The 144,179-nt window shown below is 35.9% G+C and overlaps 2 protein-coding genes across 13 annotated transcripts; both read right to left on the minus strand.

Moving 5' to 3' along the window:
* Positions 1-27,201: 27,201 nt before the first annotated feature.
* LOC131066210 (chaperone protein ClpB3, mitochondrial) lies at positions 27,202-86,868 on the minus strand. The gene is made up of 10 exons (XM_058000907.2): positions 86,343-86,868; positions 56,991-57,209; positions 56,671-56,908; positions 55,089-55,284; positions 53,013-53,067; positions 46,075-46,225; positions 29,516-29,824; positions 29,126-29,391; positions 28,104-29,033; positions 27,202-27,865 (listed from the first exon to the last, which is right to left on the minus strand). Exons 1-10 carry the CDS (start codon positions 86,625-86,627, stop codon positions 27,557-27,559), a joined length of 2,958 nt encoding a protein of 985 aa, XP_057856890.2. The 5' UTR covers positions 86,628-86,868; the 3' UTR covers positions 27,202-27,556.
* A 39,852-nt stretch (positions 86,869-126,720) lies between these two features.
* LOC131066211 (uncharacterized) lies at positions 126,721-136,775 on the minus strand. Of its 12 annotated transcripts, none has more exons than XM_058000917.2 (11): positions 135,487-136,775; positions 134,972-135,402; positions 133,999-134,302; positions 132,756-133,606; positions 132,474-132,565; positions 132,280-132,340; positions 128,490-128,552; positions 127,991-128,361; positions 127,796-127,858; positions 127,513-127,575; positions 126,721-126,965 (listed from the first exon to the last, which is right to left on the minus strand). In XM_058000917.2, exons 1-4 carry the CDS (start codon positions 135,626-135,628, stop codon positions 133,152-133,154), a joined length of 1,332 nt encoding a protein of 443 aa, XP_057856900.2. In that variant the 5' UTR covers positions 135,629-136,775; the 3' UTR covers positions 126,721-126,965; positions 127,513-127,575; positions 127,796-127,858; positions 127,991-128,361; positions 128,490-128,552; positions 132,280-132,340; positions 132,474-132,565; positions 132,756-133,151. The 12 variants fall into 12 exon arrangements, with proteins under 12 accessions (XP_057856900.2, XP_057856903.2, XP_057856894.2 ...); XM_058000920.2 differs by lacking the exon at positions 126,721-126,965 and having other exon boundaries at positions 127,020-127,575; positions 127,991-128,037; positions 128,311-128,332; XM_058000911.2 differs by lacking the exon at positions 126,721-126,965 and having other exon boundaries at positions 127,020-127,575; positions 127,991-128,037; positions 128,311-128,361.
* Between the last annotated feature and the right edge of the window lie 7,404 nt (positions 136,776-144,179).

Below are 144,179 nucleotides of genomic sequence, written 5' to 3' on the forward strand. Positions count from 1 at the left end.
ATTTATCATATTTATCTTCCTCCAAAATAAAGATAATTAATAAATTTTATTTATTAATTCATCTTTATATGCTTTTTGTGAGGAGATAATTAATAAATCATTCTTAATAATTATCTCTATTTATCCTCTCATGTGAGGATATTTCCTTCTTTTCTTAATTTTTTATTCTTCTGTTTTATCTTCTTACATGAAAATATTTAATTATTTTTTTAATTATTAAATCTTCTCATAAATCCTCCTAATTTTCAAATTTGGAAACTAATATCTTTCCTTGACTTTCAAAAATCAATATTTTTGGCAATATATCATTAATTTTATTTTAAATTCTAAAATGTGGTATGCATCTCCAAAAATCTGCTTTTTGTGAGGAGGTAATTAATAAATCTTATTTATTAATTTTCTCATAAGAGGATATTTTATTTATTTTTAATTCTTCTATTTGTCTTTCTTCTATCTTCATCCTTTCTCGAATGACGGCTCCGTTATGCACTCAATCAAGTTCGTCCATCTAACCAAAAATCTTTTCAATCTTAGTCATCCAATCAATCCCCAATTTTTCTATAAATTGGACTCTTTTCTCATTCAATTTTAACCACATTTTTCGGGTATCCTTACGCTGTCCATTTCACTTGCAAATCTTGATTTTCACATATAATTGTGCTTTGTAGGTGAGATCCACAACAAATTTGAAGGAGAAAAAGAAACAATGTAGGTCAATTGAAGGAGATTTTGATTAGTTTTCATTTTTTGCTTAAATCTTATCTTCAATTCTTTCATTGAATATGATAGGAGTTGATTTCATTTGCAATTAGGTTTGTGGTTTCCTAATGTTAATTATTTTGATGCTTTATTTCGATTTCCTACCTTACATTTTATGGTGAACCCGACGTGAACATGCAACATCTAATAATTCTTTGAATATATTTGCATGCAGGTTTTGTGTGCTAAGCCATTGTTGCATGAAGGTTTTTTGAACTAATTTGTTGTTGCATGTAGGTTTTATGTGTGGATTTGTTGTTGAATGCAGGTTTTTGGTGCTAATCTATTGTTGCATGCAGGTTTTTTTGAACTAATTTGTTGTTGCATGCAAATTTTACATGAGGATCTATTATTGCATGTGGGTTTTATGGATCTTAAACAATGATTCATGCAGGATTCCTTAAAATGCAATGAAAAAATCTTCACATAGCCTTATTAGGGGGTTTTAATGAAAAACAATTTTTCACATAGCCTAATTAGGAGGTTTTAATGAACAACAATTTTTCACATAGCCTAATTAGGAGGTTTTAATGAACAACAGTTTTTCACATAGCCTAATTAGGAGGTTTGAATGAATCCTACATTTCTCACATAAACATAATTAGGATTTGGATCAAAGTACAACAAATTTCACATTTCATGCATGCAAAGGGCTCAAAAATGAACAACAAATTGCATTAAATCATGGTTTAAATTGATCAAATCCTTTTTTCAAATTAAGGTGGAATTAACCTCATCTAGTCTTGACTAGGATGCAAATGGATCAATGAATTCATATCATGCAAATTTTGAAGCAGGGTTGTTTGTCTTAGTGTAGAGAACACTTCAATTTTCTCAAGAATAAAGAACACCATGTTTGATATGTCTTTTTTTTTTTTGTGTGTTTATTTTTACCTTTAGAGGGCCTACCTCATGATTTGCCTTGGACTTCACATAGGCATTGGTGAGAGGGAATGACCCAAGTGGTAACGGGCTAAGGCCAAGCTCTTCCGAACCACTTTAAATAAATGTGTTTGTGACGAAAGTTGCAAGCAACGAGTGTTGATGTGTCAATACCGATGTAAGTCTCCCTCGATGTTCGTGTAGCATGTAAATACCTGTAGAGCATAACCTCTGTAGGCTGGGAGGCCTCCTTAACAGAGAAAAACGCCACATGTATGGCCACCGAAACAGATGCCTTGACTAAAAACTCTTTGTTTTAGAAACCAAAAGCCTTCTAGTTTTTGGTACAAGAGGTTGGACCTCTGATGACGTCTCACGTCCTTACAGTTCTTAGTAGAGATACAAAGTTTGCCATGGGGATTTTTCATGGGGACTGATGCTTGACATCCTTGGAGAAGTGAGTTGCGTGGAGTGGAGCTAGTGGGGTCAAGCATCTAAGTATCCGCTTTGACCAAGCGTAGTTGGGGAAACCCAAGTGAGATCCAACAACTATTGTCCTTGCCAACGTTAGGACTTGTTGTTGAAGGTGCATGATTGTCTTGTGTCAAGGTCCAACAAACATTTTGTCTTCTGTGTTTATCAAAAGGAGAATAAAAAACAATTCTTATAAATGGTCATAAACAACCTTGGTTTTCAAAAGCAAACAAGTTTCCAAAAGTTCAAACAAGTTTCATGCCCAACCAAGTTCAAACTAAGAGTTGATATTTTGTCCAAGTATTCATCCAACATTTGAACATGACCTGTCAAAACATTGGATACCCTTGTGAAAACATTGGATCATTGGATGTCTTTTCCAATGATCATGATTTAGTCATATATCTTAATGATGTAGAAACATTAACGCCTAAGACATCTTCCACCACAAAATTAAGTAACGCTTCTTGTAGTAAGGAGAGTGCCAAACTTTCCAGTCGCAAAATTGAAATAAAACAAGGAAAAAGGCCTAGTGCTGAAAACCATTTCATGGCAACACTAGATCAATCAAGAGGAAAAATAAAGGACGTATCTGATGGTGAAAACCTCCTCGAGGCTCTAGAAGATGGAAAGTTTGACACCCTCCTTGCATATTTTCAAGAGATCTGCTATTTTAATAGAGCCAACGAAAGCAATAAATATTGGTACATCAAAGGACCCCAAAGTCCTTCATCCTACTGCATCATTATCAGATGAAAAGAGGAAATAATACATAGAATTATTCAAACAAAGACATATAAATTTTGCTTGGTCCTATGTAGACATGCCAGGACTTCATCCAAATCTTATCATGCATTATCTCAATGTGGATCCAAAAGCTAAGGAAGATGCATGCACACATCGCTCTCCTTGTAAAAGCAGAGCTAAAGAAACTATTGGATGTGGGTTTCATAAGACTTGTTGCCTATCTAGAATGGGTCTCAAGTATTGTGCAAGTGTCAAAGCCAAATAAATGCATAAGAGTCTGCACCGATTTTAGAGATTTGAACAAGGCATGTCCTAAAGATGATTTCCCATTGCCCAATATTGATATAATTGTATGATATGAAATGTTTTCATTAATGGATGGATTCTTGGGGTATAGTCAAATAAAAATTGTCCATGAAGATCAAGAAAAGATAACATTCACCTGTGCATGGGGTACTTACTGTTGGAATGTTATGCCATTTGGGCTTAAGAATGCAGAAGCAACTTATCAAAGAGCCATGACAAAAAATTTCCATGATATGATGTATACATTTATGGAAGATTATGTAGATGACATACTTGCAAAATCTCATACAAGGAAAGAACATTTGAACATCTTGGGCAAGATCTTGAACAGGCTTGAACAATATCAGTTAAGATTGAATCCAAAGAAATGTACATTTGGAGTAACCTCTGGAAAACTTCTTGGATACATTATATCAGCTCGTGGAATTGAAGTAGATCCAGAAAAGATCAAAGCTCTCATGGAAATGGAGTCACCCAAGAACATAAAGTTCTCTACAAGGGAGATTGCAATCAATCAGAAGATTTGTCTCCCAATTAACAGATAGATATCATCCATTCACTCATCTTTTACACAAGAATGTTCCATTCAAATGGGATCAGAAGTGTGAAGAAGCTTTTATGCAAATAAAAGAATATTTGATGAATCCTCCAGTACTCGTATCACCAATCAAAGGGAAACCATTATTACTTTAAATCTCAACAACAAACGTATCACTAGGATCTCTCTTAGAACAACATGATGAAGAAGAGAAAGAAAGAGCGGTCTATTACATCAGTAGAACACTTGTAGGATATGAATTGAACTATACATCAGTTGAGAAGACATGCCTAGAAGTTGTATTTGCAACTCAAAAATTGCAACATTATATGCTAACTCATTATGTGAAACCGATAGCAAAAATAGATCCACTAAAGTATTTGTTGAGCAAGTCAACTTTGACAGGCATACTGGCAAAATGGTTTATCGTACTAAGTGAGTTTGATATAGAATATGTTGATTGAAAAGATATCAAAGGATAGGTCATTGTTGATCAATTGGTTGAAGCACCCTTACAAGACAACAGATCGTTGCACATCAAATATACTGATGCAGACATTCTGACAATAAGCACAAAATTTTGGGAGTTGTACTTTAATGGCTCCTATACACAATATGGATTCGGTGCTGGAATCTTGTTCATCACACCTTAGGGACACACAATTCCAAAATCATATAGACTGCAGTTTCGATGCACAAACAACACTACAAAATATGAAGCATTGGTTATTGAGCTCAAAATGGCTATTGAATGGAACATCAAGGAATTGCATGTTTATGGTGATTCACAACTTATAATCAATCAAACAAATGATGATTATCAAACTAAGGATGACAAGCTCATGCCTTAGAAACAACTGTTTAAAATTTTAAAGAGTATTTTGAAGAAATAACATTTACTCAGATCCCAAGAAATGAGAACAAAGCAACATATGCAATGGCTACAATAGCATCTCTTTTATAGAATCAAGAAAATAAAAAAGGTTACGAATTCCTGGTAGAAGATATCTTGAATCCCACCATTGAATCCCAAAATACCCACATGATTTTCCATATATTTGGAACCGATCAATCGCTATACAACCACATTTATCGTTACCTAAAGGAGAATATCCTTCCACTTAACCTATCCCGCAATCAGAGAATAAATTTTATCCGTCAGTCATCTCGCTATACTATCATTACTGATATCTTATATAGACGAGGTCTAGATAGCACTCTACTAAGATGTCTCGAACAAGAAGAATCTGAGAAAGTTCTTAATGAATTCCACATAAGTATTTGTGGCACACACTCAAGTGGTTTAACGTTGGCTAAGAAACTTATTCACTTGGGTTGCTATTGGCCTACCATGGAGAGAGATTCATTTACATATGCTAAGAGATGCAAACAATGTCAGATCTATGGGAATCTCATCCACGCACTAGCATAAGAACTGCATCCTATGGAAAGTTCATGGCAATTCTCCCAATGGGGTCTTGACTTGGTAGGTAAGATAAACCCTTCATCTTCTAATTGACACAAGTTCATTCTGACTTCTACAAAGTATTTCACTAGATGGATTGAAACAGTGCCTTTGACGAAAGTGACATGAAAACAAATATCATCATTCATCTTGAATTATATAATTTATCGCTATGGAGTCCCTATGACCATTATCACTGATAATGGAAGACCATTTAAGAATCAAGATGTGAAGGAACTATGTAAGCGATTTCATATTCAACACAGGTTTTCTACCCTGTATTATCCACAGAGAAATGGTCAAGTTGAGGCATCAAATAAAGAAATCTTAAAGATCCTGAAGAAAACAATCAATGAAGCTAGTAAAGATTGGCATATTTAGCTAAATCTTGCTCTTTGGGTATATCGAACCCGCATTCGCACACCATCAAGGGAAACTCCCTATTGCTTAGTATATGGATCAGAAGCCATATTAGCAATAGAAGTAGAGATACCTTCTCTACGAGTGTCCTTGAAAGGTCTTATACTAGAAGAAGAAGAACGAGTCTCTAGACTTCAATAACTTGAGATGATTCAAGAACGTCACCAAAATGTCACAGATCATTTGAAGGCATATCAACAAAGAATGGCGAGAAGTTATAATCATAGAGTTAAGCCACACATTTTTCAGATTGGAGATCTAGCTCTAAGGGAGAATCCAAAGAATCATCAAGACCGAGAAAAGAAGGGAAAATTTGAACCCAACTGGCTAGGTCCTTTTGTTATAGTAGCAACATATGGCTCAGGAGCATACAAGTTATCTACACCCGAAGGTGATTGTTTTGATGAGCCCATCAATTCTATTCATCTTAATAATTTATATGCTTGAGATATGAAGTCATGGAAAAATCAATGAAAAAAAACATATAAAGTCCTGAAGTAATTAGTAAAAATCAGAAAAGCAGAAAATCCTCAAAAACCATAAAACAGAGAAAACAAAACAAAAAAAATCAAATATGGAGAAAATGCAATAAATTTAGATAGTGAAAAATTGGTAAATAGGCGCTATCTAAAAGTGAGTTCTTTCATCTATGAGATCGATTCACGCACCTATCCACTCCATCCTATTTGCATCTATCATTTCCATCTATCCTAGCCTATCCATTTCATCTTTCGTATTCATTGCTCTGAACCATTTAGCAAGAAATATGCAGCTTACCAACAATTATCAATCTTTGACATACTTAGTGTAGTCACTATCTTGGATTCTACCAATCATATATGCATTATATCCTGCCATGGTTTGGATTTTGATCATCCTTTTGTACATCCATAATAAATTTTTGTTTCCGCTAGGGGAAAAATCCTAATTCCTTTTTTTAAAGTGATCTTTTAAATTTTTGAAAATCCAAAACATTTAGAAACTTAGAAAAAAACAAAACACCTAGGGTTTTGAAATAGGTGCCAAGCAACAAAGCAGTGAAGATCAAGGCATTTTCTAGCAACTAAATCGTGAAAATAAAAAAACAAAGATTCAACCAACAATTAATAAAGGATTATCAATTATTATTGATCAAGATGATTATATCAGTTAATGACAATGAGAACATGTGTATGACATACAAGATTCGGTCTTTATATCTTGATTTATTGCTAATCATGTACTATATGCGACTCAAGGATGTCCATGGCTAGAGAAGCTATGATGGGGCATGATTATTTTCTTTGTTTGTTGTCTGTGGTTTATCTTTTATTAAGGTATGTAGTTGTCTAAGGACATGACCAGTAAAAGATCAAGGAGGACGTTCTGAGTCATGCATAAAAGGGGATAATCCTTGTCTGTTTTGCAAGAAATACAGGTCAGCTTGATTCATCATATTAATTTGCTTGTATAAACTTGCTATATCAAAATCCATGTAAGAAATACTTAGGTGAGCTTGAATTATTATGTCAAGATGCTTGCATTTTCTTACAACATTTTAAAAGCTCAATGATGAAATCAAGCATTGTTATAAGACAACATATGAAGAATGGAAGTATCATTTTAGTTAGATCATTTTAGATTAGCTCATTATTCATCTACATTATAAGCATTCATTGTAAGTTGCATTATAAGCATTCCATTCCATTTAGAGATCAACGGTTATTAAATAAAGATTAAGTATACTTGGACAAACTAAAACAATTTGCATTTAGGTCCATTATTTTCATTAGGTTTGTATTTTTATCATAATCATTTGCATTGCATTAGTTTGCATTCCATTAAGTGCATTTCATAATCATGTAGTCTATCATCAATATTATTTGCATTAGGATAATTATCATTGTAGTTCTTTTTTATCCATTAAGGTCATTTAGTTGCATCTTTTCACTTAGATTCATTTATCATTATAAGCATTTCATTATAATCATAAGCATTACATATAAGAATACATCACATGTGTGATCAAGCATAGCATTCATAATCATCACTTGCATTTAAAATCATCAAACTTGAAATCAAATAAATTTCATGTAGATCATTTGCATTTCAAATCATTATATGCATACACATTAAAAATAAAAAAAATCAACATTCATTTGCATGCGTAATCATTTGAAGCATTCTCATATAGATCATTGCATTTGCATCATTTAAGTAAAGCATTATAGAATGAATTTCATTTTCATCCATGATCATCAAAATAAAAAATCAAAAGCATTTTCATTTCATCATCATCATGAAAATAAAGGAAAGAAAAGATTATCATAACATCATCCATCACTGTATATATATATATATATATATACATATATATACATATATATATATATATATATATATATATGTATATATATGTATATATATGTATATATATATATATGTATGTATATACATTTATATATATCTATATATATATATACATATATATATATATATATGTATATACATATATATATGTATATATGTATATACATATATATATGTATATACATATATATATATGTATGTAGATATATATATATGTATGTAGATATATATATATGTATATATATACATATATATATATGTATGTATATATATGTATATATGTATATATATATATATATGTATGTATACATATATGTATATATGTATATATTATATATACATATATATCATAACATCATCCATCACTGCATATATGTATATATTATATATACATATATATCATAACATCATCCATCACTGCATATATATATGTATGTATGTATGTATGTATGTATGTATATGTATATGTATATGTATATATTATATATACATATATATATATATATATATGTCTATATATATATATACATGTATATGTATATATATACATACACATATATATATGTATATGTATATATATACATAATCATATATATATACATATATCTATATACATACATACATACATACATACATACATACATACATACATACATACATACATACATATATATATATATATAATCTATGTAATCAATACATATAGATAATCATCATATAGAGTGACATGCATAATAAATCATGAATCATCAACATCATATAGGGTCCATGTCTGCATATCATCATAAAACAATAAACAGTCCAAGTATACTATGATATCAAAAAAATATTCAATAAAATACAATGTCCCATGATACAAATCAATGTCTCATATCAATATGTCAACTAGGATGAAGAGAACGACTCTTTTTAGATGTTGTAGGCCTCGCCAATCCTCCTACTCCCCCCTGGATGAATCAATACATCTAGATCCTCTTGCAACATGATATCAACAAAATGTCAGTTCTTGATCCAATCAATCGCTTTGATCAATCAATCAGTTATCCTATCCGCTCACTTGAGATTTCTATCAATCTCTTTGACCACATATTAGTGGCGCTCATTCATCACGAGGTTACGCATCTAGTCTATCCAATCTTGAGTTTACATCATTGACGTTCATCAATCATGACGTCAATTATCAAACTCTATCCTATCAGATCATCAAAGCTTCGAGTTTATATCATTGACCCTCATCGATCATGAGGTCAATCAAACTCTATCAATCATCAAATCAAGCAAAATATCAAAAAAATCAAAGAGCAGACATTTTCATCAACCAAAGTTGTAGAAATTTAAATCAATTATCATGAGATTAATCACTCAATCTAATTTTTTTAATAATTTCACGATCAATCTCCCGAGGGGGCACACAATCAAGATTTTTATCTTCATCAGGCGCATTATCGAGACTTGATTTAATATTTGAAACAATGTTGTCTTAACATCATTTCAAAGAGGGGAAAATGTATACACATAAAATTGGCTATGAGCAATTAAATAAATATTTTATATTTTCTAATAATTATTCTTCTATTAAATAGTTAATTTGAAAAGATTAATTTATTTAATTCATTTCATGTCCTATTAATTAATTTAATTGAAATATTTTATTAATTAATTCGTTATATCCTTTTCTTCTAATCAAATAATTAAATATCTAATATTTAAGTATTCCTCTATTTACTATCCTACAGTCTCATTAATTAAATATTTTCTTAATTATTTAATCCCTTTTCCAACTCACCTTTCATTCTCCACATCACTTCTTATTTTCCAACTCATCCATCATGTGGCTAAATTAACTCAACAAAATTAAATTAAATTAAATCATTTATTAGCCACTTATCTCCAACTTCCAAAATAAATGAAATATTGTGTACGTACACATATTTCCTAACCTTCTTCTATATTCTCTCCAACATCCCTATATGTTAGGAAGACTTGAGTCTACTTGTCCTCTCATTCCTACATCTTCTCCAACTATCCTATATCCTCTCAAGTCTTCAACTCAGTCAAGGTGAGATGAGTGACACTTGTCTTCTCCTTCCCCCTTTCTCTCAACCTTCAACCTCTTGCTCATAGTCATCCAATTTGCAAGATTCGACCATGACCATTGATCTATGCCACCAAAGCTCATGCACTCAAAAATCTATAAAAAGAGGTCTCCTGAGCCATTTTAAAACTAATAGCTAATCATATAGTCATTCTAGGAGTTTTTATCTTGCATCCACGAGTTTAAGTTTGAAGCAATTAGCAATTTTAGAATTCTTATCATAGCTTAATATCATGTTAGCTTAAATAATTTGCATATGCATATCATAGTATCAGTTAACTATCAGTCTATTCTTCATATGCCATCTTGGAAGCTACCAGTGCTTGTCTGAGAGCAAATTATTTGCAACCAGGAACAATGGAGTTAGGACACAATGAGGTGTAAATCATGAAAGGTATAATCTTGTTTATTTCATTTACTTCATGTTACGTCATTAGTTGAAGTTAAGTTTCCTATAGCTTTCCTTTTTATATTTTGTGATGGACTAACAAGTTTCAGGATATTTCTTTGGAGTTCAAATTTAACCTCAACACTATCCATTATCCAATCAATATTTTTCATCCTTCCGTCCCTCTAATCCAATATTTTGCATAAACCCTTAGCTTAGTTTCATAGCATATCCATGTCATTATCCTACCAACGTCTTTGAGCATACTTTTAATAGTCACAGTCCAATTTTCAAGGCTTCTATCCAAAAAACAAGATTCTTGATTCCTCCTTCCATCCCCTATCATGTGTCCATTTTCCACTAAAAGTCAAAAAAAAAAAAATTAAAAATTAAAAAGAAAAAAAAATTCATCCTCTGGTGAAAACTTGGCAAATGGGCATCATGCGTAATCTATGAAGTTATTGCATACCGTACTTGGAGGCAAGTTTCATTTTTTGCTATCTTATCATATCCTATTACCCGTCATTATCCTATCATGTCCTATTACCCTTCATTATCCTATCATGTCCAATTATCCTATCATAGCCTATTGTCCTTCATTATCCTATCACATCCTATTGATTTCCATACCCCTATCATGCCCTCCATTATCCTATCATCCCTCATCTTCATATCCCCTTTTCCACCTATGATCTTGACAAGGTTGAGGATCTTCACGAACGTCATGCATCTTATTCACAACTTTTAGTCTATCATAGCTTTTGGTCTTTATCTATTTGCTTATTACAACCTTTCGTCCATATTCCTTGACTTATTGCAACCTTCTATCACTATCCCTTAGCCTATCACAACCTTCAGTCCATATCCCTTAGCCATTTTGTATCTTACTTGTCCTATCCATATCCTATCACCATCCATATACTCTTTTTTATCCCTTGATCTTGATTCAACTTGAGGACATAAAGTGCAAACACATGGTTTCAAAAAATCTCTTGACATGTCCCTCATGCCCTGCCATTGCTTTACATTGTCATATCATGTCCCTTTATCCCATTGTGTGATATCCCTTTGACTTGACTCCGCTTTGTCTCTATAATAAATGGTCTTTGTCTTCCCTTTGTCCACCAACATCTTAGCAAGCTTTTTTTTTATCCATTTGTCATATTCCTTACCTTGCTAGACACTAGGGGCAAAATCCATAAAAATAAAATAATGTCCTAAGAAAATCACTAAAAATCAAATAATGTCTTGAAAAAAATCCAAAAACATAAAAAAAAAATCTTTAAAAATTATAAAAACGTCCTAAAATAATCTAAAAAAATTGCAAAATATCCTGAAATAATCCAAAAAAATTGCAAATGTCTTGAAATAATTCAAAAAAAATTGTAAAATGTCTTGAAGTAATCCAAAACAATTGCAAAATGTCCTAAAATAATCCAAAAAAAAATCGTAAAATATCTTGAAAAAAGCAAAAAAAATTAGTAAGTTCAAAATCCCAAAAATAATTGTTTTCATTTTCATTTTGTTAATAAACTATCCCCTTTGTATATAGACATACATTTTGAGTGGACATCGAACAAATAACATAATAAGACATTGTGCTTAGCAAATCACACATCAATAGATGAACTCTTCAACAAACCAAACATTCAAACTGGTCAACTTGTCTTATCAATCAATCAACATCAATATCATCGGTCCTTTGTCAACATTATCATGGGTCTTATACAAGCTGTGGTATACTCAAAACCAGACTGTGTTTTGTCTTAGACGGGGTACTGCATTCCTTGAAACCAGACAACATGATCGTCCTTTCATCAAACAAACATTACCACTTTTGACAACAAGATTAGAATGGTTATTTGACTTGTTTGAATTTGTGAACCTTATTTTTCACTGATTTATCTTCGATCATGTTCCTATGCTACTCAATGACGTGACAAGTTAATTTAGAGTGGTCAGGATGGCTCGTGGTCTTTTTTGTTTTTTGTTTTTTTGTTTGTGGAGTGTTGCCTAAAATTCTGGGGCAAGTATGTATTGGGCGACCCTTGACACACCTCATGTCCTAGGTTGTTTTTGACTCATTCCTTGTCTGCAATGTGTTTGTCTTATGCAAAGGGATTGCACTATCGCCCTGGCCTTCGTTGCCATTATGTGCCGCATCCATTTTGCCATATCAAATAAAGGTTATCACCTACTATTTGCATTTGTGAAAGCAAGATTTCATCACACTAATCATTCTTCACTTCTCACTTGCATTTCTTCTGCCAACATTTCTTGCATCCCATCAATCATTCTATATATTCATCAAATCAATCATTATCATGCTATCTGATCAATCAAGAATTTATTCATTTGATATCAATCAACCCTTTTCTACAATCAATTAACATTCTTCACTTCTGACTAACCATTCTTCTCTTCTTTCGAGAGATCATTCATTTCTTTCATGCATAAACAATCTCTCGAGGGGGCATCCCACCTCCATCTCTCGATCTATTGAGGCATGATCTTTTTTAATTTTCTTTGAAACAACACTCATAATCGCATTGTCTCAAAGAGGGGCAAAATGTAAACACTAAAAAATGGTCAACACCCGTGTCTCCTATTTTTTTAACATATCATGTGTATAGTGCCTCTTAGGTTTAATTAATTGATTAAACCCCCTTTTACTAACAATTCTTCTAAGTCCTAAATAAATTAGTTAAATAATTTATTTATTTGTCTCCTTTGTCCTTTAATTAAATAAATTCATTTTATTTAATTGACCAATTCATAAATATGATCAATAAATTAAAAAATCATTTTTATTAATTTATCATATTTATCTTCTTCCAAAATAAAGATAATTAATAAATTTTATTTATTAATTCATCTTTATCTACTTTCTGTGAGGAGATAATTATTAAATCTTGTTTATTAATTATCTATATTTATCCTCTCATGTGATGATATGTACTTCTTTTCTTAATTTTTTATTCTTTTGTTTTATGCTCTTATATGGAAATATTTCATACTTTTTAATTATTAAATCTTCTCATAAATCCTCCCAATTTTCAAATTTGGAAACTAATATCTTTCCTTGATTTTCAAAAATCAATCTTTTTGGCAATATCTCATTAATTTTATTTTAAATTTCAAAATGAGGTATGCATCTCCAAAAAATTGTTTTTTGTGAGGAGGTAATTAATAAATCTTATTTATTAATTTTCTCATAAGAGGATATTTTATTTATTTTTAATTCTTCTATTTATCTTTCTTTTATCTCCATCCTATCCTGAATGGCAACTCTGTTGTGCACTCAATCAAGTATGTCCATCTAAACAAAAATCTTTTTAATCTTAGTCATCCAATCAATCCCCAATTTTTCTCTAAATTGGACTCTTTTCTCATTCAATTTTAACCACATTTTGAGTAACATTATGCTGTGATTTTCATCTCTCATTATCAACTTGCTTTTACTTGCATTTGCACTTGTAGGTGAGATCCACATCAAATTTGAAGGTGAAAGAAGAACAATGGAGGTCAATGATGTTGATGTGATAGCTAGGTTGGATCCCTTCTAGGGCCAACCTAGCACGTGTATGTGACTAATTAGCTCTTGGCCTTAGTCACACCTTATATGCAATAAACACAATGTAACTTGTAACGTGTGGGACTAGCCTTATATCAGGAGATAAATATAATATAACTTGTAATGTATGGGGCTAACCCTATATTGGATGCCAAACTTAAGATATTATGTTGTAATTAAATTGCTCTCCTTGAAAGTCGGCCTAGGGTGTATTGGAAGGCTAAGGCACATATATATACAAATTAACCATCATGCATAACACACATTCACTTACACAATGATTTTACACCAACAATGATTAGTGATTTAGATCCGTATTAGCAGGGAATCATATCCTAAGGTCAACGAATATCATCTAAGGTTAGTGAATCATCATTCAAGGTCAGAAAACTTCATTCAAGGATAGCGAACCACTTCCAAGGGATAGTGAATCCATTCAGAGGCAACACACTCTCCATTATCAGGGAATGGTGTTTATGATATGTCTGTCTTTCTTGATCAACAAATAAGTACATTGTAATGGTGTGCCCTTGTTTGGTTTCATCTATGCATATATTGTTGTTCTAAGTGGTTCAAGTGTTGAAGCAAATTTCTAAAGATACTTACTGATTATTACATAATAAGATTTAAGATTATTGTTGGGTTGTTCACCTCCAAGAGGGAGGTTTTCCCTGGGCATTTTGGTGTTCCTTGTGTTCATTTATTTTGGTTCTCTATTATTGCTATCCATATCTAACTGTATAATCTAAAATTAACATGGTATTAGAGCTAAGGTTGTCTCAATTGTGATCAGACTTTGTGATACTAGCGCTCCTACTTCATCCTCTTCATGCCATTTTCCAACATTCAAGATGGTGTACGGTCTGAAAGTTGAGAACAAACTTGAAGGAGATTCAAATTTCACTTCATGGAAATTCAGAATCATTGTCACCCTCGAAGAAAATGGTCTTTTGGAGTTTGTGCAAGGAAAGGAACAACCTGTGCCTGAAGATAAAGATGAATTAATTAAGTTCAAGAAGAGTGTTTTCAAAGCCAAGAAGATTTTGATTGACTCCACGAAAGATCATCTTGTTCCTATCATCTCCAAGATATCTTCATCCATAGATATGTTCAAGGCATTGGAAGGCATGTATGAGATCAACAAAACAAGTAGAGCACTTGCATTGAGGCATCAACTTCATCAAATCAAGATGGCTAAGGGAAAATCAGTCATCACCTACTTCATGAATATTTTAGATTTAAGAGATCATCTCAGCTCCATTGGAGATGAAGTAGTGGACAAGGATCTTGTCATGCTTGCATTAAATGGTCTTCCTCACTCTTGGGAGCCATTTATCCAAGGCATAAGTGGGAGATCCAAATTGCCCAAGTTTGATCACCTCCGTGTTGATTGCATTCAAGAGGAATCGAGATTGACTACAAGAGGAATCATCAAAATCTCTCATGGCAAAGAATCTCATATTCTTGCTACCTAGTCTGTCAAGAAGAAAGGAGGAAAAACTAGAAGAAAGGCAAATTCAAGAGGCATAGAGATCAAAGATCTAAATATGCTCCTGATTCAAAGAAGAAGAAGAAAGATCTCTCCCAAATTCAATGTTTTAGATGTGACAAGTTTGGTCACTTGGCAAGAGATTGTTTGTCAAGGCGGAAGCATAAGGGCTGAACATCAAAGAAGTTTCAAACCAGAAAGAAGCAAAAGACAACTCCAATGAATTCCTCTTCATTTTAGCATTGTCAAGCAATGTTCCCACGGATAGTGATACTTGGTTGATTGATAGTGGAGCTCATAGACACATCACCGGCTATCGGGAGCATCTTTAAGATTTGGTGGAGAGGGAGTCTAATCTCCAAGTGATCATTGGCGATGATGCATGCTATTTTGTAAACATTTTTGGTGCCACTTCCCTCAACCTTGATTCTGGAATCTCTCTTCATCTCAACAATATCTTGTTTGTACCAGGGATTAGGAGGAACCTTATCTCCATTTCAGCTTTGGAGGATAAAGGTTATCAAGTGGCATTCTCTGAGGGAAGAGTTCTTGCATGGACAAAGAAATCTAGCATCAAATATTCTCGTGTGATTGGGAATCGCTATGACAACCTGTATAAGCTTTCCATTCGACCGATTCAAGCTCTTCTACATTAGATTTCAGCTCAAGTGAACTGTGGCATAGAAGATTTGGTCACCTTCACTTCTGGGCTCTTCCAACCTTGGAGAAGATGGTTAAAGATATGCCTAAACTTAGTCACATTCATGATGATACATGTAAGGGTTGTGCTATGGGTAAAAACACTAAGAATCCATTTCATAAAAGTGAAAGTAGGTCCAAGGAAAATTAGCTCTGGTACATTCTAATTTATGTGCACCCATGTTTTTGCATCTCCAAGTGGTTTCTTGTATTATTTAATATTCATAGATGACTACTCTAGGAAGTCTTGGATTTATTTCTTAAGGTCTAAGGAATCTAATGAAGTCCTAGGTAGATTCAAAGATTTTAAGGCCTTAGCTGAAAACTTATATGTGAATAGAATTAAAGTTTTAAAGTCTAACAATGGAGGTGAATACACCTCGGGTATGTCTTTGGACATGTAGTTTCATGGTTAAAACACTTCGTTGGTGAAGTGACCACCAAGGTTCAAACCCATGTTGGGCCATTGTGCTTGTAGGCCTTGTGTCTTCGTTGGGTTGTTGTGCTCGCGGGTTTAAACAAGTGAAGTGTGGGGATGAGGTCTCCCGGTTGTGGCCTCACTGGTTCATATATCCGAGTCAAAAGCATTTCATGTGGAGTCGAAGGGCCTGTCATGCCAACGTCGCCAGTCACGTTAAAAAGTTTACCAGACATTATTTAAAAAAAAAAATACACCTCGGGTAGATTTCATGATTTATGTGTTGAGGCAAGGATTAAGAGGGAGTTTTGTGCTCCCTACAACCCACAACAAAAGGGGGTTGCAAAAAGAAAGAATAGATCTATTGTTGAAGTTGCAAGAGCTATGATTCATGATCAGGATATGCAAACCTTCCTATGGGTTGAAGCCTCTAGAACAATTGTGTACATTCAAAATAGATGCCCTCATCGGATCTTGTAGGACATGACCCCAAAAGAATCCTTTTTAGGGATCAAGCCCGATATCAGTCACTTGAGGATCTTTGAATGTCCAGTATATGTACATGCGCCCAAAGACAAGATAACCAAGTTAGAACCTTTTGGCAAAAAAGGAATATTTGTGGGCTACAACGAAACCTCCAAAGACTACAAAATCTACATCTCAGGACAGAAGTATATTGAGGTTAGTAGTGATGTTACATTTGAGGAAGATGTTGCATCAATAAATACAAAGGTTCATGCATGGAGATAGATGATGAAGTTCATGAGAATCCTCAAGACATGGACACTAATGATGCCCCTGAGATTCAAAGGGAGTCTACTGAAACTTTAGCTAAAGATGATCCAATTGAACCTTTGGATCCTACTAATGGGCCTAGATATTGTTGTAACTCAGAAGAGACCTCTTTGGGCAAGGAACACTATGTAGGAGGCAGAACAATTTGCAACTCCTAGAGGTACATTCAGAGAAAGTAAAAGACCTCAAAAATTCTTTAGCTATGTTGCATTGATGTGTAATCTTATTGAGACTAAACCTACCAATGTTGAGGAAGCCTCAAAATCAGCAAGTATGGAAAGATGCTATGGATGAAGAATATCAATCTATCCTTAAAAATTCTGTTTACAATATTGTGCCAAGACCTAAGGACAAGTTAGTGGTATCTTCCAAGTGGTTATTCAAGATTAAGCATGCAACTGATGGAAGCACTAAGAAATACAAGGCTAGATTTGTGGCTTGTGGTTTCTCTCAGAAAGAAGGGATAGATTATGAATAAACATTTGCTCCAGTTGCTCGATATACTTCCATTAGGACCATCATTGTCATTGCAACAACTAAGGGATGGAAGCTATATCAGATGGATGTGAAGACAACTTTTCTTAATGGTGTGATTGAGGAAGAAGTCTACATTGAGCAACCTGAGGGTTTCGTGGTTCATGGGAAAGAGTCTCATGTATGCAAATTGAAGAAATCCTTATATGTCCTTAAGCAAGCTCCTCATGCATGGTATGAAAGAATTGACAGATACTTGACAGGCTTAGGCTTCTACAAGAATGATGTTGATTTGAACCTTTACTTCAAGGTATTTAATGGTGACATGTTGATCTTGGTACTATATGTTGATGACCTATTTGTTACAGGGGAAGATCATCTCATTCATAGGTGCAAGAAGGATTTGACTTCAAAATTTGAGATGAAAGACTTAGGACTCATGCACTTCTTTCTAGGGTTGGAAGTATGGAAAATGCCTAATGAATTATCCTAAGTCAAGGGAAATACACCATTGATATCTTGAAGAGGTTTGGAATGTTAAATTGCAAGTCTATGCCTACTTCGATGGAAACTAACTTGAAGAAATTGAGGGAAGTTGTAGCTAGTTCAGATCTTGTGGATCCTACTATGTATAGACAATTGATTGGATCCTTGATGTATCTAGTTAACACTAGACCGTATATTTGTTATGTTGTGAATGCACTTAGTCAGTTCATGTGTGAACCAAGACAGATACATCTAGTTGCAACCAAGCATATCTTGAGATACTTGTGTGGCACAGTTGGATATGGCTTGAAATACCCTTCCGGTGTGAACCTGAGTTTAGAAGGTTATTCTGATTCTGATTGGCCAAAAAGTGTTACTAATTGAAAGAGAACCTCTGGTTGTTTCTTCAATTTGGGTTTTGCTATGATTTCTTGGTGCAGTAGGAAGTAGTTTTTTGTAGCATTGAGCACCACAGAGGCATAATACATTGCCATAAATCCCATTTTATCCCATGACATCCACCATACCTATCTGTGAGAGAAGTTTGAGGTGAAAGCCCTTGTTCCACCCTCTACAAGTAGGTATGGTGGATCCACCCTTTGCAAGTAGGTATGGTGGTTGTCATGGGATAAATTCCATGATCTAGCACTTGTGCTTATTCACCCTCTAGGAGTAGCTATGGTGAATATCATGTTGAGATGATGACATCATGATTGCGTGATGGGCACTTGTGTTCATTTATTTTTCCATCCATGAGTGTAGCCATGATGGTTGTCAGCATGTGACTCAGATCTTGAGAAGGTGTCCTCCCTAGCTAAGAGGGAGTGTTGATGTGATAGCTAGGTTGGATCCCTTCTAGGGCTGACCTAACACATGTATGTGACTAATTGGCCCTTGGCCTTAGTCATGCCTTATATGTAATAAACACAATGTAACTTGTAACATGTGGGACTGACCCTATATCAGGAGATAAATATAATATAAATTGTAATGTATGGGGCTAACCCTATATTGGGCGCCAAACTTAAGATATTATGTTGTAATTAATTTTTTCTTCTTGAAAGTCGACTTAGGGTGTATTGGAAGGCTAAGGAACATATATATACAAAGAAGCCATCATGCATAACACACATTCACTTACACAACGATCTTACATCAGTAATGATCAGCGATTTACATCTGTATCAACAATGAATCATATCCTAAGGTCAACAAATATCATCTAAGTTCAATGAATCATCATTTAAGGTTAGCGAACTTCATTCAAGGATAACGAACCACTTCCAAGGGACAGCAAATCCATTCAGAGGTAGTGAACACTCCATTATCAACGAATGGTGTTTATGATTTGTCTTTCTTGATCAACATATAAGTGCATTGTATTGTTGTGCCATTGTTTGGTTTCATTTGTGCGTATATTATTGTTCTAAGTGCTTCAAGTGTTGAAGAAGATTTGTAAAGATACCTACTGATTATTGCATAATAAGATATGAGATTATTGTTGGGTTTTTCACCTCCAAGAGGGAGTTTTTCCCAAGGTTTTTGGTGTTCCTTGTGTTCATTATTTTTGGTTCTCTATTATTGCTATCTATATCTAATTGTTTGATCCAAAATCAACAAATGAAGGAAGACATTTGTGATGGTTTGCACTTTTATTTCAATGTCTTGTCTTTCGTTCCTTTATTAATTGAATTGGGAGTTTTTATCATAGTTCATTAGGTTTGTGGTTGCGTAATTATGTCCTTTGATGCTCATTTCTAAATTCCTAGTTACATCTACTATGCCTACCATGCTTACTAACTTTCAAATTTGTCCTTCACTAATTTCCTTTCACTCCTCATCATGTAATACTTTTAAAAATATGTATCATTGATTCTACAAAAATATATTCATCAGAAGACAACCATATAGACAAGCAAGACAAAATATCTAGTACATGATTTGTGATGGTTGAAAAAACAACTTGGGTTTACTTGAAAGATGGGACACAATATGAAAACCTACATTGATACAACATATCTTAAGTTATTTAACCTCTTTCCAATATCAAAAATATGATATTTATCACGTTTGAGGCACTCACCTTTAGATTGACAAAAGAAAATCCAACTAAAAGCATTTATAAGATAAAGACAACCTAACTAGTTTGCATAAATTATCCTTTATCACTAAATGATCATTAAAAAATTTCCACCATATTCCAACAGAATCTCCCCAACGATCATGTTTTGGGAATGTGCTTATCTAGTTCCATGAGCTATGTTTGGAATTCTCCATTTGTTTATTCTAATTTTGTAGTTACCTTGTTAAGCTTTAGATACCATGGAGGGTATTGCTTTGAGGTGTTGGACATGCATTCATGTTGGCAAAATGAATTAGACTACAAGGTGATGGAAAGGAGAAGATGAAAAATGAGTGTAAATCCAATAACATGAAAAAAAACAATAATGTTCAATTATGTGAGAGCCCACATCTTTGTGATACTTGTTTGAGTCTATTTTTTTCTTGATGATGTTAAGACTTGTCCATATGTTGGATATTTTACAAGTACTATGATGATGGATTCATTTTATTTAGATTTGATTGATGATCTTATGTTTTATGGATTGGCTTTACTCTATTTGGATGATAATTTGATGTTAGGATTTTAGTGGATTCATTTTTATTACATATATTTTATGATTATCAGATGATTTTATCTAACTAGAATTTGTAATTTGATACGTAATAAAACATGATTTAATGAGTTGATTATTCTTATGATGAGTGGTTATAATTTTATGAGATGTTAGAAAAATTGTTGCATACTGTAATAGGTGAAAATTAGGGTTTCACTAATTAAGGTGACAAAACCACATTGAAAGAGGGATGGACCTAATAGATCTAGGCTTAATCCCTCTAGGGAAAAAGGTTCTGAAATATTGATTAGGTTCCACCTAGGTTAGGGTTTTATTCCCTCTTTCTAAGCTGATTTGTGAAAATGTTAAAATTAGGGTGAATGGGTAAATATTGATGAGATCGAGCATAAACAATGAACTACAATCATTGTACAAAGACACCAACCTGGATCTGAGCAGAAGGAAATGATTCAGATATGTTCCCAGAAGTTTGGCTTGATTTGTTGAGACCGTGTTACTAGTCACCTTGGTCCTCCGAATATTTCATTGTCAAAAGGTGAACCTATTCATCTTTGCAAATCCTGCCTATCCTCTCGAACGTAGCTCTTTACTTGTTTCCTGCACACACACACACAAAAAAAAAAGAGAGGGGGAAATTGTTGGAAATAGGAGGTTGCCTAAGTCAAACTCAGGTCTAGGAATTAACCTTGAATGAAATAATGCAAATACTAAAATAAATACTACAAAGATATACCTCAAATCTACAATTGTTGATTATGATGATTTGTTCTTTGAATGTAATCACATATGTTGTATGAAATGGCATGAATATGATAAAACCCTAATCACACACACATGCTTGCATAGGAATGATGTAATTTTGCTCCACAATGGTTAAATGATGAATATTCAGCCTTGAAGATCTCTGAAAATGCTTGAGAATGAATGCTTCACGGATGTAAGAATGCTAAGATATGGTAATTTATGATGCTTAGATGAAATTAGGTTGAAAAAATGTCTTTATATAGGGGTATCTAGGTAAATTACCAATTATGACGACCTCCAACGGTCATGCAGAGCCACGAGGATCAATTCCCATCGGAGAAATACAACACCTGCCCCAATTTAAATTTGGGCCCCATTTAGAGGGACTAGGGCATCAGGTGCCATGGTCCTTCTGCATACATGACCAAGATAAGGCTTAGGGGGGAAGGGTACCTCACCATGGGACCCACCAATGGGTGTTCATGGCCTCAAAGCTAGAAAATAGACACAAAACAAACCTAGACAGCTGATGAGGATAGGACATGCTAGAGTAGGGGCAAAAACATGAGGTGTAAATTGGTTCAGTGACAATTTAAAATGCTTACAATGCTACACATACGATATTCATTGTGAAATGGTAATTATTTTATACATGTGTTAGACTAGTATGTTTGTTTCAGCGACCATTTCTTCTTTGTACTAACAACTATGGTGAATGATCACTAATAGATCTTGAGAGGGTCATATAGCCAATTCTTCTATGTTTCTTTCTATAATCATCGATCTTAATTTATGAAATAATTAAAGATCTAATGTGTAAATGTTGTGAAAGGGTGTGTGAATATGTGTGGATTATGTTGTCTTGTGATGTTCTTTTATTTGAGAAGGTTTTAATTTTTCCATTTGTCATGTAAATTTTATATGATTCTTTTTTTTGGATGTTTTAAGTGATCTTCAATGTCAAAAATTAAGTATTAATAGATCAAGATTACCCCTAGGCGGTGTGTATAGGGGTTAGGGGGTTATTAGACCCTAGAAACACTTTTAGTCATGTTTTATAGGACCTTAAATTTCCCATTTCCAAAGGGTGGTGGAAAAGGGAGTTGGTTGGGTGGTTATGGATGGTAGTTCTCCTCAATTTTGGGAGTGGGAGTTCCTTATATTTTGCTTGGCTTGGAATTTCTTTGAGAATTTTTGGTTTTGGGAACAATTTGGAAAGGTTGGGAAGACAAAATTGGAAGGGAAGGCTTGTAGATTTCTTCTTCAACTTCAACCATTCTTGGAAGTGTTTCAAAGTAGGATTTTAATTCCTTTTAAATTTTGCATGAGTATGAACGTGTTTGTTGCAACGTTTGTGTTTGTATTGGAAATGAACTTGTAAATCTATTGGGAGGGTTTTGTGATATGTTGGATTTGTGATTTGTGATTTATGATTTGTGGTTTGTGATTTGCGAGTTATGAAAATTGTGATTTGTTTTGTATTGGAGTTTGACCACCTCTTCTAAGGGTCTCCATGTGCTTGGGGGTTTGGAGTGGGAGTGACTCTAATAAGGGGGTTCTGTTGGGTAAGATAACCTCTTTTTCTCATGGATATGAGTATCCATTTTTGTGGTCATGGTTGAATAAGGGTTTTGTGGATTGGAGGGTTGTGAACATGTAGTGGAAATGGAAGTGTGGAATTATGTATTAAATTTGAAATACATGTGCAAAAAATTTCTACCTTCTTATGTGTTGAGTCCCCACTCCCCTATTAAGTTCCATAAGGAAACCTTTTGTGATAATGTGGGTTTTAAAAGGGGTTTTGTGTGATTGTGGCAAACAGGTGATTGTTCAAGTGTATAAGGTTTAATCAATGTAAATCATGTGTTTTTGTGATTGATATTGAGATATGTGTGTGTACCTTAACAGCTCTGTGATTCCCCTTGCTTGGAAGTGGATTGAATTACAACCCTATGGATGGGTAGAGAGCCCATTGGCTCAAGTGGTTTTTCCATTTCTATTGTTGTCTTTGCTTTCAAGTTTTGGGCTATGGATAAGGTCTTCAATGGAGTTATCATTTTATGATTTCAAAGACTAGTTTTCTATTGAGTAATCTCCAATTTGATAAATATGGAAGTCTTGAAGATAACATGAACATAAATTATCTTATATCAGTGACAAGTCTTGCAATTATTTGGTTTTGTAAACCTACAAAAGAACGAGGAACTAAAAATGTAGATTTAAATATTTACTTATGAAAAAAAAAATAGAAAGAAAAATTATATTCTGTGAATTATTACATTGTATTACATTGTGTCTTCCAAGAAAAATCATTTATTTACTTATCAAACACTGGTGGTATTAAAAAGAAGTTAATTAGAGAACACCTCCATAAGAAAACCAAACAATTTTGAAAAAAAATAGTTAAAGCATTCTATCATCTTGAAAATACTATATATATATATATATATATATATATATATATTAGATGAATAAAGTCTCTTAAACCGTGCATAATAATCTTCTTGATAATAAAAAAATCAAATATTAATTCCTTTCAATAATGCAGAAGAAATTTTTATTGTTGTTTAAATTGTTTATTTTATTTTTGAATAAATTTATATGTAAAAGAAGAAGAGAGACTAGGAACGAAGAATTAAATTTTATATTAACAACTAAGAAAATAAGAAAGTCGGACGATGGCCTATGCGCTACTTATAAGCTGCCACTCAATCCTTATATATATCAAATATGATAATCTTAATATCCTTAGTGATTTACATTGTGATCCATACCTATTTTTTAAGATAGTACATTATATGTAATGTCGGCTATGTAAAGGCATATCAAGTTGGCCTGCCAAATCCTCACTATGTTGCCTATGTCAGGAAGATCCATATAAACAATTCCAATCCTTGACCATATATATTAGCATAATGATGTAAGAAGTTATCCTACCCCTCAACAAAGTTGAAGGAAAACAAGCTGTAATATAACATTAAAGAAGATAATTATATAAAGCGATACTACAACACTCATGCAAATCTGATTTGAAATCAGAAAATTAATGTTATTTGGACACCAAATTGATGCAATAAACTAGGAAAATTGTTATTGAAATCATAATCAAGTTTACATAACAATGAGGAAAATTGTTATTGAAATCATAATCAAGTTTACATAACAATGAGGAAAATTGTTATTGAAATCAGAATCAAGTTTACATAAAAATGAGCTAAGTCTATTGGCTTCTTAATATATCATTCCAATTTATTTTGCCCTCTCGATAACCATCTGAAGCACACTCCAAAACACTAACAATCTGATCTAGAACAACAAATATGATGGATTTAAAACCCCCAAATTGTGCAAGCAAACTCAGAAATTATCATTGAATTTGTGAACAACTTTACAAAACTAAGTGAGCCTATTCGCTTCACAATACAACATTCCAATGTGATTTGGGTTTGATCATAGACCTACAACAATGGTATATTTGCAGCAGCAAATGGCTCCTCAAATCCCTTCCTTCAAGCTCTCCATTCTTCACCTTCAAACCTATAAAATTACAAATGAATCTCAACCAATTTTAAAATAGAATTAGGTGAGCCTATTGGCTTCACAATACACCTTCCCAATCTGATATAAGTCTAATATAGACCTGCAAAAATGGTGAATTACAGTAACATGTGACTTCTACAAACCTTCACCAAACTCTCCAATTTTACCCTTCAAAACCTAAAATTCTCTACATTTGGAATGGAAAGATCAAAGTTGAAATTGCTAAAACTCCACCTAAATCAGTTCTCACTACAGTTCGATAACCCCAACCTAAAGAATAAAACTCCACCTAAATCACTTCTCACTACGATTCGATAACCCCAACCTAAAGAATACATGATTAACAAGAGGGAAGCTTATTTCCCCTTCACAAATTTCATTAAATGACAATTGAATGCATTTTCCACCTCCACTTCCACCTCCACCTCCAAACCTGCTAATAATATCAATCAACAAAACCCCAAATTAGAAACTATTCAATAAATCCTTGACATCTTAATATATATCATTTAAGGGAAAATATGAGTGGTCCCATAATGGTAACTCCCAAAAATTTGAATCTCCCAAATTTGTGAGGTGTATGTGGGGTCCACAAATTCCCAATGTCCACCTTTAAATTTTGCCAATATTTAATATCACCATATACACAAAATCACAAGCATAGGTCTAATAGAAGTCATGCCAAAATATTTTATTAAAATATTTGACTTATTAAATATTAAAAATTCACCTAAAACGAAAACATGTAAGTTTTTTTTAATTGATGTCAATTACCATTTACCGTAGATGCTCCTACATCACATAACTGATGCTACAACAAACAACGATAGTTAATCTATAATACTACCTTAAATCCTTAATTAAAGCTAGGGAATTTGTTCTCCTCTCGTGGACTATAAAGTCCCTATGTAATTTATCTAACCTTCTAATTGTCTTCAAGTTTAAGTTTGTCTCGCAATTAGAAAATTGGAAAGTACTCTCATCTATTCAGAATCCACTTATTTCTTTTGTTGGGGGACAAACCAATTGGTAGCATCGTAAACTTGATGTCATCAGATGAACAAGAAACTCTTCAACAAAAGTGTTACCGTGTTTAATTGTTAAAAAACAATGATAGCTGTGTTTTTACTTAGGTAGTGTAAGTAGAGGCATTACAAATTGAAAGCAAAAACTAATTAGGAAACTATAGCCCCTTGCAACACTGGTGGCCATCGTGTTTAGCCCATGTTTTCACTTGCTTGCTCGGAGCATATAGCTCATGCTGTACACAGAACTAGAGAGAGAACTACTGCTGCTGAAACACTGATACATAAAATTGTAGTATAATCAGCACTAAGATGTCTATAAAATGGATCAGTGGCAGGAACTAACTCCAAAATTACAATCTTTAAGAATCATGAGAACTGGCATAGTCCTCTTAAGACAAAGCAGAAGGATTGATAAAAGGTAATAATCTCTAACAATCGATTCTATGGATCAGTAGCAGGAACAAGAAAACTAACTCCAAAATTCCAATCTTTAAGAATTATGAGAACTGGCATAGTCCTCTTAAGACAAAGCAGAAGGATTGATAAAAGGTAATAATCTCTAACAATCGATTCTATGTTTCAACCAAATGTATGTTCTTACATTAATGGAAGACAAACTCCAAATTTCAACCCAGAAAAGATAAATAAAGCTACAAATCAACTAAGGATGCATGTCTAATTCACGTCAGATTCTATCTTTAAAACGCATCTTTGAAGAGCAAACATTGATGTTTTCATCGTACACTTACACTTTGGAATATATAGTTATGATTTTATCTTCAGAGATTATTCTCTGACATTAAAAACATAAGAACTGAATATCTGGAAAACCCATCAAGGTAACTATGCTAAATGTCAATCTAGCGGATTTGATGTACAGACCACTAGCATGTGAAACAAGTTCAGCCTGAATATATGCTTTTTCTCATTTACCTAGATGCATTTGCATGACCCAAAACAATAAAATGCAGTCAATAATTTACAGAAATTGCAATTGTAAGATTTTCAGGACTGACCGAATGGACCAAATAGCTTATGTAAAAACATAAATCTGCCTCCAGTGTAAACTGACTTTGGCTTAAACTGATATATGCGTATAACTTTTTGTGTTTCCTTAAACTGCCAAACAGATAGTAAATATCTTTACAAAACTATATTTTGGCAGATAACTGATATCTGTACGTACATCAACAGAAAAATTATGCTCCCCTCTCGTGTAATATGGAAGCCCGCTCTTGGTTTACATGTTAATGGCTTGCAACCAAAACCTCATTATCAGCCTGGATATCAATAGGCTCAATCTTTTTAATGACTAGCTTCTTCTGATGCATAGGATCAGTAGTCTCTGCATCAACTAAGACTGTGTCATCTTCCTTGAACTCGCCTTTAAGGTAAGCTAATGCAAGTTCATTCTCCACCATTTGCTGGATCACCCTCTTTACTGGCCTTGCACCAAAGTTAGGGTCAAAGCCAAGCATACCAAGCACCGCAACAGCATCATCAGTGAAATTGAGATTGATCTTCTTTTGCTTTAGTCGAGACCGTACATGCTCAAGCTGCAGTATTAAGAATTATCATATTAAGTGACGTGTATCCAGGCATAATAAATAAATGAACCCAACCATTGATCCCATGAAATAACATGCATAATATAAAAAGGAAAAGAATCCAGTATCGAAAATGTAAGCATATAGATAAATGAATAAATAAATAAAAACAAAAAAGATCACAGAGAATCCAAGTAAACTTTAAAAACTAGCTAATATAACAAATCAAATATAATAGAGTGTGCACCTGTATTTGAACAATATGCTTTATTTGATGAGAGTCTAGAGGCTGGAAAACAATGTACTCGTCAATACGATTCATGAACTCTGGCCGAAATGTCTGCCGAGCAACTTCTATTACTTGTTTTTTCATTAATTCATAAACTGCCTCTCTAGAATCTAGTGCACTTTGAAGTGTCTCCAAAATATATTGGGACCCAATATTTGATGTCATGATAATGACACAATTTGTAAAGCTAACAGTGCGCCCTTGAGAATCAGTTATCCTCCCATCATCTAACAACTGGAGGAGGATGTTGAATACATCAGAGTGAGCTTTTTCAATTTCATCAAATAGTACTACAGAGTAAGGTCTCCTACGGACAGACTCTGTTAGTTGTCCACCCTCTTCATAGCCAACATACCCAGGAGGAGCACCAACTAGACGAGAGACAGAATGCTTTTCCATATATTCACTCATATCAATCCTCACAAGTGCATGTTCAGTATTAAAAAGATAACCTGCCAGAGCTTTAGCCAATTCAGTCTTCCCCACTCCAGTTGGACCCATAAACATGAAACTTGCAATGGGCCTGTTAGGATCAGAAAGGCCTGCTCTGGATCGTCGAATTGCATCTACTACAGACTTGACTGCAATATCCTGACCCACAACCCTCTTGTGGAGCACTTCTTCTAAGAAAACAAGCTTCTCCCTCTCTGTTTGTTGCAGGTTTGAAACTGGAATACCAGTCCACTTACTCACAATCTCAGCAATGTCAACATCTGTCACTTCCTCACGAAGCATTGATTTCCCACCCTTCCTGTATTCGGAAAGCTTGTTTTCAGCTTCTTCCAATTGTCGCTGAAGAGACATCAGTGTCCCATACTTCAGTTCCGCTGCTCTATTTAAGTCATACTCGCGTTCAGCTGCTTGCATCTCCAAATTGACCCTGTCCACCTGCGCAACAATGAAAATGGCAATTAACAAGTTAAAATAAGCTTTCAACCATCTGTGATGACGTGAAAAAACCTAAAAAGCTGGCTACACACTTCTTCTTTTATGGACTGGATGCGAGTCATGAGTGCTTTCTCTTGCTCCCACTGCCCTGCAAGCTCTTTTTGCTTTTGTTTAAGTGCCTCTAAATCAGCATCCAACTTACTAAGTCGTTCTTTTGATGCTTTATCAGTATCATTTTTCAGAGACAAGCGTTCCATCTCCAACTTGATCACAGCTCTGTCTACTTCATCCAGTTCGGTAGGCTTTGATGTCATTTCCATTTTTAATTTTGCAGCAGCTTCATCAACGAGATCAATTGCTGCAGACACAAAACAAAAATTGTTGTTCTTCAAAAATGTGATTCACATATAACAAATTGAGTTACTTGCAAGTCAAAAATCAATTACATTATAAATTAGTACATTCACAAAAAAATGAAGCACCTTTATCAGGTAAGAAACGCTCAGTAATATATCGCTCTGAAAGCACTGCAGCTGCAACCAGTGCACCATCAGAAATTCTGACTCCGTGATGCAATTCATAACGCTCACGTAATCCACGAAGAATAGATATAGTATCTTCAACTGATGGTTGACCCACATATACTTGTTGAAATCTGCGCTCAAGTGCGGCATCCTTCTCAATATATTTGCGGTATTCGTTGAGGGTCGTGGCTCCAATACAACGTAGTTCTCCTCGTCCAAGCATGGGCTTCAACAAGTTGCCTGCATCCATAGATCCTTCTGTAGCACCTGCACATAGACATAAATAAAGAAAAGAACAAATATCACAACAAATCTATGTTGTTCAGCTTTTCTAGAAAAAGAAGAATAGGAAAAGAATAAACCATTTCCTCATCTTTAGTCCATTAAAACATTAAAAAACAGTAAACAATATGAACTCTCAAACATATCAATTATGTTTGAATGAAACTCATAACAGCTGGAATCGATTACTTCCAAAGGAATGGTATGATCATGCTCTATATTTTGAAGATCTTTCTATACCTTTTAGCCAAACTGATTGTCATTCTTCATAGACAAAGAGTCTTTCAAATGCCCACTAAATGAATCCAGACAACAGAAAAACATGTAAATACTTCCTATTTTCCCAAGAATTTGAATCTGTATTATTATCAAGTATAGCAAACCTTATGTTAAACCACACTACTTGTTACAAATTAAAAAAGATGAAATCATTATAACAGGTGATGAATTTCTAGATCCAAGCCTCCTGATAACCAAAGTTGTTCTTCACTTTAAAAAGAATTTAACGAAATAAACATCGGACTCACATGTAAACTGTAAATGCAAGTTAAATAATATTCCATCCCCAATCCACACATTCAACACAGCTTTCAGAAATTCAATTCAAGCCACAAACCAAAGTTGTCGACTATCTATTATAAAGTTGTCGACTGGAGCAGACCTATAAAACCTAAAGAGCCCAAGAGTCTTATCACAGAGTATGCGAATCAATAACATGATGTACAAAGAGACACACCATTGGCTCGGACATCATTCAAAAATATATAATATGCTTTGCCCGACTAGTAAATGAAATTGAGGTACACTATTATGACATATTACACACCAAAAAATAATGGGTAGATCTTCTTGATTACATAGCACAAACTAATGTATAATTTATGTATTAAAATCATTAGAAGAATTTGATACCGCATATCGATTACAAGCATATTTATCCAAAAACTTGTACCCTGGACTGTCCATGATGCTCATCTCTGAGATTCATATGAAGACATTTCCAAATATCACGAGGATTCAATTGGTATTTCTAGTGTCTTTATCCATCTCCAGTAAGCCTCAATGTATCACATTATGTGATGATTTAAAGGGATTCACCTTTGTCATTTTGAGTTGGTCTTCATTAATTCATATTTCACGAGTGAAGAGAAAAATACCAATAAACCTATGTTCCCCAGAGATAGGTTTTCCACTCTAGTACTGGTACACCAGATTTTTTGAAAAATAGGAGACGAGTACAAATAGATGTAATGTTAATATTAATTTTATTTAATTAATTATTATATACATAGTTGGCTAAAATTCAAAATTCATAAACATGAAATAAACAGTCACAAGACTCATCCAAACTCAATGAGTCTTGAATTGGGCCTACCAAACAAAGGCTCCAAAGAAATGTGACCTAGATACTTGCAAGTCTAGTAAAACTCACTAAATCCACTACTCGCCAAATTCAGCGGGTCTTGACATGTAGACTCAGCAAAGTATATGATAATTAGGAGAAATAAAAAAGAATGAAAATGCTTAAATGTAAAAGCATGGAAATCAAGCATTTTGTGAAGGATTTAATGGAATTTTGGACTGGTTAAAAGTGATAAAATCATGAAAAATGGCATGTGCCACAAAAGCCTATGTGGTCTCGAAGGCTTTAACTTGGAATTGCTAACAGTAGCTCCACCTCTTGATCTTGTTGACGTGTTTTTATGACTACGTCGAACACAGAATAAAGTTACCAACAATCACCTTACTCTCTCTTGATCAAGGTTAGGTCGTATGCTAAGATTGCAAAAAGATAAAACGGCTAACTCCAAGGCTCCTTTTTGCTTCAGACGTGACTCAGTTGGTAGATGTGATATACTGGTAATCCAAGGGGCCTTACATCTGGATCGTTCTTTCACTTCTTCGCCGCGGCTGGAACTCCATCATCAGATATAGCGATTATGTGATGCTTCTGCTTCGAATGAACTAAAATGAACTGAAAATAAACGGGAAAGGGTTTAGAAGGATCTAATCTGTTCCTAAGGGCAATGATATCAATAGTTAACGCTTTGGTGGACAAATTCCAAATAAACCAAGCTTTGCTTCGCCAAGTTTAACTACAACTCTGCAAGAACTGGTGCAATCTTCTGAGGATGTTAAAGGATTTTCATATTGGGAAAGTGCATTTGAATACCCAACACGACACAATGAAAACGACTATTCACAATCGAACATAACACAAATTTGGGGGTTCAGACTAACTTTACACAACACTTATAATCAACAAAATGCCAAAAGTATGAACCATGGAAATTCATCAAACACCATCACATTTTCCATTGAAAATCAAAGCACTTTACTACTACTCTAATTGAGGAAGGTGAAACCGTGCAAGTTTTGAAAAAAACTTAAGTGGACACCATCAGAGAACAATGTTTCATTGTTATTATCTCAAAACTTATTGCAACAAATTCATACAAGTCTTCCTCTGCTTTACAAATGAGGGGGTCACCCCTTTATATAGGCTTCAAGCCTTGGCTACATGCAAACCCTAATTACGGTTTCACCCTGAAAGATTCTCCACTCAAGATGCAACAAGGTGGGAATCAGCAATTAATACCCACTAAGTCCATATACAATTTATTCAAATAAGCCCAAAAATGGCACCCATCCGTGCATTAACTGCACCTCATTACACCAAATTCACCCAAAATACAATGAATATTCCTCATGCAGAAATAAATGCCCATCATTCTCCATGCGACGGCGACATGAAGGAATCTATCATTAAATCATAAATGTGGCAGCTGCATGCAAAAGATTCTTCATAAACTCGACATGTGTTGACCCGACTGCCACTTGGCGAGAAACCTCTAGAGAGAGAAAACTTCAGGAGAGAGAAACTTTGACTTAGGAAGAATTTTCTCTAAGTTTTTGAACTTTCCTTTCTTCGGAGGAGATTTTCAATGATTTTTCAACACCTACTTCTTAGGGATTTTCCAAAAAATTAGGGTTTTGGTCAAGGAGAGAGAAAATCTCCTACGAATCCAAATCTACAAAAATTTAAAAATTGGGACGAGATTTGGTGTCTAAAAATAAATTTTTCTAAAAAATTTGCCAAGGGGAATTTTTGCCTTTTCAATCCATCCTTGACCCTCATTTTTCCCTTTGCCTTGGAAAATTCTGTCTTCTGACCTAGGCGTGGAATTCATTATCTAAAGGAGAAATTTTACAATCTTCAAGTTTTCCTTGACTTGGGTGCTAATTCCTCTTGGTAAGGGAGTTCAAGACTTTTACACTTTCCAAAGCCACCTCAATTTGGTGCCCTTCTCTCCATGTTGGGTGCCATTTGCATTGTGCCAAGGAAAAATGGATTTTAAACTCCTTCCATGACAAGATGCATTTGGCGCCTTCCTACTCCCATGGGCACAATTTTGCTTTCATGATGGAATTCTGTGCACCTTGGATTTTCCATGACCACCCTAGATTAGCGCCTACCTGGCCCCTTGGGCGCTATTTCCACCCTAGCAAGGAATTTCATGATTTTCTGTCTTTCCTTGATGACTTGACCTTGGAGCCCACCTGACTGACTAGGGCACCAAATTGTCTTTCCTTGATGACTTCAATTTGGCACCCTACTTGGCAGTTGGGCGTGGATTTCACTAGATGAAGGAACTTCACCTTTCGTTCATTTCCAAACTTAGAGAATTTTGATGCTTCTAGATTTAGGATGCCATTTCAAGAATAAAGGTGGATTTCCAGACAGAGAAAATTTTCTTCAACTTTTCCACTTCTGGAATAGATGCCTCATACTTAAGCCATTTTTTGTCACTCTGCCTGCTCCCTGACTTTTCCGGATTTAGAAATGATCATGCATATCTGGTCTTCAGTGTCAACCTGCAAGGACCTGTCACAAATAGACTTTCCAAAAATAGAAACTTTTTCAAATTGTCAACGTTAGAGCAAAACAAGACATGGGGACACGTACTAAAAATAGAAACTTACTAAAAATAGTAAGTTTGATTTTTGGCAAAATTAGACCAATCCGGGAGGCAGTGAAACTTACTAGAAATAGTAAGTGCTCAAAATTCGCTCAAATTCCATGTGCCAGATCGTTAAAGGGCCCTAATGCCAATTCTACGTTCAATTTTTCAAAAACCCTATAAGAAACCCCTAAAATTAGGACTGAAAGGAGAAACTCAAACTACCAAAACAAGCCCTAGACTCGGCCAAAATTGCCCAAACGAAAAGCAGACTTGATCAAATTGAACCTACTCACTTGTAGACTTGGAGGATTGACGAGATTGCTACCAAAAGACCCAACAAACAAAAGCCAAAAGAGCGTGAGGGACCAAAAAACAAAGTAGGGGTCCCCATTTGCAATGGGGCGATTTGTGAAAACGTCACAACATCTAGCCCCCACCCAAATAAATGCTCTTGAACATTTCAAAGATTAAAAAAAAAATCTGCAATGGAAGTGTTGAAAAACACTTCAAGGTGAGAACCTAGATTAAAGCATGTTCATCTGATTATGTGTGTGCATATGCATGAATTCCATCTCACCAGACCATTCAGACTCCTAGAATTAGTCATGGCAGGCTAAAAAGTATCTATACTTCAAAAGCATCTGGGACATTGCCTCGCTACCAGTCAAGCGTCCATAGCTTCGACAAGGTTGTCTCTGAAATTCCCACGAATATTGCTCCACTGCCAGCCAGGCGTCCATAACCCCGATAGAGTTATTTGCATATTCCCAAAGCCAATAATTTGACATTTCTTTTCATTTTTCATCTCTTCTTTCTTTTGATATTACACTTTATTCCCGTCGATTCCTTTGGCTCATAAGCAATGAAGCTTACTAAGGGTTTGGAAATTTCAGTGGCGTTGAAGCAAGATGAAAGGTTTTCACCGGCCATAACCTCTCCCAAGAAATCTAAATGACTCAGAGCAATTGATTAGGCGTGTAAAGCATGACAATCTCAAGACTTAGGTGTCGCGATACAACATAAGTGGGAATATAAACAATCCTATGCAAAGGAGAACATCATCACCCCACTCACAAACAAGGACTTTGAACAATTCAGGCCACTCCAAAACCTAAACCTAAGCAAAACCACTTGAGCGGACAAGCTCAAGGGAAACCGAAACCAAAAAGGAAAACAAATAGGAAAGCAAAACAAGACCAAACAAAATGAAGCCCAAAAGAAGAAAGGGAAAACCCACAACAAAACAACCCAAAACTATAGAAGGGAAACCTAGTCTATCAAGAACAAAAATTTTGAATGAACAATACTCACAAGACCTAAATATATACAACTCCTAACATGATTTTTCAAGATGTGCAGCAGCAACAGGGCATTAGTCATGGTTCGAAGCCTTGCAAATTTATCTTTAAACTCAGTAATCTTTCGTAAAGCAAATCTCAAACTCAAGCAAAACTTTAGGAAAGATTAGCAACTGCGGCAACTCATCGGGACCATGATTAATCCATAAATAAGTTGTTCTTCCTAAATTCCCATAATCAAATTCATAACTTTCAAACTAAAGAGCAAGGAAAGAGACAACCTGGTGGTTTTCTTCTTCGGGCAACAAGTCTTGCACATCATCCTCTGCTTCATCAGGAGATCGAAGCTGGTGATGTATTATACCACTCACATCTGTAACATGCAACTTAGAATTCCAATCCTCAGCAGGCACACAGTGGCAAAATTCAGACTCAAATGGAAACTTGGAAACATAAAGCATTTCAACCATCAGTTCCTTTTGAATCTTTAGTAACGGGTCTAGCCCCAACCTGAATTGCTCTTTGTACTCTGCTTCCATCTTGGGGACCCATTGATCATCAAATATTCCTTCTTGCATTAAGTTGCTTATCATTTCTTCCATTTTGAGCATGCAAGAATGAACTTCTTCACCAAGGACTATTCCTTCTTGAAGTGTACTGGAAACATTTCCCTCTTCATGTTTTCCTCCTTGGATGAATGAACTCTGGAAATCTCTCACATCATCTCCACTTTGAGCTAAGTCTTCCATTTTTGGTTCTTGATGATCTTTAATAACTTGCAATTTTGTATAGTCATCCACTTCCATATGCTGACAATACCCTTGGGTGGCTCTCCTTGCTTGGATGTATTCCATTGCTTCCTTGATCTTCACTCCAATGGGTTCTTCCTCTAGTGTGATGCAAGAAACGTTGTCCCCCACTTGAATGCTTGAATCATTGGCTTCAATTGCACTATCCACTTGTAATTCATGTTCATTACCGCTAGAAGGTGTTGCAATGCTTTGTTCTTTTGACTCCCTTTGTTCGAGATGGGCACTCCAGATTTTATCAATAATGCATTCCTTTGCAGGTGCTAATAATCTGGACTGATATGATGATATCTGACCTGGTTGATAGCCTCTCCACACATTGGACAAGTGAATTCTGAGTGGGATGCATGGTGAATCTGACACCAGTGGGGAAGCAATACGCCTTCAAGTCGTTCATTACCCAATTCTATTTGATTTTGAATTCTCAACTTGAATGTTGAGAAAGGATTATTTCCATTGCAATCATCATAAGCCCTTATGCACAATTCCGGCTTTGGAACATCCCAAAAGAAAATCCTCCCTTGTAGAACCAATTCTATCCTTGACAAGAATGTCAAGCAATTCATCTCATCATGCTTGGTGGTTTCATGAATCTGGCACCTCCCTGGTAAGGCAAAATTAGACAAATTCCTGGGGTGTAGTTGTACACTCAAATCTTCCTGAATCTGAGTGACATTCACAAGGAGACTGTCCTGACAACAAGAAATATGAAACTGCCGCCTGTCCATTGAGAAATCTTTATTTTTGGATTTTTTTTTTCACTTTTTTGGGATTTTTTGATATATAAGAGATCTAACATATCTCTGATTTGGCACTTGAAAGCTCATATTGGTTCTAGCCAACTTGAACTTCTTCACTTGTGAAAATGAACGATTTGATGTTCACCCTCCCTCTAGCGCCAATTTTGTTGACATGTTTTTATGACTACATCGAACACAAAATAAAGTTACCAACGGTCACCTTACTCTCTCTTGATCAAGGTTAGGTCATATGCTAAGATTGCAAAAAGATCAAACGGCTAACTCCACGATTCCTTTTTGCTTCAGACATGACTCAGTTGGCAGATGTCATATGCTGGTAATCCAAGGGGCCTTGCGTCTGGATCGTTCTTTCACTTCTTCGCTGCGGCTGGAACTCCATCATCAGATATACCAATTATGTGATGCTTCTGCTTCGAACGAACTAAGATGAACCGAAAATAAAGGAGAAAGGGTTTAGAAGGATCTAATTTGTTCCTAAGGGTAGTGATATCAATAGTTAATGCTTTGGTGGACAAATTCCAAATAAACCAAGCTCTGCATCACCAAGTTTAACTACAACTCTACAAGAACCAATGCAATCTTCTGAGAATGCTAAAGGATTTTCATATTGAGAAAGTGCATTTGAATACCCAACACAATGCAATCCAAACGACTATTCACAATCGAACATAACACAAATTTGGGGGTTCAGACTAACTTTACACAGCATCTTATAATCAACAAGATGCCAAAAGTATGAACCATGGAAATTCATCAAACACCATCACATTTTCCATTGAAAATCAAAGCACTTTACTACTTCTACTCTAATTGAGGAAGGTGAAACCATGCAAGTTTTGAAAAAAATAACTTAGGTGGACACCATCAAAGAACAATGTTTCACTATTATTATCTCAAAACTTATCAAACAAGGGAATTCCCCATGCGACGACGACATGTAGAAGGAATTTGTCATTAAATCATAATTGTGGTGGCTGCATGCAAAAGATTCTTCATAAACTCGACATGTGTTGACTCGACTGCCACTTGGCGAGAAACCTCTAGAGAGAGAAAACTTCAGGAGAGAAACTTTGACTTAGGATGAATTTTCTCAAAGTTTTTGAACTTTCCTTGCTTCAGAGGAGATTTTCAATGTTTTTTCAACACCTATTTTTTAGGGATTTTCCACAAAATTAGGGTTTTGGTTGAGGAGAGAAAATTCTCCTACGAATCCAAATCTGCAAAATTTTTGAAATTCGAACGAGATTTGGTGTCTAAAAATAGAGTTTTCTAAAAATTTGCTAAGGGGAATTTTTGCCTTTTCAATCCATCCTTGACCCTCATTTTTCCCTTTGCCTTGGAAAATTTCGTCTTTTGACCTAGGCATGGAATTCATGTCCCGAAGGAGGAATTTTACAATCTTCAAGTTTTTCTTGACTTGGGTGCTAATTCCTCTTGGTGAGGGAATTCAAGACTTTTACACTTTCCAAAGCCACCTCACTTTGGCACCCTTCTCTCCATGTTGGGCGCCATTTGCATTGTGCCAAGGAAATGTGTAACACTTTTTTTTAATGCTTAAATTGTGTCGTACTGTTAGTTTGCTAATTATTAAAAAAATATTTAAATAATTGATAAATTAAAATAAAGATTATTAAATTGGAGAAGACTTGAAAGTAATAGAGCAGTTTTAAAGCAAGGGGAGAGCAGATTAGTTTGACGAGCTTCAAGGACGTAAATAGGTATGGAGTTTCATGGGCGAGGTGAACGGATGGGATGTAGAAGACGAATAGGTCTGCAATTCCTCCCTTTGTGATGAGAGCAAACAAGATCCCTCTAGTCAATCACATTCAAGGCAATCATCGTCAATGGAAGGAGGGCTTCCCAAGGATTAACAAGTTAGGGGTAAAAAACATGGAAAGGAATTGGAGGACCCAGGAAGATGGCTTTGAAAAGGAAGGCCGATTTGCAGGAGCAAGCAACAAGATGTTTATGCCAAGGAGCAAAGCAATGATGGTCTCGTCCAAATCCCTAGACAAGGATAGGTTGCAGGATACAACTTTTTTTGCCAAATAGGTGAAGTCAAGGGCTCTCCAAAGACAAAATTACATACTAGTGAAATGAGTTCTGGGGCGAAGAGATCAAAGTAGGCTGCCTTGAAAATAGGTTTTTCTTCATTGAGTGCAGATCTTTGAATCAAAAGAGAGAAATTTTTGTGGTGGCCTGCTGATGGTGGAGGATGTTGGTTTTTTCACCAAGGAGTGGGAACCAAACTTTGATCCACACAGGCAAAAGTTGGGAATGACTCTGATTTGGATTAGGTTTACCTAATTTTTCATCTGAATATTGGAGAGTAGATGCATTGAGGCTTAGGAGGAAGAACCAAAAATTATGTGTAGAAGTAGATCTAGATGGAGGATGTTGGGAGGAGCTAGAGTTTGTGACCGAAGTAGGGGTATGGAAACAAAAGTTATAATTGAGAAGCAGAAGGAGAGTAGGAAGAATAATGATGGTAGCCTTCCCAACTATTCTAACAAGGTAGCCTCCAAGCAAGACAAGTGTTCGATGGAGCCAAGTGAGGAGCAAGGATGGACCAGATTTATTTGAAAGGTCCCCAAAAAAGGACATGGCAAATTTGGCATTCAAAGTTGAGGCAGAGGAAGCTCAAACTACAGAGTCCTTAAGGGGAAGGTGGGGGAAAAAATTTCAAAGGACAAGAACAACTGTTTGGAGGGAAATAGATCAGGCTCACCTTGAGTAGCTTTAGTAAAGGATAAGGAAGGGATAGATATGGTTGCACCAGTCCAACAAGCAAGAAGGATAGAGACATGCTTATAGTTGAAGGTGAGAGAGTGAGGGACAAACAAGAGCTAGGGACTGATAAGAATTCTTAGAACTTAGAGAAGGTAGATGATGCCTCAAATCAAACAAGGGAATTCCCCATCAAGACAATTATATTGGGAAATGAGAGAATATCTAATGTACACAGGACTGGAGTCTCAAAGTTAGCAACTGATTTGTTTGGGATCACCAATAGGAATCATCATGGAGAAGATGGAGAGGACTGGTTTAGTAATTAGGAACTCCAATCAATGGAAGAAGATATGAGGATTGTGGAAGAGATTGGGGAAGGAGAGGAGGATGTTCAGTTTACCCCTTTGGAGGAAGTACCTAGGGTAGATACAAAAATTCCTAGAGCTCCCAATAAGCTAGGCATCATGCAAAAGAACTCATTAAAAATCTCCAGATTGTAGGGTTGAAAAAGAAAACAGGAAGGAAGACAAATCAAGAGAAGTGTTGCATCGATGGTGATGCTAGAGGTCAGGTTAAAATTTCCAAGATGTTAAAGTTAGGGAAGGAAGGCCCTCTTCCCAAGGGGCAACAAATCTCATTACATGGGATGTTAGTGGCTTAAATGCCCCTAACAAATAGTGGTTGGTCAAAAGCCAACTAGAAAAAGCAAAAGTAGACATCATTCTATTACAAGAGACTAAGTTGACCAATGTTGATGGTGAGCAGTTAAGCAAGAGATTAAAGAGATGGCAAGGCATTTGGGTGAATTCAAAAGGTGCTTCAAGGGGCTTGGGCACACTCTGGAAACCTCAAGCAATTACAGTGGAAAAGTTGGTTGAAGGCAAGCATTGGCTGAGCTATAGGGTAAGCCTCGCCTCCAATCTTCATTTCATTTTAACTAATGTTTATGGTCCTATCCCATGCATTAGGAAGAGGGAGGTTTGGGTAGAATTAGATTAGTCGCTCACGTCTTGGCCAGTCGATGACATATTTTGGGAGGAGATTTCAATGCTATTTTACATTGCGAAGATAAAAAGGGGTGGTGTATACAAAAACTCCAATTCTAGGTAGACTTTGAAGAATGGGTAGACATGAATCAATTGATGGAGATTTAGATGAATAATGGAGATTAAGGCTTTTTTGAAGGGAGATGGGAGGTAATGCAGAGCAAGACATTTCCTACATGTAATGTCCCCTTTTGGGATATACTTGTTTTTGCCCAAAAATGACAATTCCAACAAATGCAAAATAGTTATAAATAGAATTCTATAATAAAATTACATAATTGTAATGCCAATTTAGAGGAAATCCTAATTTAGGCCTTATAAACAATATTAATTAACATGAAATCATTAATATCAAGAATCTATGATCATAATCAAATAATCTTTATTAAAATCAAAGTATCCTAAAATCATTCATATCTATTTCATAGCTTATTCCCATAGTCAGCCATATTAGTGTTAGGATTTAGGTGTCATCAACCTTGTAAATCCTTATTTATTATTTTCCTAATGTCTTTTGTAATTTACCCATAAGAGGTTAAACTGTTTAACCAATGGTGTTGACAAAGATCATGTAAAGGCAAAGTGAAAAGGACAACATAGCTAGGAGTCCCCTCTTGGAATCCTCCATTTTGAGGTGGTTGGACACTTGTCAAGGGTCTTAAGAGCATCTATGACAGTTATGACAGTAATTATTGATTCTATGACAATATTTATGACGGAATCCTTATGTAGATACCCATGCATGAGAGATGCCTTATGACAGCTATAAGAGCATTAGTAAGAGGCTATTTTGGGTATTTATGACTCATTTTAAGGAGATACACGTGAGTTTTTCCAAGTGGTTTTGTGCCTGTTGTTTGGTGATACCATGGTGGTATTCATCCTCACAAATCTCTATAAATTGGGGCCTTAAGCTAGAGTTATTCATTTAGTCTTGTTCAGTTTCCAAGATAACGAAGTGCTGCTGGAATTTACAGAGGTCTACAAGAGAAGTGTATTGCTGTTGTAATCTTCATTTGATTAGTAATACACTTTCCTCTCTTTATATGGTGGAGTTTTTTCCCGAAAGGGTTTCTCCACATATATCTGGTGTTTTATGTGTAATGGTTTTCTTGTTCTTGTTTTGATTATACAATCACTTTGATAAGGGTTAATCTTAGTTTCAGATTTGCAATAATATTCATTTAAAGTTCATATTGCAAGCTTTCTTCACCTTGTTTTACAGCAATTAGGAAACCAATAGAAAAGCTTGACAGGATGCCATGAGACTATGTTCCTCAACCAAGTCCAAGGGGACGAAATGAACCTCCAATCCATTCAGCCCATTGGCCCATAAGTATGGCAGGACCTCTAGTCATCCATCTCAGGGTGGCATACTTGATGAGGGAAGACCAGTACTGCTTCATCTTCCTATTTGCAAAACATTTCACATTGATTCCAAAATGGTTGCTGTTGGAAATTAGGTAATCAATTACTTATCCTATATTTCTTGATAGACTGGCAATTTAATCATATAAAAAAGACTTAAAAGCCTCCTAACAGATTTATGTTGGGATAAATACAATAATACTTGCATATCAATTATTTCCCTTAATATTATAGACTGTCGTTCTTAATTTCTAACTCAGGTTTATTTCTGATTTCTTCTCCAATTCAAGCTTGATTCTTCAATGGTGATCCTCTCCAGTGATTTGTTCTCCCCTTTATATCTTTCAAATAGAGGAAGTCACACCCCTTCATTAACATTGCTTTGCAAGAGTCACACTCTTTCAAGTTAAGCACTGACTTTTTATTATTAATGCTGCCCACTAGTAATCCTTAATGAAACTCAGTTGACACCTGCGTTAAATAAATCTTAGTCGGTCCTATTTTAAAACAAATTGGTTATTTAATTCCTTCTAATTCTAGTTGGCCTTTAAATTAGTTGCTGCTATTTTAACTCCTTTAATATGGGTTGGCTGTCCTTATTAAATCTAATTGCCTGATTTTATTTATTTATAAAGGATGTGATTTGCATCCATTAAGGGCTGCTAACCCTAGTTTAACAGAGGCATGAACTACAAGCAATAGTGCCTTTGTACCCATTTCCCTTATGGAAAACATGCCATCGTCCCCAAGACAAATCCCAGGGGGTCAAAGACACGTCTTGCAACTTTGGACAGAACTAACCGAGACCTCTTAGAATATTGCTTCAGTGAAGAGTTTCGGCAACATAACCATCACTTTTCCATGGATCAAATCAGCTATGCTACGAATCTTTTTGAACAATACCCCTACTCTATAATCAAATGTTAAGACAACACTTTGTACCATAGACATTTATTGCTTATGTTAATGTTCTAATAACTCCACATTAGTTATGTCTAAAAAGTAAACCACAACTAGCTTACCTATATTTTAAAAAATCTAGGTAAAATACACAGAGAGATATCAAATTTCAAAATATTTAACATTCATAAATATGAAAAAATCATTAGATTTACTATACAAGAAAATGTAATTGACAGCAAACCATTGCAAGCATCCTTATAGCTTGTGCAAAAAGATATCTTCGCGACAAGGAATGGCATCAATCAAAACATAACAGAAAGAGGATTTTTGTAAGATGTAATTGCAAGTGCCCTGATAGACATGTATGCAAAATGTAGAAGAATAGACAAGGCGTGTGTCAAAATGCCTCAAATAAATGTGGTCTAATGGAATGCCAAGTTTACAAGATATGTTCAACTAGGGTTTGCAAAAAAAGGCTAATAAACTTTTAAGGAAACTTTTAAGTTATAAAATGATATATATACCAAGGAAACTGTTATGTTACAAAATGATATATACACCCTATCTCGTCAATGGAAAAATTTAAAACTGTTGCAACTGGATTTAATATTTTAAAATACAATAAATATGTATCTACTAAGAAGGTAAATTATGATATATATGCAAAACTATTATATAAAATGAACTGCTCGAGATCTGAGCATGAATATTTTTAAATAAATAAAGGAAAAGAAACATTATTGCAGATTTTGGGGCTCGGTGCCTATGGTGACCAATGTCCTCTGGCAGGCCAAAGGTCAGCAAGATTTCGTTTGTATAAAATAAATGAATAAATAAAGTTAGATTTGTGAAAAAAAATAAGGGGGAAATACAAATGACACCATTGCTCACGTTCAAACTGTAATCAGCCATTAGTGTCCCTGTAAACTATATGGCTGATGGGTCTTTCATTGGCTCCTAGGTTGCTGCGCCAGGGAATCACTGGGTGCTGCTAGCAAGTCATGAAACAATTTTTTTGTGCGATTAAAATAGCAAGATATAATAATCAGCTAAATACACCCTCATTTAAGATTAGTACTCAGTCTTCCATCTTGTGGCCTGTATGAACCCTATCTCATCCATACCAAAAAGAGCAAACAAAAAAAAGAACTATATGTGGGAGACGAGCGATGGCCACATCATGGTTGCCACCCCCTCTTACATCGACCAAGTAAAACTCTATGACCTGCAACCCTCCAACTCCATAGTGTGCTAAGAAATAGAACAATGAAATAATAACTAGAGAAGAGAGGATATAAAAACATGGCGGCCAATGTCTATGTTTAACCATACAAGAAACCAAAAGCAAAGCAAAAGAAATAATAATAAACTGAGCTCACATCCTATACCTCACTCCATCAAGAAACATTCCTCATCCTTTGCTTGCATGTTCCCCATCTCTGCTCAAAATGGAACTTTAGAAGTGGGTGTTGACATACATCAAAGCATAATTGAAAGTGAATTTATTTAAACTGTAGATGCCTAAAATTCCTTAAAAGTTAAAGCAGACTGATCAATGATCCTTTAAATTTAAATGGAGTTTTATAACCATAAAAAATAAGTATAACCAACAGCTTTCTCTAGGCCAAATAAACCATCAACACTCTTTCTCCACACCCAGAGATGTCCCATGACCTGCCTGTATATTTCATTCACAAGTTTTCCTTGGTCCCTGAAAATGCCATTCCAAACAGAAGCATTTCGTCGGAAATAATAGCCAACTTCAGCAAGTACTGTCTTTGAGAACACAGATTGATTTTAAAATACCATAAATGCAACATACATATAGAGCCTTACCATTGAATTGTTGGGAATCCAATTCCAAACCAGAAATATCCCACACTTCGTGCAGTGCCTCATTCCATACTTATTTTCATGCTTTTTAAATGCATCTGCATATGTTACTTCCCCATTCTGGAGTCAAAGAAGATCTCTAGGTGGAACACCATCAAATACAGGAATAATCTTAGCATTAGTTTTCTGCATCCAACAGAGTTCCTCCAAGCACCATACAAAGCCAACAAAATTGCAAGATAAAATGGCTATCTGAAGTTCTGAACTGAAGAACTCGAGATGCCTAAAATGCCTTAGAAGTTAAATAGATTAATCAATAATCCTAACCATTGATTTCTTACATTTCACTATCATTGTTTTCATTCTCTTGACCGTTCGTTTAAATTCCAGCAGTTACTCAGACCTATTTGTCTGTTACATAGTGCAGACCACTCTTTCGTACCGATTTCAACCACCATCTCTGCACATCAAAATAAGTGCCAGGGAGTTTTTATGTACACGGATGTGCTGTGGCTGTAAGAATGCCTCTCAACGTAATGTAAGGTGGCTTGGGCCGTGGGTTTGCTCCCCATTGGTCTTGGGTTCAACTCCTGCCGGGCTTGCCTGGTGTTTGGGGCTTGCGGGTGGTCTCCACACCTCCAGTGGACTAGTCTCGCTTCAACTCGCCTTTCCTTGAACCCCAACTTGGCATCCATAAGACCAAGGTAAGGCGAGGGGAGACGCTGGGCTGGGTCGTGGGGATACCACTGGGTTACAAAAAAAAAAAGCATGCTCATTGAAGTGAGTGCCCTTTATTTCTCTTGAACTTTGTGCATTCATTCTTCCAACATTGATTAGGTACTTATGGGTTACCCTAACTCTAAAAAGATAAATTTCTATGTGCCTTCTCAAAGTTGTTCTATTATACAAATTTAATGCATTTTTTCTATTTCAAATTGAGCTCTTTCTTGTTCCTAGACCTCTCTTCTGCTATACTTCTTTCTGTTGTCATATACAATATTAATGTTGGACCTGGAATCTCTGCCTTTTCTGCTCATTTGGTACACAAATGCCCTTCTATGGACTCTAGGATCAAACTGAACCAACACAAAATGAAAATTTGGTGTATGTAACAAATGTAATTGAGGATGTATACAAATGTGTGTGTAGTTCACAAGGAATTAATTATAATGGTCAGATGTCAGCAGGTAGAAAGTCTCAAAACCCTTGTATAAATTCCAGACATTCTAGTCAATGATACAATCTAATCTTATAGTAATCATTCAGTCTTTTAGAAAGACTTTGATTCTTGTTATTGTCGTTTATCTCATTCTTCCACCTAGGCATCCAATACCTCAAGTATAGACTGCATATAAGTAATATACTTCTACTACTAACATCGTATGCCTAGGCCAGATTTTTTTATAAAATCTATGGCATATATCAAGCTGCATGCAACAAACAACCATACACAACCTCAAAGAATCATATTGGCATTAACAAACAAAAAAATGAAAATACACCACTCAATTACAGCACCCACCTGCTCCAACAACTGTATGAATCTCATCGATAAACAGAATGACCTGTCCATTTGATGCCGTCACTTCTTTCAAAACTGCCTTCAATCTCTCTTCGAATTCTCCACGAAATTTAGCTCCAGCAATAAGTGCACCCATGTCTAATGAGATCAACTGCAAATAATATGCTTCAAGTTATTTTCTAATTCTACAATCCTAATAACATTAGAAAACTAAAATCCATGTACATCATAAGCAATAAAATCTACGTTTGGGTTGTAACTAGATGATTTACAGATATTTTTTATATTGAAATAAGAATCTCTACAAAGATGTATATACTCACTACCAAGCAATCAAAAAGGTATGAATGTTTAGCATACTTATCAGCTCCCAAGAAGCAGCTCAAATTAAGATCCAGGGAACAAGGAAGTAGGAACTACATCAAATTTTTCAATAGTGCATAACTAAACATAATCAAAGAGGTCTAAACAGCCAACGGTATATCCAAAACCACTATTAAAATGCATGTTTCCACCAGAAGTATCATCTAGTTACTCTCTATCAGAACCCTAGGAGCAGCCATAGGTTCCTTTGCATTCTTAGATTTCTGTTTAGTCTTTCCCTTAACATCTATTGAATCTATGACCTCCACCTGTCTCATATGCCACTGACATGTTCCTCGTAAACTTTTCTACTTGAAAACAATAAGACTACTCCACAACCAGAAGCTAGTAAAGGGAGATGACAAGTGAAGAGTCCAAGAAAAGAATGTTGTATTTGCACTGCCTCTTTCCCCACCCACTTCTATGTCAATCAGAATAAATCTGGTCTAGAAGTTCCTGTGCCTCTACTTGACTTTTTCTATCAGCTGCATCTTGCAAAGCATTTATTACATCATTGACCTGGTTCTCATACATTCTACCTAGATTAACCGATTCTCACCTTATCATTGCTTATTATCAATAATGGAATCACTCCTCCACAGGCTCATAGACATAATATTCACTGATCCTCTGTTGTTGATAGTAATTATTTTTTCCTGGTATTAAATCCATCCTCATCAATTTCAACATCATCCTCATCTGTACAATGTTGAACACAATCCAAAATAAGAGCAATCTTTGGAAAATTCCTGCATTTCACAAGATAATCATGCTAAATGATCATAAATCCTTTGTTGAGAATTTTTCTCTACCATTCCCTGGGGAAACTAACTTGCACATCTTACCTGCACAATACCACGGAATAAATTGACTTCACTAATGCAGTTGGTAAGCACTCTTCATTTGAGTTGGCACAAATCATTTTTTTTCGTTCCATAGAAACCACAAGACTTCAATGGACAGGATGAACCATAAATTTCCATAAAAAATACCTTTTACAACTGATGAAAATAAGCAAAACATCAAGCCAAGAGCAAGATATTACATTTTTCTTAGCAAGGGAAAACGTTGCTTTTTAAATACACTAGGATTCAAAGAATGTTCTCTTTCATGAGAAAGGATATTGAAATACATAACACTTCTGCCTCAAAGCATTTTTAAATATTTTGTTTTAAAGCTGTTGTAAATGCTGAATTTCACTGGTAATGGGACCACTGAAAACCACTGTGAAGGTTGTAGTAGTGATGCACATGATAATCGATGAGATCACTTCTTTGCTATGCACAAACCCACCTAGAGCTTTAGTGATGAGCTTCCAGTTGCATCTTTCAAACCCTTGACATACTGTAATGTCCCCACTTTAGCAGTTGACCAAGTGTATTTGCGTTAGCCTAGCTCTACATGGTCCCAAGGGCTAACGAAGGGTTTAAGGGGATCCTAGAGTGTTTTGGCCTAGTCATTTCCAGTTTGGGCCAAAACGGAGTTGATTTACTTAGTTTCAGGCATACTTACTATTTTTAGTAAGTCAGCAGGACACAACAGAGGCTAGTTTTGGTGATTGGATTCGATACTCCTCGGCGAGAGCTTTCAAACGAGCTATCATTCACGCTATTCGAAGTCCGATTGCTAATATATTTTAATGCCTGAAGTGTTATTAAAGTAACATTTAATTTAATTGTAAATTATTAAAGTGTTACTTTAATATTTATTTTATGGGGATGTGTGCAAATCAAAGGGGCACCCAAGGGAGACATAAGTGAATATTTTAATATGTTTTATATTGCACATCTTTTATCCCACATTGCTCAAGTGAGTTGGGTTGACCCTTGGAGAAAGAATAAAAGGAAGCTTTTGTGGCTTCATTCAGCATGTTGAATATGAGAAGAAATTGATGTGTGAGTTGCAGGTCCGTTCTTGGCATCAGGGGACGCCTATCCTCTCTTGTGACATTCTAGACGTCATTCCTTTGGGGTTTGGCCTTTGGAATCCATTGCTATCAGCTTCATTAGTAGGCAGATTGGGTGCATCTCCAGCTACAGGCAGATTTGGTGTTTTGCTCATACCTTCTTCACTTCTTGTGCAATGCTTATGCCATTTTGAAGGGATGATTTTATGAAGATATTGGACTGATTGAAGACTAATTAATACTGTAGCAGCACTGTAGTGCAGCACTATTCACATACTACAGCACAACACTATTCATGCCACTGTAGCACGGCACTATTCACGTTACTGTAGCATGACACTATTCACGTTACTGTAGCAGCAAGATGGGAAGTCATTGTTGGAACATTACGTCAAAAATGCTGGAGTATTTAGTGAGTTGAAAAATCTGCTATGTATTTGATTTTATTAATTCTGGAAATAATATCATATCAGCAGTAGTTCAATCTTCATGTTGCATATTATTGTAATTTCCTTCTAGTTCATGTTATGTGATTTCAAATCTATGCGCAGACTTAAAAACAAACAAACATTTCATTTCTGAAGCCATAAGGGGTTTAAACATTAAACGGAGAAATAAGGAGTTGGATGCAAACTGTTTGACTAAATTCCTATCAGCAGTTGGTTTAGTTTTTGGGCATTCTAGGGTGTCCATTACACATACTTAATGTCATCAGGATTCCCCACCTTGTTTAAGCTCTTAGAAAGTGGAGAATCTCCTCCAATACCACTATGTTAATTGCTATTTGTCAACCAAACAGAAATGCTTATTGCATATCTGATATAATCTTGCCAAAAAAAGTTTAATTTGGCTGGCAATCAACTTGGATAGGATTCTGTAGATCATGTTACAATAACTATGGTTCTGTATTGATCCATTTTTTGGCTTGGGATTTTACAGAATGAGGAGTAATTTATTGCATTCAATACTTTATAACACATGTTGAGTTATCCTTGAATCTTTAGTGACATCAAAAATGCCCCCATTTATTCTACTCCAAAAAAATTGATATAAAGCAAAAGGAAATCAGTCATGCTCCAGGGCCTTTCCTCTTCAAATGGGAACGCAATGTATTTTGATTCTTCTTTAGTACAGGCCAACTTATGGTTGCATTTTCAATGCCATTCACCTTGTTGGTTGGAAATTTTGTACACCTGGGAAGCCATGCAAAATTATGGTTTCAGACACAACATGTAAGTTAAAAACTCTCCTAATTCTAAGTGAAGGCTCCCCCTTTCCTACTTCTAACTATTACGAACTAATTAAAACCTATAAACACTAATTTAATCTTGGGTGAGACAACATCCTTTTCTCCTTTACAAAAAGATGATATTATTTTCTCTTTTTTCAAAAAAGAAAGTGTCTTATAGTAACAAATACAGAAAGTTTCAAGAAATTTCAACAATTACAAAAATGCTTATACAAAAGAAGCGAAGTTTCCATAAAAGCACAAAGTCTTCTATCACTTCCTCGAGACGGGAATGTAGAAACAAAAGCTCAAATTCTTCACTTTTCTACTATCCTATCAACCTTCCAGAATGATTATTAGAGTAATAACGAACAGCATACAACAGCTCAAACTTTGTCACTAAAATGCACTCCTAAATTGCTATGAATAGGAACAATTGCAAGCACAAAATCTTGTAGCTTTTCTCTATTAATAAAACTTAACCATGATAATTTAATCCTCAATATTTGCAACACAAAGTCTGCAAGAAATCAAATTAAAGTTCTTTCCAACAACCTTGCTAGAATCTCAAGTATATGCAGAAAAAAAATCATTGTGACATGAAAACACAATGAATATATGAACAAAGTATCAACACAAAGTCTGAAAACTCAAATGTTCTCCTTATATTGCTTGAGAGCCAAATTTACAAATATAAAACACACAGTTTTTATCACTGTAAATTTTTGCAGAGTTTTCTTGCTTGCCAAAAAGATCCCTATTACATAGAGCACCCTCCAATATATAGAAAAGGGGCTAAGAGCAAAAAGTGGGAGAAGTCCAACTAACTAAGACTTATTCCACAACTAACTATGACTTATTCCAAATTACAGTCCTACTGTCTTTCAACTTGTAATTTGTTTACATGATATCACAAGTTACAAGAATACAAGTAATGGAACTACTTGCAATTACAATTTTTGGCATAACATGTAATTGTTGACTTGGTGGTCAGCACCTCCTCCGGGGTTCGCGACATGGCTTAACCGCCTCCCAATGGATCTGGGTAAGTCTAGTGTTTGTGACGTTCGTTGACATCTCGAGCTTTTGGCGCAACAACAAACATACCTACAATTGGTATTAGAGCCTTGGATCACGGGTTCGAATCCCGGGAGGTCTCCTTCATTCCGTCGGTGCGGAACCCTCAGTCGGTGTTGAGGGGGAGGTTGTTGACTTGGTAGTCAGCACCTCCTTCGAGGTTCGCGACATGGCTTAACCGCCTCCCGGTGGATCTGGGTAAGTCTAGTGTTTGTGACATTCGTTGACAGCTTGAGCTTTTGGCGCAACAACAAACATACCTACAGTAATTTGTCAAAGGGAAATTACAAATACATAATTGAAACTATTCTAGGTGTCTGAGACACGACTTTATTTACATCATCCTTTGTCTAAGAGGTCTTCATGCTGTTGGCACTTGAAGTATTCAAGATTGGTGAAGGTATTTGTCCAGGAACATCAACTTGCATCATTGATAGTTCTTATGTCCTTTGCCAACGAACTCCAACCTCATCTTCTTGCATAGGGTAATACCGATTCTTCAGGAGAACTTCTCTCTGTGCATATGACATCATACTCTTTTCATTTTACATCACTACTGTCATCAACATATGACAACACTAGCTTTTGCTCACTATCTTTACATGCATTGAGACCCCTTGCAATCAGGTCTCTAGAATCTAAATCTCAAATAGAGAACAACAAAACTCATATAATTTGTCAAGAAAAACAAGCTACTAGCTTGGAATCAGGTTTGGGAAGGTAATTTGCAAGTGACTTAATTTCCTTGTAGAGCAAACTTTACTGGGAATTGGGTCTTAGGAACCTGATTGCAAGTGCATAAATACTTTACACAAAAATAAGTTAACTTGTAATCGGGTTTCTAAGACCCGATTGCAAGCAAAGACAACTTGTAATCGGGAAGCAAACACAATTTGTAATTGAGTTTCTAAGACCTGATTACAAGTAAAGTTAATTGACTTGCAATTTGAGCAAAAAAGTTCCTACTTGTAGAGAGGCATTCAAAATCCGATTTTGAACAAAAAGCTACGAAAATGAAAACAAAGGTAGACAAAAACTTGGATAAAGATGACAAACACACCCTCTAACGATTTGACATTAACAATTCGAGTTTTAAACCTTGAAAAACGTGCCTTACAGAAGAAAAGTACGAATTTTGAGTAAAAATTTGTAGGGGTTGTCAATTTTTGGAAGTTCAAAATTTGAGACAACACAACTCTAATGTTTTTCCCAGCATTACTTCTGAACTCTATGAGTGCTTGCATATCACTTTATTCTGTTAACAAAGTCTTCAAAAATTCAATAACATATTGCATTATTTCCAGTCTTGTTTGTCAAAAAGCATTGGTTCATGTTTCTTATTTGTTGGACCAAATCGTGTCCTTCCTATTGAAATCAAAATTAGGAAAGCATTCCACGTCGCCATTCCCTTGCTTGTCCCATGTTTTTCAAGGCCGTTGCCTCCAATAGCACTTCCATTATTGTTGCCAAACAACTAATTTCTGGATTAGTTGTTGTTCATGTTCTTCCATCTCTTTGATAAATGCCTCCTTTCAAATCTGTTTTTGTAACCCCTATAATTTCTCCATTGTGTCTTTTGGTTTCAAGGTTTTTTAAACACTTTGTTAGATTCCTTCATTCTTAGTTTGAGATGATTTATCCATTATTCTTGTCAGTCATCTTTTAAAAAATGAATTAAATATATATAATCTCTAGTCCCTCGTGTATCCCATAAAACACCCAAAATAAATTGCTAGCCATCGTTTTATTTAACCACCCAAAAAACTGGTTATGCTTCTGAAGTCTAATTACCAGACAATAAAAACCTATTAAATCACCCTCAAAGAAAGCTTTTAGGCCATGCAGCCATTAATTGTACCAAAAAACCCAACAAAAGATGTAAAAAATTCATTATTAACAAAACAATATTTGAACACTATACACTTCAAAATATCACTCTTAAGTTCTTATTTCTTAACAATAGAAAGACTTACTGTTGATCATGAGAATCTATGTGCAATGTGCATCAATAGCTCATTTACTATTAGTGTATTAATCATAGCAGCACTAAGGAATAAAGACAGATTTTTTCAATAAATTGGGAAAAAATAAGGTTAGGGTTAGAATTAGGGGAAAATACAAAAATTTTGCAGCAAAAATCAGGAAAAAGCCTAACCCTGATCTAGAAACTATTTTATTGACCAGAAATTTGTGATTTATTTTTCAGTCAAAAATCGGTTCAACCAAATTTTCTTTTAAAGAAAACATGATTTTTGAATAAAAATCATCACCTGGCAGGCCAAGAAATGATTTAGTGCAATAAAAGCGACTTTGGAAAGAATTACTATGAACATTTTACATTTAAGTAGCAAAAATAAAAATTACCTTCCGGTTCATAAGTGGTTCTGGAACATCTCCTCGTACAATACGTTGAGCAAGCCTGCAAAACAGAAAATGAATAGAAATCATTCAATTGGATAATTAGCAAAGATAATATTCAAGTCCAATAACTGATGCTACCATCAATAATTAAACATCAGACAACAGCTGACTATCAATAATAGGTGTTATGATAACAAAATGACACATTTAACATAGATAACTAACAATAATATCAAATTGACTATAATGTTGGCACCTCATTATTACCCAACAAAACATAAAATATGCCATATCTTCTTTATTGGCCAAAGAGACCATTGCATCAAAAAGATTGAAGCCATAAAGAATATATGATGTTGTGTATTTTTTATCCAATGTAATGTAACTTAGATTTTGGTGTAAACAGAATTTTACTCTTGCTAGAAACTATGACTTTGCTTTATATCATTTTAAGTTTTTGATGTCTACTTTTCAAAAGATCAAATGACATGTCAATCTGATATTCCTATCAAAAATTATAACCAGATTAACGTAAAATTACCCTAGAATAGCTAAATAAAGGCGCTCATAAATCAGAAGTCAAGACACTTGAAAATTCTCAATTGCCTCTTTCCAAATCTATTTACAGGACATTATACAATTGTGATGGAATCAATTTTCGGTTAGTATAAACAGTACCTTAACCATTCTTAAGGTCATTAATTATCCATTTTGTGCATATGGTGTTTCTCCTTCCACAAATTTACAAATGGACAGAAAATTGAAAGTCACCTGCAAATAGCAAAGCTTAAGGACACATCAAAGAGGTTGTGGTCAAAGGTTCAATTCTCCCCAACAACATCTTAGCACCAGTAGGGCATGTTAGAATGATATTCCAGCTCCAATGGTAATATGTGGTAAACCCACAAGCAATGAAGGAGGAACAAAGTGTAGCTTCCTAGCTGGAGATAGAAGGCGAAATTGTTCAAGCCATAGCAGCAAAGAAGGAAGAAGAGGAAAGCAGACGCCCTGGAGGAGAAAGGCATTCAACCCATAGAAGTGCCACAAGAGGAGTGAAAGTTCTAACTATATTTACAACAATTTTCCTTGTTGGTAGAGCATTAATTAAAGCAATATCCCCACAAATGAATTGTACATGATGTGGGTACTGTAAATAAACTGTCACAACTCAAAGGTGGAGCAACACTATTTTACCTTCTGCTATTGACAGGTCAAGATAAGAGGGCAGTGCATCATGTGTGTTGTAAGGTGAAATTATTTGGACTGTGTTGTTGGCCAGTAAGATGGATTTGTCGTGGAAGAGGCTTCTGTTGCTCATATCTATGTCAACACACGTCTCTATCAAAGGAGTTTGCACTAACAATAGTTATCCATTAATGGTACAGCTTAATAATATGACCTTCCACATAGTAAATATGTTGCTTCTTGTTCTTCTTCAAAATTAATATTATTTATGCCCTGCCATTAGAGGAGAAGAGGGTGTCTTAGTCAATAATATTTAAAAATAATGATTTAGCAATATTAGACATAGCCAATTGGGCAATTATAAATCAATTATTTAAAAAAGCTAAATATCCTCATATTTGGGGACCATTGGATGTAATTTGATCTGATGGTAGTGCTCACTTTTTTTAGCATATGCATGATATGTGGTATTCTGAACTTAATTCAAGTTTCTAGTATGCAAATATGTATATATTTATAATTCTTCTAAGTTTTTGTAAGGATGTACCAAGAACATACCCAGCCCAACATGCCTGTGACTAATTCTGATTTGGCAACTTGTTTAATGGAGATAAAATCTAAACAACATCAATAAACTATAAAGCAATCAAATGAAAGAGACAAATTATTAATAAAAGATAATCATCAATATATCAGATATGATAACTAAATGTTCTAGTTGTTTGCATACACATTTTGATTGAATCTTGATCGTTATACCACAAGGCTTTGACTTACAACAGATACCTCTCAAGCCAAACAAGCTGACAAATAAATAGCATACACCCTAACAGAAAGATAAAAAAACTTTAATAGGCAAACTAGATTGAAAATATAGAATCAGAGAACACCTACCCCTCAGCAATTGCAGTCTTTCCAACACCAGGCTCGCCAATAATAACAGGATTATTTTTTGTTCTCCTTGAAAGAATCTGAATACATCGTCTAATCTCATCATCACGACCAATAACAGGATCAAGTTTCCCATGTCGGGCCATTTCTGTTAAATCCTTTCCATACTTTTCTAAAGCTTCGTATTTTCCCTCAGGATCTACAAATTAAACATTTGCTTGCTATTCAGATTCAGTCAACAGAAAGAGAGAATTCCCTCTTAAGCCCTCCATAATTCTCAGCTATGTTTTGCATCTTAGCTAGCCAATACTAATGAGAAGATCCTTATAGTTTAACTCAAAGATAATGAAAAACAATACTGCTCAATTTCAATTCTAGTAAACATCTTTTGTTGTTCAAAAGTGAACATTGTTATTATCTACAAAAGTATGCAAGAAAATATGATCAACAAAAATACAATTTCAATGTTAACATATAGCTTAAAGCCACTTCAACTAACTATTCCAATATTATTTTGGGAAGATCAATAATAATATAAACAAATATTAACAGTCCAACTGCTGTGGAATCACCACTTTTCAATATTGCTCTTATAAGGCAGTTGATATTGGAGTCCAAGGAGGTCAAAAGAGAGCTACAATGGTTATTGGAATATCATTCACTCAAAATATCTCCATGTGGCTCTCCAATTGCAATTGTGACAAAGAAAGGTGGGACATGGAGAATGTGCATTGGCTATAGGGTTTTGAAGCATATCAATATCAAATATAGACATCCTCATGGATAATGTAACATAAAAAGTAATTCACAGAATTATAATTGATCTGACTGCTGTCAAGAAAGGATGGATAACATATGCAAATCCATATTCAACACAACACAATGGCTTGTTTTTCCCGTAAGTGACAATGGTGAACGGTATTGTTATGCAAAATTATGAATAGAACTTGTTAAAAATTACAAGTAAATGTCATTGTGATCCAGGATTGTGTGAGGGAACAAGAAAAAGATGCACCATGGACTAAGCTGTTGGCACAAAAGGCCTAATTGATTTGGGCTCAAGTTTCAAAATGGAAATCAAATTACAACATCTAAGCATTACTTATAGAGAAAGACAACCTACAAAGTTCCTAAAACTGGTATACATTACATCTATGCATCAATGTATGTGCCACACCCAAAAATCTCATTCATCTAGACAATCGATTAAAGTCCTTCATAATCTCCAACAACATGTGATCTTGTGTGCATTTTAATACAGGTTTGCCATATCATTGTTTAAACATCTTTAATGAAAAATGATATTTCCCTGGCTGTAGAAAATACAGAAAAGTGCATACATTGTGTTTTCACACTGTAGGTTCAGCCTAAAGAAGAGCTAGTGACGTGCCTTCAAATTACAGTTACCAGCTCGAATAGGTATCCACGATTTTTAGCAGTTTAATTCTTTATATTTGCACAAAAAAAAAACCACTTCTGCCAGTATTTTGCTTAGCACATTATACTATGATATTATTCACTCCAAACTAGGTTATATTTACATAACTCAAGAAAAGCAAAAGATATGATAAGGATTTAAACATACTCTGGTCAGTGACCTTTTGATTCCCTCGCACAGCTTGCACAGCATCCTTCAAATCCTTTGCTGTAAGTTGAAGGTCCTTGTAAATTTGTTGTCCAAACCGTTTATCTTTTAGGAATGCTAGCACCATATGCTCCACCGATAAAAAATCATCTCCAAATTCCTTCTTGTGAACTCTAGCTTGATCTAGCAATGCAGTCAAATTTGGACTTACCAAAGGACCTGTAGTATCACCAAGTACCTATGCCCGGATAAAGGAGATCTCAGTATACTAAATACATCTAGTAACATATTTCTATCATCCAGATTCTGTACAGGCATACCTTTGGTTGCTGAGAAATAAATTGATCTGTAGCTTGAAGAATAGTTGTATTATCGATTCCAGCTTTGGTGAAAATCCTCCGTGCAAGTCCATTCTTTTGCTCAAGTAGAGATTTCATTAGATGTTCTGTTTCAACGACCTGTTGCTTGCTTAGCCTTGCTGCATCCACTGAACCTGCAAGGGCCTCCCATGCCATTTCCGTAAATTCTGATTGATCGATCTGAAAGTATCAATGCATGCTCATTAGAACTGAAATGAAAACATTGAAGAGAAGAAAACTGTTACATCAGAGAAAAGATCCATGTCCATCATATACCTTCTAGCCTTAGCTAACTATAAAGGAATTATGTCTTCTTTATGAAGAAGAAAGATTTTTTTTTAAAAGGATTATACAATCAGAAGATGAATTATCTTCATTGAGGAACATATTCAGCATCTCCCGACTTCTCTTACCTGTGAGGGAAAGTCAAAGGAACACCTCAACATAGTAGCCCAGCTGTTACATATTTCTCTGAAAAAATATTAAATGCATATAATATTTCCTGTATATTTTTACACAGTTAACTACTAATGAAGTGTTACAGATATTATTCACTTTTACACAATTAATTACTAATGAAGTGTTACAGATAACTACCTATCTACACCACCTCACTCAAGTTTTTACCAGAACAACTTCATTAATTGTTTCCTCAAAAAGTAGAGAACCAGTATCAAGCTTCGTTATATCATTGCATCACACGTTATTACCCAGTTCCTTGTGTTCCTCCTAAATGGTCCACAAAAGATAGCAGTGGTTCACTTGTTCTCCACTCTAACTTCCCCCTGTTATTTGTTTTACTGTTCAAAACATTTTCGTCTGGCACTGACCATGACAAGTCTTAAGAAAGTGAAATTCTAGTACTATATTCTTTTTGACAAATTCGTATCATATCACTTCAAAAAAATCTTAAAAAGGCAGCCATTTTCCTTGTGACCCAAGAGGCAAGGGTTTAGCCTATATTGCAAAAATGGTCCAATTTAACTTCTGAGCAGAAAAGTGACTTCCCACCTAAAACGCCTCAGCCCACACTAAAACAGAAACATTCCTCATGTACTGTAGCCTTACCCATGGTTTGCATCAGTGATACAAACTGGACTATGTATATTTTGAATTCAGTTCAGATGATGTCACCGAGTTTGTATGACGAAGGCAAATGATTCTCAAGTCTCAAAATAGTGTCAATCACTCTTAAAACAAAATTCAGTCAGGGCATGGAAAACCTTTCTTACCCAAACCAAACCCATCCACATAGAGGCAAGATAGATGCTTCCAATGTGTTCATATCTTTATTGATTTGTATCTCTATTCAATATTTGGTCCAGCAGTTAAATTTCTGTATAAATTCACCCTATGGGTATTGTTGTGATGTTATTACACATCACCCCATTGCAAATGAGGACCACCCTCCAGATTTTTGCCTTTTAGGGTTGTGTCGGGGTGTATTAGTTTTTGTGTCTCCAGTCTCTTGCCTGTGCAAAGTGTTTTGAAATGTCATCAAGTCAATATTTCAAATGTCTTGGCTAAGAAGAGCAAATAGGTCACCCCCCCAACAGTGCTACAGACAGTGTTGGTCTTCAGGTTGGTGCCAGCGTGGTTGGAAGGATATTCTAATGCTACAGATGTTTTCAGACAGGTTAATGGAGGAGAATGCAACTTTTTGGGTTGATTTCGGATATTTAGATAGTTTCTTTTTTGCTTTTTCTATTTTTAGAAGGTGTTATCTTTCGCACTAATTGATCAATTGGAGAAGTTTCTATTTTTAGAAAGTTTTTTTTTGCTTTTTTATTTTTAGAAAGTTGTTTTTTGCTTTTTCTATTTTTAGAAAATTCCAGTCTCAGAGATTACTATCTGTGGAAAGGTACCATGCAAAGAAATTCCTAAAGAAAGTGCACAAATTCCTGTTCCAAGCATGAACCCCGCCTGAGGTTAAATGGAAAAATCTACTTGGAGGTCGACTTTCCAAAGAGAAAATCCACCTAGAGGTCAATTTTCCCAAGTAGAGGCGAGCAAAATGTTTCTAAGTCCTTAAAAATTCCTTGTGAGGTAAAACCAATTCCATCATATTTTCCCTAAGAGTGGAGGTAAAATGAAGTTCCAAATAAAAACAATTCCCTTGAGGTTGAATTTTCCCAAGTTAAAAATCCACTTAAGAGGTCAAAACTCCACTTGGAGGTCAAATTTCCCAAGTTAAAAATCCACTTAGAGGTCGAAAATCCACTTTCAAGGTAAAATGAAGTTCCAAAGAGAAAAATTCAGTTGGAGGTCAAATTTCCCAAGTTAAAAATCCACTTGCAAGGTAAAATGAAGTTCCAAAGAGAAAAATCCACTTGGAGGTTGAAAATCCAAATGGAGGTCGAATTTCCCAAGTTAAAAATCCACTTGCAAGGTAAAATGAAGTTACAAAGAGAAAAATTCACTTGAAGGTTGAATTTTCCAAGTGAAGAAGTAATAGAAATGAAGTTGGAAAAATCCACTTGAAGGTTGAATTTCCAAAGAAGAATATCTACTTAAGGGTCGAATTTTCCAAGTGAAAAGGTTAAGTAGAATAAGATTATTTCCCTCATGAGGACAAATTGCCCATGTGGAAATAAGATTGCAAAGGTAAAATGAATTTCATAAGGACAAATCGTACCCTTTGAGCTTTTTTGCAAGTTGGTTGTTTTTTTAAAACAAATCTAAACCTTTAAAACAAGCTTTATTGCAAATCGACTATGAAAAGGATACCACAAGCTTTTTTCTTACAAATCGCCTATGAGGAGGGAGGAATAGAGAGTTCTATTGTTTTGTTTTGTTTTTTTAAAAAGGAAAAATCACATAAGCCGACCTCCTTGAGAGAAGACTTGCAAGCTTATAAAGAGGCTTAAAGAAGAGCGATTCAACCATTCAAACTCCATGATCAATTGTCTCTAAGGCAGAACCAGGATCACAACCATCAAGCCTGTGATTTTCAAAGGGAATTGTAAAAGTTCAGATCACAAATAAAAGGAAAGGAGAAGGGCTGATCAAAGAACATAGCCCTCATCGTTTGCAAGCAACGATTATCAAGGCATCCCCCCAGATTTTGGCAACCAGATTTCAGACTTAAAATCAGACCTTTGTTTAAATATTGAAAGTCAAGTTTTAAGATCTTGCTTTGTCATCATGTCTTTTCCAAAGCTAAGAATCAGATGTAAAATCAGAACTTAATTGATTTTAGAATTGATAGTTGATTCACCACTCTTTGCAGGACAAATTATTATTCAAAGATAACTGACTTCAAGCTTCATATAGGTACCATGTCTGCACCAAAGAATATGGGAAGAGGAATTAGGATCATGTCAAGGAGGTCCTTAAGGGATTTTATCCTGAATCCCAAATGTCATCCAAATGGAAGAAGGTTGGAGACACCAACCTTGAACAATTCAACATGGCTCAATACAAGAAAAGACTGTTTGGAACACATGATGAAATGCCCTCATCCATAGCAACCAACATGATCAAGTGCGGTTTTTGTGCCATGGGTTCAGGATAATATTGCCATGCTAACATTTTGCCTAGGATTGGAAAATAATATGGAAGTGGGTGCAAGCCTCCTTGAAATGGTATTTAATATCTATTGTGTTAATCAACCTGTTAGTTATAATTTTGTTGAGCACGTTGTTCAATCCATGCATGAACAATTTGTAAAGATTAAAAGAGGTTCCTCTAAGAAATTTAAGTTTACAACCTACCTGTGCCATCTTCTTCTAGTGAAATATAGTGGAACGTTCGAGTCCAACAAGCTTCAGATTCAAGTGTATAAGGATAATGAGGTGAGAACAGTGCATCCAATATATGAATGGACCACTAAGATAAGGATGCATGATAAGAGAGGGAACTACAAACATTTTGTAGGACATTTTTTGGCTCCAATGTAACTTGCAATTACAAACACTCCAATGCCTAGATTGCCCAAGTCTTGTAGAGATTGCATTCAATTGGGACCTAAAATACAATTGGCTGACTGGTACCTCATGGAAGAAAATATTGTGTTAAGGTTTTATGGATCAGGAGTAGAACCCTACAAACTTCCAATACATGTGACAGAGAGGGATTTTGCATTGGAATATGTGTGGCAGATGAAGAGTACAGATAAGTTGTACTTTTATGGTCAGCAAAAGAAGAGCATATTTCCTCATTACCTTTTTCATGTGGAGGGTACACATTTGAGAGAAAAGCATTTAGTGTGGTATATGAAACTTTGAAATTTTTTAATTTTGATATTGACACTTGCTGGCAATATGATCCATGCATCATCATTAAAGCAATGGTTGTGGCGAATAAGAACTCTGCAAGTAAAATCCAACATGAAAGTAAACCCTTCTTAGAAAAGTTGAAAAACAAGGATTTTTGGGATGAGGTAAAAAAAGTGATGGAGGAAACTGCTGCTGAGAAAAGTATTTCTCTAGAACAGTTGTCTGCACAAATTATGGCATTGCACACACAGAGAACAACAGAGCAAGAGATCCAAACCTAGAGGTCTGACAATTTTTACAAAAGAGCTGATATTCCATCTACTAGAAAAAGTATCCCAAAATCTCTATCAAAGGCTTGTTTAGAGGCAAACTGGAAACAAAACAAAATCAATGATTTTTGATTTGAGAAAGAATCTAGGTGAACCAAAAACTACTACAGATTTTGAAGATATCCCAAAGGATTCTGAGTTTAGCAAATTGTGGAATATAGAGAATCCCTCTGAAGCATATGATGATAGTGATAATGATAGAGATCATGATAGTGATAATGAGATACCTATTGATATGTTTTTTATGACAGCGCCTAACACAGAATAAAGTTGCCTAACGGTCACTTCACTCTCTCTTGATCAAAGTGTGATTGCATGCCACGATTGCAGGAAGTTCAAACAATCAACTCCAAGGTTCCTTTATTCTATGGACGTGACTCAATTGGCTAATGTGATTGCGGGTAATCCAAGGAGCCTTACGTTTGGATCGTTCTTTCACTTCTTTGCTGTGGCTGGAACTCCACCATCAGATATAGCGATTATGTGATGCTTTTGCTTTGAACGAACTAAAATGAACTGAAAATAAAGGGGAAAGGGTTTAGAAGGATCTAAATCTACTCCTAAGGGCAGTGATATCAACAGTTGATGCTTTGGTGGACAAATTCCAAATAAACCACGCTCTGCTTCGCCAAGATAAACTACAACTCCGCAAGAACTGGTGCAATCTTCTGTGGATGTTAGAGGATTTTCAAATCGAGAAAGTGCATTTGAATACCCAAAACGGCGCAATCCAAATGACTATCCACAATCGAACTTAGCACAAATTTAAGGGCTCGGACTAACTTTACACTGCAACTTACAATCAGCAAGATGCAAAAAGTGAGAACCATGGAAATTCATCGAACACCATAACATTTTTCATTGAAATCAAAGCACTATACTACTTCTAATCTAAGTGAGGAAGGCGAAATCATGCAAACTTTGAAAAAATAACTTAAGTGGACACCATCAAAGAACAATGTTTCACTGTTATTATCTCAAAACTTATCGCAACAATTTCATACAAGTCTCCCTCCTGTTACAAATCAAGGGGCTCACCGCCTTATATAGGCTTCTAGCCTTGGCTACATGCAAAACCCTAATTGGGGTTTTCCCCAAAAGATTCTCCACTCAAGATGCAACAAGGTGGGAATCAACAATTAATACCCATGAAACCCATATACAATCAATTCAAATAAGCCCAAAAATGGCATCCATTCGTGCATTAAATGCACTCCATTACATCAAATTTGCCCAACATACAATGAATATTCCCCATGCAGAAATAAATGCCGATCATTTCTTTATGTGACGACAACATGCGGAAGAAATCTGTCATAAAACCATAAATATGGCGGCTGCATGCAAAAGATTCTTCATGAACTCAACATGCATTGATTGGGCCGCCGCTTAGTCAAAATATTCCACCAATAAATGCGCCGCCACTATGCCTTCACGTGATGGCTGCATGCTCCATTGACTCAACATGCACTGACCCAACTACCACTTGGCGAGAAACCCAGAGAGAGAACTTCAGGAGAGAAGAATTTTATCCATGAAGAGTTTTTTTGAAGTTTTTTGAACTTTCCTTGCTTTGGAGGAGATTGTCAACAATTTTCCACCATCTCCTATTTTTTAGGGATCTTCCACAAAATTAGGGTTTTGGTTGAGGAGAGGAAATTCTCTTACGAATCCAAATCTGCAAAAATTTTGAAATTCAAACGAGGTTTGGTGTCTAAAAATGGATTTTTCTAAAAAAAATCCGAAGGGGATTTTTGCTTTTCCATTCCTCCTTGACCCCTGGATTTTCATGCCTTAGACAATTTCTCTTCATTCTTTGACTTGAACATTGAATCCAACTTGGTGAAGGAATTTCATTATTTCCATGCCTTAGAAAATTTCTCTTCAACTTCCTGACTGGGCATGGAATTTTGACTTTGATGGAGGAAATTCATCCTTTCCATGCTCTTCCTTAATACCATGACTTGGGCACCTACCTTTGGACTTGGGTAATGATTCTGCATTGGTAAGGAATTTTGTGATTTTGAAGTTTTCGATGACCACAAGTTTTAGCACCCTAGTACCTTCCTTAGGCGCAATTCTAACTTTGTGTGGAATTTCTTTCATCTCGGATTTTCCTTGATGCCCCTTGTTTAGCACCTTGATCAAGACATGGGTGCAATTTTTCATAAGGGATGGAATTCATGACCTCCACCATTTTCCATGCATCACCAATTTTGGCACCCTATCCAAGACTAGGGCACCATTTTGCCTTTGGGAGGGATTTTCATACTTTTGATGAATTCCATGATGGTTTGATTTTGGCGCCCACCTAACTACCCTGGGCATTTAAGTACGAGTGGCATTTCAATATGTCTTTTTTCTTTCTTATACTTTAAGTTATATTTCATGTATATATTGGCAGGATGTTTGAGAGTGGTTTCAGATCTCTAGGAATTATAATGCAAATTCTAGGTTTTAGAAGATCTTTTAAATTTTCAAACTTAGTCAAATTTCAGGCCATTTCCGGATTAGGATGACATTTGTGGATTGATGTGAATTTCCAAACTTAAATGATTTTGCATGCTTTCACTTCTGGAATAGGAGTTCCATACTTAACCATTTTTTTTTATCCAACTTGTTTGCCTTCTGACTCTTCCGCATTTAGAAATGATCTTCAGGAACGTTCAATCTTCAGCGTCTTCAAGGATGAACCTACTAAAATAGATTTTCCCAAATAGTTAGTGTTTCAAAATGTTAAGGTTTGGACAAGACAGATCAGGAAAGCACTTACTCAAAATAGAAACTTACTAAAAATAGAAATTACGAAAAATAGTAAGTTACCAAAACCAAAAGACCGAGAGGGCCTAAAAAAGTAGGGGTCCCCATTTGCAATGGGGCGATGTGTGAAAACGTCACAACAATACCCTCAGGTCAAACTCCAACAACTGTTACAGAATCTACAAAAACATCTATTTTGAGAGACCATGCTAGAAAAATATTCTTCAGGGGGCATCCATAATGGAAAAATTGGGTTATCAAGGTGGTGGTCTGGGGTCCAAAGGACAAGGCCCTTGGACGCCACTGGAGGTAGAGTTACCAAGAAAAGGTGCATATCGTCGAGGCATTGGAGTTGAATCCACAAAGAAAGGTGATAATTATAAACTTGAACATCGTTTTGTTATAGCTTCAAATCCCGACTCTCAAATTCAATCACAACCAAAACATGGTGGAGAATCAAGTGCTACTACCACTGGTGGGGATGGTATGGGTACTAGTACTAGTTGTGGTCAACAAGTGCAAGGACAAAAAGACAGTTGGAAGAGGCAACAGTAGAAGATAATATACAAAATCCCAGTGATCAAGGCATGTTGAAGAAGCAAAAGCTTATGACAACAATGGCGAGCATCAGTACAACTCCAACTACATCAAGTTCCACCGTGAAGGTATTGTTTCCAGCTCCAGAACAAGCCCCTAACCCTCAAACGAGTCTGATAACCCCAAGTTTAAGTCAAAGTGGGACAAGATTAGGAATGGGTTTTGCATCTTTTGCTAGACCTCACAATGAATTGGTTAGAGCCACAAGCATAGGTGGAGGTGTCTACATCACTACAAGTGCTATTTCACCATTCAAACATTCAACTGCGTCAGCAACCCCAGATTTTAATTACAATAATTTTGTTCATCAATTTAGAGAGAAAGCAAAAATAAATATAGAAAAAAGGAAGTTAATGATGAGGGTTGCAAGTAATACAGTTGTAGAGGAATAACCAAAACCTGCAATGAACAGGGTATTTCCCACATATGACCCAAATAAAGAAATAGAGTACATGGTTGTTGTGCCCCCAATTCCAAATCAAAATAAACCAAAGAATCAGATTGATCCCTCCCAATTTCACATTAGCACCATCCAAATGGATTTCTCAGGAGTTAAGAATGTGGACAAAATTAATGTGTCAAGAAAGACCAACGAAGTGGTGTACACATCATTGCTCAAGCGAGAGAGAGAGAGAAATTAGTTGGAAAGACAAATACAAAAGTTACAAAGAGACCTAGAAAATGAGAAAGCAAAGAGGAAAGCTACAGAGAACAATAGCAGTGAATTACAAAAAAGGATAAAAAAAATGCCTTTAAATCTACAAGAGCAGAGAACGAACAGTCAGAGGTGGAACTGAATGAACTGAAGAAAAGCTTATAGCTGAAAGCATTGAAAAATTTGAAAGTGAAAGAGCCTCTTCAGTACAATTATACAAAAATTTGGAGAACGTCGCCACCTCAACAAAAAATTTACAAGACCAAGTGAACAGAAAGAAGGAAAGAGCAAATCGATGGGAAGAAAAAGTAGAGGAAGAAAGAAAACAATGAAAGACTGACACAAGAGTTGCAGAAGGCATACAATGATATTAACTCTCTCAAAGACAAATTGAGCGGATCTTGGAAACAAACAATGAAGTTTATAAAACAAAAGATTTGGGAGCAAATAATGCAAAAGGCTGACCGATTGTGTCAATTCTTTGAATTGATTGGAAATATTAGTGTACATTATGTGAAGCTGACTGAATACATTGCTCAGAATAGAAAGTTGATTTTAAGAGAGAAAATTGCAAATCCAATTTTGCAAACAATCTACAAATCCAATGACAAATATTTGGCATCCAAGGGAATTCACGACCGCATTGATGCCTCAATAAAGGCTTCATCTGTCATTCAAAAATGTAAGAAACTACGGGAATCACAGGAATGTTTGGATAACGCTGCAAAAAAGATGAAGAAGCCACATGAAAAGGTGCAAAGATTGACAGAACTTGGTTTGCCGATGAGTTTTGATACTACACAGCAATACATTGGAGATGCTACTTTCAAAAGTAAGATGGAGGAGAAAATGAAGCTTGATTTGGACATGTTTCCTAAGGACACAAATGAGGCTAACTTTCTAGCCATGGCCAAACCATTGATAACCTTGAATGCAGCTTTGGAAAAAACATTGATGTCAACTTCCACTTCCAATTATGAATTGCTGACAAATTTGCAAGTCACTTACTATATGCTAGAACAATTTGGACTTCAATCAAATGGAGAGTGGAGCATGCTATAGAAGCTCATGCAATGATTTCATAATATGTATTGTATAATTTGTATTCCCAAATACGTTCAGGCTTTCTGATTTACTTTGTTTATAATTCCAAGAATATTGTAATTTGTCATGCTTGAATTAACTTTGTTTTATGATTCCATGAATGTTTTGTCGTGGCTTGAATTAACTCTGTTTTATTTATTGTTTTAATTCTGGAAAGGTCCTTAGATCTAAATCACAGTGGAAGGAGACCTTAGTGTTGGGACATTTTTGAAAAAATTTGCCATATGGTTTGGGGTTAATCTTCTGTGTTTTAAAAGGTTTAAGCCTAAAACCCTAAACCCTAGGTCCTTGCCACACTACATTCTCTTTTTGATCTATTTCAGCGGTGACCCTCGACAGCTGGTTTCCGGTGTCCTAAGTTATCCATTGAGGCCCATTATGTCGTCCTATGACCAGCCCATTGTGTTAGCCATCTGGTTCCCCTCTCTTTCTTTTTTTGTTTAACTGTCCTTCATCTTCGATCAGATCTACGACCAGTGTTTGCATGCAGTTGCGTGATTAGATTAATGGGCTGGCAAATGTTAACTCCGCAACCCCGTCGCTTACGTGGTAGATGGGACCTGCTCAAGCTCGCTGTACATATATGTGGACCAATCAACAAGTGTCACATGGAGGGCAGATTGAGATGGTGGAAAGGTGGGCCCGACATGGTCACGTCCTTTGCAGTTTACTAAGCGATTAGTTTGGCAAAGATCAACGGCCAGAAGTGATTGCGCGACTGTGCAACTAATCAAAGATGCATCCAAAGTTTAATTTTGCAATGTCGCTGCAGATGTGGCATGTGAGACTCGTGAAGGTTGACGGTAAATGTCTTGACTAATAAGACAAGAACATATAGACAACTAAGCCACACAATAAGAGCGTGGGACCTATGCCCCCGTTTTCTAAGTGCGATAAAGGGAGACACTTTCACAGGAGATCTACGACTGAGATTGTAGCGTGATTGCGCGATTGGGATAAGGTGCACGGCCAAGCTAACTCTGCAATGCCAACATTGCCAAGGAGGCTTAAGAGGTAACATGAAATAAAAAATATTAAATCTACTATGTGCCCCAACGTTCAAATACAAATTACAACCATTACCTCCCGCATCACACCTACATACGTGCCCCTAGTAAATGAATCAATTTTGCTCGTTATGATCTGGATTTCTCTGCTCTATTAATACCAATCTCCCTCTAATTCGTATTTATAGTGCTTTGCATATTCTGAAAATCGTTTTGTGCTTTTTGCTATCATAATTAGGGTTTTTAAGAAGCGATTGTTGTCTGCAATTTCATTACACTCCTGCTAGCTTTTGACCTCCTCTGCATAATTCCAGATTGTTCATTATTATGTGAATGTCATAGGATTTAATTGGAGCCAAATTATATAAGCTTCTCATTTTTGTTAGTCTACAGAACCCTAACCCTAGGAATGGCAAAGTCTTCTAATTTGGGGAAGAGAAAGTTCTCTGAAGAAATAATTGCACAACTCCCTAGATCATCATAAACACAAAAGAGATCCAAGCCTGGGTCCCGACTAGATGAATTCATCATTGATCACTCTGTTGGGATCAGGGATGCATTGATTCTACCATTAGGTTTCAATCTCTAGAGGAGAGGCTACAACAAGAAGGAGAGAGTTCCAATGTCCAACATATGGAATTGCGATCTGGCAAAACTTGTGGTGCCAAATGTCTATGTGAATACTGAATTGATTGCTGCAAATTACAAGCCAAATACTAGAGAGATTGTGTCTAGTGAAGGTGGCAGGTTAATAGAGATCACCAGAGATGTTATCAACAAAGTGTTCATGCTCAACCCTAACACAGATTGGGTTATTGATCCGCAAGAGCTAGATATGGAGTATAAGAAAAATGAGCTCTTGTATAGAAGAAGATTGGCACCATTCAGACCTCCACACATAAAGGGAGATGATAGAAAGTTGACATCAAAGCAGACTGTCCCTTACAACATAGGCCTATTTATCAATTACTTTTTGGATACATACTATGCTTTATGTCAAGTCTGTGCTGCAGATGCAAAGGACCTAATTCCAAACTGGATGTTGATGGTTTGTATGGATATCCAAAGCAGGGATATCAATAGGCCTTTCGACTATGCTTCTGTGGTAGCTCAGGGTTTGCATAATGCCTTGTGTGATTTCAAAATGGGCAAATCAAAAATTTTCAGGTATTACTCTCTCTTGATGCATATACTTTTGTACAAAGGTCTTAAGGTATGGCATCCTAATTTGCATATTGTAACCATGGCTAAAGGAGAGAAGCTTCCGGTTCAGGAATGGACCTATATTTAGGACTCACATATGAATGAGTCAAACTATTTGGTTTTTGAAAATTTATTTGTGAGAAAGCTTTTGAGTATTTTGCAGAAGTTAGGTGGGGTCTAAGCCCAACGGCTAAGGAATTTCTCTAACCCAAAGCCCTTAAGCTTGAGTTAGGTATCACCCACAATGGGGGATCTTGGTTCTACTTTAAGGACCACACAATCATAAGGGTTTTTGGTAGTCATGTTACTCTTAGGATTTTGCCTATTACTATTCAGGATAGGGTGGCCTTTTTAAAAATCATGCATCAATTAAATGAGGCTGATAAGTCTTTGATGTCAAGGTCACACAAGAAAGGATCAATGATCCCATCACAAGTTGTGATTGGGATGTATCACTTTTTAAATAGGAAAGCATATGATATCTTGGATTTTATGTTGAACAAGTATAGACTTCCCCGAGCTAGATATAGGTTTTATGACTCTGAATGGTTTGTCAAAAAGCTTGGGAAGGCTAAAACACTAGAGCATCAATGGGATGAGGAAGATGAGAGACCCGGCTTGGATGTTATACCCCCAATGCAGGTATAGAGGAGGAAAAGCCAAGATCCCTTCAGTCAATTGGCTCTCCAATTGGCCCTGCTTCCCCTCCCCTGAGCCCTCAAGAACCTCCATCCACATCTGCTCTTGATCTAGAATCATCACACCCTTTCCCCTCACAAAGATTGCTTGCAGAAGCTGCCATGAAGAGACCCATGAGTGCACCATCTTCGAGTGGTTCTGTTTTTCAAGTTCGAGAGAGCCCTAGAGCTGTCATTCCCTTGCATATATTGTCTCCAGGAAGAGAAATCTCTTTCCACTCATATCAAGGTTTTGAATTCCAAGGGGAAGAGCCCTTACCTCCTCATAGATTTGATACAAGGACAAAGGTTACCATTCAAAATCCTCCTAAAGAGTGAGCCCTTGATGCTTTTAAACTTGGGGGAGATCTCAGTGAAGATGTGAGATTGAATGTTTGTGAACAATTCATGGGCGATGATGATTTCATAAATACCAAGGAATTCAAGCATTTTGTTATAAGAAATTTGACACATGAAATGGAAAAGAGCAGAGGTATTAACTTTGATAATTTGGGGAATGAAGAAAGATTGAAAATGAAAGATGCGGTCCTAAGAGCTGCAAAGGAACAATTTGCTGCTATGACCCCAAAGATAGGAAGGCAGATTGTAAAGAGGAGCGGGGTACTCCTTTTGGAAGGATGGGATATCTCTTCTGCTATTGTTTTTGATGAATTGAGGAGACATGACATAGATCTAAACTCAATGGATCCAATGTAGAGAGAGGAAGTACTTTCAGGAGCACTATTTAATGGTCCTCTTGATCAACTAGTTATTTGGTGTCTGCATAGATTCATAAAAAGGCCTAGTATGAGCTATGAAGTTGATCAATTATTTGGGGGTTTGTTAGTCAAAAGAGTGGCTAACACTTCCATTACAAAGGCAACGTGCCTCAAACTAAATGTGGCAAAATTTACTCATAAGGTGGCTTTGAAGACAAATGAAGAGCTCACAATTTTGAGAGAGAAGGTGACTGCTTTGTAAAAACAATTGAGAGCAGGACCAACATTCACACCTTCGGGCAAGATTGAGTATGCATCTGATGAAGATATGGGATTAAGGAATGATCTGGCTCAAGTTAGATTGGAGATAGTCAGTTTGAGTAATGAAAGGGATGTGCTAAAGATGGATGCTTTGCAGATGGAGAGAAGAATAAAGATAGACATGGCAAAATCATTGTTGGAATCAAAGATCAATGAAATTTTGAACCATCCTGATGCAGCATGGGATGAGCAAAGGGAGTTGCTAAGGTTTTCTCAAGAACATTTGAGATGGCAACGTTTCATGGCTTGCTCGTTATCTCATATGAGCAAGACAATTGCAGTGTTGGAGATTTCATTGATTAAGCCTCTCCCAAATTTCTTACATGACATGATCAAAAGTTTTAAAACCAGGTTTGAGATGTTATAGCAGCTCTTTATTATTCACAGGATGTATACACAGAAAATTAGTGGTGAACTAAGAGTCTTTTATGTTTAGTCGCCAGCCACATGCCTACTCTATTTGACAAAGAAGGAAGCAGAACAGAAGGAGAAAAGGTCCTGAGATCCAAAGCAGATTGGAAGGCTGATATCAAAACAATTCAAGATCAGATTTCGTTAGATATAACTTCAGATGACATAGTTCATTAAGAAGTTAGAATCCTACATGGATGCACTCTCAAGGTTCAACAGTGGTATGACCAGAATAAATGTGATCAGGCCAGAAATTGAAGATGACAACTATCAACAGCATCTCAAGGCTCTTCATGACAAACAATATGGATTTGAAGACTTCAAATCCTCTTTCCTCTCTTTTCTATGTTTCTTCTACTTTTGAAATTTTGAATTTTTAAACGAAGAAAAGGAAGAACACGTAAAGATTCAACAGTTCAAGCAGCATGGATTTGATCACTTATGATCATTTTTCCTCTCTTTTCTTTACTTTTCAAATTTTGATATTGTAAAAGGCCCGAAGCTTGTTGCATCCTCAATTTTCTATAAGAGGATAATCAAGGCCTTGTTTTTCCCTCTCCTTCTTCGACTTCTACATATACTACAAAAGTCCAATAGAAGCAGATATACTAATTCACCAAGGGTGACTAATATACAAAAAGTCCACAGTTGTTATCCAGAATCTTATATGAATCAATGAAATTGAGAATTTTTTGGTTGAGGTTCATATGTCTACACTATGTTGTTGAGTTTGAATGGTTTTCAGCTTCTTCTAAAGTAGAAGATTAAAATTGCTTACTCTAATCAAAGGGATTCTATGTAGAGAACAAGTAGTAAGTTGCAATTGGGAAAATTCATCTCATGCTGTGGTCGATATCAAATATTTATCATTTTTTTTTATACTAATGCAATTAACAGTCTCCATGATCATGATCTAATTACTAATGCAACCTTATTCTTGAACATTGAGAAATAGTAGTATGTTAATTTATTAACTTGTAAATAGAAATTTGAAAAATGCAATTGCCTATCAAAATTAAATGACATTGATAGAAACATAAAATATCATCAAGCACAATTAGGATTTTGTAATGTGACAGATGAAATACATTATGCAATATGCAACAAAAAGTTTAATAAATACCTAGTATCTGCTAGTGCTAAATCTCTTAAATTTGCCAAATCGTCTCATTATCCTGATCATCAAATTGAAAGCTTCCTTGATTATTGCCTATGTTTTCTTCACTCTGCATACCTCTGCTTGACCGCATCTCGAAACTACTAGTACATGTGTCACTGGCATCCATTCTGTCATTGTCAATTGTCCCACTTTGGTTTGTAGTGTTGCCCAACCCTCTACTTTCAGTTATGGACATCCAGATTCCCAATGCCCTTTCATCAGGAAAACTTCGGACATCATACCTCGATGTATATAGCCGCAAGCAATTTTCCAAATTCTTGTCTAGTTTGTTCCTTATCTTTGATTTTAAGAACCCCAAAGCACTAAAAACTCTCTCATCCTCCACCAAACACAATATCATGTTTTGACATAAATCAACAAGTTTGAGAAACACTGATAATGAATCAGCCAATCGTGCGCTCTGACCTATCTTTGTCCAAACCTTTGTTACTGATCTCTCTTCCAAGGGGTTCTCCGGTTTTTTCGATTCTTCAAATTGTTGCCTGGTAGTTAATTCAAAACGGGTTGATTGCTCTCTAAGAATTGTTTCATTTAATATTCCTTCTATAGTTTGTCCATTGATTTCTACAGATTTACAAAAATGGTTTATCAAGGTCACTATCCTATGACGAAAATCAGTTGGATTGTTGAGTTCCCAATATTGAGGAAACACAATAGACATGGCTTCAAGTAACTCATCACGAGGGAATCATTTTCTAATTTATGAGGAAACACGAGGCGATTTTCTTTAGACTAGCAGTCATAGAATCAACAATCTTGCTAAAATCTTCCTTTGTGACACTTACTTCTTCCTTTTTAGAGCGCTTTCCCGGTTCCATAATCGTGTCAAGGTGGTGCATTGGTATCTCAGATCCATGTACTCCCAGTTTGCATTAAACTGAAAAAAAATTGTTAGCATTGTTCAAATCTGTCAATGTCTACCAGCCAGCAAATTTTACATCTACAAATGTTTGTTCTGATTGATAGAGATTATCGAGGGTCATGCATGTCATTTTACGTAGCTTAGCATATTCTGCAATATACATAGCTCTTTCTTGAGCTTTTTTCACAAGATGGTTCATTTCCTCTAGCATGGGGAGAAGACTTGCTAAAGTTAGGATTGTCTCTATATCACATAACCTACAAAGCAAGTCACGAGCTTTGTCTACTATGTGGCGATGTCCGTACATTACTCCAATCAAGGATCAATATTCTAAGTAAACTCGATGCGCTGGACCATGCAAGGAGATCCATTTGGTATCGACATCCTTAAGAAGCTTGTTCTCATTGGTTATTCCATCGGCAAAATTTTGAAATTCCAAAAACCATTTGGGACTTCGGCCTAAGTATGAGTAGAGCTCTCTAATTAAATCTTCAACATTTGTTACTACGGAATACTTGCTCACAATTTTAAAAGCTAGATTCATTTTGTGAGCCATGCGGTGAATGGAAGTCATGTAGGGCGAACAAGAAGTTTGTAGCTTTATGCAAAGACCGTTCTTATGACCTTGCATTACTGAAGCTCCATCTACTCTACACATACCAACTTTTTTGCAATTGTCAAGTCATCCATACCTCCATATTCAATTAATGAATTCTTAAATAGTTGAAATAGAGTTTCCGCTATCGCACTCCTTCAATTTAGAAACACGTAGTAATGAGGTTGGCGGACATGATTCTTTATGGTATAAACATGGATACATACCCAAGACATGTTAGCTATTGTAGTAACTTCATCCAAAGACAATGCAATAAAGTTTGACTCTCTAATTCTTTCCTTTATATCTTGTTTTTCAACCTCAGCATGACAACTTGCCCATTCCCAACCATTGTTTACTAACCAGTGACTGTAAGGAAAGTTAGGAACGGCCCAGAAGTATAATAAAGTACTAATTTCTGGGTAGTCAGTCATAGGACGCACTCTGGTCAAAATATGAAAAATAACACTTAATTGAACAGTTTTTCCCAGCTGTGTTACTGTCATTGACTTTCCAAAAATAGCTTCAAGAGAACCTCCAGATTCAGCGAACTTTTCTTGTCTTTTCAAATGTGCATCATATTCTAAGGCACACTTAACATGCTGACATTGCTCCTTTGTTTTCCATCTTATCACTGATTTTTCAATTCCATCTATGATTTGCTTTTCGTAAACTTTACTGATATGCTTTTCAATGGTCTCAAGCTTCAGCTGCAACCTCTTCTCCTTTTCATATTTCCAACTACAAATCTTACACCTGCATTCTATTGGAGGGTCACCTTTGTTTGGATTCTCCACCGGTTCAATGAATGGATACTTTGACACCCAATCAATTTGAGAATGCCTCGCCATATCCCACTCCCGACCCGTTTTTTATTTGGATTTTCTTTTCCCCTTTATTGCATCATCATCACCTACAACATTGTCAACCAGGTCGATTATCACATTCCCGCTACCCTGGGTATCTACCAAATCTTCTTCTTCATTGTCATTTGAGATATCGCATTCGCCACCGTCTTCAATATTCAGTGTAAGCTGTGAATGTGGTTGTGGTAGTTGTGATGATGTACCTTCATGATCATCTTTTTGACCACAAACATTACTAAAGTACGAATTTAAGGTTTTGCATTATGCTGCCCTCTCTTGCCCTTCACCACATTCAAAAGTCTTACCCTTCTTCCTATTCGACATCTCTAACGAAATAAAAGCTGCAAAAAAACTATCTACTTGTTTAAGAAGCAACAATAGACTATAAGATTCATTGCCCCTAGGGCCTAAAATCTAGATGTCTAAGGTCTCCCCACTCAATAAGAATGATCTAAAAATTGCTCATAGATTGAGATGAATAATATTATAACACTTCAAAGAAATGATCACTTACCTTTAGATTCTCAAAGAGTAGCACAGAGCACTAGTAGACGGCAATGCAACAATGGTTGTTCATGTCCGTAACTTGGCTATTGATCCGATTTGAGAGCTCTAAACCGAGTACCGACCAAATTGTGTAAAAATAAATTTGATCTTTCATACAATCTTATACCAATCCATATTTGGCGAATATTGAGGGAATTTTAAATGGTATACAAAAAATTTGGCGAATCCCACTTAATTCTAACACGTCTTATGGAAACATAAGGCGAATGAAACATCGACAAAACATATATATTGTAATTTACTAGGCGATTATGGACCGTCCATTGGGATGGACTTATAATAGAATTAGCGAAATCAATCCTCCCACAACAATGATTAATGGTATTGACAAATATTGGGGAGAATTAAGACACTTCCGAAAATGCCAGGCGAATTTGGTCCTCATGCAAATTGAACTATTGATGGCTATTGGCGAATTAGGCCAGTGCATTAAGGCACACTTCCGAAAATGCAGGCGAAAATATTAAATAGACCGTTGCGAAAACATAGACTCTATTGGTGAAATCTTTAAATAATTACAAATAATTAAGGAAAATAAAGGCGAATTGAAATGCATTTGACCGAAAATTTATAAAGTCGGGGTGATCCGGCCACCTCAATTGGTCCAACTTATTCGCCATTTTTGAAATGTCCGATACCAAATATTCGCCACTAAAATTTTCTCTGTTGCCTTTGGGCTTAGAAAGGATGAACTTTCAAGGCACCCTATTGTGAATGCTCCTCATGCTCTCTATCATGGTAAATGAATTAAGAATGTTCAATCATAAGAAGTAGGATAAGGGTGGCAAGATTGAGGAAATCGGTTATAGGACACCTCACTAAGTATTCCACTTCATATGGATGGCACGGGCCACATGAAGCCAAGGGGGACAAGGTACGCCCTTCGACCTGGCGTAGAGGATCTCTAAGACACCCTAACGGGTCGCCCTACCTTAGTTCTTCTATGGTTGAGCCTTCTTAAAATGATTTAAGCAATCTTGTGATTAGATCTATACTTTTAATGTATATACTTGCTGCTTTTTAATTAAAGAGATCTATTTTATGAATTACGATTATGAAATGATCCCTAACTTGTTTGCAAGGCCTCAATCAAAGTGAAAGGTATCTCTAACCCTACCTTGTATCAATTACGAATTGTGATCTAGGGCAAAATTTGGGTATTTATAATTTGGGGATAATTTGGGGACATTACAAGTGGTATCAAAGCATGATCCTGCTAGCCTGTAGGGAAAAAGATAAATCAATGGATGCATTCTAGTCAAGGAGAAGGAATCTAACAATATATGTATTTGTGCGTATGCTCCTTGTTTTCATGTATCCATGTGTATGCTTCGTGTTTTTATGTGTACAATCTATGGAATGTCTACTTCATGAATATTTATGATTACTATTTTTGGTTGAAATAGAATATGAGAATAACAAGAGTGAACCAAAAGAAATACGAGATTATAGATACTCTTTTCAATATACGAAAGGTTCGCCCCTGCCTTGTCTCAAAAAGATATCCATAGGACCAACCAGAACAGTTCTCACGATTACAATTGATGAGAGAAAACTTGTCTTAAAAAAAACTACAACCTTGCAAATGTCTGATTATTGATCGAGATAACTCACATTGAAAACAAAGACATATGCCTTGAGTTAATATCATAGTTGCATAGCATAAGCTAATTATGACAAAACTCTAAGGGTTAGTTAAGGACCCTCACATTGGAAAGGATTCGAATAAAATTTGCATTGCTTGAGGACAAGCAATTTTGGGAAGGACAGACTGTAATGTCCCTAACTCAGATTGCAGCCCTTATAAATAATAATGATAATGGTTTGCAAGGAATGATGGCCAGCCTAGGTTAAAACAAGGTTTAGGGCCGGCTAGAAAAATAAAAAAATAAACAAACAAACAAATTAATAAATAAATAATAATATTAATGTTGCTGCCCCCCCTGGTTGGGCGCCCACTTTTGCAAAACAAATAAAAATTAAATAAAACTTTTGTTGGGCCGATCTAATTGGGATAGGCGCCCAATTTAGAAGGGAAATTTAATTTAAACAAAATTACCGCTTACTTGGCCAACTTGCATAAAGAGGCGCACCTTTTTGGTGAAGGGGTGTCTTTGGAAGATATAAATAAGAATCCCTTTGGGGACTTTGTGGAGAAATTCATATCATCTTTCCTATCTCAAGAGCAGACCTTGCGAGCAGAATTCTGAATGTTACTTTCAGAATTTAAGAACGGCCTTGTTAAAAACGATTGTGTCCAAAACAAATTGGAATATAAATATATTTAGAGCAGATCAACTAAGACAGAAAAATAAGACATATATATCCATCGATCCTAAAAGCAGAGCAGAAACATAAAATATATTATGATCAGGACCCTAAAGGGGAAGTATGTGCAGAATTCTGAAGAGGAGTATATGTATGAGAAGACCATAAGAATTCTAATCTGGAACTGAAGAGGTCTAATGCTCATTATGGCAGCAATCAAATCAGAAAATCAGAATTACATTCGAATGAAGGAGAATTACATCTGCATCGATCATCAGCAGAGATATTTCATTGGCAGCGGATCTGATTGAATAGTAATATATCAAATACTTGTGGTATGAAGGCAAGATAGATTATTCATTGTAATGTCCCTTTTTTGGCCTGGAGTTGTTTGTATTTGATTGTTGGGGAAAAAAGGGGAAATTATTTAATTTATTATTATATAAGTTGTCTCATTATATTTATTTAAAACATACGTGAGATGACTTTATATTTTATTAAATTAATAAAGTGACTAAGTACAAAATTAAAAATAATTAATAAGTCGCATATAAAAAATAATATAAAATATTATTTTATTAAAAAGAGAAGCTTCTAGAAGCTGACCGATCCTTGTGAGGAAATGGATAAAAGGGGGGATGTGGCTCATTGTTTGGCATCAGTTATTTGTCATCTTCTCTTGTATTGTGGTTGTGGAGCCAAGGGTGTCCGTAGATTTGGTCATAGGGAACGATACCTCCCTTTTGATCTGCATAACTGAGGGGGTGAGAGATCCTCCAAAGGGTTGCCTTGAGAGCGAGGGACATTCAGTTCTTCATACTGAGCTAATTGGGGTTTGATATCAGTTTTTTATGGTGTACGATTTTTTGTTGAAGACATCAGCTCTTGGGTGAATGAACAGTGATGATTGTGCCTACACATTGAGAGAGGCTAGGCGATTTCCTTGGAGCACATTGGAGGAGTTCTATGTTGTTTGCGGGTGTTGTATCAGATCTGAACATATTGCATCAGACCCTCATCTACCACGATTTTGTTCATAGCCCATTGTGGATGCAGAGCAATTCAAGAGTTCGAGGACAGCGATAGCATCTTGGAGGAAGGGCGACTCTTTTTGATGTATTTTAGAGGAGTAAAAGGTGAAGTTCGAGGTCCAATTATTTCCTAAACCAAATCGTACCAGTCTGAAGCAATTTCACAAATTTGTTCATTGGCTCTCATTGTGACATCGATTTGGAGAATGGACTTGTGCGATCTTCTTGGAAAGAAATGGCGATTCTTTTGGCATTGTGAATAAAGGATCAACACTTCAAAAATTATTAATTTTCAGACCTCCTTAGCAACAAGGGCGATTTTGGCATAAAGGGCAATTTGGGTCATTGAAGGCTTCAACTACAAAGATATTGCTTGCTTCTTCAAGGCGTCACATGTAATATCCCCCTTAATTTTTTCAACTTATTTCCAGTTACAACACAACAAGAACCCATTAAGGTTAGGAAATCGAAATACAATAATGCTGAAATTCAAACCCTTCCACTTTCTGATCACCAAGTGCCCAATATGGGAAGGTGAGAGCATACAATGCTAAGGGGATCGTCAACTCAATGATCAACTGGAAATTACAATTCAAATAACAATACTGGGCAGCAAGCCAGCCCCTTCCACTTATCCAGCGGGTGATAGAACTTCCACAACAGTTTGGCGGTGCAACTAGCCAATTACAAGATTACAAAGAACTGTAAATAGAAACAATCACTCAACCGCTTATGCAACGGGAGGACTAGAAACGAAATAGTAATCAACTCAACCGTTTATTCAACGGGAAGACTGAAAATGAGAGTACAATCAACTCAACCGCTTATTCAGCGAGAGGACAGTGTTACAATAGATAAAAAAGCGGCAAGCCAGCCTCTTCCACTTATGCAATGGGCCAAAGAACAACAATCCAAGTATATAGCTGGTAGTACAACTAATCAGCTTTACAATGCAAACATGGATTACAAATTACTGGAATCACTGTCCAAACTAGGTGGAAAGGCCAGCCTCTTCCACTTATGCAGTGGGACTAGGAGAGATCAATAGAAATTGTTGTTAGTACTACTACCAACATTACAATATGAATCATAGAAGATAAGAATGAAGAACCAACAACTGCAAACAATTACCGAGATCACTTTCTCTCCACATCGAAGAACCCACACACCCTATGACCAACTCCACACAAGAAGACACTCCAAAACATAAATCTCTAAATCTGATATACTCCCAACACATTGAAAACACACAGACAAGCAAGCTAAGAACTCACTAATTTACTCATAACTCTTTCCACACTTGACAGAATCACCTCCAAAGAGATGCAAATGAGAGATATAATGATGGCGATAAGGATGGAAATGAAAGACATCAACTAACAATGCCCAAACCCATGGCACGCAACCCAAAGCACTCCCAGCATAAGGCATTTACAGCAAAAAACTTCGAGTTGCATAATAAAACTCAATACTCCAAGTAAACCAACGAAAACTTACAAGATGAATTGCCCATGACATAGGAGATGAATGAGCAAATGCCCAGAATGATCCGATGCACACATAGGGAACTACAAACGAAAACACACTTCAGCTACACTGGAAAACAGCAACCTGGAAACACACTATAGCACTCCCAAAAATCAGAAATCTAATACATAAATCTGCAACATTATCTTCAATCCACTCCTCTGAATGAAGAGCAGTCTTTGACTCGACTAGTTGACGTATTGCAAGCAAGAAATCAAGCGATGGCTAGGAGGTAAGCGTTCCCCGAAGCTTTCACTCTGCATTTCGACAATATTTCGTTATAAAATTGTTCATGGATACCAAAAATGAGGGCCAACGTGCATATTTATATCTTTCTCCTCAAGTCAAACTTCCTTTCCCTCCAATATTGGATTAAACATCCACATTCAAATCTCCTTCAATTTGCACTCATTTCATTTCATTTCACTTCCTCCACAAATCGCCCAAGGGATAATAATATTTCATTTAGAACCAAAGTATTTTCTCCCTTTAGTGGCCGCCCCATATAGACAAATATTAAGTCAATTGCTAGGATATAATTTTAATGAAAAAATACCTCAAAAGAGATGTCCAACCCAACATAAGTCAAAAATAATTCTTAATTCTTCAAATCGACCCCCTCAAGGTAGCAAATATACTTTTGAAATATTCATAAAGTGAGATATGGCATCCAAGGAAATGAAATGAATTATTCTCATAAAATTAACATATTTCTTTCTAAGGCATCCATCATGCCTTAAAAATAATTCACTTGTAAAATATTTTTCCTCGAGCATAAATCGCCCAAAATAAGCTCCAAGAGTGCTGGAAGACAAATTGCTCAAACTGACCTGCCGAAAATAGCCATCTGAACTAGCTTGCAGAAAAAAGAACTGAATCTCTAGATCATCATGCCAAGTTGGACTGCCATAAATAGCCTGTGTTGCACTGGCTCAACTAAAAACCCTAAAAATAATACTTACTAAAAATAGTACGTGTCTCCAAACTTTGTTAGGGCACAAACCGGGAAGCAACTGTCACTTACTAAAAATAGCATACTGCTAAAACTAGTAAGTGTGTCCAAATGCAATTTAACCACTTATTGAGTAGCCGTCACAACTTACTAAAATAGCAAGTCCAGAAAAGTCTTCAGATTCGTTTGCATGTGACACCATCGCGAAGCTCTTTGAAAACCCAGAAAAACCCGGAAAAGTAAGTTGTCCTCACCTCCACTTACTAAAAATAGTAAGTTCCTCATATTCAGTTGCATGTCACACCATCGCGAAGCTCTCTAAAAACCCAGAAAGAATCCACAATCTGAATTGTAGAATTCCAACTCGTCAATCATCAAACGGCTCCCGCAAACCTCCACAAAAGTTGGAAACCCTAATTTCTGCTTTTGACTGACCAACGGGTCTCAAAATTGGCCAACAGTCCCCAAAACAAGCTAGAGCGGAAAAGGGGACATTACACCACATTCCAAGTTCATCTGTCATTAAAATATCCATTGTAATTCTCAGTTTGTATGTGGAGTCATTTGCTGTCATATGTCTTCAAAATCTGGAAATTGGTCACTGTTATTAGTCAATGTTTTGGGTATAAGTTGGCCAATGTAATGAGCATTTGATTTAAAAAATTAAGGGAGATATAAGGTTGCTTTAGTCTATATGTTGTCACTTGATTGCATGCCAACTATTTGTCATAATTACAGTCTGTTATAATCATATATTTCTGCATATCTATTCATGCATCTTCATCAAAACCATAAAAATATAAGTTGCATTATCATCCATGATTTTGTCCTATTTGTTCACAAGTCCTCCGCATTAGAAAACCAACCATCCTAGTGTCAAAATCAGTCTGAAGTGTTGCAGAAATCAGAACAGCATAACACAGCTGGTCTCCAAATCTGCATAACACGCAGGTTATACAGTTAGGAAGTTTGAACAGCAGGGTAATCAGCACATTGTTTGACAATATCCCTTGGATATCTTAGTTAATAACAGCAGGGATATTACATTCATACAGGTGTAAATGCATATATGTTTATATCTGACTGTATGCAGAATTCATTTATATATATGTATATATATGCTTACAAGATTGGTTGAGAGTGAATATATAATTAAATATATACACTTGATAACATAATCATCGATACTATTGGGGAAGTAGAGGAAGTGCAAGGAGGGGAAACGATGAAAGACTCCTCACTAGGTATGGTGCCTCGTAAAGATGGTTGAGGACCATTGGTTAAGGACCACAAGGCCACCTCATGATGATGGTTAAGGACCATCAGTTAAGGACCACATGAAATCAAGGAGGATAAGGTCCTAACCTTGGGCCTAGAGTTGAGGATCAAAAGACACCCTATTGCAACTCCCCTACTATCTCCATATTGATCAATTGTTGAAGGGATCCTCAATCATAAGAAGAGAGGATTACAGGTAGGGGAGCGGTGCTGGGGTTATCTTCTAGGTATGCCACCACATGGTATACGACCAAGGAGTCCAATGAGGCCAAAGGGGTATAAAGGGTACTGCCTTTGGGCTTAGAAAGGATGAACTTCCAGGGCACCCTGTTGTGAATGCTCCTCATGCTCTCTATCATGGTAAATGAATTAAGAATATTCAATCATAAGAAGTAGGATAGGGGTGGCAAGATTGAAGGGAACGGTTATAGGACACCTCACTAGGTATTCCACTTCATATGGATGGCACGGGCCATATGAGGCCAAGGGGGATAAGGTTCGCCCTTCGACCTAGGGTAGAGGATCTCTAAGACACCCTACCGAGTCACCCTATCTTAGCTGTTCTATGGTTGAGCCTTCTTAAAATGATTTAAGCAATCTTGTCATTAGATCTATACTTCTAATATATATACTTGCTGCTTTCTAATTAAAGAGATCTATTTTATGAATTATGATTATGAAATGATCCCTAACTTGTTGTAATGTCCCCTTCTTAGCCAGCGTCAACGGATCAAGATCAATCTATTAATGAAGTCCTCGTAGACTGGTAAGGACAAACAAAGGACATTGGACTGGTGATTATTTCCTATTCTAGAGGGCACTTTAGAGTAAACAATGGTGGAATCAATCGACAGAATTGTTATCTCCAAGTTGTCAGTCTAAAACTACATTAAACCCTAGAATATCTCCTTCAAAGGCATACATGAGTCTAGAGAGAGAGTAAGGTGTTCCTTGCTAGACGTCCCAGAAGAGAGAAAATGGAGTTCACTCATTTTATGGTTATTTGTAATATTATAAAAGATAGTAAAGGTGTCTTGGAAAGCCAAATTATTAAGTTCTAATAAAGTCATTGAAAATGATAAAAGGGTGAAATTAAGTGACTTATCTTGGACGCCTTTGAGGAGAGAGAAAAGATTATTAAAAGGAATTGAGTGACATATTAAAAGTTTTAAATAATCTCAAATTAAAAAGAGTATTAGAGAGAAAAGAAAAACTCAATTTAAAAACATAAAGTGGGTGTTGGGAAGAAACCCTAATTAGGGCGCATGACTTGGAGACTATTAAAAAGGCTATTTGGAAATCATTTGGTATGTTATGTTGGATTATTTCTCTCTCTTGTCTCTTGCGAGGAGCATGGTTGAACCCTAGGGGTTAGAGCTGCTTGTGGAGACGAAAACCTCCATTAGCAAACACACTTGCAGTTGTGGGAGATCAACCAAGAGTGTGCAAGGGAAATCTCATAGTAGGGGTTTCATTGGAGCTTCAAAAAATTTCAATTTTGAAGAGTTGTTGGTTCAAATCTGAAGTGAGGTGTTTGTGTGCCAGGCCGCCCCCTATTTTGGCTTATTGGTAGCTAAGGAGAGGGTTTCTTATGCATCTTCATCTTGCAGACATCAAGACTTGTCTACACCAGCAATATAGTTTAAGTTTGCAGCAGATTTAAGGGAGTTATAATATATTTAATAAGTTTTCTGAGTCAGCTCCTTGCTTGCTAAGCCGGCCCCTTATCGGGCATATTTGGAGCAAGGCAAAGCCAATACCTTCATAGTTTGGTATTGGTTGTAATAGTTCTTCTTCGTCGACATAGTTAGAGGCAGATTTGGTTCGAGTTTTCTGAGTGAGCTGCCTAGTAGTCTGGCTGATCCCTTTCTTGGCCATATTTGGAGGTAGAGTAGCTATTGATGCTGTCTAATCTACGGGTCACAAGGTTCTTCCCTTTGCAACAGTTTGCACAAGTATTTCACCGTACTATGGAGGGTTTGAGGATTACAACAGTAAATCAGAAATAAAATCAGACTGAACCAGTTCTTGCAAGAGAAAGGTTTCAAGGGTCAAGCGCCTAGTTACTTGGAACGCACACTTTTACACTCTGGGGTGCCTTAAACAGACTTTACACTTGGAATTAGTTTTGGAGTGTGAAGGACAGATTTGTAGCTGCTGCAACTCACTTTCTGAGTGACCTATGTGGTTGCCACCTTCCAAATCAGACCTGCAAACAGCTCTTTCAGTCCATTCTCCTTATCTTATTTGCCTTGTAAAGGGTTGTGTTTCATATCCTAACTTAGAGCTATCAAATGGGTATGTTCACTTCCAATTGTACTTTCAAACTTTAAGTAGTTAAGTTTAAATCACCAGTAGTTGCAGTCTGATTTCTACATCAGACCTAAACTTTTCTAATCAGATCTATGAAAGTAATGAAATAGTTTATCTAAGGTTGAGTTATCATATCTCTTGATTGCAGAGTAGAGGTACTTGTTACTCTTGTTGTTTATTCATTGAGAAATTCTTAAAATCACAAAAAATCAGTGTATAAGCACTAGACCAAGGTTCAGAGGTAGTTCATGGTGCCCCCCACCAGGGTGGGACATTACACTTGTTTACAAGCCCTCAATCAAAGTGAAAGGTATCTCTAACCCTACCTTGTTTCAATCAAGAATTGTGCTCTAGGGCAAAATTTGGGTATTTATAATTTGGGGATGATTTGGAGACATTTCAAATAGAATAGAATATTTAATGTGCACAAGTCCAGATATAGCCTATGGGACAGCAGACCCTGCCATTTTAGCTCTCTGAATTGCTGATCCTATGCTATTGAATATGATGTGGAAATCCCCCGTTTTCTCAACCGTTTTCTCTTTGAACATATCTTACAAGGATGCTTCTACTAGAGTGCTTGTGCAATTGGCCCAAATGTTATTGTGAGCTCCACACTCTAAGATTAAGATTTTTTCCTGATTCAACTGTCTCAATTGTCACAATTGTGTAAAAGACACAAACCCTCTCCTCCCATTCTTCTTTTGGCCTCTTCCATCTATCCATTTCACATTGAAGACAATGTGAGTTAGTCCTTAATTGAGCTATCAAAAGTTTTGCTCCTTGAGAGATATTTATCCTTATATAGGCCTTTTGCTGATGATCATAAGTGAGGTTAATTTCATCAATATAATATTTCATCTTTCTTCCTAAAACTTTTTTCCACATAGACACGTGAAATTTATCCATAACAAAAGTCAAAAACCTTTATTTCTTTGCAATCATTAGGACATGCATTCAAGTGACTGTTTCATTTGCTCATCGACTTGCAGCTTTGTTTCATCTGGAACTTCTTTCTCTTGTTCAAGACTTCTTTGATGACAACTTCGACAATTTATTTGCCTCCATTTGTTCAATGTTTTCAGATATATTAATAAATACAATATAACAATAGCTTCAATACAAAATGTTCTTGTTTCAGCTAAAAGAATCTCATGGGAGACCAAAGCTTTTAGTTTGAATTAAGATTTGTTTTTTATCGGATAGCTAGTTAAAATAGTCCAGAAGGTTGTAATGTTTAATAGCAGAGCCTCATAAGAGGATAAACAAAGTTCAAATACCCCACCACAACAACACAGCCCATAATTCTAGCTAATGGGGTGGCAAAACGATCACGGCGAACATTTAATCATTTTTTTAAATCTTTAAAAGGAATATAAGCCCACGGATACCCCAAACCAAACCGAAAGCAAAATTATAAAGTTAGATGTGTCTACAGTCACGCAACACAACTACTAAGTTGGATATGTATACAATCTAAGCAAGCATCTCCTCGCTGCAATAAGGCAGCCTGTAACTGTGGGTAACAGGGTTATTATTCTTTGGTAAAGTCAATCATAATCTCGACCCTTATTTAAAAATCTTAAGAAAGAATGTGTCCCGTGCAAGTATCTATTTATAAATATACCAGACCAAATCTCTTCACAGCAATGAGGAAGCAACTTTAGCTAATGGAATAGTGTAATAGTAGTAAAATACAGTCAAGCATGACCAATATTTTTAAATCTTAAAAATGTCATCAAGACAATAATGCAATGCATCACTCTGTGTGTGTATACGCACTCTGGATACCCAACAAAACTTTTGGTGAAAATTTAAGTACTAGATGATCCTGAGAAGACAAAAATAACTACAAAAAAGAAATGAAAGCATACCTGACCAGCCCTTCCCGCACTGTATTGTCTGCAAGGATTGGAATAAAGCATTTGTCTTTGCACAGCACCTCTACCTCCAGCTGCCTTGTTAACATTATACAAACCGCTTATCCGTCTTATAGTGCCAATTGTATTATTCTTAACTATTGCCGGCGCTATATTTGTCAGGTTGTCTTTGTGTGGTGTTCTGCAAAGGGTGTTTCCTGTCAGACTATAGGCAGAGAACGAAGAGATCCTTTGAACGCCATAGAGCGTCCTAAGCAATTTCCCTGAGTTATTCGCCATTCCGCCTAATTTGCAAACTCTTCTCCTTCTTGGGGAAAATTTACAACAGAAAAATAATATTAGGTTCTCCCTGTTTGAAGAATTTATACTATGTTTCTGATGTCGCGGTTGCAGAAGCTCCTAGAACATACCACATTTTTTTTTCCATTCGAGAAACCTTGCCCGCCTTCAATTCGAGGGAAAGCTAAGGCAAATTGTGTGTCATACATCGATAAACTTGAAACATGGTTAAACAATTTGGACATTGAAGGTGTTATGATGCATTCATCTTGTATCATATGTGGTGAAATTATTTTTATATGTTGATGATTTTATTTTAATTTTTAAAATGGTTTATGGTTCGAAGGATCATTTAAGAACTCTATAGCATTTTTGTATACATTGAACATTTTCAAAATCAAGATCATGATTTTCTCTTTAAAAGGAAAGAAAAACAAATTACCTTTTTTTTCAAAGGCAATCCATTGGAAATTGTGAAAGAATACAAGTATCTAGGGATTAACTTTCACTATAAGTTTAGTTGGAACACTTACAGAGTGAAAAAGATACAGGGAGGATGGAAAGCATCACATCTACTTCAAAATAAGTGTAAAAATGTTGAATTATGAGATTGGAAAACTAAAAAAACTTTTTTGGGTTTGTTGGTCACACTGGTTGTTCTCTATGGTTGTGAAGTTTGGGGAGGCAGCATGTCAAAATGTGGATGAAGACAGTTAGAAAGAATTTAAAAACATCTAATCACAAGCAATCTCAAAGTTAAAACATCAGTGCCATATGAAATTATTTTGGCAGAAGCGGGTATTTTTCCATTGGAGGCATTAACATTAATTCGGTTAATAAGTTATCTAAAGAAGGTTGAAAACATGGATAACCAACGGTGGCCCAAGATTGTGATGGAAGAGGGTCTTAACCATAGGAAAAATACTTGGATGAAACAAAACATAAAGTGGTTGAATAAATGGAACATCAAACTACACGATTGTCCTAATACCAACAAGGAAATAAAGAAGTTTGTCATTGAAAAGTTTCAAACTGCCATGTGGAATAACCACATTGGGCGCAAAAAGGCATATTACATTAAAGAGTTTAACCCAACTGGGGAACATGGAGAGAAAGCATATTTAGGGGCAGTTATCAAAGGGAAAGCTAGGTTGTTAGTGGCATAGTTGAGGACTAGTTCACATCATCTCAGGTGTGAAACGGATAGGTGGCAAAGGCCCAAGGAGATATGGGAAGAGAAAACTTGTTTGTTTTGCAGGATGGGAGTAGTGGAGACTGAATGACACTTTCTGATCAGAAATAAGTCAAAATATTCAATTAAATGAAATTTTTTTAATCTTTAATCAATTTTTGTTCTCATATAAATGTAATAACCTTTCAATATTGGATTGTCTCTTCGACTTCTGATGTAGTGGTTGTTCAACTTCTTTGAAAGCTTATAAATAAGCTCAATCCGAATCCAATTGCACAGAGTTAGAGAGTTATAGAGTTACAAAGTTGTCCTAAGAGTTGTATGCATGTAACTCTCTAACTCCCTGCAATTGGATTCGAATTGGGCTTATTTATAAGCTTTCAAAGAAATTGAACAACCACTACATCAGAAGTCGAAGAGACAATCCAATATTGAAAGGTTATTACATTTATATGAGAACAAAAATTGATTAAAGATTAAAATATTTCATTTAATTGAATATTCTGACTTATTTCTTATCACTCTCTTGCTAAATGCACAACGTATGAAGATATTTAGGCTCAGTATGAGATCATTTTGAAGGCCGACAACATGCATTAGTTATTTGATGAGGACAAGATCAACCAAACGACTAACTTTCTAGTCAAGATTCAGAGTAGGAGATCAAACATGGAAAAATATATTAAGAGGGTTTAGAGTTTGTGATTTTCTTGGTCCCATAGATTGTTTAGTCTCATGGGCGTCAATAAAATCATTCATTCGTTCACTTATTCTCTTTTATGTTAGTTCTTTGGAGGGGCATGTTAGTATAGCAATCTTTGCATTCAGTTAATTTTCCTTGATGTGGCGATGCGGAATAAGTATTTTAAAACTAGCATATTTATATTTTAATATTCATAAATAATAATAAAGAGTTTGTTAGTAATGAGTTTGAAGTGAATTGTTTAAATAGAAAAGTCTTTGAAAGAAAAATCTAAAATGTATTAACAACACACAAATTAATAAAATTGATAACAATATAGATTTATATTGATGTGATAATTGTTTATGAAGAAAAGTTAGAAGTGTTGGAGTTAAGAAAATACAACACCACAGGAGCCCAAATGATCTCTGCAAGCTGAAAAACCTGTTACAAGGAGAAGCAAGGAAGCAAATCACAAAAGGAACAAAAACACAAGAAAAATATGCTCCAAAAGATGAGAGCTCAATAATCTCCAAAATTGTATTGTCAATAATAATCCTTCTTCATACAATGAAAAGAAAGAACTCAACCTTTAATAGGTCAAGAAACCCTAAAAGGGAAAACCCTAGGTTTGCACATAATAATTAATAAAAGAATTAATTATTATGCACCTAAAGTTAGCTTAAGTGTAAAATAGATAAAGGGAACTTAAATAATTAAACATATTAATCAAGTAAATACCCGAATACTCTAACACCCCCCCTTAAGCTAGACTTAGGGAGAAGCTAAAACCTAGAACAGCTACTGAAAGCAATAAAGATGGGTCTCGGCAACAAGGCCTGATTAGGTACCCAGATACAATGAAATCTCTATGAATTGGAGAAATAGAGAAAACCACGTGGGAACAAAACTCTACTCCAAAAAGAGATGGAAAAGAATACCAGTGAAGCATGAAGAACCTACAAACTCTGTCGAAGAATAACTGTTGCACTGAAGAACCTCCACTGAAATAGAACATGACCAGGTAGAGAAGACTATGATCTGTATGAGTGCCCTCAAATGACACTACTCGAATCAGATGGCAAACAAGGCAAACACTGATCTCGAAGATACAGATGACATGAAAATACCAAAGCCTGAAGAGTTGATCAATCGAACCACGGAAGCATTAGAACCAACAAGACAAACCTCCCCATAATGCGGAAGTGGGAGAGGTACAAGAACACTGAAAAGAACAGCCAAGAAGAATTGCATGACGAAGAACCAGAAACATCAAAGGTGCTGAGAAAAGTACAGGGTGTCGTGGAAGGAACACTCACTTGACACACATCATGAGGTGAATGTCGTGGAAGGAACACTCACTGGACAAAGGAAGATGGCAAACAACAGGCAAACATCAACCCCCTCATGGCACTTTATAAGTAGTGCATGTACAGCAAGGCACAAGATATGCAAGATCCCAAGTAAACAATGCATGATGGCACTTTATCTCAATGCATTTGCATAAATACAACGCGACAAGGATAAGAATACTGGAAATAGACAGAAGAACCAAAATAGAGACACCCTACTCAGAGAAGAGATCCCAGGACCTGAAACAACCACGATATCCACCACAGTGCTGAAAAGCAAAAAATTGAATAAAATATGCATGGAGCAGAACCTAGAAATAAAACTCATATGGCTGGAAAGTACACAACACACGCTTTCCAAAAATATAAATTTTTCGAAAAACGAAGGTCGGATGCTCATTCTATGGCTCCCGGAGTGCAAAAAAAAGACCCCACTTTGACTGGAAAAAAACACAGTCAAACAGAAAAACTGGAAAAAATTACCAACATGACGAGGTCTGGCTCTGAACCAACTTTTCGACGCCTATTTGTTTTCGAAAAAACGACTCCGTATGCCCAAGATAAGGCCAAAAAACCAAACCCCCCTGAAAGAGGCAAAAAAGGTAGTCTGGTGGCTCTGGTGGGTGGAAGTGGTCAGTGAGCGGCGCTTCGGTGGCGGTCTGGTGGTTCTCCAGTGGCGGGCTGCTGTTTCCGGTGGCTAAGGTGGTCGGGCGGAGCGGAGCGGGGGCCGGGGTGGTTTCCGGCGGCAAGAGTCGGGCGGAGGCGCTGCAAGAGCTGCGACACAGAGGAGGCAGAGCCGATGGCGGCGGGAAGTAGCGGCGGCCGAAGGAAGCGTCGATGGGGGTCAGCAGCGGGTCGAGGGATGTCGGCGGGGGCTGGGGGCTGCAACGGCGGTGGCGCCGAGAAACATCGGCGGTGGCAAGCGGAGTAGCAGGGCCAGAGCAGCGAGGTTGGGGTGCAGGCAGGGCCAAAGCAACAGCGGGTCGGGGACCAGCAAGCGGCGGGGAGCTGAGCATGGGCGGCGGGCTGAGCGACGGAGGTCGCAGGGCTGGCGGGGGCCGGAGAGAGCTATCGGCAGGGCCGCAAAGGCCGTCGGGCCGGAGGGAGCTGTCATCAGGGACCGCAGAGGCCGTCGGGGCTGACAAGTTCGGTTGCTGTACGTTAGCCAGACTGTCAGCTCGGTACACTGCGCAATGCAAAACAAACCCCCCCAATTTTATTTTATTTTTTTGAAAAAAAAAAAAAAAAAGCCTTTTTTCATTTTTTTTTCATTTTTTTTTACAAAAAATCAAATTTCGACCTGCATGCCGTAAAAAGGCAAAAAAAAAATTGAATTTTTTTCTCGAACTGCATGCCAGGGTCGTAAAGTTTGGATCTGGAAAAAATACTCCCAGAGCCTCAGGAACCAAAATAGGTCAAATTTTATTTGACCATACGGGTTTTCGGGTCTTCTGAGCACGATGGTGAGGTCCGTTTAGGCCCGAAGTGCTCAGAAAAAAGACCTATCCCTAAGTACATAAAAAAAATCCTTAAACCCCAGATCTGCTTCCAATGCAAAAATTCTCAAAACAAGAACAGATAGCTGCAGATCTTAAGCTTTGATACCATGTTGAAGTTGAGAAAATACAACACCACAGGAGCCCAAATGATCTCTGCAAGCTGAAAAACTTATGACAAGGAGAAGCAAGGAAGCAAATCACAGAAGGAACAAACACACAGAAAAAATATGCTCCAAAAGATGAGAGCTCAATAATCTCCAAAAATATATTGTCAATAATAATCCTTCTTCATACAATAAAAAGAAAGAACTCAACCTTTAATAGGTCAAGAAACCCTAAAAGGGAAAACCCTAGGTTTGCACATAATAATTAATAAAAGAATTAATTATTATGCACCTAAAGTTAGCTTAAGTGTAAAAGAGATAAAGGGAACTTAAATAATTAAACAAATAATCAAGTAAATACCCGAATACTCTAACAAGAAGTCGGTATCATTCTTATTAGATCAATTTAAAAAAATTAAATCATAGAAGCGATTTTATAAAATAAATGCATTGCATATTTGATATATAGTCAAATAAAATTAAATATTAAACTGATTTCAACTTGTTAAATATTATAGATGCAATTATTTTAATTTAAGTTATCTAATTTATTTTCATTTAAGTTATTTAATGAAATAAAATCTATTAAACATATTATTGATTTGTATTTTTATATATAGTGTAATATAACGAAAATATTAAAAATGAAAGTGAAATTAATAGTAAAACTAATTGTAATTTGACGAGTGTCAATTTTAATCATAGGGGGTTTTATTGATGGTTAATTTATTTTTAATTATTTAATTTAGTTTAATTTACTTTAAATTAAAATCCACAAATTCAATAGACCTCATTTATTGTTCATTTTTTTCAAGAGTATTTAGATTGTTTCAAATTTACCATGCAATTTTTTTATTAAATTAAAAATTAAAGTAATAGTAAAACTATTTTTAATTAATCTACTGCGATGTCGATGTTGGTTGCTCCGTGGGTTAGGGTTCCTGCGGGGCACGGTGGTTTCCCTTCCGATCGGGGCAATACCAGTTGGGCGTCAGTGGTGAAGCGCGGAGATGGCAGAGAGAGAAGCCAGGGCAGACTTGGGTCCCCAAACAAGCGACAGGGTTTTAGGGAACTTGCTTCAAATGCCTATGACAGTCGTATGTCTAGCTTCGGCCCCCATACTCGACCTCATGCAATGCCTGAACAAAGGGTAGGCTCGCTGCCAAGTAGGTGGAGGTCGCCCAACAAAAGAGATATTTGGGGCCCATCGACTTCGAATGCGATTGCCCCGGCCATGCCGACTTCCATTTCTTTGTCAGAGGCGGTGGAGAAAGAGGTTGATCATAATGAGCTTGTTTTTTCGATATTAGGGCTTATTGGGTGTTTTAGGGGTTTTTGGCCTAGTCTTGGTGTTCTACATAAATGGATCTCTGATCATTGGGAGCCCATTGTGGACGACAGTGTGCAGATTTACCCTCATGCTCGAGGGTTTTTTGTTGTGGTGTTTCAGACAGTGGAGGATAGAAATAAAATCCTTGGTGGTAGCCAATGGTGCTAGGAGGAAAAAAATCCTTTGATGCTTAAATTGTGGCATCCGACTTTCAACCCCGAGTTAGAATCTTTTGATCGTGCTCCTATGTGGATTAGACTTCCAAACCTTTCGTTACAATACTGGTTTGACTCATGCTTTGAAGCTATTGGGAACTCCCTTAGTAAGTTTTTATTGACTGATGATGGCTCTCTCAATTTACTACATACAACTTTTGCTCGTGTCTTGGTGGAGATGGATACGTCCATGGGTCTCCCTTCGGAGATCTCTATTTCTACGTCAAAGGGAGTTTGGCTCCAGTCGGTGGATTATGAAGGGATTCCTTTTAGGTGTAGGAGATGTTTTAAGACTGGTCATAATGCTAAATCTTGTGCTAAGCGTAGGGTGAAGAGTCTAGCTTCATGGTGGAAGGATGTTACCCCCCAATCTTACACGATGGAGAAGGTGGCTGGGAATCTAAAATCTCACCAAGATGTTGGGGGTTTGATCAATGATTCTATTGTGAAGGTTCCAAAACTTTCAAATGAAGGGCAAGGGCCGGCTAGTGGTTTGGTTGGCGAGGGAGTTTGTCCAGAGGGTTACAGCTCCTTTCAGGATGCTATTGGAGGTGTACAGTTGTTGGAGGAAGGTCCTAGCTCTCAAAGGGGTTTAATTGCAGGCGTGGATGAGGGGAATCAATTTGAGAATTATTGCTAGGATAGAAAGGGGTTGGTTGGTGTGGATTTTCAAAATCTGAAATGGTTGAAGGATGCCAAATCACATGGATGGATAGAGGTGAAGCGTAAAAAGGGTAAGCAGGGTAAGGATGGGAATAGTTGTAATGACCCCCCTCTGGAAGGGGGGGATGGTTTTGGGGAGGTGGTTCCCTAATTGTAGCACCACCTGGTTCGGGCCAGAACAAAATTCCAAGTAATTAATAAAAATCACTATTACCGATAAAAAAAAAAAGTAATAGTAAAACTAATTATAATTATGATGGATGTCAATTTTAATCATAGGGGATTTTTAATCACGAATATCTATCAATCCATTATGTGAGTATAATACGCCTCTCAACGTTTGTTACAATATTATACTTCAAAAATATTTTTTTTAAATATAATTTATTATTCTTCCTAGTGTGTATATATATATATATATATATACACCTATCTTTAGAGAAATATAGGTAAAGCATGCCGCAAGATATCATATTTGTTTATTATTCCACTTAAAATATAAATATATTATTATATTATAATTAATATTAATTTATTATTATATTATGATATTGTAATCAATATTATATTACTATTGAGATATTACTATATTTTTATATTTCTATTAAACTCTTCACCAAAGCAAGAAAATCTATTAAGACTAATTATTATTATTATATTATCATATCTTTATATTATTATAGTATTATTTTGACGAAATTAACTATTAGTATGATGGAGATAAATAGAATTGATTAGTAGTTAAACTCAAAAGTGAGCTGTAGTTGAGAGGAGAAAATAAATAAAATATTTTTTTGGTTTTTCATGCATTTATTTTAATTTAGGTTATTTAAAATTATTTAAATTATTTTTATTTAAGTAATAGTAAAACTAATTGTAATTATGACGAGTGTCAATTTTTATCATAGGGGGTTTTTAATCGCACATATCTATCAATTGATTGTGTGAGTATTAATACACCTTTTGGCATAATTAATAATTATTATTATCTTAATATATTTATACTATATATTACATGAATATAGGCTTTAATAAAAACTAAGTTAAAGTTAATTAATGGCTTTAATGATATTAAGTGAGTAAATTTAACTCATTGCAAATGGTAATATATAATGTTTAAATGTGTAATTTTTTAGTTTTGAACATATTTATTTGTCTATTATTTTCAATCAAAAAAGTCTCATGAACTTGAAATGATATACATTGCTACTTTTATTAATTCTTAATTTTTTATTTTTTATTTAATTTTAAATTGTCTCACCAATCAACACAATTTGTCTCATGAAAAATAATTATTGTACTATTACTTTAGATCAAATTATGCTGGTCATATATGAAGTTTTAAAAAACACCTTAATCGTAATAAAAATCAAATTAAAAAATAGTTACTAAAAATATGTGTCATAAACAAACTTCAATATCTTTTTTTTAAAATGTGGATTAAAATACTTTCATTTATTTCTTATTTTGTTGGCTACACACATGCATGTTTTGTTCTTTAGCATACTTTTTTAAAAGTCACTTTTATAAACCTATGCAAAACCAACTTCTATCATTTGTGTATTAAAATAAATTATATTTTTTTAAACTAAAACAAAATCTTATATTTCATATTTTGTATCATATTAATACTCTATGTGTAAGTGCTTCAAAATATTACTCCAACTTTAATAAAATTTAATTTTCAGATAGAAAGGTTGCACTTTTTTGCCCAAAAAGAGGACCCATTCTCTTGCAATTAAGTATATATTTCATCATTTGGTATCAAATATTTGGTTTTGATCAAAGGTGTATGCCTTTTTAGAAGTGGGTTTTAAATGTTGTAGTAGGAGCATCTTGCTTTGTGTATTTACAAATTCATGTGTATTGAAAATCATGACATATATATTTGATTTAAAAATTAAAAAATTTAATGGGACTAATTATAGGCTTTGGAAACATAAAATGAATGACCCCTTTGACGAGAGAGAACAATAGAGAGTATAGAGAAGAATCAGTGATGTTTATCACAAAAATGTTTTGGTAGACAAAGATTTATTAAAAAAATTAATTAAATTAATGAAAATAAAAGTAGATGACTATATTGTGAAGCATGCAATTTGATCTTTACTTAGTTAGGATCCATTGACCATATTAAGCCATACAAGGAGGATAGGTGTATAATATATCTTTATATTTTTTTGAAATGCGGAAAGATCTAATTGTTGCTAGGAGTGGTTCAATGGTTGATTCATAGTATACCCTTGTTTCTATGTTGATTATAGAAGAAATAAGGAGAAAATCAATGGTAGATGGCTCAAAAGATGCATTACATGTTTTGGGAAGATCAAAGGACAAAGGAGGGTCCAAAGGAATTAAAAATTCTAACAATAAATCTAAGTCTTGATGTCATTCTAATATCTTGACAAATAATAGAGTGATCCCATATCAATCTAGGAGTACTTTGGTGGAATTTGCCTAACCAAAGAAAATCTCAAAAATAAAAAAATTCAATATTTTTTATGTTTTAGTATATTGCATTTTCAAGGGTCTTCCGAGCGGATTTTGGCCGAAGGACTTTCATCAATTTCTTGGAATAGTTGTCATAGGCATGTGTTCCAAGGAACTAAAACTAGTTCTCTTGTAGATCTTCTCAACAATTCCAAGAAGTTTGAAAATTGTCCAAAAGACTAGAAGATGTGACCCCGCCAAGTTGGGGTACCAAAATAAACATAGATTTTTTGTATTTTTCTTTTTTCTTATTTACATGTTTCCACATCTAAATGTTTCTTTTGAGTTCCAAAGAATGTGGTGACTGTTGATATTTTGTGCAACAAATGTATAAACATCCAGGTTGGAAGATAATGAAACAATTTTTCAATGACATACATTTCTTATACACGTTTTCATTTTTGTGTTATTTTCATAATCTTTTACAATACTATGAGTTTTTTGTTTGTCGGGTATTGTATACTGAATTTTCCATTTGGACCAATGGTATCAAATCTTATTTTCTCCTATATGTCACATCGCAAATGGTCAAGATATTGAAGGTTGAGATTGAAAACAAGAGATTCGTCAAACTACCTTTCTTTGAGATACACACAATCGCAAATGGTTGAAGAATAAGGTGACAAATCATATGGCCATTTCAAGGTGTTGGCTGAAGAAGCATTGAGAAAACAACAAGAGGAGATGATGGGCCAATTATCTTGATTACTAAAACAAAACTGATGTAGATTTTGTTGATGACTAGTTATCAAAATTAGAAAAATGTATATTTATGAATCATTTCTCAAAAACTCAGAAAATAACATTTATCTCCTCAAAGTTGAGAGTCATATAAAACAATAATGGGAAATTGAGTTGCATAACAAAGGAATACCTAAGAGGATTTGATGCGAACCTCAATAATAACCCATCATGGGGATACTTTGTGGAACACATCAAAGAAGAATACCTACTTGAGGATACCTATGAACAAAAATTTATGCAATAAAAACTGCTTCATCAAAAGAAGGATAAATCTATTTAGAATTGCATGCGACACAATTTGACACTTAAGATTTAGAGAAACGTTGAGTTTTGAAATATCGTTATGGGCTTCATTGATATATTTAGACAAAGATGAGTTTTCCAAATAGTGAGACATTAGTGGTTGACTTCAAATATGTAGCAAAGTTTGAAGAAATATTCAAAGAAAACAAGAAAAGGATTATTTTTCAAATAGTAGACCAAAGGGCAAAGGTAGCAAGTAAATTTGTAGGAAAGAAAATTGTTAGAGCACCCAACCTAGGAGACAATCTACACACCAACTAAACCTCCACAACACAAAGAGAATCAGCACAAGGAATGATATTTCACTAGGAGTGAATAAAATGAATGAGATATGATACAATGTAAAAACCCCTGAATATGTAGTTGGGTGTGATGAGGTACGGGAACAACAACCTCCAACTACCTCAACAACAAAAAAATTAAATGCACCTAAACATTATTAAATAAAGACATCTAATATCTAATAATGTATGACAGTAGCCTAAGTAAACTTAATCCTACACCAACACCCCTCCTTAAGTTCAACTTAGGGAAATTATTATGCAATATGAGATGCAAGATGGGTCCCAACAACAAAGCCATATTAGGTACCCATGTACAATTACAATGCAATGCAATCAAATCTCTCACAAATAGAAAAAACAAGAAAAACTTTGTGGGAGAAAACTCCTCTCAAAATAGAGAAAACCAAAAAATGCTAAAAAAAAAAAAAAAAAAGTGAAAGGAAGGACTCCTCAACAACCCTCGAGGACAACTTCCTTCAACCCTAACATCGATTTCAACAAAAGATATCAAGGAGATGCCAAAGGTTTAGTGAAAAAGTCTACAACCTGTTGCTCCATAGGCAAATACTCCAAAGCAATAACACCTTCTTGAATGAGCTGACAAATGAAGTTCATGTGGATCTCAATATGCTTAGTGTGTTGATGCTCCACTAGGTTGTGAGTGTGTATGGTGAAAATGGATAACAAATAACAACAATATTGAAAGACTAAAATGGATTCAACCACAAAACCCTAGCCTAACAATGAACAAAGATCCACCATAACATATGAAGATAACCTAAGACAATGCAAAATAACTCAAAATCATAAAGATTATACCATCACATGTCCAATAGGGTTTTGATCTCCATTCTCCCTATCTCCATTGATCTTGTTGGATATGCTTGCTCTCAGATTTTTGTATGCACAAGAGCTCAACAAAGAACGGAATGTGGTTGCAAGTGGAATTGTAGTGTAGCCAAGTACTCCAAAATCAGTCATTAGGATGTGTCATTAGGGTTTGACAATGAAGAAAGCATCTCCTTAAATAGAAGACACAATAAGAAATAGAGGGTTAAGATTGAGAGGTGTAAAAAGAGAGGTCGGCTAGGATTAGAGGGTAGGTAAAAGAAATACCAAAATAATGAAAGAGGTAGGTAGTGTAGGAAATAAGAGATGAATGACATGTGTCATGTGTAGAAAAAGCTAATGAATTAATTAAATAAATAAATATTTATTTAATTAATAGTAGAAGTAGGGCAATTAAATAAATAAAATATTTATTCAATTTAGGAAAGGGATAATTTAAATAAATAAATGTATTTATTTAAATGAGAAATAAGGCTAGAAGAGGATAAATGAATTAATTAAATAAATAAAAATTTATTTAATTAATAGAAGAATTAGGCTTAGATAATTAAATAAATAAAATATTTATTTAATTAGACTGGACAATTTTAGGTGTCTACAGTGAGAAATATGAATAGCACTTTGATTATCACACCAAAGAGTAGTGGATAATCAGAAGGAAAGCGAAACTTAGCCATCAACTGTCGAAGCCAAAGAACTTCCTGACTAGCCAAAACTACTCCTCGATACTCAGCCTCAATCTTTGATAATGCAATAGTACTTTTCTTTTTGCAAGACCATGCAAGCGGACCGAAACCAAGACAAAAGACAAAGCCAAAAATATACTTTCAATCATCAACATCACCAACTCAATTGAGTTAGTAAAGCATGCAATTTGAGTAGCTCCTGATGTGTACTGAATGACAAACTAGATAGTGCCCTAAATGTACCTCAATATATGTTTGGTTGCCTTCCAATGACTCTCATGGGGATCTTGAGAGAAACAGGAGACAAAGTCAACTGCAAAGGAAATATCAGGACAACTATGTATCAAGTACAAAAGGTTGCCAACTAACTACCTATACAAAGTAGCATCAATTGATAAAGTGGTGAAACTAGTGGATAATACAACACCTGATTGAAAAGGTGTAGGGGCTAGCTTGCAAAAAACCATTCCAAAATTATGAAGCAAATCAAGAGCATACTTATGCTAAAAATAGAAATGCCTACAAAAGACTAATGAACATGAAGACCAAGGAAGTAATGCAGCAAACCAAGGTCAGTCATATCAAAATGCTCCATCATATCTCTCTGAGTATTCTTAATCATGGAATGAGTACTCCCTATGAGAATCAAGTCATCAACATAAAGAACAAGAATGAGAAGATCCCCTATGCCTTTGAATATAAACAAAAGTATCAAAATGACATTTAGTGAATTCTAAAGCAAGCAAAAAACTATCCATATTCTCATACCAAGTCCTAGGGGCTTGTTTGAGACCATGCAGTGAATGTTGAAGTCTGCAAACAAGTGAAGGTTCATGCACAAATCCTGGTGGTTGCTCCATATAGATCTCCTCCTGGAGATCACCATGTAGGAAGGCACTCTTCACATACATTTGATACACATACCAACCCTGAGATGCAGTAATAGAAAGTATAAGACGAATGGAATCCATCTTGGTCATAGGAGAAAAGGTCTCAAAATAGTCAGTGCCCTCAACCTGAGAAAACCCCTTGGTAACAAGACGAGCCTTATACTTGTCAATAGAACCATTAATTGCAAACTTGGTACGATACACCCACTTGCATTGAACCAAATTTCTTCCCTTATGAAGAGGAACAAAATCCCAAATATGTTTTTCATCAAAGAGGAATACTCATTAGCCATAACACTAGCCCAAATATGTTTTTCATCAAAGAGGAATACTCCTCAGCCATAACACTAGCCCACTCTAGAATACCTGAATCATCTAAAAGCTTCTAAGGATCAGTAGAAATAGCATGACCCAAAAGATTAATACTTCAAGTATGGGCAAGAGTGCAACAAGTAGTTGTGGGATCACTAGCAAGAGAACCAGCCTACTGAAAAAGTGTATGAGCCTAAAGAGGTTGAGTAAGTGTTGTAGGAAGAGGTGGAGAAACCTCATCAATAAGATCAAGAGCATCAACAAGATCATCATCATCGTCATTTGTAGGAAAAAAAACATCCTCTGAAGAAGAAATGGGAAGAAGGGAGGAAGATGCTTGTGATGAAGAATCCCTAGGAGTGAAGGACTCATCAAAATGAACATCATGATGCAAATGCACCTCTCAGGTAATGGGGTCAAATAAATGATAACCCTTCACATCCTCACAATAGCCAACAAAAATCAATGGCCGACTCTTCTTCTCCATTGTTTTGCACCTACCTTATGGAACAAATGTCCATGCATGACTACTAAAGACTTTGAAGTAGGAAACCCCAAGGTTTTACATGAGACCAAGCCTCCCAGGGATTCGTATCCTACACTGCCTTGCGAAACTTATGGTTCTCAATATAGTTGGCATAATTAAAAATCTATGCCCAAAATGTTGGAGCCATGGATGTAGGTTGAAGCATGCAATTGGCCATCTCCTGCAAAGTCTTGTTCTTCTGCTCCATCACACCATTTTGTTGAGTGTATGGGATTGTGTGTTGATGAAGAATACCACGATCACTACAAAAGTCTTGAAATGCTTGTGGATCTTTCAGAGAGAAAGACCTTACCACTTCTCCACACATGCAAGAAAGTTCATGAAAAATTGAAGAACCTCATCCTTGTACTTAAAAAATTACACCCATGTGGGTCAAGAGAAGTCATCAATAAAAGTGAGCACATACTTGGCTCCCAAAAATGAAGAATTCAAAAATGACATGAGGTCACTATGTACCAACTCCAGGGATGTTGAAGCATGTGTGACCATACCCTTAAGAAATGGATCCCTATGATGTTTTCCAAGTACACAACCTTGACAAACTCCCTCTGAACAAGAGATCTGAGGTAGACCAATCACCAAGTTTTGTGTGCTCATTTGCTAAAGATATTTGTAATTGAGGTTCCCAAACCACTCGTGCCAAAGCTTTCTTGCTGAATCTACAAGAGCAATAAAGGATGATCCTGATGAAGAATCAAATCCATCAAAATTATAAAAATGGGCCAAATGATCAACTATGCCTATAGCAACAACCTTTTCAAGATCCTGTAACTCCTAAATAGTCACATCATTGGGAGAGAACTCAACAAGCCTGCCATCAACATGATTATGCATTTGATAAATGGAAAACATATTTTGTGAAATATCAGGATTAAGGAGAACATTATCAATTCAACCATCATGCATTTGAATCGAGCCTATCACAAGAAATGGAACTTGTGAAGAGTTCCCAACAACAATATGAGAAGTACTACTATTGGAAGAAGAGTCAAGAAGTTTCATGGCATGAGTCATGTGATTTGAAGCACCAGAATTAAGAATCCAATTGTCACTGATAGAGGACAAAGCCCTAGTTGAAAGAGCTTTCCTTTTTCCAAGGACGAAGACCTAGGCATGGCAATATTGTGCTTCCTCATAGCTTCTTGCAATGTTGCTAATCTCGCAAAACAATGTGCACCATTATGTACCCTAATTTTCCACAAAAGGATCAATTCTCCTCCTTCTTCTTAGACTTCAAGGATGGCTCCCCTGAGTTACAAGGAGGAGGTGGAGGGTTAGTCTTCTGATCATTCTTCACCTTAGGCTTGGATGGAGGCTCACCACCTATAGGAGAATCTATCTTAGGCTTCTTCTTATTCTTACCCTTTCCCCTTAAAGATTGAGCCAACGAATCATGACTCTTAGGAAGAGAATCCAAGTGAATGAACTTGGCCTACTCCCTAGTCAGACGATTGCAAAAGACCTCAAAAGAAGGAATCTTATGATTTTCTCCTATGTCATCCATAATAGCATAAAATGTAGAGGAACATTCCTAAAAAGAACCTCTTAGCTTAGACAAGATCAAGAAGATACACACTGCGTCATCTTTGGCATGACCAAATCCTTTCAATTGTGATAAATCAACTTGAAATGTGTAAGGAAATATTGAATAGTGGGAAATGCACCTAGAGAAAAATAAGTGGGATATGCTTCAAGTCACAAGATCTTTAACTGATTGCACTTACCATACAAGTCAGCAAGATTGTGCCACACCTCTTTAGGTGTTACAACATCCTAAAATTGCACCCTTGTACAATTTTGACCGCATTGGGTCACTACCTTAGCGTTCGTGCCCCTAGGCTTGATTGGGACCTGATTCTGCTCGCACCATGCAAGAATGTCTTTATTTTGGCACTCCAATTATCATGGCACCTTGTCCTAGCCCTAAATTGGGGTAGGACTAGAGCGTGGCGCTTTGGTCCTCCTCAATTGGGGCCTCTTTAAAACCCTTTGCCCTATTTCAAATTTGAGCAAGATTCCCAGCTCCGTGTCGGCTCATGTCAAGAAATTAACAAGTTTTTTCAATGGGCAAGTATAAAATGAGGCTTTCCCCTCTCATTTGATAGTCCATATCATATACATCAACAAGAATACACACATGAGATCAAGCATTCAAGCAATTGAGTAAGTAACTAGTCTTCCTTCAAGCCTTAGAGTAGCAACAAAGTCAAGATTCGAGCATTGAAGTGGAGATTTACATAATACTTTATCAAAGACTTCATGAAACCCTAATCTCGTGTGGAGACAAACAAAACTTCACATAGAGGTACATCATTTGGTTTTCAGTCATTATTCAACATCTCCCTTAAAAGGAGAATCTTCATTTACAACAATTCAATTATCTTTCATCTCTATTTCATGGTTAATTTCAAAACCGGGGTTTGACTTAGGCAAGGCCCTATTCCCAACCTATTTCCCTTTTTTTTGTGCAGGAAACAAATACGGAGCTGTGATCTTTAGAATAGGCATTATTTGCAGAGACAAATCAACCCTTTTTGGTGTGTGAAAAGTTAGGAGAACTAGAGCAACGGGTGCTTCGGTCCCAACATTTTTTGGAGTTTTTTCGAGGATCAGGTCTGAATCTGTATATGCTACTCTAATCCAAGTGCATGCCTCAATTTGATGACTATGGCTCACTACTTCGACCATTTACCTTCATTTTGAGCACTTTTCCCATAGTTTGCGGAGCCCCAATTTGTTGATTCCAATGTTCCTTGGCATGTGGCCGACCTTCCCTTTGATCCGCACTTCATCCTTTGGATTTTCTGGAGGATTCTCTTTGGCAGAGGCCGACCTGGTGGTTTTACACATTTGATCTTGTTCCTCGGTATTTGATCCCTCTTGGGCCGACCCGGATCCCTCTAGACCATATAAATCAATGTAATTAAGCATCATAAATCATCAAAGAGAATATAGAAGATATATCAAAAAATTTAGAGGTTTGGAGTTGACCGATTCTGTAATTGAGCATGTATGTAGTAGGTCAGTGAGCCGAATCTTGTAGCCCGGATGTTACCGATTATTTGTAATCAATTTTCATGATCTAACTCATTCAGTTATGCATTTCCTCCATCATCTTGTCTTGCTTTCGTTGTGTTTACTCTTGCTACACGGTCCGAATAGATCTCACTGAGGTCCCTCCTAACCATGACTGCACCAAGTGGTATCAGAGCAAGATTTCATTCTAGAGATTGTGTTGTTCTGAATATTTTGTTGTGGGGTGGTGGACCATGGATCTGACCTGCATTTGTAGAGAACTAGAGTGAAGATGGCACAAAGAGGAAGTAGGAATGGTGGACCACGTGGAAATGCAGACCCTGTTGTGATGGAAATGTTAAGAGTAATTGCAATCGGATTGGAAGTCATTGAAACAGCCTAGAGAAGAGGCAGACATATTGAAGATGTGAGCTAATATGAAGAAGAAGAAGCACCGGCAGAACAAGTACCAAACCCATCGGTAATCGATCCAGATGAGGAGAGGTTATTGAGGGTTTTGAGTAGGGTGAACACTAAACCACATTTTACCCCACCGGAGTATGATGGTAAGTTGGATTCGAATGAATTAAGACCCTTTGATCTAACCCTCTTCAATTAATTACTTCAAATGAGACCTCTTAAAGCTTAAATCATTATATTTTCTAAAAAATGTATGATTTCAGCAAAAATCAGGATGTACCAAAAAGTGGGACAACTTTACTGAGAGTATGATTGAATTCATACTCCTGCAAAAGTGGGGGCTAAATGTAGCATCCTAAAATTGCACTCTTGTACAATTTTGACCAAATTAGGTCCCTACCTTAACGTTTGCACCCCTAGGCCTGATATATATATATATATATATGTGTGTGTGTGTGTGTGTGTGTGTGTGTGTGTGTGTGTGTACACATGCATATATGTATGTATACATATACATATACATATATATTCGTGTGTATATATATACACACATATGTATATATACACATGTATACATGTATGTGTATATAAACACATACATGTATATATATACACATGCATACATGTATGTGTATATATACACATGTATACATGTATACATGTTTATATATGTGTGTGTATACATATATATGTATATATATATACATATATATATATATATATATATGTATATATATGTATATGTATATATATACATATGTATATGTATATATATATATACATATATATGTATATATATATATACATATATATGTATATGTATATATGTGTATATATATATATACATGATATACATTATTTATCATAAAAAGCATACCGACCCCAGAGTTAAGAGAAACCACTTCGTGTTTTATGTCTTGTGATCATTATCCTTTAATTCGTCTTTTCTTAAGGGAATATTATTGTGATAACGTGCTTATCTTTTTTGGTGTATCCTACCTTAAAGAAATTGCTCCTGATAAGGCGTATGCAATCGCTTTAACGTGGGGGCGTACATTTCGGTCAACGTCTCTCTCTTTTGCATATCTTGATACTTAAGTTACTTAACAAACTTAGTCTCTTGCTTCGTAATTTTTCTTTTCATGACTCATAGTAAGAGAGCCTTACTAGTTGGTAGTCATGGTTCTCTCTTTCTCTTTCTCTCATGATCTCCCTTTTATCTTATCATTGAAATTGTAAGATCCTAAAATCCACTGGGGGCTTGGTGTATCTTGCCTTCTTGGTGACTTGGTGAAAGTTTTTCAATGTGAACCCTTGTACTTTACCGAGAGCATGATTTAATTCATACTCCTGCTAAAGTGGGGGCTAAATGTAGCATCCTAAAATTGCACCCTTGTACAATTTTGACCACATTGGGTCCCTACCTTAGTGTTTGTGCCCCTAGGCCTGATTGGGCCCTGATTCTACTTGCACCATGCAAGAATGTCATTATTTTGACTCTGCACATTATCATGCCACCTTGTCCTAGCCCTAAATTGGGGTAGGACTAGAGTGCCATGCTCTAGTCCTCATCAATTAGGGCCTCTTTAAAACCCTCTGTCCTATTTCAAATTTGAGAAGGATTCACAGCTCCGTGTCGGCTCATATCAGGAAATTAGCAAGTTTTCCGACAGGCAAGTATAAAAGGAGGCTTTCCCCTCTCATTTGATAATCCATATCATATACATCAACAAGAATACACACATGAGATCAAGCATTCAAGCAATTGGGCAAGTATTCAGTCTTCCTTCAGGCCTTAGAGCAACAATAAAGTCAAGATTGAAGCATTGAAGTGGAGATTTACATCATACTTTATCAAAGACTTCATGAAACCATAATCTCGTGTGGAGACAAACAAAACTTCACATAGAGGTATATCATTTGGTTTTCAATCATTATTCAACATCTCCCTCAAAAGGAGAATCTTCATTTACATCAATTCAATTATCGTTCATCTCTATTTCATGGTTAATTCCAAAACCAAGGAGGCAAGCTCCTATTCCTAACCTATTTCCCTTTCTTTATGTGTGCAAGAAACATGTACGGAGCTGTGATCTTCACAATATGCATTATTTGCAGAGAGGAATCAACTGTTTTTGGTATGCGAAAAGTTAGGAGGACTAGAGTGACGGGTGCTCCGGCCTCGACATTTATGGATCTTTTTCGGGCATCAAGTCCAAATCTACATATACTACTCAGATCCAGGTGTGTGCCTCAATTTGATGACAATAGCTCACTGTTTCTGCATTTTACCTTCATTTTCAACACTTTTACCTAATTTTAGGATTTCAACTCACAAAAGAGGGCAAATCAACTCACACCCCCTTGAATCCAATTAGTATTCAATCCTTACCATTACTGATTTGTGACTGAATCTATTGGATTCACCCCTATTTTCAACATAATGGTAAAATTAGTGGTTTTTACCCTTCTACGGTGGAAACCCTACTATTCCACCCATTACAGGTGTTTTACACTACGCAATATGAAACAACAAATTATTAGAAACATGGAGACTAATGAGTCCTTTCGCCTCATCCATTTTATTTTTATGAACAAATTGCTCAAATGGCTTAGTAAACTCAGGTTGGTCTTCATCCAACATTTGTTAAAGACCCCACGATTACAACAACAGTGACATCTTGAGCTTCCATGTGTGTTAATTTTGTGGAGTAAGCAAGTCAATCCTTAGCTCTGACATGATGTACAAGTGAACACAAAATGACCAATATGCTACTTATACCCCCTCAAAATAGATAAAACCAAAATTTACAATCTCAAACACCAATTTTGTCAAATGACACCAGATAGAAGCAATAAAAATAGATGGCAACTTCAACCTAGTAAAACTATCAAAAGATGAAAAAATATCTTGAAAGTGCCTAGCCCACAACAAAGCTTGTTGATGTATACACATTGTTGCGATGTCGCCTATTGCCCTAAGGTCGAATGTCACTCATGTCCTACTTCCTGCTGTTGTCGTCTAGCCTCGCTTGACGGTTGTGTGTGTTGCGAATGGGGGCTCTGTGGAGGTTGTTGTGTGTGTTGCGAATGGGGGCTCTGCGGAGGTCTCTGTTTGTGCCTTGGCGGGGGGTCCGGGGGGTTCTTCGCCTCTCATTTCGACTGCTCGAATGCAATCTTCTATGCGGGCCTTACCCTATTCGGGGGTGATGTTGGGTCTTCTCCGCCTTCTGGGGGTTCCCTTGCTGGTGTGAAGCTGAAGGTTGCTCCAGTGGCTGCTCCTTGCAGGCCCAAGATCAATCATGTACCTGTTGCTAATACGGAGGATGGTGATCCAATGCATCCGGCGCCCTCTGATACAGATCGGGCTGCCCGTGGCTTGGGGCCTTTGGCTGTTACCGTATGCAAACCCTTGGCTTTCAGGGTGTCTATTGATACTGAACAAGAGATCATCCACAACTCCTCTGTGTTTGAATCTCATGGTCTAATTTGCAAATTTCGGGGCTTTTGGCCAAGCCTTCCTCAGCTGCACACTTGGATTTCCCAAAGCTGGGAACCGATTTTAAAGGGTTCAGTTAACATTTTTCCTTCAGCCAAGGGTTTTTTCATTGTTAAATTTGAATATTCATAGGATAGATAAAAAATTTAATGTACAAATCCTTTCGGCTGGGAGGACAAATTTGTTTTGATGGTTAAACCCTGGTTCTTGGGTTTTAACCCATCTACTGATTCATTTAATGAGATTCCTATCTGGGTTAGGCTCCCTAACTGTCCCCTTCATCTATGGACGGACTCTCTGCTAGAGGAAGTGGGGGAGGCTTTAGGCGAATTCCTAATGATTGATAAGGACTCTTACCAAATTTATCATTCTACTTATGCTCGGATTTTGGTAAACATTGATGTTTCTAAAGGGCTTCCAGCTGAGATAGAGATTGAATCTTCCTTGGGATCTTGGGTCCAACTGCTCGACTTTGAAGGTATCCCCTTTAGATGTTGAAAGTGCTTCCGGACTGGACATGTTGCTACACGGTGTGAAATAGATAAAAAGAAAAAAAGATATGCTTCTTGGTGGAAAGGTGCCTCCTCTGAACACTATTTTGTTAAAAAGACAAGCTTCTCCCAGGTGGTTGCGCAAGTTCCTCAGGCCGAGCCTCTGGTTGTTGCCTCTGTTTCTGATGTAGCTTTGCCTCAGGAGTGTGTGGATGCTTGCGGTGGCATCCCGAATGATCGTTTGAAGAATGTTGGATCTTCTTCTTTGGTGGATGACCTTCCCGCTTCCCAGATTGATGTTGGATCTTTGTCTGATTCTTCAATTTTTGCTGTCCCTACCTCTCCGGATGCTGGCTCTGTTCCTCCTGGTGATGGGAGATCCTCTATTCTGGACCCATCCGCTTGGCAAAAGGTTGTTGCTAGGGTTGAGGAGGGATGGATTACTGTTAAAAGTAAAAAATCTAAATTGTCCCAGTCCTCTTTTGATATGACCCTTCGATCCCATAAGGGTAGGTCAAATTCTTGATTCGTCCTGGTTGGGTTGGGGTTGCTGGTCTTTTGCAGCCCGCTGGTTTTTGTTGGGGGTCCTTCTTGTGTTGTACCCCATCTTTGGTTTGGTTGTGCTGAGTCTCATTTGTGTTTTGTTTCTTTGAGTGGACTTTCAAGTTTATCTTTCGATTCGGGTTGCAGGTCCTTCCAAAACCTGTCTTGTATAGGGTTTCGGGTCCCTTAAAACCTGTTTTTCCTTAATAAAAAACAAAGCTTTTTGATGATATTTCGTTTGTCAAAACCTGCCTCCATTTGCAAAAGTTGCAGAAGTTTGAAGAAGAGGCTTATTTTAGACACTTTTGGAATCCAGAGAAGCTATCATTTGCTCCATATGACCACAAAGGATGATGAGGCAAAAAATTAGGGCCCATAGGGTCAATAATATCGATATACAAGATGTGGTGGCTAACCCATGCCACGTAATTTCCACGCCACCACAAGTCACAATGCCAAATCACAATGCAAATCACCACTCCACAAATATTAAGGCATCAAATATGAGTCACCAATCGCCAAGTCAATCATGTTAGGCACGTGCGCATGAAGATGAGCCTCTACAAGCACTCACATTCAAATGTGATGCATCATGCTATATAAAGTATATAAAATGAAAAGTCCAAGTGCTACACCTTCCCAAAGTTGTTGATGGGCCCACTTCAAACACAAACGCTTAAACCCTAATTCAAGGCAAAGGAAATATATGATAGAAAGCTTTAGAATAGCTTCATTGGTATTTCACTAGTTGCCAATGATACAAGTTCTCACATAAAAAAGAGAAACCCTTGTGTGGATTCCTACTATGGCAATATGATTTTTCTAATCAATAGAAGAAATTGTCTTATATTTGCCATAGAGAGTTGCAGATAGTATGCCTTTTCTACTAAGATAATAGGAACAAAAGACACAAGCATGAAGTGGATCCTAGGGTATGGGACTATATTTTTTTCCAACTTTGTTGTGAAACAATAGTCAAAGTTCCACAACCTACTCTACACAATGAAACTTGATGCCAAACCAAATCACATGATTGAACAAATACAACTCCACATAGGAGAAACACGGGTCCAAAAATGTAATAATAAGTTGATTATGAACCCTATGCTCCCTTTGATTCTTGCAACCTGCGAACGAAAACTGGCTTTGCTAAAAACAATGGTGTTGCTAGGTAACGAGAGAGCTCAAGTGAGGAAGAGTTGTGCTTGATGAAATGTATTCACCAATTGATCAAATGCAATAGTTACCAAAACAACTAAATGAATGCAATCAATTTGTAACCATAAACACTCAATCAAATGCTTGAAAAAAACTAGAACATTCACAACAAGTGGAATGCCACAAAAATTTCTAATTATCAACCTTGCGTAGAAGAATCTCTCTTTAAAATAAAATCATTGATCTCCAACAAAAACTAGTGAAAACTCAATGCACGAAAGGGGTATGCCAAAAATATTTCTCTAATACCATGTTAGAGCACCCAACCCAAAAGACAATCTAAACACCAACTAAACTACCACAACGCAAAGGGAATCAACACAAGTGATGATATTTCACCTGGAGTAAATAAACTAAATAAAATATTGTTGCATCGTAAATTGTATCTGCATACAATTTTGTCCTCATCTTGGTGTTTCGTCTTTCAATGCTTGATGTCTACTTTGATTCTACTCACACCTTCCAAAAATCTGCATTTTCAACTCCTTTTTTGACCCATGTTAAAATCTGAGTCCTAATTAACAAGACCAGGGCACCCCAACTGCCCCGGTCCTCCTAATTAGAACCCAAATTTGATCCCATCAACGATCACTTCAATTAGGTGGGAATTTAGGTGCCATGTCAGTTTGATTTTAAAATTCAAATAATTTTTGGATGGTTGTATAAAACGATGCCTACCCCCTCTCATTTGAAGTCTAAGATGGATGAATCTCTTTCTCAATTACACTCTAGCAAATTTTTTTCAAGTGAGAAAGAAATCAAGCATTCATCAAGCCAAGTTTAAGAATTCAAAATGGCATCCATGATCAACCTTCCACGAAGACATTCTACATGACATCATAAACCCTTGGCATGAGGATTCAATCAAGATTCATCAAGGTATCAAATTCGATTACAAACATTCAAATTCAGATCTAAGGAGAGTATTCTACTACAATTCAATTCCATTTCCATTTCAATTTTAAGATTAATTCCCAAACCGGGGTTTGAACCAAGGCAAACCCCTATCCACAACCCTTCTCTCTCTCTCTCTCTCTCTCTCTCTCTCTCTCTCTCTCTCTCTCTCTCTCTCTCTCTCTCTCTCTCTCTCTCTCTCTCTCTCTCTCAATTGATTTGGGTGTTGTGATTGAAGATTCTGACATCACAAATGATGACAAACAGGTTCATATTTTACAACCATGAAAAGCGGAGGACCAAGTAGCCCTACCACCCTGATCCAGCAAATTTTGCCTAATCTTCTGACAGTGGATCTTGCGTATCTTCCTGATTCAAAAAACATCTCGCTCGCCTCCTCATAGGTTGTAAGACCAGGTCGCCCTACCCTCCTGGTCCGAACAATTTGACCCAGATTTTCAGCTACAAGTTTTGATTCACTCTCTCCTCTCAGATCTTTGTCTGTGGCTTTGTGTGAAATCTGGAACATTTTGTTATTATTGTTTTGCTCCAATGCTCTATTCTTTTACCCTAGAACTTTACAATTCAAATCCAATTTTGACTCTCTAAAAGGGGACACAACAAATAAATTAAAATCAACATCTCAACCCTTTTCTCTAATTGAATTGTGGCTAGATCTATTGGGTTTTAGTCGCCCTTTTAAATGTAAGGTGGATCTTGTGAAATTGGTGGTCTTACTATACTAATTTGTGAAATCCCAATTTTACACACCATACGAATATGATACAATGTACAAACCCCATAATATATAGCCGAGTGTGATGAGATATAGGAACAACAATCTCCAACTACCTCAATAGTAAAAAATTAAATGCACCTAAACATTATAAAATAAAGACAACTAATATCTAGTAATGTATGCTGGTAGCCTAAGCAAACTTAAGCTTACACCAACAAAAATAACCAAAGCGTCTTTCTCAATTCCACCAACAATGAAGAGGGGTGTCAAAAATACACAACAAGATACAAGCATGTGGTGTGAAATTCGTAAGTGAGTAGCATAACAGTAAAGATTGTTGAGTAGTAAAGAACCTAATGACAAACACCATGAAGAGGAGGTTGAGCCTAAATTATTGCCCCCTACCCTTTTGATAGAAAGGATATGACAATCAAATCACTGAGGCTAACCCCTATGCAATTGATGTTGTAGCCAAAATATCAGCCCACAAAGATGAAGAACGCCTATTTCACTCACAAATGTGGGTCGACGGAAAGGCTCTACATTTTATTGTAGATAATGGTAGCCCCAAAAAATTAAACTTATAGACAACACCACATCCATAGACATACTCCATGGGATGGGTAAGCCAAGGGTGAGATATCTATGTAAATAAATAATGTTACTATAATATTCAATCAAACTATTTAATGATAAATAAATTTGTGATGTGGAACCTTTTTATGTATATTATGCTTTGTTGGGGCAACCATACATGTACAAGTGCCATGGTATCTATAAATCTAGGCCATGTAGTGTCCTTATCAAGCTGGGCGAATGAAAATATTAGATTCCTAAAATAAGACCTATGAAATTATAACTTTAATGAGTGTCAAATAGTGTAGATGTTTGATTTCTCAAATTAGTATTTGTGCTACTAATAATTTAACCTAAGGAGAAGGTCAATTGTAGTCAATGCCCATGTCGAAGTGACCAACATGACAAACCAATAAAAGAAGATGGATCAGATGTTGAAATAATATTCATGTAGTTCATTAACTAGCAAGAATACTATTGCACTATCAAGTCAAGCATTCCATTGATCTAGTTCTAGGAACACCATTACCAAAAGAGCCAATATATAGAAGTTCAATTTTGGAAAATAATGAAATCAAGAGACCGATTCAAGAATTATTTCAGAAAGGATATTATAGCATCGTACAAACTGTATCTGCATACAAATTTGTTCTTGCTTAGACCTCACCTTGGTGCTTCGTCTTTTGATGCTTGATGCCTATTGCGATTCTACTCACACCATCCATAGACCTACATTTTTCATCTCCTTCTCTACCTTCCCTCCAAGAATGAGTCTCGAACTCTCAATTAGGACCCATTGTTGGTCCTCATAATGGTCATCTTAGATGAGCAGGAATTTTGATCCCATGTCGACCTACTCCAAAAATTCAATTAATTTTTGAGCAGTCAAGTATAAAAGGAGGTCTACCCCTCTCATTTGAAAACCAAAGAACTTTTCCAAGAGGCAAAAGTCAAGATTCTAATTCAATTCAAGTGAAAAAGCAATCAGTCATTAATGAAGCATTGGAGAAGAAGTGAAGTTATGTTATGCATTCAAGATGGCATCCACGATCAACCTTCTTTTGAGACAATCTACAAGACATCCTAAAACCCTTGCATGAGGATCAAACAAAACTTCATCAAAGTATAATGTATTTCACTAACAACCATTTTACTTCAAATCTAGCCTTTCCTCAAAAGGAAAGCATTTTGCAGTACTTTCCATTTCAATTACTATTTCAATTTCAAGGTTAATTCCTAAGTCGAGGTTTGAACTAAGGCAAATCCCTATCCATATCATTTTCCCCTCTCTTTCTGTGTGGGAAACAAGTTTAGGAGCTATACTTAGGGATTCCGGTAGAGTCGACAGCAAGAATAGTTGCTGACAAAGCAAAATTCAGAGGGCCAAAGCGAATCTGTACTATCTAGTTCCAAAAAATAAGGCCGAACTTCTGGGAATAGGTTCTAAACATCTTCTTTTGCCCAGATCTCAGTTTGTGGCTCCATGGGATATCTGTAGGAGTCTGTTTTCGACAATTCATTTCAATTATTCATTATTTTACCCTAATTTTACACTTACCTTCCAAATTCAACTAAGAAAGAGGGTAACAAACAAATAACTAGTGAATTTAATCAAAATTTCAGCCCTTTTCTTATTTGGGTTGTGGCTAGATCTATTGGATTCACCCCTCTTTCAATGTTTTGGTAAATTTGGCCTATTAGTGGTTTTATTATCTTAATTGAAACCTTAATTCCAATTTGCCCCAAAACATTTTGGTGAACCCGACTCCTTTCATGCTTGTTTTTTATTTATTGTCTTAGATTTGATTTGTAAGCACTTTAACATTAATATTTGCACTCATAAATTTTATTTGTAATTGAGTTATATAAATTTAGTGGTTAAATTCACAAAAACCCTAATTTATTATTCTAAAATTGAGTTGTGGGTTGCATAATTTTTCAATTGTGCTTTTAGATCTGATTATTATGATATGTTATGTTCAAATTTAGAGGCATCTAATATTCAATATCACAATTCAAACTACTTAACTAATTAGATAATCAATCACTTTTACAGAGAATTGCATTATTTAATCGTAGTTTTCATTAAATTTCCCTCCTTTGTGCATGTGTTTTGTTACCATTAGTCCTACAGACAATATTCTAGTGGGAAGAAATTGTAGACTTAAGGTTTCCAAAGTTTTAAACACTAAGGATATGGAGCCTTAGTTGGACAACTTATTCCATGTGAATGTTGGTGCTTCCTCTAATCCAACAAATGACATCACTTATCCCCATTCTCCTCATACTTCTCATGATGTGGATGAATCATTAACTAGGGTTACTATCGACCAATTGGAGAAAATTGACAATGAATTTGAAAATCTTCAACAATGGATGGGTCAACACTACTTAGGTAGTGACACAATCCACTTGATTGAAGGATTAAAAATAATGGTGCAAAATGATAAGATATGTGTGGATTTGTTGTGTGGCCTTGCTCATATTGTTGACACTAATATTATGCCAATCAAAAGTTGTGTTGAAGTCCTGGTTACTCTGAACCTATTCGCCAAGTTAACCATTCTATTCCTATTCCTACATCTTTGCCTAGTGTTCCTACATTTACATCTTCTATCATGACTACTTCCACACAAAATGTTAATCCTACACATGTCAGTCATGGAGAAATCCTATTAATCAATATTCTTACATACCTCCTTTCGTGAGTCTTCCATTTGTTTCACAACCATCTCCCATACCAACATACCACAATGTTTCCCCTCCTTATTATCAACCTCCACTTATTTACAACAATGTTACTCCTCCATGACAACCCAATATGTGCAATTTCAATCCATCCACCGAAGCAGTCATCAATAACTTAGCCCAAACTGTTACATCCTTACAACATCAATTGGCTTCCATAGCTCAATCCAAGTTCAATGTTTCCACATTTGATATAGAGAGCCCACTATTCGATGACATTGTTAGTGTGATTCCCCCTAAACATATGGAAGTCCCTCGATTGGAGTTGTATAATGGAAAAGGTGACCCCTTGACTCATGTGAAGACATTTCAAATTTTGTGCAGTGATTTTTCTCATGACCAAAGACTTATGGCTAAATTGTTTACTAGAACCTTTAGAGTTAAAGCTTTGCAATGGTATTGTTCTTTGACTCCTTACTCTATAACTTCATTTCAACAATTGGCTAATGCTTTCATCTAACTATTTCAAAATAACATTGGTCCTAAGATTACTTTGACTGATTTGATTCATTGTAAGCAAGGAGTTAAAGAAAAAGTGTCCGGTTTTATTGGTAGATATAAACATTTGCATTATTTGCTTATCAAGGGGCTAATCATGATGTTCAAAGAATTTTTATTGCTAATTTACAAAAAGATATTAGAGATAAGCTTCTATTTTTTGAGTTTACTTCTTTTACAAATTATGTGCAGTGCTTCATAATTATCAGTTTCAAGTGAGTCAATTTGAATCATCCTCTTCAATGGCTCTTGTTGATAAGAATGAGAGTGCTCAACAATTGCTTACAAAGCTCAAACCCAACAAAGGTTTCATTAAGATAAACGACAACATCGACACTCAAGTGGCAACCACGACATCAGGTGTGGCCCCTTTATCCAAATACTTTAGAAAATAATTAACTCCTCTTTCTGAGTCTTTGCATAGTATAATGTTGAGGTTGATGAATGCTAATGTGTTACAAATTCAACACATCAAGCCAATTGACACTTTTAAACCACTACCACCTTACCATGATCCTAAATCTTTTTGTTAATATCACCGTCAACCTAGCCACGATACTAAGAAGTGTTACAAGTTGAGAAATAAGATCCAAGAATTCATTGATAGCAATACCATATCCGTAGTTGGTGTCAATGACAAGGGGAATAAATCCATAACTCCTCCTAATCAAAACCTTGAAAACTTCACCAATTTGTTGCCTTCTCATTCTACCAATGTTGTTGAGTCTGCGTCTCTTGATTTTTATATTAGTGACCTCGGTATAGAATTTAATAATGTTGTGAACCTTTTTGACAAACCTACACCTCTAAAAGACTTATGTATTACTTTTGATCCTAGTGAGACTATTGTTGCATTTGATGGCCCATTATATATCACTGCGAAGATCAAAGACAAACTCTCACAAGGGGTGCTCATTGATCTAGTGTGTATGGTGAATGTGATTACTAAAGAACATCTTTATATTTCACAATTGCATCAAGTCACATAGGATAATTTTGATGTTATGGTTAAGGTGTATGATGGTTTCTCTTACCCTACTATTGGTTCCATCACTCTTCTTGTTGAGGTTGGTACAAATGCTTAGATGTCACCTTTGCTATTATTCATACATCAGATCAATTTCATGTGAAGTTGGGACATCCTTGGCTCTCTTCCATGACAACATCCCTTCTACAATTCATAAATGTTTGAAATTCTCTCATAATGACACTACTATAACAATTAATTATAACCTTTACCAACCCACGACGAAGCGTAGAAATTTCACTCTTGATTAATTTTAGCCTAGGAAACCTGAGCCTCTTAAGCCTCAAAATGACATCCTTTTCTTATCTTATCAGAAATGGAAAAATGAGATGATCATGTCTCTGAGTAAACCTAGAGACCCTACACCTATGGATATCCCTCCTCCTCATAATGGGCTTGGAAGTATTCCTACTCCTTATATCCCCCTATATAATGCCTCAATCTCGCCTCCTACTTCCTACAAAGGAAAGCGCTTGGCATCAAGTCTCCCTCAACCTCTTGGGGTTTCTTCCATCCCCCCCCCCCCTATAAGGGAAGAAAAGAAGCCTATGTCCATTGATCCTAAACCTTCGCAAGTCTCGACTAAAACTAAAAAGGAATCATTGTGCGAGAGGATGCCGACAAAGATGTTGTGCTTAGGCTTGCAAGCTTGCTTCCCAAACCATTTCCTCCCTGAAGACAACAAATGTTGACATGGTTCCATTTGTCCAACCTTTGCCTAACCCTAGGGAGGAAGTTCAAATCAAATCACGTAAATTAAAATGCTTAAGAAAAATGATGGTTCAACTTCTTTTCGTGTTAGAGATCCTATTTTTATTAATCTACATGATGATATGGATGATGATAATGTTGTTCATGATAACAATGTTGATTCTAATGATTCTGATGACATGTATGAGCTTGTTGAGATTAGTCATGAGTTATCTTCACATTTTTCAAAAGCATTAATCCTCGCTCCTAGTGATAGACAAAGTGACTCATCATTAGAGCATGGTCCTTGTTTGGAATTTGTAGTAGCTCCATCTGTTGTGCTTGAGGTGGCTCCTCTTGCATATTGTCCACCATCCCTAGATGATGTTAAGCAAGATTGGGAGGTGGACGATTTGCTTGACTAGCTTCATTTGTTCCATAGATTCTCTTTTGTGTGTTTGCTTGTTCACAATGTGCTTCCTCTGTGATGTGTTGCTTGATATGTTTTTGTGTTATGTTAGGTTCTCTTTGGATGACCCTTGTTACAATGTTAGTGCAAGTTAATAAAGAGGTTGAATCTGTTGTGTCATTCCTCTATTTGTATCTCAATTCTTCTATATGATGTATTTATGTGTCATGTGTTGTCTACTTAGGGACGATGCAAAGCATTGACTCAATTGACTAAACAAGACATTTGTTTGTTATCTCTTGTGATTTTCTTCCATTGTGCTTGTAGTTCCACTACCTTTGGGGGATGAGGTCAATTCAATACAAATAAACTTGATATACATTATTTATCATAAGAACATACTAACCCCAGAGTTAGTGGATCTCTTATGTGCTTTTTCCTATATGTTTTGTGACCATTATCCTTTGATTTGTCCTTTCTTGGGGGCATCTCATTGTGGTAGCATGGTTTTCTTTTGGATGCATTCTACCTTAAAGCAATTGCTCTCGATAAGGCATGTGAAATCGCTTTAACGTGGAGGCGTACACTCTGCTCAATGTTACACTTTATGCACACACCATGACATGTTTTGATACTCAAGTTACTTTGCAAATTGAGCATTTTGCTTTGTAATTTGGTATTTTTCATTTTCATGACTCATAGTAAGCACTAAATCTTACTAGGCCAATATAGTCATGCTCTCTCTTTTCCTTTCATGTGTTGTCCCTTTTATCTTGATATTAGAGTAAGATCCTAAAGTCCTTGGGGGATTGGTCCATCTTGTCTCTTTGATATCTTGTTGAAAGTTTTTCAATGTGACTTTGAACTTTACTGTGAGTATGCTTAGTCTCATACTCTTGTTGAAGTGGGGGCTAAATGTAGCATTGTAAATTGTATCCACATGCAATTCCATCTTCCCCTAGACCTCACCTTGGCACTTCGGTGTTTGATGACTGATGCTTGTTCTGAGTCTGCTCACACCATCCACAGACCAACATTTTCATCTCCTCTGCCTTCCCTCTATGACTGAGTCCTGGTTGTCAAGACTCAATTTTGGAGGGAAGACACAGAAGGAGATGAAAATGATTGTCAGGACCAAGGCACCTAGGTACCCTGGTCCTAGCTCAAGACCAGGGCACCCAACGCCCTAGTCCTATCAATTAGGATCCATTTTTTGTCCTCGTAATGGTCATCTTAAATAAGTGGGAAATTTGATCTCATGTCGGCCTACTTCGAGAATTCAATTGATTTTCAGGTAATCAAGTATAAAAGGAGGTCTACCCCTCTCATTTAAAAATTGAAGAACTTTTCCAAGATGCAAAAATCAAGATCCTAATTCAATTCAAGTGAGCAAGCAATCAGTCATTCATCAAGCATTGGAGAAGAAGTGAAGTCAAAGTTATGCATTCAAGATGGCAACTGTGATCAACCTTCTTTGAAGACATTCTACAACACATCCTAAAACTCTTGCATTAGGATCAAACAAAACTTCATCAAGGTAAACATTTCAACGACAAACATTTTACTTCAGATTTGGCTTTTCCCTCAAAAGGACAACATTTTGTAGTAATTTCCATTTCAATTACTATTTCAATTTCAAGGTCAATTCCTAAACGAGGGTTTGACCTAAGGCAAACCCCTATCCATTTCATCTTTCCCTCTCTTTTTGTGTGCAGGAAAAAGGTTCAGGAGTTGTACTCAGGATTTCCGATAGAGTCGACAATGACAAATAGGTTGAACTTTAGATGGAGTGAAATTTGGAGGACTAGGGCAAATCTGTACCACCCGGTACCGAAAAATTAGGTTGAACTTCTAGGATTAGGTTCTAAACATCTTCTTTTGCCCAGAACTCAGTTTGTGGCTCCGTGGGATACCTATAGCAGTCTGTTTTTGACATTTCACTTCAATTATTCATCATTTTACCCTAATTTCATAATTACCTTCCAAATTCAACTAAGAAAGAGGGTAGCAAACAAATAACTGGTGAATCTAATCAAAATTCCAGCATTTTCTTATTTGGGATGTGGCTAGATCCATTGGATTCACCCATGTTTCAATGTTTTGGTAAATTTCCTAATTCTAATTTCCCCCAAAACAAATATATTCATTCAAGTGCTTCACCATGTGGTAGGCCAAATGATAACTCTGCATGGATTATTGGGCATTAAAAAAAGTCAATGTAAAAATAGGTATCCAATCCTTTGGATTGATGATCTCTTGGACCAACTTAGAGGGGCTAATTTCTTTAGTGATATTGACTTGAAGTCTAGGTATGACCAAGTACCGATTGATCAATAGGGTGTGTGGAAAACTGCTTTCAAATCCAAAGAAGGTTTGTTTGGATGGTTAGTCGTGCCTTTTGGTCTAGCCAATGCTATTGCTACTTTCATGGGGATGATGAATGATGTACTTAGACCCTCCACTAATTCTTTTGTGGTTGTTTATTTAGATGACAAAGTCATTTTTAGCAAAACTTGGAATGAACATTTGCAACATGTTGAGCAAGTGCTTTCAACACTGCAACATCACAAACTCTGTGCTAATAGAGAAAAGTGTTCTTTTGGTATGGAAAGTATTCAATACTTGGGATACATTGTGGATAGTGAGGGTGTATGTGTTGATCTTAAAAATATGCTAGCATCAAAAACTAGCCATATCCCAAAAATATTATGTAGAGCTTTGCAATTTTTTGGGATTAGCAAATTTTAGTTACAGGTTTGTACTTGTATTTTCTCACTTGGCACAACCTATAAATTATTCATTGAGGGGAGGATAATATAAAAAGTTGGTTGGATAGATGCACAATAACCAAAATTTGTGGAAATAAAAAGGAGGTTACGCTCAACACTAGTATTGGCCCTTCTAGACCTACAAAACCCTTTGAAATAGAAATAGATGCATCTAAATATGCACTTGGATCAATAATCATGTAACATGGACATATAGTTACCTACCACAATGAGACCTTTTTGATGCTATGCACAAATACCTTACATGTAACAAAAGATATAGATGTCGTTGTTTAGGCTTCCAAACAATGGAAACACTATATCTTAGGGAAGGAGACAATTATACACATAAACCACAAGCCTCTTCAATTTTCACAGATACTTACAAAATGATGGGGCATCAAAGATGGTCTACCTACTTGCAATAATTTCATCTCAACATTCTCCTCAAGAAGGAAAGTAATATCAAAGTGGCAAATGGTTTGAGCATGCCTCCAATTGTAGCCTTAATAATGGTGTTAGATTCTTGTGGCCATCAAACATCATCTCGAGCCCAATTGCATGCTAATGACCTTAACTTTACTAACATTTACAAAGTTAACTAAAGGTAAGCAAGTCCCCAAATTTTTATTGCAAGATTGGGTTCTTTGTCACATGGGTCACATGTCTATTTCCACCAAGGAACAAATAAAGGTGAAATGGGGAGCAAACTACAATTGCATTGTAGACCATATTGGAATAGGTCGGACCATTGTTATACTTCAAAGCTATTTTTATAGCCAAATATGCATCATGATGTCACTTCATATATTCGATTATGTACAACTTGTGCCAATGCAAAGCCCACAAACCATAAATAGGCTTTCTCATATCCCTTCCCATTCTTGATAAATTTTGGCCACTAATTTCAATAGATTTTATGTCTAGCCTCTATACTACCAAACAAGGACATGATTGTGTGTATGTGGTGGTAGATAGGTTTTCAAAAATGGCTATCATGGTAGCTTGTAAGAAGGGAATCTTTGTAGAAGAGATTGATAAACTATTCTTTGAGTATGTTTGGGTCCATTTTGGTTTACCACATAATATCTCCTCTAATAGGGGTAGTAAATTCGTTAGCAAATTTTGGTCATCATTATGGGCTAAGATGGATACCATGTTGACAAAATCTACTATATTTCACCCACAAATAGATGGGAAAAATGAGGTGGTGAATAGAATGATCATCCACATTCTATAGATGTATCATTCAAAGCATCCTTGCACATGGGATGTGAGTCTACTATATATCCAACACAACTACAACCATGCACTCGATAGCTCCTCGGGGCACAATCTACTTGAGGTTTGTCTTGGGTATTAGCCTTTGGCTCCCATGGATATATCATTACCAATTATTCAACTTGATTTGTCACCACATGCTAAAAATGAGGCAAATAAAGTAGTAAATTGTGTTGGAAAGATTTGAAACAATCAACAACAAGTTCATGAGATCTTGCAACACACCAATAAAAAGTATATAAAAAAGATATGATCAACGTAGAACTCCTCATCGAGTTCAAGTTGGAGATATGGTGTGGCTTTATCTATAGAAATAACAAATTCAAAGTTCAAATAGGAAGCTTCATCCTCTTTGATATGGTCCATACAATATTATCAATTAGATTGGTGAAAATGCCACCATTTCTAGAACTACATCCAATTTTTAATGCAAAGTTGTTGCATCCTTATTTTCCTCCCTTCTTGGACACTTCAGAGGTCATTGACCACACTCATAGCACAAAATTGAATACAAAATGATTGTCACTGACATTATTGTGATCACTCTTATAAAACAACAAATTCATATCTCTCGTATGGTTCAAGTTGGTCACTTTTCTCACCAAGGCAAGTGGTTGACTAGGGAACATATTGAAGCATGTTTCACTCATCTACTATAGAGCATAGATGCAATGTGGCCCTTTTTCTTTCAAGGGGGACATACGATCTCGTATTGATCTAGGAGCCCTTGGATGAGATTTGCACAACCAAAGATTAAAAAATATAAAATTAAAATTAAAAAAATTATATTTTCCATCTTTCAGTAAATTGCATTTTCAAAGGCCTTCAAAAAGGAATTTGGTCTAAGGACTTATGCCAATTCATTGGAATGGTTGTCATAGGCATGCTTTCCAAGAAACTCAAACTAATTCTCTTGGAGATCTTTCTGATGGTTTTCGGAAGTTTGAATTTCACCCCATGGACTAGTAGTTCTAACTCCACCAAGTTGAGGTACCAAAATAAATATAGCTTTTTTGGTAATTTTCTATTTTGTTACTTATGTTTCCACATCCAGTTGTTCATTTATAATTCCAAAAGACATGGTGATTGATGATAATGTTTGAATTAAAAGATAATGAAGTAATTTTGCAATGGCATACATCTCTTTTACGATTTTTCTATTACGTATTATTTTCACTATCTTTTACAATATTGTAGGCTTTTCACTAATTATTGTCAACTGAATTCTTAATTCGAATCTAGAGTGAAGTGCTAAAATAGTGGAAAGCAGGGACATGTTAATAATGAGTGTATAAATAATAAGAATTATGAATCCACCAAAAATTCATCTGACTCAAATTGTTCATATCATAACAATATTCATAAGGAGTGACCCTCTTCCTATCATTCTTATGATGGAGAAGTGTATTTGGGTGATAAAAAATTTCATTGAATTTTTTACTATGGGAAGGTATGATTGTGTTTAAGTGATGGGAGGGTAAAAGCTCTTACTCATATTTTGTATATTCCAAGACTTCCAATAAATTTTCCAAGCTAAATGATGTTAGGTTGCATGCAACATTTGGTAAATCTTATTTTAGGTTTTCTAGACTATCCCAAGTTGGGACTTGGTTTAAGCTAAATGTCTCAACATTTTGTAATTTTGCCAAAGTAACTAATAGACATAACAATGCATGTGTTGTGGCACCAGTGTTTGTTTAGGTGACATTGGTGAAAAAGGTCTTCAAATCCTTATTAATAAAAAGATGGTTGATAGGTTTTTTTGGATTACAAAGCTAGAGAATATTAAAAATTATTCACTTGGATGTGCTTGGTCTAGTAGTTGTGGGTTCTCTAAGAAATATCCATTTTATGTCACTTGTATTAATGACTGCTCAAGATGCACATTGGTTTGCTTTAATTGTGTTTTAAATATGAAATTTTCTCAAGTTTAAAGAGTTCAAGCAATTTATGAAAAAAAAACTAATAAGAAAACAAAGCTATTCATATTGGTGATTAGCTGAGAATGCAATGTGGTATGATGCAATGATTTTTAGATGTTGTAGCACAACATGTATGTGTATTTACATGGGGTGATGTTGTGGTAACAAAGTATACTACATTTTGAGAACTCACTACCACAAACTAAATTTAGTGTTAATACATTCACTTTTCATCCACTTTTCATCAATATTCACTCACACCCATTTTCTAACCTAAATCATTTACTCATTATCTTCCTATAGTTTATTTTAGGTAAATAAATCTAATTATTTATTTTAAGTAAATAAATCTAATTATTTATTTTATCTACATCCTCTCATCCTCACAACAAAAATTAAATAAATATTTTATTTATTTAACTTCCTATTTTCTCCACCTTTTATTAAGTGGGCCAATCCACTAATCACCCACTTGAATGAGCTAATCCTAATCAAATCCCCCTCAAATCATGCACATCCCCACATGTGTACAAATGCATAAGCCTTTACGTGACATGGTCTTGGTACCATGTCACATGGATCAATGTACTTTCCCATCCCTCTTGGGTAAGTACTCTTGTTTTCTCCACCTTTTATTAAGTGGGCTAATCTACTTAATCCCCTAATCACCCACTTGCACGACCTAAACCTAGTCAAACCCCACTCAAATCATGCACGACCCCACATATGTACAAAGGCATAGGCCTTTCACACACAAGGCAAGGACCTTTGTACATGTGACATGGTCTTGGTACCATGTCACATGGGCCAATGTACTTTTCCATGGGTACTCTAAAGTACTCCTTCCATCTTGTCCATCCAATCTTCCCAAAGAGAATCTCCACAATCGATTCTCCCCCTGATCCTTCTCCCTCCATCTCCTCCAATCATACAAGGATGCTTGTCCTCCTTCCATCTCTCCATGGCCCTCAACCAATATGAGCAATTGATCTCACCTTTTGATCATAGCAATCCATTCCTCGAGACTAGAATCTATAAATTGGCCTCAACCCAAGCTATTTTTAACATATGATCTTGAATACAATCTTGTGCTGCTCGCATGAACACTCACATCCAACCAATAATGAGCACTATCACCATTTCTTGGTGCAACAAGGATTGATTTTATTAAAACTTTCATTTTTTATCTATGTTTGCTAACACTTATGCTTAAACTGGGTGCTTTTTGTGTTTTGAATAGAGTAGGTTAATATTGCTTTAGTTTACTCTTTTCAAGCTCAAAATCAATGTGCATGCAGGATCTGATTGTGCTCAAAGGCTTTTCTGATGTTCAACATTCAGCATAAGTACTAAGGAATAGGAAAACAGAAATATAATGTTTATTGCAGTTAGTAGCAGCCAAACAAAATTTAGCAGAGTCTACTCAGCATCTATGTTGGCACCTGATAGTCAAAACTACATCTACGATGGTCAAACCAATCAACAAGTATTAGCTCCATGCCTTGCTGATATCAGCAGTTTTACATGAGAAAAATATAGTCAGTGGGTGACTTCCTTCCTTCCATCCAGCCCAGCATCTCTTCCAGCTCTAGATCGGGATCGAAATACAACTCGTTGATTTCACACTGCAATTTCACTGACAGTAGCTGCTCCAATTCTAATTCAGTATCTATTGATACAAACCTCTTGATTGACTAGTGAAAAATAAAACGCACTTAAATATGGCCTAAATGAGGCAAGTTGGGATATAAATTTGATTTCGCAATTGTTGATTACTTGGCTGATGTTAGCATACTGGCCCAGAGGTATACCGTATAACGGAAACTCAGAATTCTCTGTTATTATGATTTTTTGTGCAAATTGTAATGATAAGATGGTATTTTATGCAAACTAAAGCAAACAATATGTACAATGCATGCTCTGCTTTATCATTTAATACGAGGCTTCTATTCCTCTGATCCCAAAAAGGATCTAGAAGGCTGTCTTCAACAAATTAAAGTTTATGCATTTTGCTTCCACTAAGAAGATACATTGGCTCTTAACTTGATTCTGCACCTTAGTGGCTTGTAACAAATATCCAAGGGCATCTGTTGTGATGACATCGTAACAGGGAAAGAATATGGCTTTACCAAATCAATCTTTGAAGAGGGGTTGAGGATGAGAGCTGGTCAGTGACAGCTGACCTAGGCCTTAGGCCAATGCTGCACCATTACATTATGTGAAGCAATTCCTGTCAACGCTATCATTATCCTTATCAAGATCTACCTTCAAGAATAAAATTCTTTGATCAGTAATGTTAGCCTATTCACTAGCCTCTAAATCAGAGATAAATTACTAGGGTTATATTGAATATGTTGGTGTTGGAAATAAGCCACACCCGGACCGATGATGGACAGGTCCAAGAGGGGCCAGTAGCTCAGTGGTAGAGCACTCCAGTAGCGTATGGAAGGTCCTTGGTTCGAGTCCTAGCTGGTCCATGTCTCAACATGGTATCAGAGCCAAGTCCAAGCTAGGAGCCCCAAGCACACGAGAGGTGTGGCTTAAGGGGAGGTGTTGGTGTTGGAAATAAGCCACACCTGGACCGACGATGGACTGGTCCAAGAGGGGCCAGTAGCTCAGTGGTAGAGCACTCCAGTAGCGTATGAAAGGTCCTAGGTTCGAGTCCTAGCTGGTCCATGTCTCAACAGAATATGCCCTTAAAAAATTTGTCTTTTCAGCTATAAAAACCTAGCAGCAACTCCTAGTATTTTTGCAAGATTCTTAGTTAATATGCAGTATTTATTGAAGTGATAGGCCACTAACATTCTATATTACCTATATTGGATGCCATTGGGATGAATTTGATGATTCCCATGTCTTCTATGAGCCCAAGAATATGAAGCCATGGCCCTCTTAGATTTCCTAACTTCTAAACAGATAAATGCCAACACTAACCTGAATATACTTGTAAATTTAATGGAAGTTGTTTCTCACTAGGAAAATTTACAATTCTTACTAACTGAAATCCCTTCCAATAATTTCTCAATACAAAAGGAAACAATTTTTTTTTCTAGAATTATGAAAAATTATTCAAAGCCGAATGAAAGCTAAAGGTCTCAAATCCCACAAACTCATTGAAGCTTAAAACCTTGCAATTTTTCCTAAAATATATTCTAATTAAAGATAAATTTATTTATGGGAAGTAAAAATTCCACAGATCCATCGCATATCTTTAAGCCCTTCAATCCCCTTCATTCAAGAACCACAAATACTAAAATTTAGAATCTCCAATGTTGCCAAACTTCAATATAAAAACTCAATTCCATCAAAATCCGAGTTAACAAATAGGGCAACTTTATATTAGGTAAGAAACAATCTCACCTAGATTTGGAGATGTTTAAATGTATTAAACAAAAGAATGGTAGCATCTATCCTGTTTCAAATTCTTTACCTGCTGCATAAGAAAACTTAAAGAGTTCCTGCTCAATTCCAGTACAAGGATTAAGAATCATTTTTAATAAAATGAGATGATATACAAAATGTGGGCATTCCATAATCAGGACCTGCAGATGATAGTGTAAGCTTTTCTTTACCAGCCATACAACAAAAAAATCATGTATGGTTTTCAAAAAGTCCAATATTTAAAAAAAATCAAAAAAATCAAGAGAACGTTTTCTTTCTGTATGGATATGGTTACACACAAGAAGAAGCCATAACGTTTGAACAATGTAGTATTGCAGAAACAGTATCCCCAAACCCATAGTGGATTTACAGTGAGCATAGATAGGGTACCCTAAACCCACCAGACTCCCCATTTAGAATTTTTTGGGTATTTGGTGCTACCTCGTAGTATTGGTACATTCTCCTGCTCAGAAACACCTCTAATATTACCACCCGAAATTTTGAATTTGGATTAGTTACTTTTCACATACATTCAATGTCATCAAGGACTTTGTAATAGAATGTCACTAGCACTTAGGCACACATCATTTGAAATCACTTGGGATAAGGCTGAGTAACTTTCACCTTTGCACTTAAAAGTGTTTTGGTTGCTGCTGCTGTCTGCAACATTCTTGACCTTTACGGCAGCTGAAACAGTTTTTGCAAAACAAGGAGAGAATTAGAGACAACTAAAATTATAATGATAACCAAAACATAAACTCTCATGGAAATGAAAGGAACTCTATTTTAAAAAATAAAATAAAAGCATTTATGCATTCTCACCATGAATAACTTTGTAATAGAAGGCAACTAGCACTTAGGCACCCAACATTTGGAATCACTTGAGATAAGGGTGAGTAACTATCACCTTCGCAATTAGAAGTGTTTTGGTTGGTGCTGGTGTCTGAAACAGTATTGGCCTTTACAGCAGCTGAAATAGTTTTGCACAACAAAGAGAAAATTATAGACAACTAAAATTATTATCATAACCAAAACATAAATTCTCACGGAAATGAAAAGAACTGTACCAAAAAATAAAATAAAAACATTTATGTATTCTCACCATGAATGTTCATATTCTTCTTTGTGAGAACTCCAATACCTCAGGATCTGCAGATGATACAGCGTATGCATTTCTTTACTAGACATAAAAAAAAAACACGTATCGCTTTTCAAAAGATCCCATATTTTCAAAAAACAAATTAAGGAATGTTTTCTTTCTGTATGGATATGGATAAATACAGCAGCAGGCCATTAGTTTGACCAATGTAGTATTGCAGAAACAATTTCCCCAACCTCATAGTGGATTTACAGTGAGCATAGATAGGGGACCCTAAACCCACCAGTCTCCCCATTAAGAATTTTTTGGGTATTTGGTACTACCTCGTAGTATTGGTACATTCTCCTGCTCAGCAAAACCCCTAATATTACCAACTGAAATTTTGAATCTCGATTAGTTACTTTTAACATACATTCAATGTAATCAAGAACTTTGTAATAGAACACAACTAGCACTTAGGTACACAACATTTGAAATCACTTGAGATAAGGGTAAATTTCACCTTTGTAATTAGAAGTATTTTGGTTGGTGCTGGTGTCTTTAACATTCTTGACCTTTATCGAAGCTGAAATAGTTTTTGCAAAATAAAGAGAGAATTAGAGACAGCTAAAATTATTATCATAACCATAGTTTTAATACTCGGACTCGGCAAACCAAAAATTGGACTTGGGACTCGGACTCTTGAAAGACTCACGAAAGGACTCGGCAAAAAAAAAACGTAGTTTTACAAAAAAAACATAAAGAAATTAATGCATTTAGAGAACATAAGAGCCATAATTGAAACATTACGCATGTCATATGATCTCCAAACACTCAATATTTGAAATTTCATCATTCATACTCATAGTTTCAAACTCTAAAATGTATCATAGCAGCATTAGTTTATAAATGCTTACAAAATTACATATAATGATATGTCCAAATGTGAAAAACAACAATGAACAAACTAAAGCAAAGACAACATCTTCCTTTTTGCACTTCTCCTAATATAGCTCAATTTTTCAGGCCTTGAGCTAGAAGTAGTAGCCGTAGGTGTTGAGGTATCTAAATGGTGAGATGATTCTTCTTCTAAATCAAAGTCCTCATCTTGGTCCTCATCTTCATCCTCCTCCATTTCATCCAATCTTGCTCCTTCTGCTTCTTGTGCTGCTCCTCTCTCTATTTCTGCAAGTTCTTCATCAGTAAGGAGGACATCATCACCATCATTTTGTTCATTCATGGTCCAATCGCCATATGGATCAATTTCATCCAAGTCAATGGCCTTATGTGAAACACCCTCCCCCTTTCTAGCTCGAAGGCGAAAGTTGTACCGAACGAAGACAAGATCATTGAGGCACTTTTGTGTCAATCTATTTCTCTTCTTTGTGTGAATGCTCTCAAATACACTCCAATTTTGTTTACACCAAGAGGCACTACATGCTTGAGACAAAACACGGACGACTAATTTTGAAGATTAGGTGTGCCAGCACAATAATTCTCCCATCATAAATCTACCAAAAACATTTAGAAATATTAGAATTGAGAAAAAAATGTAACAATCAAGTTTGTAGTTTTTTTCTTGCAGTATTGAACTAAGTTGCTAAATTTTTTACCTAGTTGTTGTTTTCCTCTCCTATCAATTGCTAGTTGTGAAGAGAAGAGTCTCCCCTCTACACTCTTGTAAATCTTGAACAATGAACATTTCCAAATTCATAAATAGATAGACAAAGTGTCAAACTCAAATTCAATAATGAACATTTCCAAATTCATAAATAAAGATAGAGCAATTGCAAATGTCAAATCTCACCTCCAACTCATCAAGAACCTTGTCTCTCAACTCAGAATCAGGTGCCATCTTATGAATGCATGCAATAACACCTGCCATGACCTCCTCATCAGCCCTATATGAATCAGAGAAGTAGAATCTCGGGTTCAAGAAGTAGGCGAAGGCATGTATCGGTTGGTGGAGTTGGTTTATCCACCTACGTTCAATGATGCGCCAAAGGATTTCAAATTTTCTTGTATTTCCACGATAGTAATGTGAAATGGCCTCTTTGGCCCTATCCATGGCCTCATAAATGAAGCCCATTGGCATGTCCTCTCCATCCACCATACGAAGAACCCTTACCAAAGGTTCTATCACCTAAAAAAATGAAAACAAATTTTAAATTAGTACAAAATTAACCCCTAAAAATAAAATCAGCAAATAGATTATCTTGTATAACGTTTACGTTTGTGTTTGTAACTTACTGCAGTCAAATCCTCTCCACTTTTGTTGAACCTTCATCAAAAACAATGCTTCAATCTTCTCTGCTTCAAGTCTTTCGGAGTATGCAGACCCCAACCAAGCATCAGACACAAACATTTGCTTAAGATGAGGAATGACACCAAGAATGCTTTGCAAAATGATGAAGTGGCTAGCAAATTGTGTCACTCCAGGTCGCACAAGGTCCTTGCCATTTGTGTGTTTTCTCATCAAAGCAAGGACCCAAGTATGGTTGTAGATGAATTTGGTGACACTTCTTGCATCTTCAACCACCTTTTTCACCCATCTAGTCTTCCCAATGTCCTCTAGCAACAAGTCCAAGCAATGTGCAGCACAAGGAGTCCATGTAATCGTAGGATGCCTCTCCATAAGCATTCTACCTACGGATCAGCTGCATTGTTTGCGATAATTTGGACAACATTCTCAACTCCAACTTCCTGAATCACCCCATCCAATAGATTACACAAAGTCTCTACATTTTTAATTTCATTTGAGGCATCTAAAGACTTTAGGAATACCATTGAACCATTTGAAGCCACCAAGAAGTTGAGAAGAGTCATATTCCGTCCATCTGTCCATCCATCCAATTAAATGTTGCATCTTTTTTCTCCTCCAATATCTTTTCTGATCATCAACCACAACTCGTGTATTTCTTACAGCTTGCTCTAGCAGTGGCTCACTGAAGTCTTGGCCTGTTGGGGCCTTAAACCCCTTACCCGCCATTGTTAATGCATTAACCAAACCTTCCCAATACACATTGTTTGCTGCATTGAAAGGTATACTATTGTAAAACCAAAAGTTTGATGTTGCTATCCTTGCTTGTTCATGATTCTCTCTATTCCATCATGTACCTTCAAGTGAAGGTTGTGCACCTGGAACATTGTGTGGTACAAAAAAATTAGGGTTTGATCTAAAAGGAGTGTCACTAGCCTCACCCTCATTGTCAACAAAAGATGAAAGTGACTGACATAAATTTGGGCTTCCACGACCACGAGTGTGACCAATGGGACCCGAAGTGGACAATGTGGGATTCATTGCAGCTGCTATGGCTTCTTTTGTTTTTTGCCTTTCTTCCTTTTGCATATCATGCTCAGCAAGAAGGGCCTTCATCTCTCTAATAATCTCTGGAGTTGATTTGGGGCATATGTCCACACCATATCTAGGCATTTGTGCAAGGTGGTATTTTAATCTATTGATTCCACCAGTCATCCATTTCGTACATTTAGTGCAAGTGACCTCCCCCTTTTTGTTTCCTGGAATCCCATACTTCCATGCTTTGTCTTTTTGTCTTCTTGGCTTTGGGGTTGCCCTTGGAGTTGGAGTTGAACTTGCCATTTTTGTTTTAACATGAAAAAATTAAAAAATCTACACGATTTTGTGGAAAATCAACAAAAAAAATGATAATGAATCATTTGGAAAAAATAGAATTCAAAAACAAGAAAAAAATATAAGGAAATAAGTTAGGAAGGGAAATAGAAAAAAAATTGGCAGCAAATCCTGTTGTTTTTCAAGATTTTTTGGATTTTCAAAACATGGAAATGAAAACAAAAAGAGGAAAAATCCTTACCTAGATCTCTTTTGCTGATTTAATCTTGTTTCCTCTCCTCCTTCAAACCCTACAAACTTGTTTTGACCAAGAAACAAACCCAAATGAATGAAAAAAGTTTTAAAAAACACTTTATTAGCTTGTTGGGCGTGTTTTCTGGGTCAAGCGAGTCCAATCAAAAGACTCGTGAGTCCGAGCGAAAGAGTTGCGTGAGTCCATGGGAAATACTTGCAAGTCCTTGGAAAGGACTCCGCTCGCAAGTCCTTGGCGAGTTGACTCGGCCCGCCAAGGGACTCACGAGTCTGTGGCAAGTCCACGAGTTTTAAAACTATGATCATAACCAAAGCCTGAGTTCTCATGGAAATGAAAGGAACTCTATCAAAAAAGTAAAAGAATTTTTTTTTTTTGTATTCTCACCATGAATAACTTTGTAATAGAACGCAACTAGCACTTAGGCTCACAACATTTGAATCACTTGAGATAAGGGTGAGTAACTTTCACCTTTGCAATTAGAAGTGTTTTGGTTGGTGTTGGTCTGCAACATTCTTAACCTTTATGGCAGCTGAAATGGTTTTGCAAAACAAAGAGAGAATTAGAGACAACTAAATTTATCATCATAACCGAAACAGAGATTCTCATGGAAATGAAAGGAACTGTGTTAAAAAAATAAAATAAAGTCGTTTACGTATTCTCACCATGAATGTTCATGTCCTTCTTTGTGAGAACTCCAATGTGCACTGAAGTTTGGATTGCATTTCCACAACTTCGATTTTCTGCTAATAATTTACTGTTTAAACATTTTAAAAACATGAGAAATAATGAATGGTATCATTGGCTTTCATTTTATTGGTCGAATGAAAATCTAACAAATTAAAATGGGAAGATGGAACAAAAGATACTACTAGCAAATTGCACAGAATTTTCTATTCTATGCAATGCACAAAATGAAAAGGTCAATGTGTACCTATGTTGTTTACCTCATGTCATCGGGCTGATCCGATAAAGTAGTGACAGATCCTAATTCCTCTGATTCCAGTCCAAAATTCATAAGGGAATCTGATACAAATTTATCAAGTTCAGGATCAATGATAAGGATGTCAGCAAAATCCATTTCACTGCAATTGACAGAGACATGGCATGGAGATATGCAGTCAGTTGATGCTGCCTTGTTGGAACCTGGTCTGACCACATTTAATGCTGAAGTTGCAACCAAACCATCAAAATCCAACCCAGTTTTGATATGCCCCCTTTACCCTCCCTTTCTTGGGTTTAACTTTCTTGGAGAAGGATCTTTAGCAGAGCTTTCATCTTTAGTAAGGGCATTTGGGTTTGCAGAATTGCTTGAGGTATTCAAGACTTCAGAGGATCTAGTCTCAGTTATTAATCTCTTGATCTGCTTCTTCCCCACCATAGACAACATTCTGGTCTCTGAGCAATGAGTCAAGCTTGCAAGCAGAACCAACCAGAATTTTGTTGACATTGATGGCACATGTGGCTTCTACTGGTGATGCAGAGCTGTTGGGTTGATTGTACAATGTTTGTGGTGGAGTCTGAAGGTAAGTTGATTCACTAGCCATCTCTGAATTTGTGTGATGGGGCTGTTGCTTTCCTTGTGCAGGTACAGTAAATGGTTGATTGTATGTACTCTTACCTGTGGATGATGAATTGCTTTGGACCACGGGCTTCGGTGCAGAATATGATGGTCCCCAAGAAGGATGGTCATTTCCAAAGCAAACTTGTGGATTGGTAAAGGTATGAGAAGAAGCCTGTCCTACTTGAGATGCTTGGTAGATTCTATTTGCTGCCATCTGAAGTCCATGAGAACTTTCTGCAACAAATAAAATCCCATTATTCAGAACTTAAGACTAACTACCAGTCCTCATTTACACGTATACTGATTGAAGAGTCATCTATTGGCATAATAAAAATAGTACTGTGCAAGCATTCAAGCTGCAGCCCAGTGTTATATATGTCATAGAAATGTAACAACAAATCAAAAAAAAAAGTTTACTATTGAGCACCAGAGGCCACAATTTGTGAAACTTCAGGGATCTGTTTACTAAGTGACTTTCCATAACTGCTATTGGTTTTATTCTTCTGCAACTAACAGTTTTCTAAGCCATTCTAGAATCTTCCATTTTGCAACCAAGAATTATTCTGATACACCTGAAATTCATAATGAAAAAAATTGCAAGCAAAACCTATAAAGCTAATAAATACCTGAATTTAATGATTGGGAAGTTTGATACAGCTCATCTGATTGCTTCTGAGCTAATTTGATTGCCTGCAATTTAGTTTGACTACCTTCAAGTTCTGTTTCAAGCTCTATGATGCGATCCTGGAGCCTTGATATTATAACCTCATGCAAGCGTCTTTCCAAATCCCTTGGTGAAACAGCAAAGTTTCCTATATTAAATTCGTCATATATTGAAAGACTATTATCTTCTTCTGATTCTGCATTACACGTGATCCCGTCCTCTCTCAGTTCTCCATTAACAACATCAGCAATGTAATCTGGATCAATCTGCCACACCATTGGAATTCTCAGGGTTATGCTGCGTGATCATAAAACACCATTGGAAAATCCTAAATATAAAACTAAAGAAACTTGAAACAGCTTTACAAATATGCTACTAAAATTTCAACACAATAGGTAACCCAAAACATGACCAACCAGCAGTTAAGTCAAAGTATGTAAAAGGCTACAAGGTATTTTCTAATATATAGTTCACTGAGTTATGCTGGACGTATCCTCTAGTCATATTCATTGTGACCGAGTGTACCATTTCACTTTGCTTGTCATCAATAAGGAATCTTAGCGTTTTGTCAATCTTATATTTTGGCAATGCATGTCAAGTCATTATTCTCACGAGGACTTCTCAAAAAATTAACATTTTCAAGTGCCAAGCAAACCAATGAATTATGCTCCAGGGATAAGATAAAAATGACTCCTATCAAAACAGAATAGTGTTGTTTTCATAGTGACCGATCTGAACTGCAAGTTAATGTGTCACTAATAGCCCAGATTTTGCAATGCAACGGAAGCACAAAGAATTGACTATTTTTTACTTAGAAAATGAAACTTTGCTACAAGAATGGAATGGTTGGCACAAATTTAACGCAGGCAGCACAGCTTTAATATCTATTAGAACAAATAAAGCGAGTTAGATTCCAAGAATGATAAGTAGCTAACCTCGTTGATTCCAAAAACAAGTCTCTGATTATTAGAAGAATGCAAGTTGAATTTTAGTTTCTCCAACTCGGCTTCAAGCTCTGCTTCAATACTAGTCATGTTCTCCGTTTGTTTGCCAGGGTCATTACCTGGAGTTCTCTTATCAACCTCACAGGCTTTGTTTGACAATGCATCAAGAGAAGCGTCACTTTGACCTTGTTCTTTACCCAAGGGATGTTGAGAAATTTCTAAATAATTATGGGCTTCATCAGTGAGGTCTTTCACAGTCCATGAACCTCGCATTTCTAGCTCTTCCTCTAGGCCCTCAACCAATTCTTCTTTTTGTCTCAACAAACAGGTAAGCCTCTCCATTTCCCTTCTGCTTGATATGATTGTGGACATTATGCCAATGCCAACTCCAAAGTAAACCAAAAGATAGCCTACAGATGTATCTGTGAAAGATGAAGATTGTAATCAACCCAAAAGTCCAAACATCTATAAATCATGCTAATAAAAGAATTGCATTTTAATCATACCTGCCAGAAAAAGGGTTGCTGCTGACGTGAACAGCTTTATTTTCCAGAACTTGCGATTTGGAGCTAGAATTGGAGTGTTCTTTCCCTGAGGATAACGAAGAACAGGTTCCTCCATTAATGCCAAACTTGTTTGGATTTGCATTATTCTCTACCTGACTTGAAGAATTCAGAGCACTTCTTATTCTGTTTCTTGTTCTCAGTCTAGGTTTCAAATTCCGTCATCGATTGGAGCCTTGTTCCAACAATTGCCTAAAAAGCCACGCTCTGCAGCCGCTACAATAGTCCACATTTTCATCTTTCAGCCAAATTCAGGCATGAAATTGTTAATGCAGAAGATTTCTTCCTCTCCGCAAACACAACCACATATAATTTTCGCGTCATAACTCACTCTGAGACATCTCAGCAACGTGGTTGCTCTACCAGCGTCGTCAGACTCGTTGAGTGCTCAGATGCCTCCAACGTTTCAAAATTTAATGAGGTGATCTGGTTCGTGGGTACCGAATCCTCCATTTTAATCCATTTTTTAACAGGCGACAGCACTCGGTATAATTCTGGGTTGGTGGTGTGGGGAGCGCGAGCGTAAGAGCTAATGTGAGCGCACTATTGGTGGATAGTGCATGCGATCAGATGAATCATAAAGTTAAATGAGATTTGATTTTATTATCAATTGGAATCAATCCTATGAAGTGCTCTACAACTGTCCATTGTAACCTGCTGGCTTTGCCACCGCCATAAAGTATTTTTTAAAGGCATTTCAACTCGAAATCTTTCACAAAACCAAAGGGCCGCTGAGCTTCCAACCGAAGTAAATTTTACCTCGCAGCTAATACTTTCTTTTACAAACTGAAAAAATATTGTTTAGAAGAGCTCAAGAATCTGTGAGCTCTAAAACCCCGATATTTTTAGATCCACTTTTCATGTTTTTAGATTGCAGTAGCAAGGGAGATTGGTTTTGATATGCTATTTTCCAAACAATTATCTATGATTGGGCTTGAAGAATTCTGTTCAGTACGTGAATGTTTTGAGGCTTTAAATTTTTGTTTTGAGATTCGCTAATTTAACCTCAGTTAGGATTCGTTTCCTCCTTTCTGATTCTTAATTGAAACCCTAGATGCTGACAGAGCCTACTGATGCGTCAGAGTTTTATTGCGCAAACATATTGCTCTTATTGGAGAGCTTGAAGGGATTTCGGCGAGAAAATAAATTTGCAGGGGATCAATCTTTGGATAGATGTATCTCAAGGCGCAAATTGATTGCATGTAAACTGTTTGACAAAATACTTCATTTGGTTGCAAATAGATAGATGGAAAACAAGCATAATTAAGTATGGTGTAGCAAACCATCTTCAATATAGTGTTTCAAATCTTTTTAAAATGTTTGTGGCTTTCCAATAATATGATATAAACTGGTTTCATTATGTAATGTTGTGTATATTTATTTATTTTTTTGTATTGAACAAGCTGAAAAAGATTACAATAAAATGAAAGGTACCTAAAGGAAAGGACTACAAAAAGAAGAAAAAAAACAAATATAACTAATCTTAAATAGTTGAATCAATTAGCTCAACAAAGGGTTGTAGCATCAACCGGAACATTATAAAGCAAAAAATACGATGAGCTTCTCAAGCATACATTGAACATGTATAACAATTTTGGGGATAACACATTAAGCTTGAAGCTTGAAGAACTTGTGCAACTCTTTGGTACACTTGATATCTCCTTGTTGAAGATGCAAAAATTGGTAGTTAATCTGATCCAATTGTTTATTAACTCGAATACAAACCTTGTCACCATTTTTTAGTTGAGAGCACAAAAAGATGAACTGAAACATGGAGTAAAACCTTAAATCATCTATGTCCTGAAGCAAAATGTGATTAGAAAACAATGCAAGGCATCTACTTTTCTAAATATGCAACAAAATATATTGTCTCATAAAGTCTACAATTACATTCTTATGAAGACCGAAGTGAAGAATTGCTTCTTTCCATCTTAAAGTATGCTCAAAGATGGATGGGAAATGACTAAACATAATATTCCACTTGTTTTTAGCTCTAAAACGGTCCTAGAAAATATGTTTTAAATTTTCATCCTTATGACAAAAAGGGCATTGTGCTAGTTTTAATTTCAACTGTCTTAATTTATCTCCTACAAGTAACTTCTGATGTAAAACCTTCCAAGACAAAAACTGTGCATTCGCTTTAGCCTTAGAGTTCCAAACTTGAGCACTTAAACTCTTTCATTTACTCTCATTACTTTTACATTTCCACTTGTTATTAAGCCTTGGGTTTAAATTCAAAGAAGGAAGAATCTAAAGATAAATCTTCCTTGACTCAGGGAAACAAAAAAGAAAAAATTGTCTAGCCACAACTAACCCTTAAACACGTTGCGCTGCAAGGGAGTACATAACTTCATAAGCAATTACATAGGAGCAAGTGACTTGACAAACACAAAAACCCATGAATTTTATTATTTAAATCAAAGAAACCCCTGGAACAGTGCCAGCTAATCCAATCCATAAAATTAATATCCCATATATCATTGAATTATTTCACCCCTTCTTGAAAAGATAGAGAGCCTGCTTAGGAAAAGAGATAGCCAAAGGATGCCCATGGTATTGCACAAGCCTATTCCACCATATGGAGGAATTAGCAAAGATGAAACCATGTCTAAGAGAAATTTTCCTCCAATTTAAGCAATTGTGGCCTAGCTTCCAAGCCTTCCAAATGGATTGCAAAGGAAAAGACCTTGTGATACAGAAGAAGGGTGCAAGCAATTTTTTTTCCAACCAACCAACATTTTGCCACTTATTGTTTTATACCGTACCAAGGATTGCTAATGTTCATTACCTGTAATAGCTTGTATTATCCATTTAGCAGCTAAAAAAATACATGAGTTCTAGGATCCAAAATATCCAACCCCCCTTTAGACTTTAGTTGAATACACTGGAGCCAAGAAGAAGATCTGAAACTTGTCTTGCCATCCTAATTCATCCATAATAATTGACGAATGATCTTATTCCTCGTAATCTTTATTAGAGGGCATTCAACAGGAAGAATAATAGACATGTGAGGCCAAAGAAATGGTTGATCACTTGAACTTTGTCAGCTAATGAAAGATATCTATTGCCCTAATTGAAGGTTGTGTTCTTCAACTTAATAAGAAACCAATTCTATATATCATGGAGAGAAACCCCCAACCCAAAGGGGATTCCAAGGTATCTTGTAATATGCCCTTTCTTTTAATTTGTCTCCACCGCGAAGGAATCTATGGGGGGACAGGACCAGGTCAAATCATTAGAAACTCTGTTTTATGATGAGCCAACTTAGAACCTGAGACAGAACTATATAAATATAAAACCTCCAAAACATATTTAATTTTTTATTCAGAGTTTTGGATAAATAACAAATGGGCATCAACAAAGTGTGAATTTATAATAGCTAAATTATTAGGAATAGGAATGCCCTTAATTAACCCCATCTAATTGTATTTTTGCAAAAATAATCCAATGCATCAACAACTAAGACATAGAGAAGTGGAGATAAGGGGCAACCCTACCTAATTGACCACTATAAGGGGAATGAGCCAGAAAGAGAATTATTGGTCATCAATTGAGCATTAGCATCATTAAAGAGAATTTGCACATGTCTGCATATTTTTGGGCCAAAACCCAACAACTGCAACATTTTGATAATAAAGCTCCAACGCATTATGTCATATGCTTTATCAAAGTCAAGTTTTACCAACAAGGCATATTGCCCTAACTGTTGGGCCCATTCACTTGTCTCCCAAGCCACAATTACATTATCCAAAATGAATCTTCCACCAAGAAACCCTATTTGCTCAGGTCTAACTATCATTTTGGACACCGGTTTAATCATATTAGCAATTGCTTTAGCAATAATTTTATAGGAAGTATTGAGCAGTGTGATAGGCCACCATCCTAGTATAAAAGCTAGATCTTTCTCTTTTGGAAGAAACTTAATCAAGCCTCTATTGATATTTGGTCCTAAAGATCCATTCTTTGTTGCTTCTAAATAAACTAGATAAAAGTCGTCCTTAATATAGGGCCAAAAGGTCTGATAAAATTCCACTGAAAAACCATCAACCCTGAGACTTTTATTTGCTGACATAGAAAAAATAATCTTCAATAGATAAATCTTTATCAATAAAATGACTATAATCCTTATCCACCTTCCTAGGTATGATATCCTCAAACATATCCTCAAAAATTAATGTTGCATATATTAGAAAGTATTGAGGCAGATACAATGCATATGATTTGACAAGAGATGCCTATGGGCATCTATTTTTATCAAATTAGTCTTGGGATCTGCAACTGATGATTCACTAAAATCTTGCCAGGTTAAGAAAATTGAAATTAATACTTGTAACTTTAGGACGTGCAAGGAATACGTCGATAGGAAATTAAAAGGAATGTCATAATCATCTTGATATATATCTAACCAATACTATTATTATCTTTAATTATTACAAATTATTTCGATACATCAAATAAATAAACACATTTAGTTACGTAATAATTAAGCCTCTATAACGATAGGAGCTACAAAATAACATTTAATTTCATTTAAAGAATGAAATGAACCAAAATCAATCTCCTTTAATATGCTACTTCAATATATTCACAATAAATGAAAAGATGGTATAAAGAAATGAGTAGTTACACTCGATTGCTTCTCCTCATCCACAACGAGGGTGAAAAAAAACCAGAAGTAGAGATTTTCGGGGTCTTAGAGCTATTTGATTCTTGATCTTGAGACACGATTTTCACAATATTTAGAAAGAGTGAGGTGAGCCAAGTCATGGACCAATACTAGGTGTGGTATAAAGAAAATGGTAGTTACACTCGATTGCTTCTCCTCATCCACGACGAGGGTGAAAAAAAACCAGAAGTAGAGATTTTCGGTGTCTTAGAGCTATTTGATTCTTGATCTTGAGACACGATTTTCACAATATTTAGAAAGAGTGAGGTGAGGACTGTTGGGTGCATGTTAAAATTTTGGAATGCATGCTAAATAACTTGCCTTAAAGCATTATATCATGATAAGAATGCAAATGTTCAATTAAGAGGTCACACTCAGTTTGTCCTCATAACTTTGGCTCTACCAAGACCTTAACAAAAGAAAAATCAATCACAAAAAAAACAAAAAAACAAGGCACTACACAAATAAATGCAAACTTTAAACTTTAAAACCATAGATTAATGGTTCAATAAAAATGAAAGAGATGAAATTGTTAAAATAAGATAAATTTGTATAATTGTATAAAAGCATGTAAATGTTTTAATTAGATAGTAAAATGGAGTAAACATATCAAAAAATTTCTTGTAGTGTAAGTTAAAGTGCAAAAAGAAGGCACATGTGAGACTTTAAACCTTTGGTTGATGTTAATCTACATCTTGTAGTGCACCTATCATAAATAATCCCACTTGGGATCCACCTAAATTTTATTTTTATTTCTCAATCTTTTGTAGTTAAATTATTATATGGTTCTTAATCAATTTGTTTTAGGATTTTAAAGTCACAAATAACCACAGTGCCACCAGAATCAGTCCAAGAATTCATATGATTTTTAAACTTCAACATTTGTGAAAATCATAATTTGAAAACTAAAATTATGTTTTGTAATTGATAAAGAGTTGGACGATTGATTGAGAGAAAGATCAATAAATGAAAGCAAACAAATAAATATGTCACTATTTTCCCCCTAAAATATTTGAATTTTCAAATGCTTACCAATTTTGGTATTCACACAATATAAGAAGCCCATGGGTATAAAATTTTGTCTCATTTCCTTCAATCTATAAATGGAAGCACAAACAACCAACATAAAAATAGGCTAAACCTTAAGCTCCAAATTCTATAATGGAAAAATTATTACTTCATATAGTTGCAAACTACCCAAAAAATTTCAAACTGCTAGAAGAATTCCAAACTATGATAAAATCATGGAGACTATTGAAAACATACCCTTCTTGGTATCATTTGCAAGAGTAATTTTGATACGCAAGTGCCAAACTTATCTCAGACAGTGTTAAAATGTCAATCTTCTAAGGTTAAGCGCTCAAAACATTGGCAGGTGCAGATGGAGGAGTATTCTTGGGTGCATCTAAATTGTGTAGAGCTACAAAGAAACTTAAGTTAAAAATAGCACATCCAAGAATAAACACGGGCTTTTTACTCTAGGTTTGAAGGAGGGTTTTGGAAGAATATGGAGGAGTATTCTTGGGTGCATCATTGCGTAGAGCTAGCAAGAAGCTTAAGTTAAAAATAACACATCCAAGAATAAACATAGGTTTTTATTCTAGGTCTGAAGGAAGGTTCTGGAAGAAGCTTTCTTTGGAAAGCATAAGTGTGATAAAAAAATAGAAATACTTGAAATGTTTTCCACGTTTCACAAAAAAGTATATTGCAATGAGTTTGGGGAAGAAGGATTCTAAAACATTTAAAATACCTCAAAAGATAGAATCACCAATGCAAATGAAATGAAATAAAATGAATTTGAAAGAATTTTAGAGGATAGGTTGGTTCTATTTTTTATTAGACTGCATTGGCCCTAAATGTAGAGGAATCCAATTGAATTCCCCCTTCTGATTTCTACCAAGTAATTTAACTAAGTAGACAATAATAGTCAATTCTCAGAATTGCCTGTTGCTAATGAAGAGTTCGGATTAGCAACCAAATACCCTTACAAATAATAATCTACAATACAACAACACAAAATGGTTAGAAATTTGTTATCAACAATTGATTAAAAATTAGGAAAACTTATGTTCAAATTCAACCTCTTAAGATTAATATGGACAACTTAGCAAGATTAGGGCAAAAATCTATTCAAATCCTTTATAGTGAAAAATCGACATGTCCTAGCATTTTCATCATGATTGGATTATTGACATGGCAATAAGCTAGCTAAATATTTTAAGACTATAACTCAATAATCATCTATCAATAGCAAATTCAAAAGTATCGCTACATAATCTTCAAGAAAGAGAAAAAAAATTATTCAAAGAATTTGTGTATGTTTGCTAAAACAGTAAACATATTCTATCTTAAAATTTATAGACAAGAATTTTGAATAGGAGCTAAGAAATACTGATATCAATTAGGATAAATAGGCAAAAGAATGGCAAGAACCCTAAAAGGGTGAAACAACACGAAATGTGAAATGAAATGAGATAAACTTGTGAAAAAGAAGTGTGTAAGAGAATTCACTTAATATGCCCATAATTGACTTTCAAAAATTATGCAAACACGTCCAAAAAGAGGTAAAAGGCTTACCTACAATTATTGTTGAATATGATCTTATTGTATTTATAAGCATACACATTGAACCTTAGGATGCAATTTCTAATTATAGATATAATTGTAACTTGATAGAGTAGTCCTTTGAAGCAATTAAATTTAAATGTGAGGTCTTTTAAGGGATAAATAGTGGTGTCGCTACACACAAAGTCTCTATTTCAATCAATGGAATTTTAGGAAAGGCTTTAATTCTTTCGAAAAGATTATGACAAGGAGATGCCTTAAGTTTGTATCTATTTCTAATTATAGTCAAGACTATATGCAGAAGGGAAGAGTTGAGAAAAAACATGTTATTCCAATTCTGAAATATATTAGAACCGCTGCATAAATTGTTTCCTTACAACTTTTTGAACTTCCAATCTTTACTCAACAAATACTCACCATGGACAAGCTCTTGAGATAGCTATAATATATTGTGAAATGGCTCCAATGCATATTATTTGACAAGAGATGCCTATGGGTATCTATTTTTATCAGATTAGTATTGGGATCTACAACTGATGATTCACTAAAACCTTGTCAGGTTAAGAAAATTGCAACAAGACACATCGAACTTAATAGAGAGAAATTAACTACTACACAAATCATCATTTGGAAATCAATTAAGTTTATTGAATGCTATTGGAAAATATTAACTTCTTTTTTTTCAATATCAAATTTAACAATGTTTGATCTTTGCACAATACTCCAATGGCCCTTTATTCACACAATGTCTCTAATTTTTTCTCACATTCTAAATGTTTTATTCTTTTATTTCTAGCTATATTACCTTTCCCCTCTTTTCATGCACTCCCTTTGTCTCCCTTTAATTCTACACAAGACTTGTATTTTTTATTTTCCAATTTCCCAATGCAGTCTTGGCTTGAAATGGTAGATGAATAGTTTCCAAATCAATGGGTTTTAGAGGCAATGTCTAAACCAAATATTTTTATATTTTTATTCCCCAATCCCAACCTTAGGAACATGAAATTTCCTGTCAATTACATTCAAGTTCGAAAGTAATCAATTTCCACCTATTCATGAAACCAAAATTATTTGAGGCATTGCATTATTTTTTTTATAAGCCTTGTCGATGTTTCCAAAATAATATCGCTTCATCATATGCTGAGCATATGCCTTTAAAGTGCCATGATAAGATCATAAAAATTTAAGAGGTTTAGGAACTCACTGCAAATAAAAATGGAGAGAAGCAAACAATAAACCAAAAATTAAGAAAACAAATTGAAAATATGCTTTTGGTACTAGACACACCAAGTAAGTGAAATATTTCATGATTTGACAAACTTTAGAATATTTGGAGATGCATGGGATGATAATCCCATGTTTGTTTTTTATCCAACTTTGCTTCTTGTCTATGAGAGCCTTTCTT

This window comes from Cryptomeria japonica, chromosome 5 (assembly GCF_030272615.1).
Source record: "Cryptomeria japonica chromosome 5, Sugi_1.0, whole genome shotgun sequence".
In the NCBI taxonomy this organism is placed as follows: Eukaryota; Viridiplantae; Streptophyta; class Pinopsida; order Cupressales; family Cupressaceae; genus Cryptomeria; species Cryptomeria japonica.

What these genes read in the sequence shown, in the direction of transcription:
- LOC131066210 (XM_058000907.2), bottom strand. Translation starts at nt 86,627, where the DNA reads ATGGCGAATAACTCAGGGAAATTGCTTAGGACGCTCTATGGCGTTCAA. An exon ending in AACCACTTATGAACCGGAAG is followed by an intron (nt 46,226 to 53,012) that starts GTAATTTTTATT and finishes TATTATTTGCAG; the next exon opens with TTGATCTCATTAGACATGGG. An exon ending in GCGTTTCTTACCTGATAAAG is followed by an intron (nt 29,392 to 29,515) that starts GTGCTTCATTTT and finishes TTGTGTCTGCAG; the next exon opens with CAATTGATCTCGTTGATGAA.
- LOC131066211 (XM_058000917.2), bottom strand. Translation starts at nt 135,628, where the DNA reads ATGCAAATCCAAACAAGTTTGGCATTAATGGAGGAACCTGTTCTTCGT. An exon ending in AGCAACCCTTTTTCTGGCAG is followed by an intron (nt 135,403 to 135,486) that starts GTATGATTAAAA and finishes CATCTTTCACAG; the next exon opens with ATACATCTGTAGGCTATCTT. An exon ending in TTCCCAATCATTAAATTCAG is followed by an intron (nt 133,607 to 133,998) that starts GTATTTATTAGC and finishes TATTTGTTGCAG; the next exon opens with AAAGTTCTCATGGACTTCAG.